General features: G+C 37.2%; 1 protein-coding gene across 3 annotated transcripts; it reads right to left on the bottom strand.

The window, feature by feature from the left end:
• Positions 1–71,612: 71,612 nt before the first annotated feature.
• LOC126820883 (RNA-binding motif protein, X chromosome) lies at positions 71,613–140,443 on the bottom strand. 3 transcript variants are annotated; one of them, XM_050549160.2, is made up of 12 exons: positions 140,288–140,443; positions 136,262–136,398; positions 134,592–134,698; positions 132,787–132,968; positions 132,272–132,471; positions 131,808–131,919; positions 118,654–118,797; positions 113,805–114,002; positions 113,307–113,401; positions 109,233–109,262; positions 87,395–87,485; positions 71,613–72,257 (listed from the first exon to the last, which is right to left on the bottom strand). In XM_050549160.2, exons 2-11 carry the CDS (start codon positions 136,377–136,379, stop codon positions 87,481–87,483), a joined length of 1,191 nt encoding a protein of 396 aa, XP_050405117.1. In that variant the 5' UTR covers positions 136,380–136,398; positions 140,288–140,443; the 3' UTR covers positions 71,613–72,257; positions 87,395–87,480. The 3 variants fall into 3 exon arrangements, with proteins under 3 accessions (XP_050405117.1, XP_050405003.1, XP_050405108.1); XM_050549046.2 differs by lacking the exons at positions 71,613–72,257; positions 87,395–87,485 and adding an exon at positions 105,183–105,773; XM_050549151.2 differs by lacking the exons at positions 71,613–72,257; positions 87,395–87,485 and adding an exon at positions 105,183–105,773 and having other exon boundaries at positions 113,805–113,999.
• Positions 140,444–144,179: the final 3,736 nt, after the last annotated feature.

Raw genomic sequence — 144,179 nt, 5'->3', positions numbered from 1 at the left:
AGTCCCTCAGTGATAAATAACTTGATTCAAAATCGTATTATAGCCCCAACGACGATTTGATGAATGGAGACCGTAACGTTACGACAAAGTCTAACACTGTAAGTACCAAATAGTCATACGAGATATGTGCATCTCATCAAATTCAGCTTATACCATACCCACAATAATGTTACGGAGTCAGTGAGTTCAAGTTAGACAATACGCTGACCTTCCACTGACCATGCTTATAATATAAAATCTGTCAATGACAGCTGATTCATTGTTTAGTTTTTTATATGATATATTTAATATCAATAATATATGTATATGCATGCTTTATTTTACTTTACACGACCTCTAAAAATGCCCCAAATCGTAAAAATACGACTTTTTGGATTTCGATCTCCTTTTTTCGGCTACCCCGGACATTTTCAAAAAATGATACAATGATTTCACACAACAGGCCAGCTATTAGTCTCTCGATTGACAAGAGTTTCATCGCCCTCCATTCATTATAACCAATGTCATCGTGCCCTAAAGAATCAACAAATCAGCTTGCTTATCTCTGCTTACCCTAGGCAAAAAATGCTCATCTTTGAACTCAATCATGACATTGACCTAGTGAACGCCTACACCAAGTTTGAACATTCTAGCTTAATTAGAAGGAGAGTTCTTGTGTTCCAAAGTCCCGGCCCTTCAAATTGCTTCTATTTTTCATTTTCAATTCAAAATGGTGACCATCACGTGACCGAAATCAAAATTCTGATCCGATAGATTTTTAGGCATTTCTTCCAGGATTCCGAAAATATGACGCCCGAGTCTGTAAGTAAAATAGCAAAAAAGCCTTTTTGATTTTTCACGTTTAAAGATGGTGGCACTTCCGGTTCGATCGACAAACTCCATATTTTGTGTACGAATCAGTAATTACTTGTCTAGTATCGAATTTTTTTTTAGGTCATTCTGACCTATATTTCGACGATTTTTTTGAAAACTTTGATCCTTAATTTCACCAAGGGGAGATAATTTAGAAAATTTCCAAGGACATCATTGAAATCGCATTGGCAAGATCTACTAACATTTTAAATTTCACGAAAATCGCACAACTATTAAAGAAGTTGTCAAATTGGTAATAACTTCCGGTTCGAAATGACAGCGACGAATTTTCGAAATGCCAAAATCCGAAATTGCAGATTTGAAGTAAATGTTTCAAGATACTCAAAGAAAAAAGAATTAGTAAAATAGGTCAAATAGTCACAAAGTTACAGCATTGTAGGTCAAATGCATTCCTTCGTAAAATTCGGTGATTTCGGATTCGTAAAACGTTTTGAAAATATATTTAATCAACAGCCACCACCCATTTCAGAACGATCCTATGGTTAGATTCTGAGAAATCCGATTTGTGGACAAAACACAAAAAAAAAATAACAATAATAATCTTAACAGAAACAATAAGCTTTCATATGTAATATGAAAGCTTAACTAGAACTGCGATGCAGTAATGCCACGTTACCCTAAACATATGTCACTTCCGGTACCAATGAAACCATTAAACAGGTTTCCACATAAGCATTGCACATATCAAATAAAATGGACGACGAATCAACCAAATCCAGCAATATCAATTCATTTAATACATTTTTACCTGTAAGTGTACAGTACTTCCGGTGATAATGAAAATGTTCAATTAGTTTTATGAAATCAGAAATGGCATAAGGCATCACAGTGTGAAAATTTAATTGCCACTTTTATAGACCTAAAACCTTGAAAAGTGACTTGTAGAAAACCGCCTACTTCTCTGCAACCGTACAAGCTAGAAACCATTTTCTGGTATCTCTATGATCGTATGGGTTCAATCTATTGGTTGATTGGAATCAAATATCATAATTTTAAAAACATTACAAATCAGACTCATTTGAATAAAATATCTGTTTTGAAGCCTAAAAATACAGTTTTTGCCAAAATGACGTTACTTCTGGTGATAATGAAAACTAAATTACTTGTATGAAATCGTAGATGGCATTGGGTATCACACAGTGAAAACTTTATGAAAATCGAATAATAATTGACACTTTTATGGACCAAAAACCTTGAAAAATGACCTGTTGAAAATCGCCTATTTCTCCGCAACTGAACAACCATTTTGTTATATCTATATGATGCTATGGGTTCATTCTATTAGTTGATTGGAATCAAATATCCAAATTGTAAACAAATAACAAAAACGACTCATTTGAATAAATTATTTGTTTCGAAAGCTATAAATGTAGTTTTTGAGCAAATTACGTCATTTCCGGTGATATTGAAAATGTTAAATTGGTTTGACCTAGTCACAATTGACATTACGCATCAAATAGTATCACTTTTATGAAAATCCAATAATAATTGACTCTTTTTCAGGCAAAATCGGGTAAAAAGTTGCACTTGCAAAATTGACCATTTCTCGGCAACTGCTCATATTACAAACTAATTTTGAGATAGATTCGCTTCGTATGAATTAATGCTACAAGTTTATGAAAGTCACAAAGAAATATTTTAAAATATGAAACGCCTGAATGGGTTGTAAATAGCTTTTTTTTCCCTTTTTTTTTGCGCCTTTACATGGCGCATCTTCTTACTTTTTATTTATTTTAAAAAAATAATATTTGCTTTCGACAAGAAGTTCCTAACAACAGCCAAAATTGTAGTTTTGGTCAAAATTACGTCATTTCCGCTGCTGACAGAAAGCTTTATCTGTGATACAAAAAGTTGAGACTTTGCACCGTTGAGCATATGAACTTTGTTTTATACAAAATGTATCAAATGTTAAATCCGACAATTATTGTTAATATTACGGCAATATTTAAAAAAGGGACAACTTAGGTGATTTCGGACATTTCGCATTGTCACAGAAAGTTCAAAATAGCTTTAATCTCTAAGTCACACCATCTTTCCCAGTCAAACCGAAGACATCGAGTTGATCCGACAAATAGTTTCTGAGATATGCTCACGTGGAAAAAAATAATAATAACAAGAAGAATAATAATCTTAACAAAAACAATAGTGTTTCACACAAGCTACGCACTGAGAAACCCTAATAATAATATGTAAACGTCTACCTGCTACGACGGCGTGTAGTGGAGTGCATTTGAATCCCCGTGCATTTCGTGGCGGTAGTTCCAATATACAAGTACGATTGACGGACACACCCAAACATGCTGACAAAGAAATGTCTTGGGGCAACCACAACACACAAAAATAAAATACGCTAGCGCAATATTAATGCAAATATTATCCCTGCGACATACTCCCACATCAAATGGGACGTAAAAAGGTCAAATGATTGTAAATTGTGACGACGATAATGGGAATTCATTATATTATTGTTTACACTGAAATTTATTTGAGCTACCCCCTAACTCAGTATTGTCCATAATATTCAAAATTAAAAACACAAATTTAGAATTCAATATTGATACATCTCAATCAATATAGATGTTGTTATCGTGCCGTAAAATATCTAATGTGTAAGACACCGTGAACATTTTCAAATCAGTACACGAGTCGTGAACTCTATGTTTTCGGACACCATTTGTAATAATTAAAAAAACCCATACCCTACAATTACAATAATTTCTTTTACAAATTGAATATAAATCACTTTATATACATTCATATTACAATAATATGTGCTTTTAGACCCATTTTCGTCTATATATTAAGGTTGCAAAGAATAGAGCCATACAAACTTTAAATGACTGATTATTAATACTATTATTATGCTAGAAATGGTTATCGATTTATTATATAATATATATTGCATTATTGTCCCGTTAGGCAATTTCCCCCCCCCCCCCCGCAAACGAAACAGAATTAGATTAAACAGAATGTTTGCACGCTTACAATATGTGTCAACAATAACAATAACAACTACTCATTTGACCTTACCTACGGACATTTATATAAGTTAACGCAAACAAAGCTAGTTGTGTGGGGTTGCCTGCAGCCTCGACATGGTCACGAAGTCCGGTTAATGTATCTTCAAAATGTCAATCATTTACTGATCTTTAAATGACTAGCATAATACCAAAACAGTGTTTATTCGTATTAGCGGATATAGAGTTAATACCGAACGCTTTCATGTTCGATCCTTACTCTTGGCTTGAGTTTAAACATTCTACATCATAATTATGTTCCAAATTCTTGACCAATCAAATTACTTAATCGCTACTGGGCCTAAGCTGAAAATTCTCACCCTCGAACTTAGTCATGGTAGTGATATAATGAATCTATCGTGTCTTAACCAATCATATTCATATCTCTGCTTAGCCTTAGTGGAAAATGAGCATGATCGAACATGTCAGGCCATTCGCCTTATAGACAACTACACCAATTTTGAACAATCTACCTCAATTAGAAGGAGAGTTAATGGAATAAAAACTCCCAACCAATCATTGAACTTGGTCAAGGTATTGGTGTAATGGAACTATACACGAAGTTTCACCCCTCTCACTCAATAGAACAAAGTTATCGAGCTTCAAATTGCTTATCGCTCTGCTTACTATTTGCAGAAAATGATGTTATGAAACTACACAGCAAGTTTCATAGCTCCCCACTTTGTAAAACCTAACTATCGTATCCCAAAGCATCGGCCAATCAAATAGCCTTTTAACTCTATGACGGAATTCACCTCATAAACAAATACGCCTCAATTAGCGCGAGAGTTATTGCGTTGCAAAGTCCCGACCAATCAAATTGCTTAGCGTTCTGCTAACCCTTAGCAGAAAATGGTCAATATGGACCTTAGTGAAGGTCTTGGTGTCGTAAAACTATACACTAAGTTTCGTTCCGTCTTTAAAAAAATGAGGAGACCGTCATTGGCATAATCAAAATGGCCGACGAGAATTGAATGCCTTTTTGATAGTTGAATTTCATTAGAGCCCAATGTGGCTTCACACGAAATGTAACATATACAGGCATGCCTTATTTGACATTATATTATTCCAAATTATACAGTCACCATGGCAGAAACGTAATCGTAACTAACCAGTCGCATAATATAGCCATTAGCGAGGATTCTCGAAACAGATAACGGACACGGTCGGCATTTCCTTCATTAGGCTACCGCCTTCAAAATGTGAACGAGTCATATGTAAAGCTGATAAATTTGGAATTTCTATCAATGATTCGGTCAATCAGGTACCTAAAAATAACAACAGACCATCGTGTAGCCTAGGCTACACGGTAAAAGTAAATTTGCTGCAAATTTGGTAATTCTTGGAGGACATTTGATGTGTATAGTCAGTACGGTACACATTTTAAACATTTCATTCAATACGATATTTTAAAAGACCAAAGCCACGAATAGGCAATAGTTTTACATCTGACTGAAAAAAGGGGTTTGCTCTCATTTAATTTTGTAGTATAGTCTAATAGCTGTGATGTTTTAACTAGTTTGTCAGAGAAGATTTTGTAAGATAAACTTTATTAAAATAACCAATCCCTTATCAAATTGGATATCAATTACTTTACAAAAAATAAAGTAGAACATCAAACAAATGGACTAATGTAAAGCGAAGTAAGATTTTGTAAGTTACATAACATTGCAGGCTATATTGTTTTATAATAGCTGAGAAATAAAATTGTTACCTGTGTTTCAATTTTCCATCATACATTTTTGTCAAATAAAAATTCCAGTTGGCCATAAAATATATAAACAATTTTGCATGTGAAAATGATAGCTATTAAATTTGTATATCCTATGTTTACAATATTATGCTGCTGACATTGTATTGTTGTTGAAAAGGCGGTGGACAAACTAGTCGAATCAATTGGTGCTGATATTCGCCCACAGTGTCCACTGTCATTCCGCCGAATGATTCACTCAAATCACACGTTTGAGTATTCGGCCGAATTATATTTGCCTAGTGTGTCCGCTTCGCCGAAACAATCACAAGATTGTAGAATTCATTAGCCAATCACATCGAAAAGTCATGTGATTTTTTTTAAGACCAAGGTGATGCAATCGACTGGTGAATCGGGTGAAGGATTCAACAAGTGTTACCACACATTCGGTCGAATTAAATTGTCTGTGATTTGGCACAGATTGATTCGGCCAAATGATTCGGCTAGTGTGTTCAATAATTCGCTTGTGCTTAAGGGTCTTTAGCAGTGAAGGAAACCGGATGGCCCAGAGAAAACCCACGAGGTTGGACAGGCGACCCTACTCCTTGTCAGATTTAATTAAGCATGCGGAATCGAAACCATGTCACGTGAATCAACGACAGACCTTGTGATTTCATGTGCACACGTTAACCACTAGACAGACCATGCATCCAATCCCTGCATTGAAAAAAAGAGACACAAGCATAGAACCAAAAGTTAATCTGGAAGTGACCTGGTTTGTGTTGAGCGAACTATCTCGCACTATCTCATATACAAACACAGAAAGTACAGTGTGATATGAGGGAAATTTTACATTGACATCTACCGTATGACCTACTCTTATATCAAATTACAACTGCCATGAGTTCTTTTACATGCACATCGATGTGTACATGGCACCTCAATTTTTCCTTTGGTCCATACTACACCAAAGAGCTATAGACAATTTCTTGACAGGCCCTCCGTCCTACACCGCTGACAAAGAGAAACCATGTCACCTCAATTTTTCCTTTGGTCCATACTACTCCAAAGAGCTGTAGACAATTTCTTGACAGGCCCTCCGTCCTACACCGCTGACAAAGAGAAACCATGTCAGAAGATCCTAATGAACTGTCTCGGGCAACTGGGAGCTTGGTCATTGATCCCGCGAATGAAGACAAGAATACGCCATTCAGTTTCCTACGAGGGAAATGTTGCCAGGGGTTCCTTTATGTGCACTCAAATACATTGCTTCTTGTCAGGCCTGGTCTGTCCAGCCTCATGGGTTTTCTCCGGGTCCTCCGGTTTCCTCCCACTGCTAAAGACCCCTATGCGCAAGCGAATTATTGCAATAAAATTAAACCATATGTTAGTCCCGAAATGAGCTAGTCTCTCTCTCTCTCTCTTGTCAGGCCCTCCCACTGCAAAAGACCCTACAGGCAAATAATTTAAATAAAATTGAACCATGTGTTAGTCCTGCTATGGCGTAATTTGTGTCCTGCTATGGTCGCGTGATCGATCCCTGCATTGGCCGAGAAAGTTCATCGGAAATTTCCAACGTGGTTTCCCCTTGTCAGTGGTACAGGACGGAGGGCCTGACAAGGACAGCTGTCCAGTCGTTTGGATGGGAAGAAAAACCGAGTTCCCGTGTACAAATTGGCGTGTACCATACTGTAGTACTGTATTGCTGCCCGGGCAAAATTTCCCTCATAGCACACTGCATGGTGAATGCCCGTCTTCATTAGCCCAGTCAGAGCACAACAGGAGGACGTTAAAGCACATTTCATTTCATTTCAATATAAGAACCAGAATTGTTTCAATTTGAGACGGGGGTCACAGTGGCTAAGTGGGTAAGACTCTGGCTCGCTAGTCCGGAGGTCGGGTGTTCGATCCCTGCATTGGCCAACAAAGTTCATCCAGATTTTGCGGTTTGGTTCCCCCATGTCAGTGATGCAGGACGGAAGGCCTGACAAGGACAGCTGTCTAGTCGTTTGGATGTGACGGAAAACAGGGGCCCCGTGTACACATTAGCGTCACGTAAAAGATCCCTCGACTGTTGGAATTCGATATAAGTGCAGGCCGTAGTACCACTGTTCAGGCAAAATTTCCCTCATAGCACACTGTATCGCTTATGTCTGTCTTCATTAGCCCAGTTCGGAGCAGAACAGTAGGACGTTAAACTTAATTTTGATATATTGAAAAATTTTCTTTCAGTATTTGACTAAGTTTCTTTTTGATATGTCGACAAAGTTTGGTTTTGATACACTAAAATAACCTTCAAATACACTAATATGTACACTTTTGAAAATAACTCAACCATATATTAAGTAGACCTATTGTGACAGTATTGGTTCTTAAATCGGGTTCTTTGATGACAACACTGGTATAACTTCAAACAATGGTTTTATTTCTTCTTTTTCACATATACAACAGTTCTACTACATTACTTATATAGACCGGGTTTTTCGTCTGGTTGCCGTCTTGTTCCCAGCTCGGCTCTCTGGCCTCGACTCCCTCTAAAACGGTTTGTCTGATCTTTTAATTACTGGGCCGAATCTATGTCCAGCCTTGCAGTCTCGATACCACACCCATGCACCGTAACCTGATTGGTCAGTATCCGGTCGGGGTGGGTTAATAACCTGGACGGACATATAGTTATTGGCCAATCAACTAATTCCAGGTATTATATTTCAGATTATATTATGACCGGGATTGGCAGCTGGTCATTATATAATAACAGATTAAGCTTCCCGTGCAGATTGCTTTACTATTCAAGATCTTGCGTAACTCGGGACAGCTGTGATGATTAATGACTTCCTAACGACCTTTGTCTGTCTGTTAGACTTATCATGTTTACTGCCATCTTTTGACCACCTGTGATCTGTCTGCTAGCCCTGTGATAAGATTGCTAATTGATTTCGTGAGGGTATGCAATTATATATCCCCCCCAATTGTGTAACATTCCTCACATTGCCAAAGAAAAGTTATTTTGCATAACTTTTTAAAACTGTTTACAATATTAATTACAATATGAATAAAATGGAACTAAAAAATAGAAAAAGAAAAGAAGATAAACATTTGTAAAATGTATACAAAAATGTTTAAAAAGAAACAAAGGAAATGTAAATGAAACACACAAATTTAAAAGTTATATATGCATTTGTAAAATGTCATAATATCCAAAATTGTCTATAAACAAAAGGAAAATGTAAATGAACACACGAATTTAACAGTTATATATGCATTTGTAAAATGTCATAATATCCAAAAATGTCTATAAACAAAAGGAAAATGATAAACACACGAACGTAAAAGTTATATATACAACACCCGTCACACACGTGGGTCGATGCAAAAAACAAAAAATCAAACGAGATCCTGTTCACGGCACCAATTAATATGTGACAGTATTGGTTCTTAAATCGGGTTCTTTGATGACAACACTGGTATAACTTCAAACAATGGTTTTATTTCTTCTTTTTCACATATACAACAGTTCTACTACATTACTTATATAGACCGGGTTTTTCGTCTGGTTGCCGTCTTGTTCCCAGCTCGGCTCTCTGGCCTCGACTCCCTCTAAAACGGTTTAGATTAAGCTTCCCGTGCAGATTGCTTTACTATTCAAGATCTTGCGTAACTCGGGACAGCTGTGATGATTAATGACTTCCTAACGACCTTTGTCTGTCTGTTAGACTTATCATGTTTACTGCCATCTTTTGACCACCTGTGATCTGTCTGCTAGCCCTGTGATAAGATTGCTAATTGATTTCGTGAGGGTATGCAATTATATATCCCCCCAATTGTGTAACACTATAGCGTATATTAAAATTGGGAGAATACATTCCTTTAAGCAAAACAAACAGTAGGCCTATATCATATTTTCAATGACATCGAAATTTCAGAAGTTATAATTCATAAAAATTGCTATGAAATTGAAAAACAGTGTTTTGATACAATAATTTAATAATTAACAATTTACTTTGGCAGAAATGTAACACATGAAAAATTACTATGCTCCTAATCAACCGTCTAATCAGGATTTGGGGCAATCTGACCCACTCCTCTTGCAGTGCCACGGCCAATTCTTGCAGTGTTGTCGGTTGACGTTGACGTCGACGAACATGTCTCCCGATCAAATTAAACGTAACACACTAAAGCAAAGATACGCTAAACAGTAAATCTTATGCAAGAACCGATAGGAAAGCAAACATGGAAAGGATAAACCAGCACGCGGCAGTTTTCATCAACCCTTCCTAGAAGTGTCAAATTTGACGATGAACCCCTCCCACGTGTATGGAGCTGTTGCGTGTCGCATGTGCAGCTCGGTGGTTCTGTTGGGGCGATCAGTTCTTCATCTGTGAACATACTCTTAAGGCTTGTCAAGTGTCCATGACTATTTATCATATTACAACCTTCATAGGTATTTCCATCTGAATATCCCCTACAGTAACTTTTTTTTGAAGAGTATATATGAGAAAATGCACTCGTATGAAAGGTACATAAATGCGCTTCGTATCTTGCATATACCTCACTCAAAAGTGTTTCGTACTCGTCTCAAAGTTATATGTGCAAAAGTAGATTTCGACTTGATTATTTCGGCTCCAAGGGGCTTTCACTTATTCCAAATTCATCGATTCGTGTTCATTCTGGTCGGCATCCTTCACCGCGCCACTCTGTCTTGGAGTAAAATACAGGCGAAACATCTCGTACTCGTCTGAAAGTTCTATGTGCAAAAGTAGGTTTCGACTTGATTATTTCGGCTCCAAAGGGCTTTCACTTATTCCAAATTCATCGATTCGTGTTCATTCTGGTCGGCATCCTTCACCGCGCCACTCTGTCTCGAGAGCTCGGTCCGGTGACGAAACAATCGTCCAGAGGAATTCTACTCAAGCTGTATCTTCCCTCAGTCGAGGGAAAAGCTCGATAGCGTGGCCCGGTGGTTACAAATAATGAATTCCACGAGTCTTGTAGCGACCGTCGTCTCTTCCACGTATCTCTCTCAAATTTCGAGACTGGCACTTACCCGTCTTTTTGGTGGAGACGGTTACTCGGATGTACTACCATGGATGAGAGTTAGACGGTGAGGCGGAAAAGCGCGGTCAGACATCTCGGTCGACACCAGGTCTGGAGCCGACTACTCCTATGACCACCATGCTCGAACAGCCCTGGGCCGAGAGAAACGCTCACGAGCGAGTCGCGGTACATGGCGGTTGAGTGAGTACTAAGAAGTGCGTTTGAGGAGAGGGGTGATGCCCGAGACTGTTATAGAAAAAGTCGATAGATCGAGATAACTAAGTCGATCGATCGAAATAATTTATTCGATCGATCGAGATACTAATTCGATCGATAGAGATACTTATTCGTTTAATCGATATACTTAAGTCGATCGATCGATATACTTAAGTCGATCGATCGAGATTCAAAGTCGATCGACCGAGATAATTTGGGAAAAATAAAATCATAGGATGTCCTTTCCCAGCCACCGTAGAATCCTTTTTAATCATTGTATTTTGTGTAACAATTGACCCAGAATCGTTGACATTTTGTGTTTCTTTACAAGGGAGCTTATCTGTTAATGTTATTTCAATTTTTTTTTTCCATTTATTATTATAATGCGTTCTATTTTCCATTGTGCCAGAACTCAAGTACCAAAATCTTTTTATACGTTCACATGTATGTATGTATGTATGTACACGTATGTATGTATGTACATGTATGTATGTATGTATGTATGTATGTACGTTTGTGTCTCTCCTACAGGCCACAATTCTTAACTCGTCATCTTAAAACTTTACATACTTATTCCTTATACCCTAAGGATGATCCCTATTGTTTTTGGTGCCTGCTCGACCCCCAGGGACAGTGCCACGCCCATTTCTTGTATTTTTTGTTTGTCATCTACAGACTACATTTCTTAATGTATCACCTTAAAACTTGGCATACTCATTCCTTCTATCCTAAGGAACATCCCTATTGTTTGTGGTGAATGCCCAAACCCCAGGAGCAGAGCCACGCCCATTTTCTTTTTGTGTGTCTGTGTGTCACGTAAGCCCGCAATGCTTAATCGATCGTCTTAAAAAACTTTTTTTATACTAATTTCTTATACCCTACGACTGACCTCTATTATTTTTGGTGCATTCCCGACCCATGGAACAGAGCCACGCCCAATGTGTGTGTGTCTTTTGTTTCGCCTACAGGCCACAATTCTTAATAGATCATTTTGAAACTTTGCATATTTATTCCTTATACCCTAAGGATGACCCCTGTTATTTTTGGTGATTGCCACACCCCCAGGGGCAGAGACACACCTATTTTACCTTGTGTCTCTGTGTGTTACAGGGGAAGAGTGACGCCCAAGTTTTGTGTTTATCGTTACAGACCGCAATTCTGAATGGATCAACTTGGTACTTGGCACATGTATTCCTTATAGCCTAAGGGCGTCAACTATTGATTTTGGTGAATGCCCCAACCCCCAGGGGCAAAGCCACGCCCAATATTTGCCTTTAGCGCTCGAAGGCCACAATTCTGAATGGTTTATCTTGGAACTTGGTATACTTATTCCTTATACCCTAAGGACGGCAACTATTGATGTTGGTACACGCTCCCCTCCTCCACCCCACCCTCACCACCCCCTGCCCTTTCGGCGGTGCCATACCCACTTTTTGTTGATATTGCCTGTAAATGATATACAGGTTGCAATTATTAACAGATTTGGATCCAATTCGAAATGATCCAGCATAGGATTGTACCTATATGTATATATAGGTACAATCCTATATATATTGGTCCATGCCCAATCCCCAGGGGCAGAGCCATGCCCAATTTTTGTGTTTTTTGACTACAGGCTGGAATTTTTTAAATGGATCATCTTGGAACTTGGCATATTTATTCCTTATACTGTAAGGATAGCAGCTATATATTTTGGTGCATGTCCCGACCCAGGGCTGTGGTACCACACCCACTTTTTTGTTAGTTTTTATTGGTAAATACTCTACAGGCTGCAATAATTAACAGATTTTGTTCAAATTCAGCATATCAATCATTTCAATAACAGGGTGGTACCTATTTATATTGTTCCATATCCAACCCCCAGGGACAGAGCCACAACCGATTTTTGTATTTATCGTCTGCAGGCTGCAATTCTGAATGGATCATCTTTGAACTGCATATTTATTCCTTATACCGTAAAGACAGCAACTATTTATTTTGGTGCATGCCCCGACCCCCTGGGGCAGTGTCACACCCACTTTTTTGTTAATATTTTGTCTGGAAATTTGGCAAAACAAACCCAACTTCTAGCTTTCTTTGCCTCTACTCATATAACAGCCATTTCATATTTTATTCTCTTCATTTTAAAAAGTACCATATAGATCAAAGCAGGAATGTGGACGTATATTGCAGCGTTAGCGATACTCTCGGTATGTGATCTATTTCCCATTGTGTCAGGAATCAATTACCAAAGACTCACATTGTGATAACCCTCTTTTTTTTAATTTCGATTTATCACGGCCATTCGAGGGGAGTGTGCGAGAGACTAATCTAACCAGTACTATAATACAGTTCCTTTAAAAGCTCTCCTGTATTTAGAGGCGGATCAAGGCTCTGATGGGCCCTAGGCAGCTCGACCAGCTGGGTCCTTTGCGGAACTGGTTTGCCGTAGTAAAATTAAGACCGCTGTAAGAGAAACGAAATTTCCGAAGATATACCGATGGAATAATGTCAAGCACTAGAACTTAGTCCAACATTACCCTTTCAGTCGGCCAGTGACGATCAGTTGATGCTCAGAGGAGCAAAGCAACAAATAATTGCTGGATAAAATGAAAACTTAATTTCCAAGCTGTCATCATCACTTTCAGAAATCACTCCCTCCTGGTCGGTCGGCGACGCATTATTCTCGATGATATCATTCGTGTTTTTATCGACTGAGCAGTTACCCTGTCTCTGGCCGCAAAAAAACATCGTAATTTTTGGTGTAGTTTTGTCCGCTTTTTTCAGCATTTCAGCTTCCATGTGTTTTCCTTTCTCTCTTCTCCCATCAACACCCTTGCCTTTGGGCCATTTCAACGGCAAACCGGCCTACGTTGAAATGACGCGGCCTTCATGTAAGGAAGGAAAGACAAATTTCAAGAGAAAATCGCAAAAACTTTTTTTAAAATGAAACCCACAACGGATACCAGGCTAATGCAAGGCGAGCGAGTAACCAGTGTCCCAATTGGAATGATCGATCACACTAAAGCTCAGCTCGAGCGCTATGGTGTCAAAAGTCCCGTTTACACTTGGCCGCGATAAGCGTGCCGTTCTGGGCACGGTACCAGGTCGCGATAAATTTCAAGAAATTGACCCGTTTACATTACTCTAACCGTGCCAAGCACGCTAAATGTGGAACTCTTCACAGAAAAGTTAATTTCAGTCCCTATACAAATTACCCAGATGAAAACAATTATGATGGTTGATTTAGTTTGAGCAGCCATTTTGACAGAACTGATGACAGAGCTGTCAAAGTTTGCGGGGAAAAAGGTCAAAGTTCATTTGGCGCATGCGCAGTAATCCGTGCTCAGACCGGTTAGCGTTTACACTACGAACATTTAAAGCGAGTCGGTCCTGGTACCGTTCCGAGACCACCTCACTTCAGTGGGCCAGATTGGCACCGTACCAGGCGCGGCACGCTTACGTTTGACCCGTTGACACTACAAAAAAGCGAAGCGTGCCGTACCTGGTACCGTGCCTGGTACGCTTAAAATTTGTAATGTAAACGGGGTTTATGACCGCGTGGACCTTCTTCCCTCATAGTGAACGGCCGACACAACCGGGTGAGAGTGGCGTTCGTTGGAAGCGTAGTCCAGTGAATTAAATAATGTAAAACATCAAATTTAAAAAATCCGCCAAAAATTTTATGGGTAATCCGCCTCTAGGCCTACCTGTATTTGAAACCATAATTCGTTATGTGTTGTTAATTCAGCTATTGCCCCAGTTTCACTTTCATTTTGTTATATAAAGATCAGCGAATAATTCCATTAACGCCATTAAAATTAAGAACCACTGTTTTCTATGAAATAGTTAAAGGGGGTAAATTGTTAATATTTGGGACCTAGAAATTGACACAAATGGGTCGCACACATATAATAATGTAATATGAATGTATATAAACTGATTTACATTCAATCGTTTCCGTTTTTGCTTTAATTTCAAATCAGTTATGTTCGGCGAAATACGTGAAAAGTCTCAATCGAATAGCAATCTCTAGCGTCTGGTTATTCCAGTCTGCAATGGTAGTATTCATTGCGCATGCTCTCCAGATAAGAATATGTGGTCACCGTTTGACATGTGGAATGTCTAGCTTCGTTCTTTGAGTCCCTTGTTACAAATGGCACTGAAACGAATTCTGGTACACGATTCACGTACCAATGGTAAAATGTTAGTTTGTCTTAAATATTGAATATCAGAAGCCCATCCTTTTCCAGTAAGTTCACAACACCAATGTTGGTTTAAATTGACAAATAATTCGTTTTTTCAATGTCGAGGCCTGTGGATGATATTGAGTTAAAAATTAGCTACTTTAAGACGCCACTCAAGGCGCCAATGTTCCACAAAGCCGGTACACACTGAGAATAGTCAGAAAATGTGAAAACCCGATTGCGTACGGAAACATTACTAAGCTTTTGTCTAATCGGTAACTTTAGTGTTTGACATTTGGTATACTGTCTCGTGCCTAAATTGGGACTGACTACCGCTCGCTGTCCTCGGGGTTCAAACCTGGGCATATCTGTATTACATACGCATGGCAGTGAAGTGTAAAGTTACAGAAATGTGTCCAGATTCACGTCTATGTGGTCGGTGCTTAATAATTATCACATGAGACCGTCCACGTAACGACGTAACACCTACAGTTAGTAAATATCACACGGTTGTCATCTGGTTAGTGATAATTGTTAATGTTATTTCTACCAGCATGGGAAATTGTTGATTGATGTGGTTGAGAACCGATCCTGCTGTGTCGAAGAGCTTGACACATATGTTAGGCGACGAAACCATCCTGTAATGAGAAGACGTAGAAAGATGGCCACGAGGATGCAAGTTGAGAACGAGCTTTATCCACTTTCTACTCGTATTAGTAGAGGATTTCGTCTAGACAATACTCCCGCTGAGCCACAGCCAGAGGAAAAAATGAGCAACGGCAGGTTATGTCTGAAGGCAATGGGAGCAAGGCATACTGTATTTGCACGCAGTCTGACAAGGTGAGGGGAGTGGCGAAGACGCGGCGCGGTCTCTCCCCTAGCCCTCGAGAAAATTTGGAGAATGGTAAAATCGAACGTCCATCTGAGAATATTTCTGAAAGGTAATTCGATGCGTCTATTAATTAACTGTGATAGGGACAAGGTTGGAACAGTAATCAGTGGCAACAAAAACCTCACATTGGGATCGATACGGATCCGACTTCATCTCTCATGCGTGTCAATGTAATACTATGGAATAAATACATACAAAGGCGTCAGCTGCCTGCATTAAAATCGCATAAAAATTGTGTTAAAACAGAACCGAAAAGATCGAATTGCATAACCCGCCATGATGTTGAAATTGGTATCCGAACTTGTACTTTTGTTTTCATCTGACCCAGAAGTCGACAGATTTTACGCTTTTTTTCGCAAATGACCGGTAATACTGTCTAAAATCTTCTGACGTCGTTTTCATTGTGAGTTACTGGCTATTGACAAGACAAACTTCTCAACATGTGAAAATTCCATAAGACCCCCGTTAATATTCTAAAAACTTCTCAGGTATGGCCCATTACATCATTTTCCTTTCTAATTTTTTTCTTTGTGGCACAAATAATCAAGTAGCGCATGAGTATCTGCTCTCCCAAATTCACTGTCACCACGCCCCTGGTGAAGCGTAATGTCGGTTTCGATGATCAAGATATGTAGCAAAGGATAGTAAAATAGAATACGTTAATTTTAATGTAGCTTAAAATTAGACAGAGCAACAACCAATGAAATCAAGGAAATCCTTCTTAGATTCACTTCTAAGAAGCATCAGTAGAACGTTGTTAACAGTGGTTGTACATATCGTCCAAAGCCAAGCCAAGCGAAGCCAAGCGCAATTCCGTCGCATGGACAGACCCGCCGCAAAGGACCATCTGAGGCGAACTATGATAGCTTGTCGATAATCTGTCTGTTAATTTATCTTAATGTTGCTGATTTGACGTGTTTGTTGTGCTTTTGTATTTTATTGTATTTCATGTTTCCCGGTTAAAATATTCGATGCAACAATGTCCAGAGTAATCAAATTGTTTCTACAAGATAATAATTCCCCGCTTTACCATAACGTGCACATAAATTAAACAGTTGATTTTGATTAAACACACAAAGCCTGCAGTAGAAGATAACGCACTGTTGTGTTTTAATATGCCCACATTTTCATGTGGACGTATATTGTCGTCGCTCCTGTCCGTCCGTCCGTCCACAATTGTTTGTGAAAAGTCTACAGGTCACAATTTTTATTCGATTTCAATGAAACATGAAATATAGCTTTATCACCCTAAGATCTCGGTTCCTTTCGATATTGGCATGTATCTGAGCGTAACTTCATGGATTATGGCCCCTGATTGTACGAAAAATCACGTTTTCAACTCGTGAACACCCTAGAGGTCACAATTTTTATCCGATTTGGTTTAAACTTGAAATGTATGCTTATAACCCAAAGATCTCGGTTCCTTTCGATATTCGTGCATATCGGAACGTAACTTCCTGAATTATGGCCCCTGATTGTCCGAAAAATCGCGTTTTTAGCTTGTGGACCCTATAGAGGTCATAATTTTTATCCGATTTAAAAAACCGTAGTATTATATCAACTTTACACCCTAAGGACGACTGAGTTCGAATTTCGTGAAAATCGGCCCAAAACTGACAGACAAAATGGCCGCCCTTCGTTCTCTAATAGCGTAAAAAATATGGTATATCAAGGTTGTGGACCCTATAGAGGTCACAATTTTTATCCGATTTTGTTGAAACTTGCAATGTAAGTTTATACCCCAAAGATCTTGGTTCATTGCGATATTCGCACATATCGGACGGTAACTTCATGAATTATGGCAGATTATTGTACGAAAAAATCGCGTTTTTAGCTTGTGGACCCTATAGAGGTCATAATTTTTTCCGATTTAAAAAAACCTATTATTATATCACCGTTACACCCTAAGGACGGCTGAGTACGAATTTCGGGAAAATCGGCCCAAAACTGACAGACAAATTAATGGCCGCTGTTCGTTCTCAAATGGCGTAAAAATATGGTAAATCAAGGTTGTGGACCCTAATTTTTATCCGATTTTATTGAAACTTGAAATGTAAGTTAATAACCCAAAGATCTTGGTTTCTTTCGATATTCGCGCATATCGGGAAATAACTTCCTGAATTATGGCCCCTGATTGTACGAAAAATCGCTATTTTAGCTTGTGGGCCCTATAGAGGTCATAATTTTTATCCGATTTAAAAAACCGTATTATGATATCACCGTTACACCCTAAGGACGGCTGAGTTCGAATTTCGTGAAAATCAGCCCAAAACTGACAGACAAAATGGCCGCCCCTCGTTCTCAAATAGCGTAAAAAATATGTTATATCAAGGTTGTGGACCCTATAGAGGTCACAATTTTTATCCGATTTTGTTGAAACTTGAAATGTAAGTTTGTAACCCAAAGATCTCGGTTTTTTTCGATATTTGCGCATATCGAATTGTAATTTTCTGAATTATGGCCCTTGCTGACTCCATCAAAATCTGAATATAAGGAAAATTTAATTAATGTGACATAGTAACCGTCTTTATTAGTCCAGTTCGGAGCAGAAGAGTAGGACGTTAAATCCCATTTCATTTCATTGGTAACATGTTGTATTTCGACACTTATATTATGGCAATTTTTATTAAACAGTCCGGGGATATTACAAACAGTTTCATGGAAAATAAAATCATAATGAGTAAAAATACCGCGAGGGACGTACTGAATGATTGCGAATTGAATTTAGTTTTTTGGTGTATTGTACGGTTGATGGTATTAATGCTGGTACAATTTAAATCAAATTGGATTTAATATTATTTTGAGACAAATATATTATGGTAAATGCGCACTTCTATTCTTACATATACAATGCCAGGCACGAGAGTTTTCTCGGGCAACGGTACTATGTACAAGAGATGAACTTTGGGGTTGTTTTTATCAAATCCGAACGACCAGTGAAGTCCGGCCTTGAAAAACACGCCGGGAATGGAACCAGGACATTTTAGTGATCTGACGTGCGCAGGGCCAGAGAGGAAACTACGGAAAACCATGAGGATCAATCAAATGAAAAAATATTCTGGTTATCTTAAGATAACTATCTAGTAATTACAAGATGACCATTTTATGTAACTATCTTGTAATCACAAGATAGCCTATCCTGTAATTACCAAACCTATTTGAGATAGCCTATTCTGTAATTACAAGATAACGGAGAAGCCCAGTAGGGCCAATCGCATGAATAAAAAGTGTTCTAACTAGTTTATTTCAAGGTCGCCCTAAACTGATTTATCGGATAGCTAGGCCAACGAAGTACTTTGTTTCTGTTACAGGATTTAATATTATTTTGAGACAAATATATTATGGTAAATGCGCATTTCTATTCTTACGTATACAATGCCAGGCACGAGAGTTTTCTCGGGCAACGGTACTATGTACAAGAGATGAACTTTGGGGTTGTTTTTATCAAATCCGAACGACCAGTGAAGTCCGGCCTTGAAAAACACGCCGGGAATGGAATCAGGACATTTTAGTGATCTGACGTGCGCAGGGCTAGAGAGGAAACTACGGAAAACCATGAGGATCAATCAAATGAAAAAATATTCTGGTTATCTTGTAAGTACAAGATAACTATCTAGTAATTACAAGATGACCATTTTATGTAACTATCTTGTAATCACAAAATAGCCTATCCTGTAATTACAAAACCTATTTGAGATAGCCTATCCTGTAATTACAAGATAACGGAGAAGCCCAGTAGGGCCAATCGCATGAATAAAAAGTGTTCTAACTAGTTTATTTCAAGGTCGCCCTAAACTGATTTATCGGATAGCTAGGCATTAATATCGTTCGTTATTTCATGCCGTCATTAAAAACCATCCATTAAGTTCATACTCTCATTAACTTCATAGTCCCACCAACTCCATACTCTCATTGACATCATTTATTAATGATTGATTGATTTCATGCTCTCCTTAAAGCCACGGAATGCCAAAGCCTGAATATACACAAATTGATTATTAAAGAAATCAAAATCAAGATCGCAACGATAGATAATTTGCATGCTTGGATTCAGTCGAATTAAATAAAGGCGCATGAAAGAGGTTCAGCGAAACGTAAAGATGACAACGGCTTGTTTAAAAGGGATATAGACAATTTAATTTATGATCAGTTGTGTTCGATGAATTGCGCGAACAGTTCAAATTGAACGGTAGGCGTTTACGCCTGCATAGTGCATTCTACACGTTTTTTTAAATTTTTATTTTGTCGTTTGTGAATCAACCTTTACTAATTACTTCCACATTGTGTTGTAGGATATGTTTTTATTTGTTCATTACAAAATGACACCCGAAATCATAGGGTACACTACTCGTGTACTGGTTATAAAATGTTGTTTGTGTCTTAAATATTGACTATTAGGATACTATAGTTTCACGGAAAAATAACAACATCAATATTGATTGAAATTGGTCAATATTGAATTCTAATTCTTGTTTTTAATTTCGAATGTTATTGAAAATATTAAGTTAGAGACTTAGCTCCTTTAAACATACATTATGCAAGGGTCAAATCTGCCTATTGCAGGTCTTAGGCCTTAAATGTTACATAAACTATTAATTAGACATTTATTAACATGACAAAACAATAATCAACTCCGATTTTCAACAGATTTGAATTATATCTGCTGTTCAACGGCCTTTGATGATTAACCGTAAAAATGGATTTTTGTTTTTCATTTAATTGGCCGTAATGGTCTTCCGTAGGATACTGTTCACACTGATCAGCAGTGAATATTCGCCGCTACAATCACTGACAAGGAAAAAAATGAAATGGGATTTAACATCCTATAACTGTTTTGCTCCGAACTAGGCTAATGAAGACGGGCATACGCCATACAGTGTGCTATGAGGGAAATGTTGCCCGGACAGCGGCACTACGGCCTACTCTTATATCGAATTCCAACTGTCTAGGGATCTTTTACGTGCACGCCAATGTGTACACGGGACCTCGGTTTTGCGTCCCATCCGAACGACTAGACCGCTTTCCTTGTCAGGCCCTCCGTCCTGCATCACTGAACACTGACAAGGATGCCATCGCAATATTAACTCTTTTTCCTTGCGCAAATTAAATTGTAGAATATTTTGTTGAAGTATTAGAAAAATAAATAAAGTTGTTTAAAGTATATATCTAAATACAAAATATTTCCTATATAGTGCAAATGGGAAAATAAAATTAACTCTGTCCGGACCAGTTAACAATAACACGCGGCATAGAGTGAATGATCGACGCCTTATGATGTGACGTCACCTGTAGAAGGCATACTTGAACTTATAAAGGTCAGTCATCTAATACATACAGGGGTATAAGGCTTTCACAATACCTCTGTGAAACAGATTAGATACTTTTGTCTAGACAGCTATGGTAGCACGTACTCTTTACTTTTATCCAACTTGCATTGTTCTTTAACGTAGACCTTGGTTTTCATACTCTACCACGGTGTCTCAATGTGTAGGCCACTAACCCAGGATCCCGGTGATGAGGAAAGACAAATGAGGTCCCGTGTACACGACGGCCTGCACGTAAAGAACTCTTTGACAGTTGGAATTCAAAATAAGTGTAGGCCCTAGCGCATCGGTAGGGGCAACTTTCCCTCGCAGCACACTGCATGTATGCCCGTCTTCATTAGCGCGGTTGGTGACGAAAAGTAGAACGTTAAGCTCATTTTAATTCATTTCTTCTGTTCTTGTAACCCCCTGATGCTACCCCGTAGGAAACGGTCATTTAAGGACTAACATAAAGTATATTTTATATCAACAAATCACTTGCAAACTTGTGATCCTATATACACGATCTATACCTAGCTGGCGAAGATCAAACAATTATCCAACCTTCTCTGCAGATAAAAGCCTGGAATGTATATTCAGTGATAAAACACTTTACAATGAGAGAAAAAATACTGAATGCTGTCACAAACATGAATGTCGGTAAAGGAGGATAAACATACGCTTTATTTAAACGCTAGTTATGATTGACAATCCAAACACGCGACAGTTTATCAGGTTATCTATATAATAAACAGTGAAATTATTACACCCCCCCCCCCCCGCCGATGTTATTGTACAGAAATGGCTTTATTTAATTCTTATATAGCCTCCAAAATAATTTAAGCGTCTATTTGATAGCTTTAGTATTTACAAATCCATCTGAAAGCGATATGAATTTCTGAACACTGTTGGTTCGGAAATGTGTTTTTTGGGGATCCTTTTATTTCTGATTTGTAAAGGCAATATTAATTTCCATTTATAACAGTATATATCGCAATTTGGTTACATTGGAAGCTGAATAAGAACTGAATAAAGACTCTTTGGCAATAGCAGGGGCAGGAAGTGTTAGAAGTTGTGAGTATTGTGAAATGATCAGGCGAGTGATATACAAGTCCCTACGGTAGTATAGAAAACTATCCAAGATGATGTAAGAAGTTTTATTTTAATCCCTTCAAAGTGCGTGTGTCAGGAATGGTAGTCATGGGGATTACATTGAAATGACGCCATATTTTCAGTCGATCACTATTATTTATATATTGTTTTTGTCATCCAGCTTATGTAAGAGAGATTAGCCGTTCTATAAAGAAGCAAGAACTTCACACTAGGATCCAGCTATGTGGGTTTTACTGCGAGAGCTTCGACTAAGCACGGAGATTCTTTTTCTATCCAGATTGATGATACCAAACATCATTCAGTTAAACCAATCTGATTAAAATACACATCTATATTTCGTTTCGTTTTTTTATACTTTCGATGGCCTACACTACATGAAGATCTGAAAAGTTATAGCGAGAGTTCAAGTTAGTAGTCAAACGAGCGGCGTTTGACCCTATGACGTCAGACATTGATTAATCAATCAGCATTGACGTTTCTAGGGGGTTACCCACAGTTCCGTGCTTCAAACTGCCAAGAACTCGCCGTAACAGGCTGTTTCATTGGCTAATCACTCACATCACCCAAAACACGTCAATGATAACAATTTTTCCAGATCCTAGAGTAGTTAAGAAAAGAAAAGCGAAATTTTGAACTATAAAAACGAAACGAAATAGGATCTGTGTTTTAATCAGATTGAAATAAGACAGAAATATTAGACATTAATCTTTGCAGATGATCTGATACCCCTCCTTGATGACGATATTAATATCATTGTACTTTTGTCGTGGACATATTTCAGATAAAACAAATAAATCGTTATTTATTTGATGTTCTTCATAATCAAGCCAATCTCCACACACACCTAGACGGGTGTAATTTGGATATGTTTTAATATTTTTTTAATTTTTTTTGCGGAAATAGATTTGTGGGAAATACGATTTTATAGATTGTTACAGAAATAATGATTTAGCGTTTTGGTTTCTATTTTTCCCTTTTTACTTCCAGATTGCCAGTTAGAAATTACAAAACAACTCCCCACATAGCCTACATCTATAAAAAGAAAGTCCGAGCCTCTGGATGACGTCACAATGAGGTGTATGTCTTTTCCATAGTTTCCAAGGTGCGAGAGAAATGAAATGAAATGAAATGGGGTTTAACGTCCTACTGTTCTGCTCCTATGCTGGGCTAATGAAGACGGGCATACGCCATACATACAGTGGGCTATGAGGGAAATTTTGCCCGGGAAGCGGCACTATCGCCTACTCTTATATCGAATTCCAACTGCCAAGGGATCTTTTACGTGCATTCTAATGTATACACGGGACCTCGGTTTTTCGTCTCATCCGAAGGACTAGACAGCTGTCCTTGTCAGGCCCTCCGTCCTGCATCACTGACAAGGGGGAACCACGCCGGAAAATCTGGATGAACTTTCTCGGCCAATGCAGGGATCGAACACCCGACCTCCAGGCTAGCGAGCTAGCGTCTTACCCACTTAGCCACGTGATCCCCAAAGGTGCGAGAGATAGTATTGTTTGCTAATTTGAGTGTGGTCGGTTTTGTGATATACGAAGACTGCCACCTGTCACAAATGGATCTCAGCGTGGTCTTATCATCCTCAAATGAATATTTTATGTTGTATAGGCTTGTATTTCTGTTTGAATTTAGTCTTTATTTTTAACAAGAAAGGAAAAAAAAAAAAATAATTCGGAAACAATATTCAAAGTTACATTTATCCATGAAAAGAATGGTTAGCGCGTGCGCGTTGTATCATTAGGTCCGTTATTGAGTCAAATGTCGTGGTTGCGATTCCCCGGTTGTGCGTGACAAGGAGTAGGGTCGCCTGTCCAACCTCGTGGGTTTTCTCCGGGTCCTCCGGTTTCCTCCCACTGCTAAAGACCCCCACGTGCAAGCGAATAATTGAAATAAAGTGGAACTATATGATAGTCCCGAAATGACCTAGTTGGTGTCGAGTGGACGTTAAACCCCATCTCTCTCTCTCTCTCTCTGAAATTATACCTTGTTAATGGCTTAAAATGTGGTAAAAATAATCCCCTATAACCACCGTAGTATTAAGTCTAGGATGATAATTTTGGTGTCTAACCGTATATTTCTGGTGTCAAGGAATACACTGAAATCGTTCATTATGTTGTGGGGTGATTAGATAATAATAAAATTCAAAATGCCAGACAATATGGTCCTTTAACTCGTTGGCGGTGGTTGAGGGCCATTATTTTACCAAACCAAACTATATCTAGAGAAAAACTATATGAATAATATGATAAGACCACAGGCGTGCCTATCAGGGGTTCTAGGGCCACTAAAATAACCCCCACAAAACTAGGCAATATTCATTTTAATCCTTTAGTCGAGATTCTGGCTGCAACCTGGGACAGAACAAGCGCAAAATACTGCCCATTCTACGCCAATCCCTAGTGCAGCTACAAGCAAGCATACTACATAGGGTGTCGCTCTTGCATCCGTATCTGATGAGCCACATGAGAAGACTCCGGAGCAAGTTGGCTGGTTGTATTGTTCTCAATTAAGTATCCTTCAATCAGCAATACACAGATGGATCGAAAGATTCCACAAATGGGGCAACAGGATATGACATGCATACCCAAAGTAAAGCTGAACATCAGAAAAGGGCTACCAGAACAATCTGTGTACACCGCAGAATGGCTAGCTATGAAGACACACCAAAAAGTCGTAATCCTATCTTCGCGCGCCAATATTTTCGGCAACGAACAAGCCGACAAACTAGCGAAGGAAGGGTTTTCACTAAATCATTTGGACAATTTAGAATATAGCTGTCAGGAATGTGCAAGCATAGCAAAAGTGAAGATCAGAAATGCATGGAAATCCCGTCTTAAATAAGAAAACACCCATCGCTATCAAATAGATAGCAATCTTTCAGACAAGGTTTATGTCAATCATTCATCAATCCAAGTATGCAAGCTCATCACATGGCTCAAAACCATAGACGTAGTCAAAGACTATTCCTATACACCAATTAAATGCCCATGTGGACATATTGCAAGCCCATAGTCGATTGCAATCAGCTAGGGAACGAACGTCAATCAATGATTGACAAATTGCTAGGAAGGGACTAAACACTTTGTCTCAATACTCTCCTTTCCCCACCCCAGATGATAGTTATTGGAACGCTCAGCTATTATGACGTAACGTTATTGTAACAGCATGGTAACGCATTAAATGGCCTGACGATTCGTTTGATAACGATATAAGTACTAGCCAAAAATTTAATTTTTAGTGTTTTTTCTCTAATATTTGAATTTTCTATTTTCAGGTGCTAGATTATTCATTCAGAGAAACAATAACAAAATGAATGAACAGCAGAAACGAAGATGAAATCAACTACCAAACTACCAAATGGAAGGAAGAATGGACAATGCCCCACACTCACCAACCAAGAGTTATACCGTCCTGTCATTCAATTGGACAAATCGACCAGACCAACAAAAATGATTTTACATGTACAAATATATATGTACATTCTATGTTAGGCCAGTAGCTGACATCGAATATCTTGCCACCTTTGCTCCATCAAAAAGCAGTTTTAACATTTTAGTGAAAACATGTGTTATTTATAGTATTCTCATTAGAAAAATACCCCACAGTTTTGATAACATCCGCTTTTAAATTTCGCGCGCCACATCTCCGCCCAATCAAACAAAATACAGATGAACGTTATTGAGAACCACCGGGGTCGAACAAGGGACCTCAGGGTTTGTAAGCCACCGTGGCCCCCGGTAGCCAGTTATGAAATGGGGTTTAACATCCTACTTTTCTTCACCGTCTGGAATAATGAAGTCAGGTATACGCAAGATAATAGTATGCTATGAGGTACTTTTGCTGAACATCAGCGCTATGGCCTAATCGTATTTCAAATTCTGTCAAAGGGTTCTTTACGCGAAAGACAACGTGTACGCAAGTTTTCAGGCCTGTCCGAAAATATAAAACACGGTTACTTGCCAGGCCCTCCATCTTGCACCGGTGAAATCAGGAACCAACGCTGAAAAATCCTGGGGTACTTTCTTGGCCAACATTGGGTCGGATCGAATCCATGACCCTCTGGTTAGTGGGCCACCATGACTCCTGATTCCTGTACCAACCAGGCTGATGAAGACAGGCATACGTATGGAAGCCAATGGGTGCTCTTTAGCTCCTTCTGGACTTCACATGCTAAGCCAAGAAGCTGCGAAAAGTGGTCAGTTTCTTTTAATTGTGGGTTCACTTCCCTATGAGGTTCAGCACAAAGGCAAGAAATAATCAGCACGAAGTCAAGAAACTTCTTTATTTCGTCTTGTTCATTTCCTTCCTTTGCGCTGTTAACTCAAATCAAAGCAAGTCGCAAGAAATAAATAAAGCGAAGCAGAGAAGTGACTGATTAATTTTTGCCTTTGCGCTGAACCTCAGAACGAAGCTGCGAGATTAGGATCATTTGTCACGGCTTGCTGGCTTTACACTTTGTAAACTTGAAGGCAAGAAGGAGGGAAGAGATACTTAGCCATACATACCCTGTGTAATGTACTATGAGGAAATTTTGCCTGTACAGCGGTACTACGACCTACTTTTATTATTTTAAAAAATACCAACTGTTTAGGTTGCTCTTGGTTAGTAAGGAAGCACCTTACTGTCTGAGTGGCGGGATGCAGAATATTTTGTTGGGGGTGGGGTGGGGGATCCCCATGTTTCCCCAAGCAACAAAAAATACAAATTTACCTGTTTCGCAGAAACACAATAATTACATGTAGTCCTACGGTTTTTTGAGTAGGGGGTAGGGCTAGGGATAATAGGCTACTGCCCGAGTGGCGGGCACAGAATATTTTGTTAGGGTAGGGGCATCTCGATCACATCACCCCAAGTAGAAATAACATGTAGACCTACGATAGATCTCGCGAGTTTACAAAATTGGGTCACAATTTTTTTTATCAGCCAAACCACCAGCATACATATTTTATCTAGTTCTATACATTTATAAGAGATAAAAGGTGAATAGTTTCTTTCATATTTTACTCTTCAGACTGATTGAACTCACGTTGGGTGGTTCTATTTATCTTAAAATGTTTCCATATATAATAAAGGGTTATTGTGTCTGCATGTGTAGTAAATAATAAACCACCTGTTATTATTTGTTTACTCGTCAACGATTGGCTGATTAAAGACACGTGATCAGAACCTATGTCCAAATATGGTTTAAAGAGTAAGCTTCCACAGTAAAATAATCCGCCAACTGTGAGAAATATAGATATTTTTATTCAGAATACATATCTCTATTAGTCAAAGCAAAGATCTTTTACATTTCCTGATCCTGGAGCAAAATGTTTCTTTCAGATAACATTATTTGGTGTCAGCTACTAGCCTAGGAGGTTATATTCAACAGTCAGAAACAGCATTGATTTGAACACGTAGTTTTGTGTTTGTCTACTGATGCTTCAAATATTAAATGGGATTCGGAGTTTATCTTCAACAGTCAGAAATAGTATTGATTTGAAATTGATTAACCAATCGTGATAATTGAAAAGCATTAATCCTGAAAATTCCGTTACTCCGCGGGTAAAAAAAAAACCCCAAAAGCATCAAAAGTGTGTGAGAAAGTTGTCACGGTGAACGTGAGGTAAGCAATAGACGGTGTTATGCAAATGTGATTTAACCCCAAATTTGAAGTTTTGGGAAAACACCGATAATGGAAAACAGCAGTCATTTAAATAAAGAAAAAACTTCAAAGTTCCAGTAAACTTTTATTACATTAACATCATGAAATACAATATAGGACTAAAATGTACTAATAATAGTTTAAATATGAAATAGTAACCATGGTAACGCATGAAATGTGATTAGGTGATTTTTGCGTAACCAAAATAAACTTAATTCGCGTAATTTCGCATTAAAATGATACAACTGATTAAATTGATTATTCACCACTAAACTCCAATTCTAAGTCCATGATTCCATTAAAGCTATCAATGTCTTTTCTTATAATTTTGTCACCATCAAAGCCAGTATAAGACTGTGTGCCATCACCGGGAATAATGTGTATCAAATTTTGGAAATCCTACGCACAAAAATTAAATAGAGTGCGGTGAGTTTGTGGTGAAATGCAGAAAACCCTCTTAAATGTGGCGGCATTTTCACGTTCTCACTACGGGTACACAATGCCACAGCTACGCCGCTCTCAACCACGTTACTGTCACGATCTAGAAGGCCACGCTGACACGACGCTCCAACCCCATCATTGCTACGCTGAAAATGTAACTTACGTTACTGAACACTGACGTTCATACTGCATAATGTTCCAGTCCCCACTGTGACCATTCCTTCTATTCATTCCAAAAACCTGTTATTGAGTGCAGTTTTAACTTCTTCACAAATATAAAAAAGATATGTTTTCAGAATGATCGTGATTTTTTGGTATCATATGATTGTATATTCTAATTGGTAAATGAAACAATCGTCCTAATTTTCCAATTTATCTTCTTAATTTCAATTTTTTGGTCCGAAAGGGGGCATGCAGGTCAAAGAGGGTGGTTTAGCACCGGTGTCGGGGTGTATTTTTGCGCTACAATGTCTCTGCCGTACTCAACCACAACCATCACCGGGCCCCTGTAACCATGTGAAAGAGAATGTCATTCTAGTAATTACTAAATATTATGTTATGCAAGGTACAATTCGGTTATTGCTAGATATGAATTGATGTAATTAGGTTACTTTACTGTTCTATAGGTTTTAATAAGCTTGTGTGAAATGAGCATAATGCTAGGTCAATTACATAAGCACCTCGTATCATCAGATTTAAAGCTATTTTTTATCACCCAATAATGTATTCCACGGTTAATATTGAATGTCATGTACTAGACGGTAACTATAGCGACATGTCTGGAGGGAGGATCTCTTCGATTCAGGTAATCCTGAATTCCATTTGCTAGGTTCAGTGGTTTAAAGCTGATCTTGGGTGATAGTAAAATCGTATACTCGACAAGAAAATCTTCGATAGAGCCTGTGTTCAACCTTTTCTCGTACTGATTTGTCGACATTAGAAAATACTCATACAATACGATTTACCATGTAGCGACCAAAATTCGAATGCGAGTTAAATTCAAACCGCGAAATGAAACGGGTTTTAACGTCTTACTAGTCTGCACCGACTGGGATAATGAAGACGGGCAAATGCCGCACAGAGTGCTATGAGGAACATTTTATATCGAATTTCAACTGCAACTGGATCTTTTACCTGCACGCCTATGTGTACACCGGGTCTTGTTTTTTTTCCATTCAAACGACCAGACGTTGTCCTTGCCAGGCTCTGCACCACTGACAAGCGGGAACCACGCAAGAAAATCTCGATGAACTTTCTCGGTTAACACAGGGGGCGAACACGGGACCCCAGGTTAGCGAGTCAACGTCCCGCTCACCGAGCCACCGCGGCTCTCTGAATGCAACCATATATTAATCCCAATCAATTAATTTGTTGCTACGTCTAATCAGATCAAGGCGGAATAGAAGGAATCTTTTATGAAAGTGAATAATGAAGAAGGTACACCGAAGAAACTAACGTACGCAATATACTTCAACATTAAAGGACAATATTGGTGTCAGTCATTATTACATATGTGATAGAACTGGTTAAATACATTCCAAATATAATTTTAACACAGAGATCATTGTTACGGGACACTTGTAACAAGCACGTGAAGAAACGAGAAGTGACGCCAAACATGACAAACACGAGTTGTCCTTCTATATAACAGACTGAAGTAACGAGCGGTAACAGACAAACGATCGAATTTCATTTCACTGATAATTCCGTTGAAGTTGAAAAGTTATTATATGGGACGGTGAAAGGGTATCTCACAATTCAAAAATAAATGTATAAAAAATTTGGAATGGCAATAATTACTCCATCTTTTTTTAATAATGTCATTTTTCTTCTATATAGAATATCTTCTCATCTCCATCAGTTTTCCTCTCTATAGAATATTGTGCCATCAGTGCTGTTTTTTTATATATTAATATTTTTTAATACATCATTTATCTCCATTTTGTTTGTAAACCATTTTATCACTGTTTTATTCAAGAAGATAATGAGACAGGCGTGATATATGAAAACATTTATCACATGTAAACAACACAACTAATCTTTTCACAAACGCATTTATTGTCAGCACGATATCTGAGCAGCTTTAAAGAGGTCTTTAGTGCACTTAGGAAGCATGGGCGGATCCAGAGGGGCGGGGGGGGGGGGGGTCGAAACACCCCCTCCCCTGCTCAGCTAAATATTTTTTTTGTAAATCAACACTTTTTATGAGAAAAGTTTCTCGGCCGTATGCTTTATCCTTTATTATTATTATTATTATTATTATTATTTATAAGCGTTTATATAGCGCCATTTCCACAAAAGTGCTCAATGACGCTTTACAATAAAGATAATATGATTGACAAAACAAATATAAGATTAAAACATAAAAAGTGAATAATATACATAAAAGTTGAGTAAAAGGAAGTATTGCATAAAATATAAATATAGTTATCACAGAGATGATTAATTAAAAGCCCTATTAAACAAGTGCGTTTTTAGAGAAATCTTAAATGATGACAGAGAAGTGCATGACCGAATGGAATGAGGAAGTTTATTCCATAGTTTGGGGGCAGCTACCCCAAAAGCCTTCTCGCCGAAACTGACGAGATTAGCTTTTTTCTCAATAAGTAGCAGATTGTCACCGGAAGACCGTAATTGTCGACGAGGTTCATAAAAACCTAAAAGATTACTAAGATAAATAGGTGCCATGTTATTTATACATTTAAAAACTAATAATAAAATCTTATATTCAATTCTAAAAATAATAGGAAGCCAGTGTAGTTTATATAGAATAGGTGTAATATGATCCCTATATACTGCTCCAGAAATAAGGCGAGCAGCTGAGTTTTGTAATTTTTGCAATTTTTCAAAATGTTTGAGGGGTGCACCGTACAGGACAGAATTAAAAGAATCAATACGCGAAGTAACTAATGAATTTATTAGTGTTTTTGTGGCATCTACTGACAGATATTTACGTATTTTAGCTATGTTTCTTAAATTAAAATAACTTATTTTGCAAATATTGTTTATGTGATTTTCCAAAGAAAAATTTGAGTTAAAAATTACACCAATATTTCGGGCTGATTGAGAAGGGGCAATGCAGCTATCTCCTGCTTGTATTGACAGATCGAAGTTCAACTTTTTCCTGTTTAAAGACGACCCAATAACCAAATACTCAGTCTTATCTGCATTAAGTTTCAAAAAATTGTTGTTCATCCAGATTTTAATGTCCACAATATAAGTTTCAATACTTAGCTTGGAAATGTCGAAGTCACTTTTGATAGGTTTAAACGAAATGTACAACTGTGTATCATCCGCATATAGATGAAATAATAATCCATGATGTCTTACTATGAGGCCAAGTGGTTTAGTGTATAGACTAAACAAGATCGGTCCGAGGACGGAACCTTGTGGTACACCGGAAGCCAGAACAGAAGGGCTAGAAGATATTCCGTTTACTACAACACTTTGTGAGCGGTTAGTAACATAAGAGCGTAACAGACTCAGAGCGTTTTCAGTAACACCAAAATCAGATTGTAGCCTGTGAAGCAAAATATTGTGGTCTACAGTGTCAAAAGCCGCGGATAAATCTAAGAGAACTAGAAGCACGCATTCACGGCGATCTAAACTCATGTTGATATCATTGTGTACCCGAACAATAGCGGTCTCGGTGCTATGAAACTTCCTGTAAGCAATCTGAAACTCTTCCATTAGATTATTGTCACTGATATGGGATGTGAGTTGGCTTGCTATTACGCGTTCTAAGGTTTTAGATAGGAAACTCAGGTTAGATACTGGTCTGTAATTTTTCTCCAGATTCTGATCTAAGTTGAATTTCTTAATTAGTGGGAAGATGATTGCGGTTTTGAAATCGTCAGGAACAGTGTTTTCACAAATACAAGTGTTTTTAATGTCAGTCATAATAGGTACAATGGTTGGTAGGCATTCTTTTAACAATATTGTCGGGAGGGGGTCAAGTGAACATGATTTTGAGGAAGACTGATTTATAACTTTAGCCACTTCGGACACAGACACGAGTTTGAAATGAGAGAGAGTTGGAACTTCAGAAGACAAATTCTTATGATAGACATGTCCGCTGATCTCAGTAACCAATCCTTCACGAATCTTGACAATCTTCTGAGAAAAGTAAGCAGAGAATTTATCTGGGAGTTCCTGTACAGGCACAGTTTCTGGAAGCTTAGTGGCGCCATAGTTTGGATCAAGAAGTGTACTTGTTACTCTGAATAACTCTTTCTGTTTGTTTTGACCAGTCTCTATTTTATCCGAGTAGTAGGACTTTTTAGCCTTGCGTATTAAATGATTAACTGTATTCTTTTTACATTTAAATATCTGTTCATGTATTGTGAGATTTGTTTCGCGCCACTTACGTTCTGCTTTATTTCGGAGTTTCTTTGCTTCAAGGATATCATTGTTAAACCAGGCTGAATTTGGACGAAGTCTGATTGTCTTTGTTTGTAACGGGGCAAGGTTGTCAAGAGTTTGATGAAGTATTGTAAAATAGCTATGGGCTTTAGCAGTAATATCACTGAGAAGATGAATATTTAAAAATTCGGTGTTATCAAGTTCATTCCCAATCTGATCGGACGTTACATTCTTGAGCTTCCTGTAAGTTATTGATTTGGTTTCAAAGTCCGGTTTTTGGACTGATAATTTAAATTTCACTGGGAAATGATCAGAAATTAGTTCATCAAAAACGTCAAGTTCATCTAACACAAGTGAACTGTCCTCTCTTGTTATCACTGGGTCTAGTGTGTGCCCGCGATTATGAGTTGGTACTTGCACATGTTGTTTAAACGACTGGTTATTTAACAGTTCTTTAAACTGATTAGCAGGCGTGCTTAATGAGCTGTCCACATGGAAATTGAAATCTCCAAGAATTAATAATTCATTCGTACCACTAATCTTTTCCAAGAAATTAAAAAATTCATCAAAAAATATTTGTTCAGATTTTGATGGAGCACGATAAATAATAATGCACCGAATTAAATTATTTGATATAGATACATTGGAATCAAGGTATTCAAAGCTGTCAAATTTATCTCCAGTTAAATTACTTAAAGAAATAGATGATTTATGGATTAAAGCAACACCCCCGCCCCTTTTGTGTCGAGGAACATTAATTATTGAAAAGCCGGTTGGTACCAATTCACAAATGGATGAATCAGAACTATCCGAGAGCCACGTTTCAGTTAAAGCTAATAGGTCCAAATCGTTATCACAGATGAATGTGTTTATATCTTGTGTTTTATTCATAACCGATCGACAGTTTAATAAGCACATTTTTGTATTGGCTGAATCATTTCTATACTTATTAATAGTTTTGATTTTAATTAGGTTTTTAGGATTAATAACTGAAGTAACAACTGAATCATTACGATTCGTAATAAGGCACTTGATGTGACGATGTTTTGTTTTTCTCCGAGTTGGTTTGTTCATTAAAATGTACTTATCCGTGTCCTTTAAATCTTTATAAATCCTTTTGCTGACATTGAGTGGGACCCTGTCTTTAAGTTGCAGTAGTTGAGATTTTGTATACTGAATGAGATGAGAGAATCTCACACTGTTTGTCATTATCAAATCACACTTAAGAACACAAACAGTTCACTGATTGTTGATACAGTCAATGTCATGCTTCATTAGCCACTATTTAATATCAATAAAATCTTAGATTTACACTAATAAAGCTACAATATTCAATTTTTTTTTTTAAAAGTACTTATCACTATTTGATCACCATATATCTTGATGTATCCACAAGTAAAATCACATTAGATTTGGACACTGATTAAAATGAGAAACTAAAGAGAGAGAGATACAGAGGAGCAGCCTTCGCGCTCAACTCTCGTCAGATGTGGGACAGGATGGGCATTCAAAGCACAAGATCATGATATAAACATTATGTGACAATGCTTTGCATCCATGAAATTGAATCACAATGTCATTGTATTAATTCATAATAAAAATTGACGTCAAACGAGGTGTTGAATTTCTCTGTTTAAAAAGCTCAATGTGTATGTATATACGCCAAAATGACGATAGAGACCATGCGGGAGGGGGGATACGTTGTCTCAGGAAACTGGCAAACTTCCTGCAAAATTCCTGGATCCGCCCCTGGGAAGCCAAACGATTGAACTTATAAATTTAAAAATAACTTAATAAATCCATTCTGTTGCCATTCATTTTTGATTTAGTACAGTATTCATTGGTTATCAATGCTACGGACACTCTAAAACATATACTTTTCTAGACCGGCCCATTGCCTTATGGCCAAGTCAAAATCGAAGCTATAAAACACTCACGCGGGCAACCTCGGCTAACTGTGCCCGCAGAATATAGACCAGCTCTGTATTAAACTACAAGGGGTGGGGTGGGGGTGGTGATGGTGGCGGTGGCAATTAAACAAAACAAAGGCAATTATGCCCCAGCTCCATGTTTGTGAACATCCTCAAGAATGTTACTGTATGTTATAAACTGTAAAATAGTATCCCTGTTACTACATAGTATTACATTATTATAGAATATGTCTGATGTAGTATGTAATTTACTTCCATGTAAGTACAACAACCATGTAAGTACAACAAATCACTGTCAATTGTATTATGACCTATAATTAGGTTAGATCTTTTTGATCTAGTGCTAATCCCAACCCTAACCCTAATGCTTTCCCTAACCCTAACCTACAGTGTCGCCAACAATCACATGCCCTAACCCTATTTACATCTCAGCGACCTTGACGAAATTTGAGCTGGCCTTAACAAATAGATTTAGCCCTATAATTATTGATGCAAGAAAGATGACGTAAATGTGGATAATTACAGTGTCATTAGATAAAGAGCTGGTAGTTCTCGCTCTAATAGGTAAAACAGATAATGGAAAGAGAATATGCTGAAAATTTCAGTCAAATTACTTCACTCTGAGTCAAGCTATCGGCGATACAATGTTTGTCTAGCCTCGACCGTTTAATTCGATAAACAAAAATCTCAATTATCCATTTTTACGGTTATTTCATCAACCACAAAACGTATTCAAATCTACTAAATATCGGAACCATCCGATAGAACCGATTATGGTCTTGATAAGTTATGTCTAATTAATAAATTTTATAACATTTCAGGTCTAAAGAAAGAAATGAATGATCTATAAGTTATTGTTTATTGGATTTAAAAGAACTAATTAGATTCGGTGCTATACAAATAACTGGCTGTATCAGTTTGTTGTTGATAAAGGGGCCGTGGCGGTTCAGTGAGTTCTATCCCTGCGTTCGACGAGGAAGTTTTCTGGGAATTTCCAGCGTGGTTCCCCTTGTCAGTGGTGCAGGGTCTAGCAAGGGACAGTGTATAATCATTCAGATGAGACGAAAAACTGTAACAATATGTTGACATCGATTGGATCCTGGTTCCAAAATCATAAACATAAACAAGTTATTAGTTATTTAGCTTTTTTGTTGTCATAAACACATCATTAAGCTTTCATATTACATATGAAAGCTTATTGTTTCTGTTAAGATTATTATTGTTATTTTTTTTTTGTGTTTTGTCCACAAATCGGATTTCTCAGAATCTAACCATAGGATCGTTCTGAAACTTTTACCTATCCCCCCAAAAATGGGTGGTGGCTGTTGATTAAATATATTTTCAAAACGTTTTACGAATCCGAAATCACCGAATTTTACGAAGGAATGCATTTGACCTACAATGCTGTAACTCTGTGACTATTTGACCTATTTTACTAATTCTTTTTTCTTTGAGTATCTTGAAACATTTACTTCAAATCTGCAATTTCGGATTTTGGCATTTCGAAAATTCGTCGCTGTCATTTCGAACCGGAAGTTATTACCAATTTGACAACTTCTTTAATAGTTGTGCGATTTTCGTGAAATTTAGAATGTTAGTAGATCTTGCCAATGCGACTTCAATGATGTCCTTGGAAATTTTCTAAATTATCTCCCCTTGGTGAAATTAAGGATCAAAGTTTTCAAAAAAATCGACGAAATATAGGTCAGATTGCCTTGAAATTTTTTTTCTGTACTAGCTAAGACAGTACTGATGAGTACACAAAATATGGAGTTTGTTGAGCAAACCGGAAGTGCCACCATCTCAAAATGTGAAAAGTCCATACGGCTTTTGCAATATTTTACTTAAAGACATAAGAGTTACATTTTCTGAATGCTTGAAGGAAAGCCTAAAAATCTATAGGTTTAGAATTTTGATTTAGGTCAACTGATGGACGCCATTTTGAAATGAAAATGAAAATTAGTGAAAAATCCACATTTATGGGCTTGAAAACATACACAATTGGTCGTGGCTTAGAGAATCTGTCTCCTATTACCGAAATTAATACATTTGAGGATAGCCTGGATCATGGTCGAATGTTTGGTATTTGAATATTTCAAAAATTCGAATTTCTCCTTTGATGTTTTCCGTGCCGACAAGGTTGTTTTCGAGTTTAGCTGGTTTTGATTTCGCGCATGCGCTACACAGGAACCAACGGTACCATGAGTACTAAATTCCGGCGAGCAACTTTTCACGTTGGTACCTAGGCACCCTGAAAATTTCAAGGTGATACCTGCATTCGTTCAAGTCGTTTGTTCTTGTCACCTGCCTTTCGTCGTTTTTTTTTTCTAAGTCAATTTACGGCTTCCATGAGGGGAAAAAAGTGGAATTTCGCCGTGACACCGGCACCGATTGTCCGAAAACCATGAAATTTGGACACAATACGCCCATTACCACCCCGGACTCTGTGCTTTACCCCCATTTTGATCCCATTAAAAAAAAAGAGTTTTAGCAAAAAAACGATTTTCGGAATTTAATATTGGTTTTAACCCTGTAATACCCAGACATGATATATTATTATAATCCCTATGAAATATTTTAATTATTTACTGCTATAATATGAATTATCACTTATTCCCCGTTAAATAAATATCGGTCACCTGGTGCCGCTGTACAACTTAAAGGACACTGGCCTCAAGTCAATTTACGGAGAGAGAGAGAGAGAGAAATGGGGTTTAACGTCCACTCGACACAAACTAGGTCATTTCGGGACCAACATATGGTTTAATTTTATTTCAATAATTCGCTTGCGCGTAGGGGTCTTTAGCAGTGGGAGGAAACCGGAGTAGGTCGCCCGTCCAACCTGTGTATTTTTTCAGGATCACCCGGTTTCCCCCCACTGCTAGACCCCTACGCGCAAGCGAATTATTGAAATAAAATTGAACCATACGTTAGTCCCGAAATGACCTAGTTTGTGTCGAGTGGTCGATCAACCCCATTTCGCTCTCTCAATTTTAGCACTCCTAACTCTAAAACTAAATGCAAGGAACGGGCCTATTTACAGAGGTCACAATTTTAACCTACATGCACACCTACATGATATACATATTATTATAATCCCTATGGGATATTTTAATTATTTACTGTTATAATATGAATTATCACTTATTCCCCGTTAAATAAATATCGGTCACCGGGTGCAGCTGTACAACTTCAAGGACCTTGGCCTCAAGTGCATGGGACCAACTCTACATTTTCTGAAATGTCAATAAAAGCCCTGGAATGATTTCATTTAAAAAAAATAATCAGAAAGTAAATCTAGTTTTATTTATATGCTATTTGTTGCCAGAAAATATATTTTGTTACGAGTCTAATTCAAATTTAAAAATAAACAATGGGTCTGAGGCATATTTTATTGATATATAGAAATTAATGCAGTGTTCTCATTATGTGATAAAAGAGTGCCAGAAATGTCTCGAAATTCAGCCATTTGTGTATTTAGTATATCAAGTATATGCGTGTATTACAAAGCTCTGATTTGTGTGATTTGTGTACACCCCGCCCCCCCCCCCTCCTCGTGTCACTATCATGTACATATCAATTCTGCTGCCAACCCACCCACGCGAACATGACTAAATTATGAAACATTGTCTAGTCGTTTGTATGTTACGACAAAACGAGGCCAGCGTGGCTCATTTGCTGCAGAACGGAAGGCCTTGCAAGGATTAGTGTCTAGTCGTTTGGATGGTACGAAAACCCGAGGTCAAAGTGATTCCCCGTTGGCAGTGGTGAAGTATGGAAGGCCTAGCAAGGATCTGTGTCTAGTCGTTTCGATGGGACGAAAAACGCCCGTCCCCTCGTCCATGGTACAAGGATTAGTGCCTAGTCGCTTGGATGGTATGCAAAACAGAGGTCCCCGTTCTCTCCCTTTGTCTGTGGTTCTTGACCGAAGGCCCGACAACTAACTTTGCGTGCAGTTTTTTTAGGTAGGACGAAAAATCGAAATCCTGTGTGCATATTGGCGTGCACGAAAAATAACCCTTTGCATTTGGAATTTTATGCACCCACCCCACCCTCGAACAACGCTTAACATAACATTTTGTTTTCACTACCTACATTGTAAAATTTGTTTGATTTCAGATGACTTAGCCCCGTTTTTTCACAGTGAAAGATTTTGATGAAACTTGACATGCATGTTTATAACCCAAAAATATGGTTCCTTTCGATATTTGCGCATATCGAATCGTAACTTCATGAATTATGGTCCCTGATTGTAAGAAAAATCACTTTATATTTCGCGTGTTCTCTATCTATCTCTCGGAAATGGAATATGGAAATACACAAGCTAGCTAGTGTATTACAGGTTGGTGGTGGTGGGGATGAGGTCTTCTATTTGCAATGATTTTTTGACTACAAAATATACGCTCTAACTCATTACTCAAACTACAGCAAAAAAAAAGCGGAACGGAAACCCGATTTTATATATTCTTACAATAGCAACGCACTTCGGGATTAACTTAGAAATGGTTCCACTACTGATGTCTTCCGCCTTACTCCTGCCACAGTAGTGGCTTGTCCTACGGAGTTCCTTTCCGCAAGTTTTTTTTAGTCAAATGACTACAAAAAGGTTACTGGCCTATGTATAGCTCCCTTAATTTACACATAAACTGACCTAAAACTGCACTGCACATATAATAAACCAATTCCCATTGAAATAAAGGTGAAGCCGTACCGCATAATTATATGATTTGATGAAACCCAACTGCTACCTGAAGTTTCTCGCCTATCGAAGTTATAATATCCGCCGGTGTCATGGCGGCTCGCACATATAAGAATCATTGCTTTGAAAATGTAGAACGCATTAACACAAAGAAAAACTGATGGGTAACTAGTTTAGTGGTCCAGTCTTCACTATTATTTGTGATAGAATTACTTATTTAAAAAAAACTGAATGATGTAAAAATAAAAATGGTTGGAGTGCCCAAGTTTAGATTTGTCGTTGATTTCATAAAGATGTTAGGATATAGAACGTTAAATACTGTGTGATTCAACATGGCGGCCGAGGGGTTTAATATGATATAAGTACGAAATACATGTACATGTAGTACCAAATGGTTTATATGTATGAGAGTCAAGGTTTGGACTAAATGTCTTGGGGAAGTAGGGGGCGACTAGCATGTGCCTCTCTTTAGTGGACCGATGTGAGATTGCCCATTGTATTAACTGGACGGGTAGGCCTATTCACCTTCAGTTATGTGTCAATGTCAAATAAGCGGCTTCGTATCAACACGGTCGGCTCTGGGCCGGTTTAATTCTACGTATCTCTCGTAGCTGAGAGAAAAAAGATTTTTTAGCCCAGAGAATATCTTCCATCAGAGTGGTTGTTGATTCATAGATTCTAATAACCCCTTTTGAAGTTTATATGAAAGCTTTGATATCTGCTATGCAGATCTAGTATCTGTTTGTTTTCATTATTGATATAGTAATTGCACTTTATATGGAAATTTACCAGGTTCGCTTTTAAGGTCAATGCCCATATTTGGCTAATTCTTACGTCATTGGGCGTAATTGACCAACCACAGAATTAATGCGCGAAATCGGAGAATGTAAAAGGCCAAAATTAGGCTTAGAAAATCACAGATGCCATTGAGATCCTGAGAAGACTATGACGTAGTGTTTTGCAGAAGTCTAGCCACGCTGGCTAGACTTTGCAGGAGTGGGATTGAGAGAATGAAAGGTATGTTATTTTTAAGTATTATGTAGACTATTGATTATAACTACATGTATGTATCCTGCTTCGATATAAAAACGTATATATGAAACAGTTGTTGTTTCTGATATATATTGGCCATTGTCAAACTATACCAGGAAGACTATGTAGATTTATGATTTATGTCATGTTATGTATTATCTACTTTTAAACCTTTTGTTGTACGTTATCTAATATTATTTATAATCCATTGTCATGGAAATCTATTATTCTAAGAATGTATATATGTATCGTATTTGTAATATTTTGTATACATTATTAATATCTTAAGACGCCCATAGAAGGCAGACAGCTAGCTTATATGATTTATCTGAGTAAATAGCTGTATTTAAATAAATAACGCGAAGTCCAAGAGTAGATTTACAACACGCGACGGAAGGCACTTCGATGACACGATTGGGAATATTCGGATACCTTGTTCTTTAATTATTAATTACAAGACGGATACATAAGATGGAAAATATATTCTGTTAACATGATAGGCTCGTGTGTAACCTATCGTCCTGCAAAGTATTATGTAGCCACTCACATACACTCCAATACAAAACAATGCTGACTAACATGCGACCAAACCCACTGTAGACCCCCCACCACCACCACCACCACCACCACGCCGTTCAAACTCCAAACGGAATAAATATAGATATATATTCAAGGATCGGTACTTAAGGTTTAGCAGATTTGAATTAATCTGGCTCAAATTTATCATAACTCCTCGGGGATTAAACGTATTTCAATGATCTAAAAGTATATCTAATTAATTTTACATATTCCGATAACAGATTAAGATACCGGATTATTACAAAATGCATAATTTGAAAATATAATTAATTCACCTAGTCCTTGACCCGAACACAATCATTTTAATAAGAACAGCATTAAAATGATATATTTTTAATTCGTTTCTCGTGTTCTATTCAGTGGGCATAAACTTTTGTAACATCTGAAAAGTTTTATCAATAGGCCGTGTTCTTAATTGTGTAATAAAAACAGACAATGAAAACGAGACTCTTTCAAATGTACGTCTATAGATGAAACCAGCCATAATAAGATTTGTGTTCACCACGTTGAGCTAAAAATAAAACTAGAATTAGTAAAAGGTCATGGGATAGACCTTGTCCCATCACTAATCGCATGTAAATGAAGTGGGGTTTAACGCCCTACTGTTTTGCTCCGAACTGAGCTAATGAAGACGGGTGGCATACGCCATACAATGTGCTATGAGGGAAATTTTGCCCAGACAGCGGCACTACGGCCTACTCTTATATCGAATTCCAACTGTCAAGGGATCTTTTACGTGCACGCAAATATGTACACGGGACCTCGGTTTTTCGTCTCATCCGAATGACTAATCGCATGTAACACATCAGACCAACCTAATACTTTAGTTTACCTTGACATAAACCAGGGGCGTCAGTTTGTTGACACACGAATTGGGATGCGCCAAAACATATTCTTTTCTACATGTAGTTTGATTAATAATAGCATATTTTTACTGAAAATAGATTAACATGGATAAAGATAAAAAAAAAAACCCAAAAAAAACACCCTTTTAAATCATGTCGGGCATCGACTAATCAGTATTGCGATGTCATCAGTGGTGGCTAAATGGTTGTATTTTTTAATTACTCTCTGGGTCAACACTTTTTAAATCGGAGATTTCCATTTACTCCAATACTGAGCAATAAACAATTCTAAAACACCCACAATTACATATTTTATCGTGACGTCGAATTTGCGCAACCAGATATAACACAAAGTCCGCTGGTAAGGGGTTTAGAATTGTTTATTGTTCAGTTTTGGTGTAACTCGAAATCTAAAATTTATACAAAAGATAACATTAAAGTTCTTAACTACGGTGGCTGATAAGGGACATGAAAAATAATATAATTTGTTTTTTATAATTTTCACCTAAGTTAATTTTAATTTTCACCCAAGTCAATTTTAATATAATTTGTTTTTTAAACAATTTTAATATAATTTGTTTTTTTATAATTTTCACCCAAGTCAATTTTAATTTCCACCCAAGTCAATTTTAATTTCCACCCAAGTCATTTTTAATATAATTTGTTTTTTTATAATTTTCACCCAAGTCAATTTTAATATAATTTGTTTTTTATAATTTTCACCCAAGTCAATTTTAATATAATTTGATTTTTATACTTTTCACCCAAGAATTTCCACCCAGCGCGTGACGTCATCTCAATTAGCCTCGTTTCCATTGCAATGTATTATGTTTTATCTTATATGGTTCTCATACTGTAATTAGCAGACTGCAATGTATTATGTTTTATACGCCCACATTTTCATATGGACGTATATTGTCGTCACCCCTGTCCGTCCGGACGTCCATCCATAATTTGTTTGTGGACACTATACAGGTCACAATTCTTATCCGATTTTGACGAGACTTGAAATATAGGTTTATCCCCAAAAGATCTAGGTCCCTTTCGATATTGGCATGTATCGGATTGAAACTTCATGAATTATGGCCCCTGATTGTACGAAAAGTCACTTTTTTTTAGCGTGTGTACACTCTAAAGGTCACAATTATCATCTGGTTTCTTTCGATAATTCTTATAGGATCTAACTTTCTGAATTACGACCCTTGATTGTACGAAAAATCTCGTTTTTAGCTTGTGGTCCCTCTAGAGGTCACAATTTGTATCCGATTTTAAAAAAAAACCGTTTGAATATATGACCGTTACGCCCTAATGATGATTGAGTTCGAATTTTCTGAAAATCTGATCGAAACTGCCGGACAAAATGGTCGCCCGTCGTACGCAAACTTTGAGAGAGAGAGAGAGAGAGAGAGAGAGAGAGAGAGAGTTTAACGTCCACTCGACACAAACTAGGTCATTAGTGTTTTGGAAACGAGGCTAATTGAGATGACGTCACGCGCTGGGTGGAAATTCTTGGGTGAAAATTATAAAAATCAAATTATATTAAAATCGACTTGGGTGAAAATTATAAAAAAAACAAATTATATTAAAATTGACTTGGGTGAAAATTATAAAAAACAAATTATATTAAAATTGACTTGGGTGAAAATTAAAATTGACTTGGGTGAAAATTATAAAAAAACAAATTATATTAAAATTGACTTGGGTGAAAATTATAAAAAACAAATTATATTAAAATTGACTTGGGTGAAAATTACAAAAAACAAATTATATTAAAATTGACTTGGGTGAAAATTATAAAAAAACAAATTATATTAAAATTGACTTGGGTGAAAATTATAAAAAACAAATTATATTAAAATTGACTTGGGTGAAAATTACAAAAAACAAATTATATTAAAATTGACTTGGGTGAAAATTAAAAAAAAAATAATATTATTTTTCATGTCCCTTATCAGCCACCGTACTTAACAGCACGCAAATGTCAAACACGCAAGAGCGGACAAATGGAACGGTGAACAGTGTAGATTTGGAGAACGAAGAACTTTTTTTTTTGTTGATTTTGTTGTTGTTGTCATTTATATCCATGCACGGAAATATTAAAGGAGCATTATGGGAGATTAGATAAAGAGTTGACTCGCTGTAATAGTTAAAAACAGACAACGTAAATAGAATATGCTGAACTGTCAGTCAAATTGTGTAGCACTTCCGCTGTTTTGTTGACTCTGAACCGACTCTATCCCTCTTCTTAAGGACTTCACTATTGTGTTTTCTTACGATACCGAAATCAAAAATGTACAATAGGAACAACGATAGCTTTTTACTACAAGGTTTTATATCACAACAGTTAAACAATAGCCTACATTACAATATTTGGCCACAGATCACTAAAGATTTGCCCATTGACTTTAATGTTAATTCTCGTCTCTTAGACCGGCTCTAACTTTTTCCCAAATTTTCGTTGGGTAGAACGCTTTCTACCACAGATGGAGCAACATGTGGCAACCTCTTGCCCACAAGCACGTATGAGGTTCACCATGGAAAACTTGAGATACACAAGCTGGAAGTAGAGACAAGAAAACATGCAATTTTGGACCCAACATTTCAACCTAACCAACCTCTCAACTCTTGGTAGAAAATGTATTTTCAAACCCTTTTCTTCGATTCTACACCAAAAAGTCAACAAAAATCGCCATGCAAAAGGGGGAAAAAGGGAAAGGGAGAGAAATACTAAAAATAACTTTCGCCCTACATTCGTGGGTGACGGCGTAGAAATATTTGGAAATCTGTGTCCATTAAAAGTTAAGATCTCTTTCTCTCAACCCCAACTAATGTAAAAGTCTTAACCAGCGTGGCTAGACTCCGGAAAACACTACATCATGAGAATCAACCGGTTTTTTTACAGAATCCAATGATGTCTCGTCTTATAAAAATATATATGATGTCGCACCATTCTAGCCCTCACTCCCTGGTATATGGGTGTCTATTCTTTTGTTTGTGGTATTTACATAACAGCTAATTTCCAAATATGGAATAGACATGCACCATACCCTGGATATCGACAGGGCATGATATACGTTTTATAACAAAGAACAAGGCAACAGTGAGGCTGATGTCCCCCGCCGAAATCCCGAACTAAATAGATGACCCACATTAATTAATTGTACAATGATCTTTCTCAAAAGTATCGAGCAATCAAACTGATAATCAACTATACACTAAGTTTCATCACTCTGTATCAGCTAGAATCGAAGTCAAAGAATTTGCTTAGCTCTGCTTAGCTCTGCTTAGCTTTAGCGGGAAATGTTAATCATTGAACTCAGTCAACACATTCATCTAATGAACATCAAGTTTAAACATTGTTCCAAAGTCTTGACCAATCAAATTGCTTATCGCTCCTTAGCCTAGGCAGAAAATTCTCATCATCGAACTTGGTAAAGGTAATGATATAATGAACCAATACTCGGAGTTTCATCGCTCAAACTTAATTATAACCAAAGTTATCATGTCCAAAAGCGTCAACCAATCAAATTGCTTATCTCTGCTTCCCGTAAGCAGATAATATTCATCATCGAACTCCATCAAGGACTTCAGCTACTGAACGCCTACATCAAGTTTGAACATTCTACCTCAAATGGAAGGAGGGTTAATTTGTTTCAACGTCTCGACCAATCAAATTTCTGCTTACCCTCAGCAGAAAATGTTCATTGTCGCATTTACTCACGGTATTGATGTGATGAAACTATACACAAAGTTTCATCACTCTCGCCACTCTCGCTTAATTAGGACTAAAGTTATCGTGTCCCAAAGCATCAACCAATCCAATTGCTTATCTCTGCTTATCCACAGCAGAAAATTCTCATCTTCGAACTCCATCAAGGCATTCACATAATAAACATCTGGACCAAGTTTGAACATTGTGGCTCAATTAGAAGGAGAGTTATTGTATTCCAAAGTCTCGACCAATAAAATTGCTTATCGCTCTGCTTACCCTGGGCAGAAAATGCTCATTATCGAACATAGTCAAGGTATTGGTGTAATGAAACTATACACCACGTTTGATCATTCTCACTTAATTTGAACTAAAGCATCAACCAATCCAATTGCTTATCTCTGCTTACCCTAAGCAGAAAATGCTTTTCTTTGAGCCCCATCAGGGCATTAACCTAATAAACACCTACATCAAAGTTGAACATTCTAGCTCAATTAGAAGGAGAGTTATTGTGTCCCAAAATTGTGACGAACGGACAGACAGACGGGCGAACCCATTTTAATAGTTCCCTGCTTTTTTCCATAGGCGGGGGACAAAAATGTAAATGACCAACATGTGTATTAATCTATAGCTCAGTTAACGTATCAAAATAACCAGCATAATTTCTATATTTTGGTTATGAACTTAGAATCAATAATTTGTAAAGATAACAATATTGTTTCCGCCATCATATTTCTCCATTCCTTGACCCCATGTCCTGTTATTGTCACAATATTTCATAAACAATCTAATTTGCGTTTTAAATGTCATTCCACGAGAAAACCATGCAATATCATGCATATGTTCGAAGGTGGGGGTCGACCGTTTTCGTTCATATGCACAGGGTTTGTTCGACCCATCGAGTCTACTCCCGAGTCAAAATCGCCGATTTCAGAAATCAACCGGCGTACCATATTTTTACGCTATTTGAGAACGAGGGGCGGCCATTTTGTCTGTCAGTTTTGGTCCGAATTTCACGAAATTACAACTCAACCATCCTTAGGGTGGAACGGTGATATACTAAAACGGTTTTTGAAATCGGATAAAAATTATGACCTCTATAGGGTCGATAAGCTAAAAACGTGATTTTTCGTACAATCAGGGATAATAATTCAGGAAGTTACGGTCTGATATGCGCGAATATCGAAAGGAACCGAGATCTTTGGGTTATAAACGTATATTTCAAGTTTCAACAAAATCGGATAAAAATTGTGACCTCTATAGGGCCCACAAGCTAAAAAAAACGATTTTTCATACAATCAAGGGCCATAATCCATGAAGTTACGATCCGATACATGTCAATATCGAAAAGAACCGAGATCTTAGGGAGATAAACTTATATATTTCAAGTTTCTTTGAAATCGGATAAAAATTGTGACCTGTAGAGTGTCCACAGGGGCGACGACAATATACGTCCACATGAAAATGTGGGCGTATAAAAATAAATTTACGATAAATTAATGTGTCATCTATTTATTTTGGGATTTTGGCGGGTACACGACTCGTGTGCTGATTATAAAATGTTAATTGTGTCTTAAATTTTGGATATAGTTTCACGGCAAAATAACTTGTGTGCTGATTATAAAATGTTAATTGTGTCTTAAATTTTGGATAAAGTTTCACGGCAAAATAACGTGAATATTGATTGAAATCAGTGCCGGACTGGTGGGCCAACTTTTTTTTAATGAGCTTAGGCCCACCTGTCACGGACAGGTGGAAAGGTGGGCCCAGTCCGGCACTGATTGAAATTGATCAATACTAAATTCTAATTTTGAATATTATGGAAAATATTGAGTTAGACTTAGCTCCTTTAATAAGCATTTGATCGCTGTAGCTACATGGTTATTATGCGAATAATCATATTAATGGTAAATGAACAGTTTCGTTATCTCTAGTCGATAATTGAGAGCAACTAGATTTTCACGGTCCTTACATATCTTAATCTGAGGTCTTGCATGTTGTGGTGTAGGTGGGGTGTACTCGGTTGATTTCTACGTCTTTTATCTATGTAACACTCACTATTCGACAAAAGTGTGAACGGGTAATTCGACATAACCAAATATAAATATGTTTAAACTAGTTCGACATAACTAATATTAGTGTGAACGGGGTATATAACATAAAACTAGTAAACACATTAACTTGCTTAAAACCCAGAAATAAACAGAAAGGATGACACGGGTGGCTGTGGCAACTTTAACCCTAGTTTCGAGAAAATGATATTTTCCATCTATGGATTGGTTTACGGTTTAATTAATTTGCACTCCGATAACTGTTAATATGTGTAGCATCAAACGTGGTTGCTATGACAATAGCTTTAATTTCATGCTCTCAAAAATTATCAAGGGAACCTTAATTCAATTTTAAAAGGAAACGGGTTTCGAACGGAAAAGTGGTAATTAATAACATCCAAAATGGAGAATCTTATTATGATTTTTATTACCGTCATCAAGCCTGACTTCCTTGTCAAATTACCAACTATTCCGTTGGAATTCCGGTTGTTAAGGAAGCATGACAGTCTCCAGAGATATTTCTCATTGGCTGTCCACATTAATTCATCTTGAAGTGAGTTATTATTGTTCATCTGATTGAGCGCTCGTCTGATGATCCACAGATAGGAAATTGATTATCGCTAACGTTACATAAATGATCACAGTCCATCTAAAGACGAATAGCCAGTGCCCTAATTTTTTTTAATTCACCTAGTCTTGTTTTAAAGGACAACTTCTGAAAAAAAAAACTATGTAAATAGAATATCCCAGTTAAAAGCCTGTCTGAAAGTATAAGTTCAAAAGATTTGAAATGATCACGTAACTCTTAGAACGATCGCATTAAATGTTCAATTGAACTATTTGGTCGAAATGTCTATTAGATAAAGTTTGTTTCATATACCAAATTATTATTCAACGTGCACAAATAACCAACAGCATTTTCAAAGAAATAGAAATAGTAAACATAGCCTAAGATGGTCCATTCCAGTTCAACAACCATAACTAAATAGTTCTAACCAATCCACCCACTTTTGTCATCTAACAAACCGGATGTCTAGTCAGTTTTTTATGACTTCAACTATTGCATTCTATCAATTCTGTAACTATCAATTCTGTAAGGCCGGTCATTGAGTCAACTGGCGTGGTTTCGAATCCCCGGCTGTACGTGACAAGGAGTAGGGTCGCCTGTCCAACCTCTTGGGTTCTCTCCGGGTCCTCCGGTTTCCTCCCACTGCTAAAGACACCTACGCGCAAGTGAATTTTTGAAATAAAATTAAACCATATGTTAGCCCCGAAATGACCTAGTTTGTGTCGAGTGGACGTTAAACCCTCTCTCTCTCTCTCTCTCTGTAACTTGTTTGAACTTGTAATGTGATTTAAATCTGTTGAATTTTTCTCATATGCATGTCACTTGGAAGGAAATTTGTTAAATTTTCAGAGATGTATATTTCCAGTTAAATACAATAATATTCAAGTTGTTTTTTGTCCCCTGCCTTTCCAAGAAAGCGGGGGACTATTAAAATGGGTTCGTCTGTCTGTCTGTCACACGTTTTGGGACACAGTAACTCTCCTTCTAATTAGTAACTCTGGGGAACGAATCATTACTAGTGTCGGCCATATTATCCCCCGCCTTTGGAAGAAAGCAGGGGACTACTAAAATGGGTTCGTCCGTCTGTCTGTCTGTCCATCCGTCTGTCTGCCCGTCACACTTTTTGCGACACAATAACTATTAATTGAGCTAGAATGTTCAAACTCTTGTAGGTGTTTATTAGGACGATGCCTTGATGGAGTTCGGCGATGAGCATTTTCTGCTCAGGGTAAGCAGAGATAAGCAATTTGATTGGTTGATGCTTTGGGACACAATCACAATAACTTTAGTTCTGATTAAGTGAGAGTGATCAAACTTAGTCTATAGTTTCATTGCATCAATACCTTGGCTAAGTTCTATAATTCACATGTTCATTTTTTTTTTTTTTTTTTTTTTTTTAAATATAATTTTTTTTCTCAAAAAATACAATTTACGTTTATTTCAACACATTAGAAATAAGCAAATATATATATTATTTGTAGTATCAGCATGATTTCTAATAATTTCTAATTGTTATATACAAGAATGTCGGTTTATATTATATATTTGAAAAAGTAAGTAAGTCAATATGCGACAGGGATATTATTTAAATATACTTGTATTCCTTTTCTTCAGACGTAAAATAAGAAATGCTTTTTAAAACCTTTTAAAATCCCTGCTTTACTATAGTCCTTTTATAAATTTGGTCTTTAACTTTTCGCCCCCGTCTAGTTATGTTATCTCCCTTGCTTGGGATGAGGGAGTTTACATATTTAGGAGGGTACTTAAAAAAGACACAACAAAAAGTCGAAAGAGAGAGGAGATAAATAGCTACCTTCTTAAGAATTAAAATGCATGGTACATCTAAGGTTTTATAAGGTTCTTATATGTTCACATAATTGTATAATTCTAATTGAATGATAAGGGTATGCGACCAGTCTAGTTCTACAATAATGTGTTGCTTTCTACATATTTCCATTTATTTATTTTTCACATTTTGCTTCACAATACTCGATAGAAATGCGATGTAAGTTACTTATTAGCACTATTCCTCGGTGTATCGGTGAATATCAGGACAGTTTTGGTCGGGAGCCGCCTCGGCTGGGCCCCTCGATCAAAACTGTCCTAATATTCACCGATACACCTCGGAAAGTGTGCTAATAACTACTACATACTAAATACTTTTTCGAGAAATAGCGATTTTTTCTATTTTTCCCAATTTCACAAGGCTTTTTCATTTCACAAATTTATCGAAGTTTCCCATTTAGAGCCCCCCAATTATCTCATCGCAAACGCTTATTTCTACTCAGGTAAATGATGTCAGTACACCGCACGTGCATTTCACGTTTTGAATCAGGTCAGGGAAAATGTTCATAGCAGGGATATTGATTGGTTGAGAAAAGCAAACGTCATCCAATGATTTTGTACAATAGCCATTTCTTGTTGTTTTGCCAACATCCTGGCTGCGTCGATTGTAGTGGCAGAAACGAATGCGGGAATTCGTCGAAGAATCCTACTTTATAATGTCACAGATATATATTTCTAAGACCGAGAATATCAGTTCTGCAAGAGAGGTCAATGATCGCGAAGATTTAGAAGCCCGATCCTTCACAGAACAAGAAATTAAAGCCATGCAGATGAGTTGAATTCTGCCAAACACGAGGAAAAATACCAATTGCATAGGAATATGGTGACACTTCGAGATCAGTACAACAGATTGGATTTTAACTTTTTTGATAAGCAAGGTACATTTGCTAATTTCCGCACAGATCAATTCATTAACTTCGCGAGGTATTGACATCCACTGACAGACAAAAACAAGAACGGCCATTAAATGAAGACGAGTTGGAAATGTAGACTTCAGAAGTTTTTAGTGTAGAAAATGCCAATGGATTAATTTATACTAGTAACTAGCAGGATACCCGGCTTCGCTCGGGGGTCATAACTCCGAAACCGGAAGTGGTAGACTAACGCCACCTGGCCTATGTTACTCCGAGCTACCCCTATACCCTAAATTTCAGACTCGGGGCAGACCTAGTTTAGCCGCCAACCCTGAACGACAGACAGACAGACAAACGACAGTCACAAATATATATAGATAGATATATATATTTGGATTACGTGCTGCGGATGAGCATAAACCGGGACAAAATGTGAAAGTTTTTAGTGTTGAAAATGCCAAGAGATTAAATTTATAATAGTAAAATATTTGGATTATGTGCTGCGGATGAGCGTAAGCCGCGACAAAATGTGAAAGTTCGACAAAATGTGAAAGTGCGACTAGATATCAAAATGTAAAGAAATGTGAGACAAAATGTAAGAATATGACTTGAGAGTGACGCACATTCGAAAAGTGCTGAGACAGTTGAAAATGATGCCTCATTTACCATAACATGTTCAAAACGGGTTGTAGATGTTCAAATAAATATGTAAATCATGATTTTGTTATTTTTGTCCCTTTTCAACTGATACACGGCGACTTTTCAACTGATACACGGCCACTTTTCAAAAGTGGCCGTGAAAAGTGGCCGTGTATCGGTGTATACCCTCCCATTTTCATCAAAGAGTCGAGAAAAAGTATGGGTATAACTTTAATTTACATAGTAATGCATTTGTATATATTATTTTATAGATATATTTGTATTGGAAGTTTTGAAGTTTGCTGTCTATACTTATATTATGTGCAAGATTAAAGATCTTTCATTCGTTGTTCTTTTATTTTGATTTCTAATTCCTGTTCCAATTTGCCTATAGCCAATGGCTTTTCACAGAGTAAGCTGATCCGCGCGGAATATATACCAAGATATTAGGTTAGTGTTTATTTCTTCTAAATAAGTAATACTTTTACAATTCTGTGTTTCGTTGTGTGGGGTAGTTTTCAGAAATCTTTTGACAGCTAACGATGTACTTTTTATATAATTTCTACAATATTCGTCAGTTACCCGTTCATTTAAATTATTTTCAATAAAATCATACATATACAATGTATTTTTATTTTTAAATTTATTTCTAAAAATATTATATTCTAGTTTCATACATCTATTATTCCAGAAAATTTGATTTTTCGGGTGTATCAAAATATCAACATGTTTAGTATATATAGCGTACCAATTTTGAAATAATTCTTGATAAAAGGGAGATAGGTTTTTAAGTTTAGGGTCATAGTTGCAAGCTGGTAGTAAATCGCCCCCATACGTGTCGAGAATAAAATTATATGTTGTTTTCCAAGTCTGTGTTGCATTACTATAAATTTTCTTTATCCAAAAGATACTGCAAGCTATCATCATTTCATTCAAATTTATCATATTTAATCCCTCCATATTCTTCATTTGACTAATTACATGTTTAAGTTTATCTGGCCCATTCCATAAAAACGCAAATATCTTAATATTAAATCTTTTTATAACATACTCTGGCATTGTTAAAGCTGACGCTGGATACAATATTTTTGATATACAGAAAGTTTTAATTATTTGAATCTTGCCGATTAGTGTAAGTTTTCTCTTTCTCCAAGTATTTAATATATTTTCTATCTCAATCAATCTATTTTCATAGTTTAATTTCTCAGCAGTTTTTGTGTCTTTGGAGAATACTATACCTAAGATTTTTATATTCAAATTTTTATATACAAAGCCATACTGATGTATTTCAGATCAATGGCTTCAGTTTTTATAACATTAATTTCTAATCCTAAGACTTGACTGAATTTTTTAAGTACTTCATATAGATATCTAGCTGATTTATAATCTTTTAAAAAACATGTCACGTCATCAGCAAAAGCAATTAGTTTTAATGTTTCCTGACCAATGTCAATCCCTCTAATATTAAAATCATTTCTTATAAAATTACATAGGGTTTCAATTACAAGATTGAATTAGTTGGTGCTGCTCGGATCGCCCTGACGAACCCCCCTTTCTATGGGAAAATATGGCGTAGTAAAACCGTTATTTAACACACAACATTTGATATCATTATATAGGGTACGAATATATCTAATAAAGTTACGTTTACATCCAAAGGAGGATAGAACTTTAAACAAAAACTTGTGGCTAATACTGTCAAAGGCTTTTTTAACATCGATAGCTAAGAGAAAGCCTTTTATTTTCTTCAATTTTGCCAGATAAAAACAATCATCTATTATTCATATATTTTCCTGTATTTGGCGCCCTGCTATAAAAGCTGTTTGATTATGATGTATTAATAATTTTAAAAAGTGTTTTAATCTATTTGAAAGAGCTTTACTTATGATTTTAACATCTACATTAATCAATGTTATAGGTCGCCAGTTAGGTAGCAGAGATTTATCTTTTCCAGGTTTTGGTATCAGTCTAATTATTGATTGTCTTTGCGACGGTGAAAGTATTCCGGTTTCAAAACTATAATTATATGAGTTTAAAACGTAGTTTTTAATTATGTCCCAATATGCTCGATAAAATTCCACTGTTAAGCGGCGGTTTATTATTTTTATACGCCCACATTTTCATGTGGTCGTATTATGCCGTCGCCCCTGTCCGTCCGTCCACAATTTGTTTGTGGACACTCTACAGGTCACAATTCTTATCCGATTTTGACGAAACTTGAAATATAGGTTTATCTCCAACAGATCTCGGCTGCTTTCGATATTGGCATGTATCGGATCGAAACTTCATGGACTGTTTGTACGAAAAATCACGTTTTTAGCTTGTGGACCCTATAGAGGTCACAATTTTTATCCGATTTTGTTGAAACTTGAAATGTAGGTTTATAACCTACAGATCTCGGTTCCTTTCGATATTCACGCATATCGGACAGTAACTTCCTGAATGATGGCCCCTGATTGTACGAAAAATCGCGTTTTTAGCTTGTGGACCCTATAGAGGTCATAATTTTTATCCGATTTAAAAAAAACCGTATTATTGTATCACCGTTACACCCTAAGGACGACTGAGTTCGAATTTCATGAAAATCGGCCCAAAATTTACAGACAAAATGGCCGCCGTTCTTTCTCAAATAGCGTAAAAATATGGTATATCAAGGTTGTGGACCCTATAGAGGTCACAATTTTTATCCGATTTTGTTAAAACTTGAAATGTAAGTTTATAACCCAAAGATCTCGGTTCCTTTCGATATTCGCGCATATCGGACCGTTACTTCCTGAATTATGGCCCCTGATTGTACGAAAAATCGCATTTTTAGCTTGTGGACCCTATAGAGGTCATAATTTTTATCCGATTTAAAAAATCGTATTATTATATCACCGTTACACCCTAAGGACGACTGAGTTCGAATTTCATGAAAATCGGCCAAAAATTTACAGACAAAATGGCCGACGTTCGTTCTCAAATAGCGTAAAAATATGGTATATCAAGGTTGTGGACTCTATAGAGGTCACAATTTTTATCCGATTTTGTTGAAACTTGAAATGTAAGTTTATAACCCAAAGATCTCGGTTCCTTTCGATATACGCGCATATCGGAACGTAACTTCCTGAATTATTGCCCCTGATTGTACGAAAAATCGCGTTTTTAGCTTGTGGACCCTATAGAGGTCATAATTTTTATCTGATTTAAAAAATCGTATTATTATGTCACCGTTACACCCTAGGGACGGCTGAGTTCGAATTTCGTGAAAATGGGCCCAAAACTGCCAGACAAAATGGCCGCCGTTCGTTCTCAAATAGCGTAAAAATATGGTATATCAAGGTTGTGGACCCTATAGAGGTCACAATTTTAATCCGATTTTGTTGAAACTAGAAATGTAAGTTTATAACCTAAAGATCTCGGTTCCTATCGATATTCATGCATATCGGACCGTAACTTCCTGAATTATGGCTCCTGATTGTACAAAAAAATCACGTTTTTAGCTTGTGGACCCTATAGAGGTCATAATTGTTATCCGATTTAAAAAAAAAAACCTTTTAGTATATCACCGTTACACCCTAAGGACAGCTGTATTCGAGTTTCGTGAAAATCAGCCCAAAATTGACAGACAAAATGGCCGCCGTTCGTTTTCAAATAGCAAAAAAATATGGTATATCAAGGATGTGGACCCTATAGACGTCACAATTTTTATCCAATTTTCTTGAAACTTGAAATGTAAGTTTATAACCCAAGATCCCGGTTCCTTTCGATATTTGCGCATATCGAATTGTAATTTTCTGAATCATGGCCCTTGATTGTAGAAAAAATCGCAATTTTAGCTTGTGGACCCTATAGAGGTCATAATTTTTATCCGATTTAGAACAAACGTTTTAGTATATCGACGTTACACCATAAGGACAGCTGCATTCGAATTTCGTGAAAATCGTCCCAAAACTGACATACAAAATGGCCGCCCCTCGTTCTCAAATAGCAAAAAAATATGGTATATCTAGGTTGTGGACCCTATAGAGGTCACAATTTTTATCCGATTTTCCTGAAACTTGAAATGTAAGTTTATAACCCAAAGATCTCGGTTCCTTTCGATGTTTGCGCATATCGAATTGTAATTTCCTCAATTATGGCCCTTGATCTTAGGAAAAATCACTTTCTTTTTAGCTTGTTCTCTATCCATCTCTCGAAAATGTGGGCGTATCCTGCCTGGCAGCCGCTGGTTGAAAGATTTTATAGCCTCCTTGCACTTTCGTCTAGTCTGTATTCTAACATTTGACTTTGATATTCGTTTAGTTTTGGTAAGTTCTGGTCAATGTTTGTAAATTGATCATTTTTAATATTACGATTAAATTTAAAGCTATTGTCACACGAAGAATACAATGTTTTAGAGTAATCATGAATTTCACTTAATATATCATTACATTGGCTAACGTCCTCGCCATTAGACCGGGTTATTCTATTCAAAGTTGTTTTTTGTTTCTTGGACTTTCACCCTGTTCGTACCATTGAATTTTAGATCTCAATATGGCCCCCTTTGCTTCATCTTCGTAAATTTGATCTAGTCTGTTTAACAAAATTTGATATTCTTTTTCAACAGTTTCTATTTCATTATTACCGGTAGCAATCAATTTTAATTTTTTATCCTCTAGCCTTTCTAACTTATCTAATAGGTACTTTTTTTAACCCAATTTTAACGTGTTTCTTTTTTTTGTTGCAATACTTAATAGTACCATGTTTAATTTTAAATTTTAAATAACCCCAAAGACCCCCCCCCCCCCCCCTGTCCAGTGGATTATGGTGCTCATGAGCCCAAGTTTCTATAGATTGTTCAATATATTTATAAAAATTCTTATCTAAAACCAGACTATTATTGAAGATCCATAAGCCCGAGACTCGTTTAGTTTAAAAAAAAGTTTAGACCTATGTAAATAGCCGAATGGTCGCTTATTGTATTAACTAATATTTTACAGTCTTTAACATAATCCTGTACAGTTTCTGTTATAAGCCAGAAGTCAATCCTGCTTTGAATTAAGGGTTTTCGTTGCTTCCAGGTATATTTCTTTACATTATTAGGTTTAATTATTTATTGCCTGTCTGCCGTTTTTCTTAACTTTATAATTACCCCCTGTACGATCCATATTTACATCCATTACGTTATTAAAATCTCCCCCACGACAAATGGGGTAGAATCATATTCTTCTTTAAGATTTTGCATCAATTCACAGAGACTGGTAAAATATTTATATTGGTCGATGTCGGAGATAGGGCTATACGTATTTAGAAGTATATAATTTTCATTTTGTATATTAATTACAACAGCAGTATAATATCTATTATTTTTGATAATTGGTTCTCATCACACGAGTTTCGAAAGAGTATAGCCGTGCCAGCTGAATTACTTCTACAGTGAGAATAGATTATAGATCCCCCCACCCCATTCCTGCTGCCATCTAATTTCGTCGGTTTTAATACTGTGTGTTGCGAACGATGTATGAGTAATCCCGAAATGGATTCTCAGGCTGGGCCCATAAATAGCAGACCCGTGGCTTCGAGTTACGATGGGTGAAAAAAAGAACAAAAACGATGTTGATGGTACGAACTCTCTAGTGCATCTCCCATGCTTTATTTTGGACTACATTTATATTATATTGCATGCTTGTATTACTACGCCAATAGGCGTAATTAACCAGTCACTCTTCACAACTGAAGGGAGTTTATTTCTAACACACCCCCCTCCAGGATGTAACATTCTATGGCACATCCTAAAACACAAATTCCGAAGCACATAACAGATTCACAAAATACGATGGAATTGAACATTCCAGAACGACGATAGAACTATATAACTAACACTACTTTAAATAGCGAACTATATAATATACACATCACTATTTCGATGTACATTTGCGATGAATTCAACGATGAAACACTTTCGATGAACTTTACGATGACTCCAACGATGAAACACTTTGAAACATCTGCATTTCCACATGGATAATAAGCACACCATATAACGATAGACACGAACAACGGATTTCGAACGATGACGATGTATAACTAAGCACATTATCGATAGCCACTTCTTCACACTACACTTAGGTATATAAGCTTCCAACGGACACAGACGATGTATCGGCCTTTTAAGTATATTATCGCCGACTTTGACGTCAACTACTCTAACACGATTGTCAATTCCAGGATACGACTTTACTATACGACCCAAGGGCCATTTTCCCCTTGGGGAAAGTGGGTCTACAACTAGTACTAAGTCACCCTCCAATAAGTCCTTATAGGGGGTTTGCCATTTCGAACGATTATTTAATGTGGGTAAGAACTCTCGTAGCCAGCGTTTCCAAAAAGAGCTAACCAAATTTTGAACCATGCGCCAACGATTACGTGGATTAAAACGAACGCCATCGATTAATTTGGACGACACTAATTGGTCACCTGTTCGGCCAAAAAGAAAATGATTTGGCGTGAGAACCGATTCGTCCTTCGGGTCATCACCTTGATAACAGAGGGGTCGAGAATTTAGTAATCCCTCTGCATGAATAAAAACGGTCATCAATTCTTCATCATTTGCATCCGCATCGCCTAATACGGCCTTAATAGCTCTTTTAGCCGACTTTATAAGAGCCTCGAACACGCCTCCAAAATGGAGAGCCGCCGGGGGATTAAATCTCCACTCGATGCCTTTAGTAGCGAGGTCACTTCCAATCCTTGAATTGTCCAACTTAAACAAATTCCTAAGTTCTCGATTTGCTCCCACAAAGTTAGTCCCATTGTCGCTCAAAACGAAATTCGGTTTTCCTCTCCTGCTAACGAAACGATCGAGAGCCAGCAAAAATGAATGACTATCGAGTCCCCAGGCCATTTCCAAATGAACTGCCCTAGACGACAAGCATGTAAACAAACATAGGTACCGTTTCGTCCTAACTTTACCCCCGTCCCTGTTTTGTTACAAAAGGGCCTGCGAAATCAACACCAACTTCAGAAAATGCATGTGAGGGGGTACCTATTCGACACAAAGGAAGCGGTACCATTAATTGCTTAGCCGGCTTACATTTTCTCCTTCGACACTCAGGACAATGATGCTCTACGGATTTGATCACTTGTGTAACGCGCAAAATCCAATACTTTACTCGAATTATACTGATACAATGAGAAGTTCCTAAATCGTGGTTTCCTTCAACATGAATGTGCGTTGCAATAAATCGCGTCACATCGTGGTTTCGTGGTAGTATTACAGGAAATCTCGATTCATACGAAATGTGATCGGCTTGTCTCAAACGACCGTCCAAACGAAATACACCATCTTCATCGAGACAAGGATTTAACGACGCTAAAGGAGAACGACTGTCAACCTGTTTATTTGAACGAATAGAGTGTAGTTCACTTGGGAAACAATCATTTTGCGCGACTTTATGCCAATAAGTCTTTGAGGCTGATAACTCGTTTGTTGTCAAATATTCTTGAAAACATCCATCTTGATGCGAAACACGAATGTTCTTAATGAAGCGAAAAATCCAACTAGTTATTCGCAACAATTTAATCCAGCTTGAATATCTAATCTACCAAGATCGTGCGGTGGAGCCGCGACAAGGAACGACTTCTGAACTGAACGAAGCGCCAATAAAGCATCTTCAGACGGATTAGAGCTTGTATCATTAGCGAGGGGCCAATTCTCCGACGACTGACTAAGAAATAAAGGTCCATGCCACCACAAGTCACACTTCGATAAAGCGGAAGCCGATAATCCCCGTGTGGCTGGGTCGCTAGCATTCGATTTAGTGTCAACATAATGCCACTGAGAGGGTTCAGACATAGAATGAATTTCGCCAACACGGTTTGACACAAACGGCTTGTATTTCCTCGATTCTCCTTTTATCCAAAACAGAACATTTTGGCTATCAGTCCAGTAAATAACTGCCGAACTGGAAACATTAAGCACCCGGCAGATAGTTTGTGCGAGTCTTAAACCTAATACTGCTCCCGATAGTTCTAGTTTGGGAATAGTGATTGATTTTAGGGGGGCGACGCGAGTTTTAGAAGCCACCAAGTTCGAAGAACAGGACTGATCGGCGTATTCACAATGAAGACAAACAGCTGCGGCATAAGCAGAGGAGGACGCGTCAACGAACGTGTGGATGGTCTTGCGGATAATCTCTTTATTACTGACTAGACATCTAGCAATACTGATTCCTTCGAGAAGCGCTAGTTCACTCAACCAGTTATTCCATTGGCTTGCTAGATCTAACGACAGGGGTTCATCCCAGCTAAGTCCTTTTACCCACGTTTCTTGAATTCCTATTTTAGCGCGAACCGTAAAAGGTGCTAGCAAATTAAGAGGGTCGAACAGTTTTGCAGTTTTACTAACGACAATCCGTTTAGTCAAAACGTCAATGAGAATTGGATCTATTTTGAAGATAAAACAGTCTGACACTGCGTCCCATAAAACACCCAGGGTCTTAAGAGTAGGAAGACCAGAAGGATCAGCGATTTCCAAACTACCGATTCGATCATTGCTTGGAATTTCGGACAATACATCAACCGAATTCGATATCCATTTGCGAATGTAAAATGTAGCCATTGCGCATGTAACTAACTATAAACTTCCGAGGCGAGAGTCGCCGTTAAGCAAGGCGCCGAAAAAGGCGCTGATTTTTTCGGCGACTTTTTCGGCGCGTGGCTTAACGGCGACTCTTCGTGTTGTGAAAGTCGCGGGTCGCCGATAAGGTAGTACGACGAAAAAGTCGCCGATCGGCGCCTTTTTCGTCGTGCTGGCTTAACGGCGACTCTCGCGTTGTATCTAGAAACCCGCCGATCTAAATGGCCGCTTTCAGCCACCATAAATATCTCATGATGTCTACTATTTTAAATATGTACAGTATTCACACTATAACGTTTAATGATAATACGGAGTGGATATTCGTCATTCGAATGGCGAATAGCCTAGAGCCATAAGGATGGTTATTCGCCATTCGTTTTATATAAGAAACCTAACATTCTTGCAGATTGTTTGTGCTTTTAATCAAAATACAGACCCAGAATCCCTTTTTCATTGTCATTTGTTATTCATATAGTGCATATGAACACCTTCGTTCACAGCGAAACCGACATCGTGTGTAGATGGAAGTAGCACACATGTGAAAAGTTCCGTATTCTGTGAAATTTTGTATCTTTACTAATACATTGAAAACGCATTTCTTTGCACTTTTGTTTATCACAAAGTAGATAAAATACAAACTTAATCTAATTTCATTCCTGCGAAAGCAGCAGAGGCTTATTGAAATTGTTCTACCTGATCTAACTGCCCGCCCGCCTACCACCCGGAGTAGGCTACCCATATTATTTCATTGCCAACCGCATGTTCTATCTATAAACTATTCGTACAAATACTTTTTTTTATTTATTTTCTAAAATTATTGGGGGGGGGGGGCAAACAGAGGGCAGACCAGATTAATGGGGGGGGGCAAATGCCCCCCTTGCCCCCCAACCCCTGGCGCCGCCACTGCCTGTAGAGTGTTCACAAACAATTGTGGGCGGAGAACGGACGGACAGGGGCGACGACAATATACGTCCACATGAAAATGTAGTCGTATAAAAATTAATTCAACGAGTGCAATCGAAATTTTTGCTCACGTTCGCTATTAAATAAAAACGAAATTCGAAGCGCGTAATGAGTGTATTTTTACCTGGCTTTATATACCAATACAATACATGTTTGTATTATACCACGTGGAATGCTATTTATGACGTATATTTGCTGCGATCTCTAAATTCAAGTGCGCGAGACTACATTTTGCTCATTTCAGAAAATCTCACGGACGGTGCAGTCAGGCAGATAACGGTGTATGTTTATATAAGGACAATTAAGTGACCATTGAACCACTCTATATGTGGGGAAACTCCCCGCTAATTTAGCAACCTAATACGGCCTTAATAGCTCTTTTAGCCGACTTTATAAGAGCCTCGAACACGCCTCCAAAATGGGGAGCCGCCGGGGGATTAAATCTCCACTCGATGCCTTTAGTAGCGAGGTCACTTCCAATCCTTGAATTGTCCAACTTAAACAAATTCCTAAGTTCTCGATTTGCTCCCACAAAGTTAGTCCCATTGTCGCTCAAAACGAAATTCGGTTTTCCTCTCCTGCTAACGAAACGATCGAGAGCCAGCAAAAATTAATGACTATCGAGTCCCCAGGCCATTTCCAAATGAACTGCCCTAGACGACAAGCATGTAAACAAACATAGGTACCGTTTCGTCCTAACTTTACCCCCCGTCCCTGTTTTGTTACAAAAGGGCCTGCGAAATCAACACCAACTTCAGAAAATGCATGTGAGGGGGTACCTATTCGACACAAAGGAAGCGGTACCATTAATTGCTTAGCCGGCTTACATTTTCTCCTTCGACACTCAGGACAATGATGCTCTACGGATTTGATCACTTGTGTAACGCGCAAAATCCAATACTCTACTCGAATTTTACTGATACAATGAGAAGTTCCTAAATCGTGGTTTCCTTCAACATGAATGTGCGTTGCAATAAATCGCGTCACATCGTGGTTTCGTGGTAGTATTACAGGAAATCTCGATTCATACGAAATGTGATCGGCTTGTCTCAAACGACCGTCCAAACGAAATACACCATCTTCATCGAGACAAGGATTTAACGACGCTAAAGGAGAACGACTGTCAACCTGTTTATTTGAACGAATAGAGTGTAGTTCACTTGGGAAACAATCATTTTGCGCGACTTTATGCCAATAAGTCTTTGAGGCTGATAACTCGTTTGTTGTCAAATATTCTTGAAAACATCTATCTTGATGCGAAACACGAATGTTCTTAATGAAGCGAAAAATCCAACTAGTTATTCGCAACAATTTAATCCAGCTTGAATATCTAATCTACCAAGATCGTGCGGTGGAGCCGCGACAAGGAACGACTTCTGAACTGAACGAAGCGCCAATAAAGCATCTTCAGACGGATTAGAGCTTGTATCATTAGCGAGGGGCCAATTCTCCGACGACTGACTAAGAAATAAAGGTCCATGCCACCACAAGTCACACTTCGATAAAGCGGAAGCCGATAATCCCCGTGTGGCTGGGTCGCTAGCATTCGATTTAGTGTCAACATAATGCCACTGAGAGGGTTCAGACATAGAATGAATTTCGCCAACACGGTTTGACACAAACGGCTTGTATTTCCTCGATTCTCCTTTTATCCAAAACAGAACATTTTGGCTATCAGTCCAGTAAATAACTGCCGAACTGGAAACATTAAGCACCCGGCAGATAGTTTGTGCGAGTCTTAAACCTAATACTGCTCCCGATAGTTCTAGTTTGGGAATAGTGATTGATTTTAGGGGGGCGACGCGAGTTTTAGAAGCCACCAAGTTCGAAGAACAGGACTGATCGGCGTATTCACAATGAAGACAAACAGCTGCGGCATAAGCAGAGGAGGACGCGTCAACGAACGTGTGGATGGTCTTGCGGATAATCTCTTTATTACTGACTAGACATCTAGCAATACTGATTCCTTCGAGAAGCGCTAGTTCACTCAACCAGTTATTCCATTGGCTTGATAGATCTAACGACAGGGGTTCATCCCAGCTAAGTCCTTTTACCCACGTTTCTTGAATTCCTATTTTAGCGCGAACCGTAAAAGGTGCTAGCAAATTAAGAGGGTCGAACAGTTTTGCAGTTTTACTAACGACAATCCGTTTAGTCAAAACGTCAATGAGAATTGGATCTATTTTGAAGATAAAACAGTCTGACACTGCGTCCCATAAAACACCCAGGGTCTTAAGAGTAGGAAGACCAGAAGGATCAGCGATTTCCAAACTACCGATTCGATCATTGCTTGGAATTTCGGACAATACATCAACCGAATTCGATATCCATTTGCGAATGTAAAATGTAGCCATTGCGCATGTAACTAACTATAAACTTCCGAGGCGAGAGTCGCCGTTAAGCAAGGCGCCGAAAAAGGCGCTGATTTTTTCGGCGACTTTTTCGGCGCGTGGCTTAACGGCGACTCTTCGTGTTGTGAAAGTCGCGGGTCGCCGATAAGGTAGTACGACGAAAAAGTCGCCGATCGGCTTTATAAGAGCCTCGAACACGCCTCCAAAATGGGGAGCCGCCGGGGGATTAAATCTCCACTCGATGCCTTTAGTAGCGAGGTCACTTCCAATCCTTGAATTGTCCAACTTAAACAAATTCCTAAGTTCTCGATTTGCTCCCACAAAGTTAGTCCCATTGTCGCTCAAAACGAAATTCGGTTTTCCTCTCCTGCTAACGAAACGATCGAGAGCCAGCAAAAATTAATGACTATCGAGTCCCCAGGCCATTTCCAAATGAACTGCCCTAGACGACAAGCATGTAAACAAACATAGGTACCGTTTCGTCCTAACTTTACCCCCCGTCCCTGTTTTGTTACAAAAGGGCCTGCGAAATCAACACCAACTTCAGAAAATGCATGTGAGGGGGTACCTATTCGACACAAAGGAAGCGGTACCATTAATTGCTTAGCCGGCTTACATTTTCTCCTTCGACACTCAGGACAATGATGCTCTACGGATTTGATCACTTGTGTAACGCGCAAAATCCAATACTCTACTCGAATTTTACTGATACAATGAGAAGTTCCTAAATCGTGGTTTCCTTCAACATGAATGTGCGTTGCAATAAATCGCGTCACATCGTGGTTTCGTGGTAGTATTACAGGAAATCTCGATTCATACGAAATGTGATCGGCTTGTCTCAAACGACCGTCCAAACGAAATACACCATCTTCATCGAGACAAGGATTTAACGACGCTAAAGGAGAACGACTGTCAACCTGTTTATTTGAACGAATAGAGTGTAGTTCACTTGGGAAACAATCATTTTGCGCGACTTTATGCCAATAAGTCTTTGAGGCTGATAACTCGTTTGTTGTCAAATATTCTTGAAAACATCTATCTTGATGCGAAACACGAATGTTCTTAATGAAGCGAAAAATCCAACTAGTTATTCGCAACAATTTAATCCAGCTTGAATATCTAATCTACCAAGATCGTGCGGTGGAGCCGCGACAAGGAACGACTTCTGAACTGAACGAAGCGCCAATAAAGCATCTTCAGACGGATTAGAGCTTGTATCATTAGCGAGGGGCCAATTCTCCGACGACTGACTAAGAAATAAAGGTCCATGCCACCACAAGTCACACTTCGATAAAGCGGAAGCCGATAATCCCCGTGTGGCTGGGTCGCTAGCATTCGATTTAGTGTCAACATAATGCCACTGAGAGGGTTCAGACATAGAATGAATTTCGCCAACACGGTTTGACACAAACGGCTTGTATTTCCTCGATTCTCCTTTTATCCAAAACAGAACATTTTGGCTATCAGTCCAGTAAATAACTGCCGAACTGGAAACATTAAGCACCCGGCAGATAGTTTGTGCGAGTCTTAAACCTAATACTGCTCCCGATAGTTCTAGTTTGGGAATAGTGATTGATTTTAGGGGGGCGACGCGAGTTTTAGAAGCCACCAAGTTCGAAGAACAGGACTGATCGGCGTATTCACAATGAAGACAAACAGCTGCGGCATAAGCAGAGGAGGACGCGTCAACGAACGTGTGGATGGTCTTGCGGATAATCTCTTTATTACTGACTAGACATCTAGCAATACTGATTCCTTTGAGAAGCGCTAGTTCACTCAACCAGTTATTCCATTGGCTTGATAGATCTAACGACAGGGGTTCATCCCAGCCGATCTAAATGGCCGCTTTCAGCCACCATAAATATCTCATGATGTCTACTATTTTAAATATGTACAGTATTCACACTATAACGTTTAATGATAATACGGAGTGGATATTCGTCATTCGAATGGCGAATAGCCTAGAGCCATAAGGATGGTTATTCGCCATTCGTTTTATATAAGAAACCTAACATTCTTGCAGATTGTTTGTGCTTTTAATCAAAATACAGACCCAGAATCCCTTTTTCATTGTCATTTGTTATTCATATAGTGCATATGAACACCTTCGTTCACAGCGAAACCGACATCGTGTGTAGATGGAAGTAGCACACATGTGAAAAGTTCCGTATTCTGTGAAATTTTGTATCTTTACTAATACATTGAAAACGCATTTCTTTGCACTTTTGTTTATCACAAAGTAGATAAAATACAAACTTAATCTAATTTCATTCCTGCGAAAGCAGCAGAGGCTTATTGAAATTGTTCTACCTGATCTAACTGCCCGCCCGCCTACCACCCGGAGTAGGCTACCCATATTATTTCATTGCCAACCGCATGTTCTATCTATAAACTATTCGTACAAATACTTTTTTTTATTTATTTTCTAAAATTATTGGGGGGGGGGGGGCAAACAGAGGGCAGACCAGATTAATGGGGGGGGGGAAATGCCCCCCTTGCCCCCCAACCCCTGGCGCCGCCACTGCCTGTAGAGTGTTCACAAACAATTGTGGGCGGAGAACGGACGGACAGGGGCGACGACAATATACGTCCACATGAAAATGTAGTCGTATAAAAATTAATTCAACGAGTGCAATCGAAATTTTTGCTCACGTTCGCTATTAAATAAAAACGAAATTCGAAGCGCGTAATGAGTGTATTTTTACCTGGCTTTATATACCAATACAATACATGTTTGTATTATACCACGTGGAATGCTATTTATGACGTATATTTGCTGCGATCTCTAAATTCAAGTGCGCGAGACTACATTTTGCTCATTTCAGAAAATCTCACGGACGGTGCAGTCAGGCAGATAACGGTGTATGTTTATATAAGGACAATTAAGTGACCATTGAACCACTCTATATGTGGGGAAACTCCCCGCTAATTCAGCAACCTCAATAACTTTGCACAAATGGTAATTATGAACATAACCAACACAGTAATATACTCTTCAGCAGAATGACTCCATGATGTCATTACTATCTTTTATTTTATGATCAGTAGTGGAATACCGCGTTTTATCAGTGAAATAAAAGTGTTATTCCACTGGCTAGTTGTTTTTACCTAAAATGATTGTAAAATCATAAAATAAATAGAACATTTGTCGTTTTGTCGTGAATAACATATTTTATTTCATCCCTAAGCAAGAAAACGTTTATATTTTCAGTCTTGCTACGCATTCGTGAAAATATAAGTTTTCTTGCTTCTCGATGAAATAAAATATGTTATTCACGACAAAACGACAAATATCCTCTATTTATATATAGCAAAATAATAGAATTTTGATATTTATTCAAGATGATTGTTACATCAATTGATTGTGAACAGGTTTCTGTTGCAATGTGAACATTGTTACGAACAAGGAAATTAATTCAACAAAATCTAAACAACATGAAAACAAAATATTTTAATTGTTTGAATTATACATTTCCATTGAATCGGATAGAAAATTGAACAATGGGACTGTCACTCAAATGGGGTGAACTAGAGCTGTGCATACCGTTTTGATGGTACTGTTGATGTGTTATTGGTGTTCCAGTATATGCCGTTAAAGTTGAGGAAGAGGGTGAATGAGTGGGAGGGGCATGGACTTGCGGAAAAAAAATCCGTCCTGCTTCGTTGACCAGACAATTAATTGTGTTTTATCATAGTAAATGTTCGTACATCAAATTTCTTGAGTGTTTTAGCCAGACAATTGCAAAAGGCTGCCACCTCTCCTTCTTCCTCACCAGGTTTCTGCTGAGATTGCTCATCTGATTTCAGATATCTCTGTAAGCCTTCTAAGACAGTTAATTCTGCATTATCCCTTTTTATACGCCCACATTCATAATGTGGACGTATATTGCCGTCGCCCCTGTCTGTGTGTGAGTGTGTGTGTGTGCGGGTGTGTGTGTGTATGTATGTATGTTTATGTATGTCTGTGTGTCGCCTACAGGCCACAATTCTAAGTGATCATCTTGAAACTTTACATACTTATTCCTTATACCCTAAGGATGATCCCTATTGTTTTTGGTGCATGCCCGACCCCCAGGGACAGAGACACGCCCATTTTTAGCATTTCTTTGTCATCTACAATCCGCATTTCTTAACGTATCATGATGAAACTTTTCATACTTATTCTTTGTACCCTAAGGAACATCCCTATCGTTTGGGGTGCATACTTAACCCCCAGGGGCAGAGCCAAGCCCATTTTCTTTTTGCGTGTCTGTGTGTCGCCTACAGGCCACAATTCTTAATCGATCGTCTTGAAAAAAATTCGTATGAATTCCTTATACCCTAAGGATGATCCCTATTGTTTTTGGTGCATGCCCGACCCCTGGGGTAGAGCCACGCCTATTTCTTGTATTTGTTTGTCATCTTCAGGCCGCAATTCTTAACAGATCATTTTGAAACTTTGCATACCTATTCCTTATACCCTAAGGATGCCCCCTATTATTTTTTTGGTGATTGCCCAAACCCCAGGGGCAGAGCTACACCTATCTGTTCTTTGTGTCTCAGAGAGTTGCCTACAGTACAGGCCACGATTCCTAATGGGTTGTCTTTGAACTTGGGATATGTATTCCTTATAGCCTAAGGACGACAACTGCATGTCCCGACCCCCAGGGGCAGAGCCGCGCCCAATTTTTGTGTTTATCGTTAACAGGCCGGAGTTCTGAATGGATCAACTTTGTACTTGGCATATGTATTCCTTAATAGCCTAAGGGAGTCAACTATTGGTTTTGGTGAATGCCCCGACCCCAGGGGCAGAGCCACGCCCAATGTTTGCCTTTAGCGCCCGAAGGCCACAATTCTGAATGGTTTATCTTGGAACTTGGAATACTTATTCCGTATTTACACTAAGGACGGCAACTATTGATGTTGTCATTTCAATATTTATATTGTTCCATATCCAACCCCCAGGGCAGAGCCACACCCATTTTTTTGTATTTAACGTCTACAGGCTGCAATTCTGAATGGATCATCTTGGAACTTTGCAACTATTCATTTTGGTGCTTGCCCCGACTTCCTGGGACAGTGTCACACCCACTTTTTTGTTTTGTTAGTATTTTATCTGTAAATTTGGCAAAACAAACCCAACGCCTAGCCTTCTTTGCCTCTTATCATATAACAGCCATTTCATATTTCATTCTCTTCATTTCAAAAAGTACCATATCAATCAATGCTGGAATCTGGGCGTATATTGCAGCGTTAGCGATGCTCTCGTTTTTCTTGCAGTTTTAGATGCTACCGGTATTTTTTGTTTTGAAATTGGCCTATTGACTGTCTTTCATGTGGTTGGTGGAGTTTAAGGCGTTCATGGGCAATCATTGGTTAAAACATACTAAACATCATCATATTCATTATTTTCATTGACTATATGTTCATTTTTTGTACTATCATTGTCCTCATAAATATCCTCTTCTAGAATCTTAAAATATAACCAAGATATCTATTTTGATTTGTTCTTATCTCAACAATTTATTCACATTATAGTAATAGTTGCTGTCTTTTACTTCCAGATGCCAGATACAAATCAATGGAGAGAGAGAGAGAGAGAGAGAGAGAGAGAGAGAGAAATGGGGTTTAACGTCCACAAACTAGGTCATTTCGAGATTAACACATGGTTCAATTTTATTTCAATAATTCGCTTGCGCGTAGGGGTCTTTAGCAGTGGGAGGAAAACGGGGGACCCGGTGAAAACTCACGAGGTTGGACAAGCGACCCTACTCCTTGTCACGTACAACCGGGGATTCGAAACCACGCCAGTTGACTCAATGATAGACTTTATGATACAGCACGCACGTGCTAACCATTCGGCCATCCAACCCCCCTCAATGGAAAGAAATTGCCACAAACTTCGAAACTAAGTGAAACAAGATGACTAGTCATCAACATCCCGCGCCCTTGCACTTGTTTGGAAGAAATAAGGAAAAATAACTTGTTTATGCTATTGGTAATCAATATAAAAATGTATCAGATTTCGCAAACAGTGTCACTGGTCCTAATATTGTAGCCCTGTTCAGTAGATATTGCTCTCTATTTCTGAAAACAAACGACCGATTGCTATTTACTAGAAGATTTGAGATAATTTATGACATTAAGCTCTGGTTTTAAAAATTAGACATGACTACATAGAAAATAGAGATATTTTGGAGGGAACTGGAGCTTCAGATAAATTTCATATTCCGACACATGGAATATCAATTCACAGAATTTCATACTCTGATCACAGTAGTTCGGCAAGGCAGGGTCGCTACTCCCTGAAAGCTTTGCACAACAACCTTTGCCTACCTCAATTAGCTGCTGCAAGTTAAACAATAAACTTATACATCAGAAAATAAAATACTATAATAGGTTAATGTTTGTACAAAGTTTCAAAAAGATTTCTTGAACAGATATGAAATATGCTCCAGGAACAAAATCAGGACGGAAGGCTGGATTTCAGAAAATAAAATAATGGGTAAAATTATTTTAAAGGTATCTTGAACAGTCAAATGTGTTTCCATGGAAACACATAAAATTATCAAATCTGACAAATTTAAAATAAGTGCCATGAAGATATCTTGAACGATTTATGAGATATGCTCCGGAAACAAAATTGTACACCAAAAACTAAGTCAATTTGTTTCCATGGAAACACACAAAATATCAATCCCAGAAATTCCTATATAGCACAATTACTGTAATGGGTAGATGTCTGTACAAAGTTTCAAAAAGATATCTTGAACGGTTTATGAGATATTCTCCGGAAACAAAATTGTACACCAAAAACTAAGTCAAATTTGTTTCCTTTGAAACACACAAAATATCAATCCCAGAAATTCCTAAATAACAAAAGGCACAACTACTGTAATGGGTTGATGTGTGTGCAAAGTTTCAGAAAGATATCTTGAACGGTTTATGAGATATGCTCCAGAAACAAAATTGTACACCAAAAACTAAGTCAAATTTGTTTCCATGGAAACACAAAACCTATAAATCCCAGAAATTCCTAAATAGCAAAAGGCACAGCTACTGTAATAGGTTGATGTGTGTGCAAAGTTTCAGAAAGATATCTTGAATGGTTTAAAAGATATGCTCCGGAAACAAAATTGTACACCAAAAACTAAGTCATTTTTGTTTTTCAATGTAAACACAAAACATATAAATCTCAGAAATTCCTAAATAGCAAAAGGCACAACTACTGTAATAGGTTGATGCGTGTGCAAAGTTTCAGAAAGATATCTTGAACGGTTTATGTGATATGCTCCGGAAACAAAATTATACACCAAAAACTAAGTCAAATTGTTTCCATGGCAACACAAAAAATATAAATCCCAGAAATTCCTAAATAGCAAAAGGCACAACTACTGTAATAGGTTGATATGTGTGCAAAGTTTCAGAAAGAAATCTTGAGCGGTTTATGAGATATGCTCTGGAAACGAATTCGGGCGGACGGACGGACGGTCGGACGGACGAACCCCATTTCAATATCCCTCCCTAACTTCGTTTGGCGCGGGATAATTACCCATACTGCATGGGGGCCCTGGACGGAAAACATGTGAGGATAAAAAAAACAACCCAGAAAACGCCGACTGGATCTATTATAATTATAAGAACGCAGAAACCGCCGACTGGATCTATTATAATTATAAGAACGTCTACAGTATTTTACTTCCAGCATTAGTGGATGCCAACTATAAATTGCAGGTGCACCTGGAAGAAATGGTGATGCAGGTGTTTGTGGGGATTCAACATTGAAAGTTGGACTGGATAAGAACTTGTTTAAAATACCAGTTGCTGGCAAATTGAAAGGCTCAAATGCCTTGTGGCACTATCATATAGTCGGGGATGATGAAGCCATTTCCTCATAGAAACTTGGCAAGGGATGTTGTACTGTTCAATTACCGCTTGAGCCATGCACGGCGAGTAGTCGAAAATGCCTTTGGCATATTGGAAGCCAGATTTAGGGTTTTTCAAACTCCAATCGAGCTGGAGCCAGCAAAAGTAATAAATTTATTGATGACATCATGTTGCCTGCATAACTATCTAGTTGAAAAACAAGCACCCCAATACATTTCAAATTTAGTTGAAAATGATTTATTTACATTTATTATTTATTTACATTTATGTATATTTAGTATTTATTTACATTTATTTACATAAATATTATTTATCAACTTTATCAAGTTCGGAAATAAGTGACCAATGTATAGTGCTCATCTAATATAAATTAATAATAGTGGATAATATATATTTTTGTTCTCATCGAGTGTTGTTATTTAACATTCGCTGCTAACTTAATCATATTGCAGATGGGCATAATTTCCATTGATGGCTATTGCTGCCAAGGTAATGTGCTCTACCAATCGAACACGACTCGTCCTTTTTTTTATCTGTCAGATGGACTAGATCACTCTTCAATGCCAGTCCTCATCGGACAACGGGATCCCAGTCAGAAAAACCCACAAGATTCACCCCAACCTCCACCGGGATTCGAACACTTGACCTCCACCTTGACGCGTCCATATCGACCGCTCCAACCAACCCCCAACCCATTCTGCACACAGAGATCCATCTACTTCATACTTTGAGAAGTATAAGACAGACATTTTGAAAAAATACAATAAAAATTATTTACTTGAAATGATGACGTTGTTGCTTGTGAATTTACCAAGTGGGGCTTAAAGAATTGTAGATTATCTACAACCCATTTTTCTTTAATGGTCAATGATTTACAGGCACTGTCACTTGGTGTTTTCTTCGAACAGATTTTGGACAAGACCGTTCTCAACGACTTCATACGTTTATCAACATCGACTACTGTAAAACATTAAAAAAATGCATAAGAATTAAAACTTTTGATCAGTAGATTAATCATGTGAATCAATATTTCATTTTGTAACAAAACTAAAATTGTTGACTGGCTGATCCAAAATGGACACTTGACCTATATTAATAGTCAAAGACCTATGCACGGTGGACTCTTTGGGAGCATCAGACAGCACAGAAGCAATAACAAGCCAACAGTGAGGCTGATGTCCCCCGCCGAAATCCAAAAATAATAGATGACACACATTAATTAATCGCACAATTTTTTTTCAAAAGTATCAAGCAATCAAACTATGCACAAAGTTTCATCACTCTCTATCAGATAGAATCAAGATTATCTTGTCCCAAAGCATTGACCAATGAAATTGATTAGCTCTGCTTAGCTACAGCTCGAAATGTTAATCATTGAACTCAGTCAAGACATTCACCCAATGAACATCTACATCAAGTCTAAACACTCTACCTCAATTAAAAGCAGAGTTATTATGTTCCGAAGTCTTGACCAATCAAATTGCTTATCGCTCATTAGCCTAGGCAGAAAATTCTCACCATCGAAATTAGTCAAGTTAATGATATAATGAATCTATATTCGGAGTTCCATCGCTCCCACTTCATTATAACCAAAGTTATCGTGCCTCAAAGCATCAACCAATCAGATTGCTTATTTCTGCTCACCGTAAGCAGACAATGTTCATCATAGAACTCCATCAAGGCATTCATCTAATGAACGCCTACACCAAGTTTAAACATTCTACCACAATTAGAGGGAGAGTTATTGTGTTCCAAAGTCTCGACCAATCAAATTGCTTATCGCTCTGCTTACCCTCAGCAGAAAATATTCATAATCGAACTTAGTCAAGGTATTGATGTAATAAAGCTATACACCAAGTGTCCTCACTCTCACTTAATTAGAACTAAAGTTACTGTGTCTCATGTATATCAACCAATCAAATGTCTTATCTCTGCTTACCTTAAGCCGAAAATTTTCATCTTCGAACTCCATCAAGGCATTCACCTGATAGACACCTATGCCAAGTGTGAACATTCTAACTCAATTAGAATGAGAGATATTGTGTTCGAAAGTCTCGACCAATCAAATTGCTTATCGCTCTGCTTACCCTGAGCAGAAAATGCTCATTATCAAACTTAGTCAAGGTATTGGTGTAATGAAACTATACACCAAGTTTCGTCACTCTCTCTTAATTAGAACAAAAGTTATCGTGCCTCAAAGCATCAACCAATCAGATTGCTTATTTCTGCTTACCGTAAGCAGAAAATGCTCATCTTCGAACTCCATCAAGGCATTGACCTAATAAACACCTACACCAAGTTTGAAGATTCTAGCTCAATTATAAGGAGAGTTACTGTGTTCCAATGTCTCGACCAATCAAATTGCATATCGCTCTTCTTACCCTGAGCAGAAAATGCTCATTATCGAACTTAGTCGAGGTATTGATGTAATGAAACTATACACCAAGTTTCATCACTCTCACTTAATTAGAACTAAAGTTATCGTGTCCCAAAGCATCAGCCTATCAAATTGCTTATCTCTGCTTACCCTAACCTGAAAATGCTCATCTCCGAACTCCATCAAGGCATTGAGAGTTATTGTGTCCCAAAATGTGTGACGGACGGGCGGACCGACAGACAGACGGACGAACCCATGGTCTTCGAAAGGCGGGGGTCAAAAAAGACAAGTGGGATTTATTTTAAATTACAACCTTTTTTAATAGAATAAGCCTACTTGTAGTGCCTAGTGGAGTGGGCCTGTTATGGAATTTTTCGTTTGTATCCAGATTGTTTACACACATAGGTGGCCAACAAATTGAATAATACAACGTTAAAAAAATAAATATCCAACTAAACAAACTTGTATCGTATGTCGCTATCATCGCCCCTATGGTACATACGAAACCAAAATTATCCTGATGCCTCATCCTGATGGAAATTCAAATAGCCTTAATATAGGTCAGTGGCCTGCTGACTTTACGGGCGAAGGTAGGCTTAAAATTAGAAATGGAAATAAATGCTCAACACAAATTGGCGGTACAGAGACATTTCGTTATTCAACACATCTTTGAAATTTTATGGTGAATGAAATGGAATTTAACATCCTACTGTTCTGCTCCTATGCTGGGCTAATGAAGACGGGCATACGCCATACAGTATGCTATGAGTAGGGTGGCCCGAGCCGAAAAAATCTCGAAAACTATTTACAGTTATGGCACTATATTTATATAAATAACAACCCTAGATGATCCTTTATTATAAACTGCCAAGAAACTGTACCTGCGTTCTATATTTCACAAGATATATCCATTCGACTGCATTGTAAAATACACTGCTTTTGTGCACCATCCGCGGACATATTTATTTTGGGTTTTCAATGTTGACGGAGTTATGTTCTCTTGGTTATTTCAAATTATTGATTTATTTTCCGATAAGAATGAACCATCACTACCATTCGGGACTATTCGTTTAATTCGTAATTTGCTATCTGATGAAATTGGCCCCATGCTTCGATTGAATTTAAGATTTTCGAGCATGCGCAACGCAGTTCAGTTTTGGATCGGCCATTCCCGTGTGCTTAATTTTGATGTGTGCAGTCCAATTTAAATTTAAGTTTTTGTAGATATATTAGACCAATCTATTTATATTTTCTGTATACCCATAGAAACATAGGTCTGTTTATATTGGTATTTATATGTGAATGTGCCTTTGTAAATTAATATTTGATATCCCATTTAAGAAATAATGTTCGGAAAGTATGTATATTGACGAAAAGTTTCATGGAGTAATTAGAGTATTAAATAAATAATGACAGACTATTTTAATCAATCTAAATGAAAAATATGCAATAGCTGATCAAGTTATGTACAGATTTGAGATGTACATTGACATTTTGTAGTTGGGTTTGAATAAGTGAATACAAACTAGAAGATACATAATTAAGAACAAATTCAAATTCGGGAGGACGTTCCTTCTTGTATGATAGCTTTTACACAAGAATAAATATGCTGATTATTTTAATATGTATTTCCTATAACTTTATAGGGACTGAAAGCGATCGATAACATTAACAAAAACACATCTCATCGTGACCAACGCCCTCTGAATCAACATGCCTGTATGTTAGATCAGGTGTTCTCACTTTATCAAACAAAGCGTAACTCAAATCTTATCCAAAAACACGATCTGTTACGACATTTCACAAATCAATTTATAATAAATAATACATAGTCATTATTTACCAAACACAGATATGTAATTTAGAACTAATCTGTAATAAACATATATTCCAAATTGTTCCCCTTGGGACAAAATAAAAAGTTATGTTTTACTTAGAGTATCTCAAGGGCAACTTTTCAAGCACGATATCAAAGCAGATGTACAGTAGTAGGCGTATTTTGTAACATAAATTGCTATCTGAAAATCAACCGATTGGTTTAAAGAAAACAGTTATTAAATAATGAATTGTTAAAATACTGTGAGAAGTGTCGGAATGTCGGTCTGCTGGGACGTCTGGATTGACAAATAAAATGGTTTTAGAAACGAAGAATGAAGAAATTGTATTTTTTTATAACCGCTAAAAAGGGGCATTGAAAGTTTCTTCCGGTTAGGTAGGATCAGCCAGGTCAATTAATTTTTGTAAATTTTCTTTTAAAACTGAAATCGAGTGTTCCTTACCGGGAACAGAAAAATAAAATATAGACTTATTGGAAACTTGCTGATTTAAAACATACCTACGAAACCGGAGCTGTGCCTTCAGTGCCTCTTTTATTTGCCTATCTGTAAGTTGTAAAAGCCCATTTTCCATACCCTCTTTACTTTTCCAAAGACCCACCCCGATAATTTCTGTTGTTAGGCGCTCTTTTTTCCTAATCTCACGTTTCCCCTTTTGTACTAATTCATTCTTTTTTGCCAAAAGAACCGCTAGCTTTTCTTTTCGATTTCTTCCCGTCTTTGCCTAAATTTAAAAAGTTGATTTTTAGTTATCGTTTGAGCATCCATTAAGACCAAATTACGTTTATCAGGTGAAAGATTTTTTAGCCATTCATCAGATTTATTCATTTTACATAAAATGGACGCTTCGTTGCCAAAAATATTAGACGAGGGCGCGATTAATCTATCGAGATGACTGAACACGGTTTCCGGTAATTTGTTGTGAGGCATGGCAGAACTCGAACACGAAGGATTAAAGTCATCTCGATACTCAAGTAAAATTTTTGCAATGTACTTTCTAAACTCAGCAAAGAGGACTTCCAAAATATGGATCAGGGTTGAATTAAAAGTTAAATCAGAATCAAATTTCGTCAGGTTAGCAAGGACCGAATCATTTTCAATTTTAATTAGAGATTCAAATGGGTGTGATTTACCTTCAACAAAGTTTTCAATATTAGGATTATCCAAAAAATCATGTAATTCCTGATAAATAGTTTTCATGCCAAGTGCATTAATGCCGCTTTCTAGTATGCGCCACAGTGAAGCTGTAATTAATTTATCTATCAAGCCCAAAGCCTGGCACTCAATATGAAATAACGGAATTTTAATATCCAAAAATATGCTTTGGGTCAATCTATTTTCTGTTCCAAAATCACCAAGAAAATTTGTTATATGCTTGGCCATATAATTTACAATTGCGACAATGTGGAAAATAATATTAAACCGGTTATCATGAAATGGCGTTAGCGGTATTTTGAAATCCCAAGGGACTTAAGATACAACTTAAAAGGCAAATAACAACCCGACTTTTCGTCCCCACCCTTTGTAAAGGCTTTACAGATGGTCCGAACCAATCGAACACACCCAGGTTCGTTTGGCAAAAATGAAGAAGCGGTTTTAAACGTTTGGGCCGAATACATTTTAAAATACATTTCCTCAAATTTCTTCAATTCAGACGCACTTTTATCGGCCAAACCAGTTAATAGATGAAGACCGCAAAAGAAATGATTTATATTTAGGTGAATATTTCGCTCTGAATCTGATAAATCAGACCAGTTTTCTACTAATTTAGAACAAATATTGCCTCTGTACTGTGTAAATAAATTGTTAAAAAGCTTTTCGGTGCTGGCTCTGTCTGACATCGTATTTCTAATTTCGAAAATTACGGATTTACTAATGGGCCCAGCTATATCATCAAGATCTGCCAAAATTTCATTTAAAGTTGCAAGAGTAGTTTGCGCAGATTTATCAGCCATATTCCGAAGACCAATAATAATTGGCGTATGAGTCGAGTCAGCGGTTAGTGCATATGTACCGAATTAGGAGCCAAATTTTGTAGTGTCGTCCCTATATAAAGTGGTGTTTTTTGCTGACTTTAAGGTTTCCGAAACATGCTTTAAAGATACACCACGCGCTCACATGATATTCTTTAAACTCTAGTTCTTTTTGGGGCATGATTAGATTTCAGTCCCGCGACAGCCAAACATGCGGTTATAACCGCGTTGACGTTCTTTTCGGAAACGTTGAGGTTTTTTAGTTGCATGACCAAATTATGGCATTCTGGAGTGTATCTTTGATTTTTGACATACAAATTTACTTCTTCGCCACGAGGTTGGGACTTACAACCAGTTTTTTTATATGCCAAAACTTTATTATTATTAGCCTTCGCGCGAATCAATTCTTTTGAGGTCTTCCTTAGTCGATTTTTTAAACGGAATTTTTTTTTTGTACGTATTGACCCTTCTTAATAAATTCTTATTTTTCCTATTTAATTTGGTCAAAGTCGCAGCATCGACAGATGTCTGTGTCTCTCTATTTATTAAATGTACCGTGCTGGTATCAGCCGATGGTGTCTTGTCCACTAACCCGGGGAAAAAAGGACTGTCGAGATAATCGTCATATAATTTTAAAGCGTTATTAGAATTATTTTTATTTTTACCCAGCTTTCTAGTCTTTGTCTTCAGTCTAGCCAGCCTACTTTGAATACCTTTGTTATCAAACGTCACGCAGTCGTCATGTAAAGCAGTAATTATAGACCGGTGCTCCGTATTGGTCGGAAATTTATTAATAATGCCTAGTACTAGCGTATTTGTAATTCTTGCGAAGTGAAGATTAGTTATTGTACTGAGATCTTAGTCATCGCCCAAACCAATTCTGGATAGTAATTCATCGTTGGACGTCATGCTTGCTAATTGAATGGGTTGACAACAAATTAAAACAAGTCAGTCGGTCAATTCCTAAACAAATTAAAAAGATTTGTTTCCCTTTAACCCTAAAAGCCAATAGTCTCGAACAGTAAATATAGTCAACCGAGACTATTGTGCGTTTCGATTAATTCCCGGTAGCAAATTTAAGATACGAAACAATTTGTTTATTTTCTAACTTGACACCAGTCGTCTTAGCGATTCCACGAAGATATTAGGAACGTTTAAAAAATTAAAAGATAACTACGGCTTTTTTTCTTATCCCGTCTAAAACAAGTTCTACGGAGATGTGAAATCGCCGAAACTAAATGACAACACTCTGTAGATAAATAGCGAATTGAAAAATAAAAACGACAATAATTTTTAGAATTTTGAACGTAGTTTGCGATCAAATAATTTCTCAAGACAAACGCGTGATGAAATAAATTTTAACTTGTCTTTATCTACCATCTGATGTTGTGACAATACCACGTGCATGGCCATATATAGTGGATATTTGCTGCGATGAATTACTCGCACGTGCTCCCAGCGGACCCGGCGGTGTTTTGTCATCATTCAGAAATTCGTCGTTGGACAGTCAACAACTCTCCAGGTAAGACCGAATTTCTTAGCGGATAATTATTGTTGCATGGGTCACCCTACTATGAGGGAAATTTTTCCCGGCCAGCGGCACTACCGCCTACTCTTATATCGAATTCCAACTGCCAAGGGATCTTTTACGTGCATTTCAATGTATACATGGGACCTCGGTTTTTCGTCTCATCCGAAGGACTAGACGGCTGTCCTTGTCAGGCCCTCCCCGTCCTGCATCACTGACAAGGGGGAACCACGCCGGAAAATCTGGATCGAACACCCGACCTCCAGGCTAGCGAGCCAGCGTCTTATCCACTTAGCCACGTGATACCCCTTATGGTGAATGAAAATAGGTCGGCTTAAATCAACAATGCGTATTACTACTAGTTGACTAGGCTAAAAAAGCGAGATAGGCGAACGCCATCCATAGCGTCGCTCGCCCGACTGGGTTATGGTGCGACTTGCCGGTTACTCCTAATTGTTCAGCTATTGATCTTTTAGCCGCCTCCTTCCTTGTGCGATCTCTATACTCCGGCAGGGAGGTATCGTATAGACAAACCCTCTCCTCCCATAAGGTAATAACTACAGATTCTTTCTTGGAATTCCAAGTCTCGATGATAGTCGCCATTTTGTCTCCAATCACGAGACCCTCGACATCAGTGGTGATTGGCTAACGAATTCTACAATCGGGCTAATGCTTCGGCGAAGTGGACACACCAGGCGAATATGATTCGGCCGAATATATCAAACATGTTTGATTCGGGCGAATCATTCGGCCGAATGACAGTGGACACACTAGGCGAATTTCGACGCCGATTGATTCGGCCGAATCATTCGGCTAATGTGTCCACCGCTTTAGATAACGTCATATGGATATCATGGCTATTCACTGTGTCAGGGTCACTTCTCTGTAGGTAGGGTGGGTCTGTCGTTCAGATTGGGGGCCTTGGGCTTGGTACATGTTTTTCTAAATATTAGACGTTTTCAACTATCAAATACTGATTTCCAATATAAACGGTTTATTTGTATATAGTCTTGGCTTCAAAAGTTATATAAACTCTTAATTAGACAAACCTATAATCCTAGAACTAGAAACAAACGAGTCGCAACGCATATTGATAATATAATATGAATGTATATAAACTGATTTACATTCAATCGCAGTAATTTTTAGTCGGTTATGTTCTGCGAAATACGCCAACTGTCCAAATTGAATGGCAGTCTTTGGGGTCTGGTTATTCCCCAAAGCACCAATGTGGCCCAAGAAATCACATGGATCTTCCCGACAGTCCTCTAGAAGCTTTTGACAAACTATGAATCTCTGACGTTTTTCTTCTTCAGTCAACATTCTGGGCACCCAAAGGACAGTCACCCTTGTTGATATACAATTGTTCATGGATGATTATTCTTTCCACTGATGTTTTGCTAATGTCGGGTGCAGTAGCTAACAGCTACTCACATGGCCTGCATTATTGTGTCGAGAACATCATTAATGTTATCTCGGATGGTCACTTCACAAGAGCGACCATGTAAATGCAGCACACCATTGTTTAACTGTAGTATACGAAAGAGCATTATCACAAAGTGTTTGTTTCATGTCATCATGAATTTGTGTAAATAAGATGCTTAGTCATGACTCTGCATTTGGTTTTCTCCAGTTTCAGAGAAATAAAATAAAACCAAGTACGAACAATCCTAACCATTAGACAAAATTCGAAGTCCTAAAAAAAAGGGGGGGGGGGTATAGGCAAAATAGTGTAATCAGCATATGGACTGTTCACCGTGTACAAAATACACGACAAACAGTGGTAACAGGTGTCCGGAAGAGTAAGCTTACCCTGACTGGCGCCACATCCGCCATATATAGCTGCATCCAAACTATTAGACGAAATCTCGGTAAAATAGCGTGATTGGCCAATTGGACTATCGGTATGCAAAATGCACGTGATGAACAGTGTTAACGATGTAGTAGACAGACATTATCAGGGAGACAGTATAGCGTCAATTAAATATATCTAGAATAATAGCCGAGAGAGATATGTTATATTTAACAATTAAGTCAGTATGATGACCATAAAACTTTTTAAAGGTTTTAATAAGTTTAGTTCGCAAGTAACCCTGTAGTTGAAGCTTGGATGACAAATGTCTCGATCTACTTAAAAAATCGGAATAAAAGGAACAAGCTCTCGCGTAACGAATTAGCCGAGACACAAACACTCCATAAGCTGGTGATATTGGAATGTTACTACTAATAAATGGAAAGTTAACAATCGGAAAGTCAAAGTCATCACGTTTATCGTAGAATTTAACACTAAGTTTATGGCAATTGTCAAAATCGAGACGCAGATCCAAGTAGGAAGCGTAATTGTCACTGTCAGTATAGTGTTTTTAATTTCGAGCTCATCAGGATATATGAATTCTACATAATCACTAAATTTGGGATTATTCAGTGATAGAACATCATCGATATGTGAAATTAAAATGTCTGACTAATCATTTATTTGATTTTACGAGTGCCTGTATGTAATCCGCTTCGTAGGAATAGAGAAACAAATCAGCGGGTCATGAAGTTTTGACAACTATATATATAGGAAATGAAATGGGGATGAACGCCCCACTGTTCTGCTCCGATTGGGCTAATGGAAACGGGCAAACGCCATACAGTGTGCTATGAGGGAAAGTTTGTCCAGACAGCGGCGCTATGGCCTATTCTTTATCGAATTCTAACTGCCAAGGGCTTTGTTACGTGTACGACAATTTGTACACGGGACCTCGTTGTTTCGGATCATCCGAACGACTATACGTTGTCTCTTGGCAGGTCCTCTTGTCTTGCTCCCAACACGAGAAGATTGGTTACGGGTTCATGGCACGGCCGGAAACTTTTGAGACGCCGCACCCCCCCCCCCCTCTCTCCTATTTCACATTCAATATTACAAGTACATTACTTTTTAACTTTTATGCAACTTTGGATAAAAAAAAAGTTGTACGGAACGATTTAAGCGCGAAACGTTTGAGATGCCAATAAATAATCTTTTCCACAGGTAATAGAGTAAGATATGTCAGGTATAGTATCTCAGAAAATTCCAGCCCGCCTTCAAAACCCGTAAACGCATCTTTTGCCCCACCCTTCGACCACAAACCAAAACAATCGCCACCAAAGGAATCGAAAATTAACACTGAATTCAGAATAATTTCAGCGTCATATGGCATCGGGCATGCGTGACCAAGCAGAACTGCTACTGCAAACCACCACCACCAGGTGTCATGGATCAATGACAAACTTTCCAATACCATGTTCAGAACAAATGTCTTATGTACACCCCACGCCCATATACATCATTATAATATATCAAGTGAAAAGAAATCGGTATTATACCAGCCAAGATAAATAACTAGTCTTGGCAACAATGTATAATAAGCAAAATAAAATATGTGACAATCTAGCGTAGTACTGATGTGGGACAAGATGACCATCTTCGTTGTGAAATGGAAATACGTGTCAGTTTAACGCAAAGGGTGGACGACAGGCGTTTACGAACGAAACCAGCCAACAGTGAGGCTGATGTCCCCCGCCGAAATCCCAAAATAAATAGATGACACATATTAATTAATCGCACATTTATTTGTTTTCAAAAGTATCAAGCAATCAAACTGATTATCAACTATACACTAAGATAGAATCAAAGTTATCTTGTTCCAAAGCATCAATCAATGAAATTGCTTACCTCTGTTTAGCTTTAGCTCGAAATGTTAATCATTGAACTCGGTCAAGACATTTACCCAATGAACATCTACATCATCAAGTCTAACCATTCTACCTCAATTAAAAGCAGAGTTGTTATGTTCCAAAGTCTTGACCAATCAAATTGCTTATTGCTCCTTAGCCTAAGCAGAAAATTTTCATCATCGAACTTAGTCAAGGTAATGATATAATGAATCTATACTTGTGATATAATAAATTTATACTTGGAGTTTCGTCTCTCTCACTCAATTATAACCAAAGTTATCGTGCCCCAAAGCATCAACCAAATTATCTCTGCTTATCCTAAGCAGAAAATGCTCACCGTCTAACTCCATCAAGGCATTGACCTAACAAAGACCTACACCAAGTTTGAACGTTCTAGCTCAATTAGAATGAGAGTTATTGTGTTCCAAAGACTCGACCAATCAAATTGCTTATCGCTCTGCTTACCCTGAGCAGAACATGCTCATTATCAAACTTAGTCAAGGTATTAATGTAATGAAATTATACACTAAGTTTCATCACTCTCGCTTAATTAGAACTAAAGTTATCGTGTGCCAAAGCTTCAACCAATCAAATTACTTATCTCTGCTTATCCTGAGCAGAAAATGCTCACCTTCGAACTCCAAGGCATTGACCTAACAAACACTTACACCAAGTTTGAACGTTCTAGCTTAATTAGAATGATAGTTATTGTGTTCTAAAGTCTCGACCAATCAAATTGCTTATCGCTCTGCTTACCCTGAGCAGAACATGCTCATTATCGAACTTAGTCAAGGTAGATGTAATGAAACGGTATACCAAGTTTCATCACTCACTTAATTAGAACTATAGTTATCGTGTCCCAAAGCATCAACCAATCAAATTGCTTATCTCTGCTTACCCAAAGAAGAAAATGCTCATTTTCGAATTCCATCAAGGTATTGACCTAATAAACACTTACACCAAGTTTGAACATTCTAGCTCAATTAGAAAAAAGAGTTATTGTGTCCCAAAAAGTGTGACGGACAGATAGACGGACGGACGGACTGACGGACGAACCCATTTTAATAGCCCCCTGCTTTTTTCGAAAGGCGGGGAACAACAATGTGATTCTAAAACTAAGAATAGGTGTTGTGAAACTAGAAATGTTCTAGTTTGATTACATATATACTGAGCGCCATGGAAAACGCATCACTTAGTTTTTCGTATAACAAAATGATCCTGTAACCATATCTTATTTATTGTGCTTCTTATTGTGAACAATATTCAAATGGGAACACATCAATAACAACACATTTGTACACTTATGGATGTTTAATCTGTAATCAAGGGTACAAAGTCAGAGGGGTCAAAACCAAAAGTACGACACAGATGTCAGTAGCGCGTGTGTCCTCCACGGGCCATCATCATGGTAGGCTACAGCATTAACGCGACCCCTGCAAATGTGTAGGGCGGTCCGGTGATGAAATGTGAAGCCTCCCCACACCATTACACTTCCCCCACCCCATCGATTCGTTTCGAAGACGCAGCAGCCTGCAAGACGTTCCCCAAGACGTCTCCACACACGTTGACGGTCATCAGCGTTATAAAGATGAAAGCGACTCTCGTCACTCAAGAGCACACTTTGCCAGTCTACTCTTCTCCATGTCTGGTGTCCTTGAGCACATATCAAACGCCGCTGACGGTGTTGGCACTTACTGGTCCTTGTCTTCCGACGACTGCTGCACCTGTTCGAGTCGCTGGGTGGAATCTGTCACGCAGATGAGTGACCCGGATGTAGCGGTCTTGAGCCTGGGTTGTATCGCGTTGTGAACCAGGACGTGAAGGCCACGTGTTGATCAAGTAACTCGAACACGTTCCACCAACCTTACAATAGTGGACTGATGACAATTGAAGTGTCTGGCAATAGCACGGGTAGACATGCCAGCCCTGGACATTCCCATGGCTTCATTCCGTTGATTTTCAGTTAGTCTCGGCATCTTTAGCTCGATTTCTTCACACGTCCAACAACAAATTACGACAGATTGACGTTTCACAGTTCATGTACTGCACATTAAGTTGAAAACATGCTTTTATTTTTAAAGGGCTCACACACAATGCTGCACGTGAATATTGGGGTTTTCATGTGCATCTCGTGCAATTTTTTTTTTTTTTTTTGCACACGGGCCGATATTTTTTGCGTTTAAGAGCATTGTGTGAAACAATAGTTCATAGTATTGCATAATATTATACATACAAAACCACCTAGTAAGAAAATATTTGGGAAAAAAAAGTGATTCGTTTTCCATGGCGCTCAGTATAATTATCCCAATAGTAGAAACTAGATTTGGCGTCTTACCTTCAAACAACAAATCGATCGACGGCAATCATGCTGAAGAAGACACATCTTTCAATATCTTCTTCAGACAGCAGTACTATCAAGCAATGCCAAAAAATTATAATATATTATGTACAATTTGAAATGATTGATGCCTTTATAATTACACATTACACAATAGTTGTAATAAATCTGATTAAACCACTAAAGCTGTTTTTATTTAAATTCGTATTGAAAAAAAATATATCTACCTAACTCAGATGCCTTTATAATTACACATTACACAATAGTTGTAATAAATCTGATTAAACCACTAAAGCTGTTTTTATTTAAATTCGTATTGAAAAAAATATATCTACCTAACTTAGAAGACGAGGTGGTCTATTGGTTTAAGCAATTGGTGCACAATCCGTAAGAAAAGTCATATCTGCTTGTAAAATGGGGTTTCTTGTGATGTCTGTCACACAATAAAAGGGCTATTGTTAGTGTCACGAAGAAATACTGCCCTGTATTACCTTCAGCCTGTCTAGTCAATCAAACAAACACGATTCATAACAATGATTGAACTGTCGTGTTCTACTGTAGACATTTTAAATTTAGTGTAAATTTAGGAGAAAAAAAATTAAATAAACTATCTGGCACAATATTTAGACAAGATTGAGAGATACGTCGTTATTACCTACGATAGCATCTGTTTTTTGGGGTTTTTGGGGGTTGTTTTTTTTTTTTTGGGGGGGGGGGGGGTAACAATAATGCCCGATTTTGAAATGACGGACGTCGTCTTGTCATTATACTGCTAAATGGTTACCGTTTTGATTTTACCTTTATGTTTATTTCCACAAATGAGACCTATCTCTCTCTCTCTCTCTCTGCTCGCTACTACACAGATTGCTCCTAGTGCGAATGTGACTAGCCGTCGTATTAAAAACGTAGAAAAGCTAGGTTCTATTGTATAAGTGTATTTCTTGTATTCTTGTATAGTGGTTGAATAAATGAAAACAGGAATCTTGTTGATGGTTAATATTTCTATATTAAGGTGAAAATGGGTATATTTTGTACGTTATCAGTGTGCATTGAATTTCGAGACTGAATATTTGGAAAAGTATACATCCCATCTACTCAGAATCTTTTGTAAATTGATAAAAGACTACTGATATTAACTATGCCAATTTTGGAGGTTGCATATACAATATTGACTTTGCCAGAGGCTGTGGAAAGCTTGAAATAAGTGAATAGTTCATTTGTTCCACCTGGTGGCACGAACTGTGTGAACTGCACATTGCGTGTGATGCTAAATTCGTAATCTACACTAAAAGTTGTTTTCGATTACAAAGTGGGAGAGTTCCACTCATATTAGAAATGTGAGTTTAAAGCAACCGAAAACCTGAAAAAAATTACTGAACTGTTTCAGTACCCTAATTCCAAATGGCCATATCTGAGCGAGTTTTCGACCTAGAGAGATATAATTTTGGATTTGTTAGCTTAAGGCCCTATACTATAACATATTTTTCTAGAGAGGGTCATGTTCCCAACTTTCCGAAATTTGGTCCACTTGACATGGAATGACCCCGGTACTCTATCATGAAGTAATATCTGCATTTTAAACATTGTTCAATTTCGTTCAACAAAGATATTAATAGAAAAGTTTTATACGCCACATTTCCAAGTAAACTTGAGTATTACGCTCGTAAGTGGTCGCCCCTGCCCATCGGTCCATCAATAATTGGCTTCAGAACGCGATAACGGCTGAAGTTTTTAGCGGATTTTATTCTTCTTTAATCTGGTGTGGAACAAACATGTCACTGGAAGGCGAATCTTATCGATTTTCAGCGACATGCCGCCTCTTCCGAAATCATTATGAATGTGATGATGGGTTTATTTTTCAAATTTGGCGTGAAACCATAGGACTACCAGAGGATCCTTTCGGATCATTCTAGGACCTTTCCGGAAAAGAATATAAACACACAGTCTAATCTAATTTGGTCAAGATTCAAGTTTTCTTTTCGGATAAGTTGCTGTCTATGGCTATTCTTTTCTCCAAGATATATTTGTGTCGTGAGTACGTATTTCCACGCTTTGTGGGGCTATCCGTTTTTATATTGAAAATATGTGAACGTGTATATTTTTTAAATAATTTTATGTCCTATATTTCTTCAATTTTCTTGTCTTCAGGATCTTAAAATCTTCTGCAATCGCTCTCATTTTCAGCTGGTAGATATCAATAAAATACTCCCCAAATATCTGATTATCACATTGCTTTACTGTCAAGCAAGGAATACCACAGTGATAAACCCATCTTGATAACCTAAAAGTTGTCATCTTTGTCTTATACATACCCTAAGTCTTGTCTTACCATATCCACACTTACCCGTAGACAAACTTGTTTGGTTTGTTGTTGCAGTGGAATTTAGTTGGTTTGGTTTCTATTGAATTAAGTATTGCACCACTTGCCTTTCATACTGAATAAAAATCATGTAAGATTTATATTTATTCATATTGATCAAAATATACAGATGGGTATTTTTCTATTCATTCTGATGCTAATCCAAAACAACAAATGTCATTGATTGTTGTTTTGGATTAAACGAACTGCTGTTTAGTTTAAATACTGGAACAAGATAACGATGTTTAAGAGTGGCAGTGAGTGACCTCTGTGTGCAGTTTCATTAAATTAATACCTTGACGATCCTCGATAATCAGCATTTTCAGCTCGATTATAGTAGAGAGACAATGTGATTTGGCGCCCGATTCTTTGTAAGACAGAAGGGGGTGGGGGGGGCATTATTTGACGATACCGATACTATTACAGAAGTAACATGAGAGAGAGAGAGAGAGAGAGAGAGAGAGAGAGAAATGGGGTTTAACATCCACTCGACACAAACTAGGTCATTTCGGGACTAACATGGTTTAATTTTATTTCAATAATTCGCTTGCGCATAGTGGTCTTTAGCAGTGGGAGGAAACCGGAGGACCCGGAGAAAACCAACGAGGTTGGACAGGCGACCCTCCTCCTTGTCACATACAACCGGAATTTGAAACCACACCAGTCGACTCAATGATACAGCGCGCGCACGCTAATCATTCAGCCATCCAACCCCCCGAAGTAACATGAAAATATGTGGGGTTGTTCAAATAAACATAGTTTACGAATACTTTTTGGGAGGATTCACGCACCAGTACACGATGTTGCTATTCATAAATTATAGATTTTAATATTCAATATTTATGGAATTGGCATAAATCCATTCCAGATTCTCCTTTTAAACCAAGAAATGTTTCGAGCATCTTCTGAAAATTACAAATGCACCTTCCTTGCTTAAATAATCAGTGATAAAACGGGTCGAGGTCAGTTTTTCAGTTCCATCTCTTTATACACTAAACAAAGCAAGGTTAGACGACTTACCTTGCTTACGCAGGAGAATGGTCTTACTGTCAGTGTCTCTCAGTAGCGTCACTTTCAAGTCGCGCAGAGGGCACATGCCCTACTTGAATTCCGTAGATACGCCACTGGTTGATGCCAATAATCAAATTGTACCCTCGCTGGAAAGCTGTGTTTAAGTCAAGGTTTTGAAGTACTTGGTAGTGAAACTATACACTAAGTTTCATCACCCTCAGTTATAATCAGGTATCTTGACCAATAAAATTGCTTAGCTTTAGACATTCACCGAATTAACATCTAAACCAAGTTTAAACATTCTACAGCGAAAGTGGTACTACCTTGGCTCTTTAACGTCTACTTCCACACAAGTGAAATGAAATGAAATGGGGTTTAACACCCTACTGTTCTGCTCCTAACTGGGAAATTTTGCCCGGACAGCTGCACTACGGCCATATCGAATTCCAACTGTCAAGGGACCTTTTATGTGCACGCCAATGTGTACACGGGACCTCCGTCCTGCATCACTGACAAGGGGGGGGGGGGCACGCCGGAAAATCTGGATGAACTTTCTCGGCCAATGCAGGGATCGAACATCCGACCTTCAGGCTAGCGAGCCAGTGTCTTGCCCACTTGGCCACCGTGACCCCCTTCCACATAAGTGACATCACAGACAGGACCTAGGACAGCCGAAGCTTAATCCTGTATTTTTAGAATAGGATTTTGCAATCTTCCATTTGTGGCCTTTGGCCATGGATTGGTTTACTGGGAAGTTCTGCCCTTTATTCAATAAAAAAACATGTCGTTTGGTGGTGGATCAATAGAGGTCTACACCAATTAAAAGGAGGATAGCTATGTTCCGAAGTCTTGACCAATCAAATTGCTTATCGCTACTTAGCCTAAGTAGAACATTCTCATCATCGAACAACCTCGTTTACATTACAAATTTTAAGCGTGCCAGGCACGGCACGGTTACTTTTTTGTAAACCGGTCAAACATAAACGTGCAGTTAAATTTTTCGTAGTGTCAACGCTATCCGATCTGAGAACGGTTCTCAGTACGGATTACTATGTATGCGCCAAATGAACCTTCACCATTTTCACCCGAACTTTGACAGTTCTGTCATCAGTTCTGACAAAATGGCTGCCCAAACTAAATCAACCGCCATAATTGTTTTCATCTGGGTAATTTGCATGGGGGCTGAAATTAGCTTTTCTGTGAAGAGTTCCACGTTTGGCGTGCCTGGCACGGTTCCGGGACTGGTTATCTTAGAGTAATGTAAACGGGTCAATTTTTTGAAATTTATCGCGGCCTACTAGTGCCGAGAACGGCACGCTTATCGCAGCCAGGTGTAAACGGGGCTTTAGTCAAAGTATTGATATAATGAATCTGTACGCGAAGTTTCGCCACTCTCACTCAATTAGAATCTGTGTTTATTAAGTTCCAAAGTCTCAGCCAATCAAATTGCCTATCTCTGCTTAACCTTCCCGGAAAATGCACATGATCAAACGCTGTCAAGGCATTCACCCATTGAACACCTACACTAAGTTAAAACATTCTAACTCAATTAGAAGGTAAGCTGTTGTGTTCCAAAGTCTCGACCAATCAGATTGAAATACCTACTTAACATAAGCAGAAAATACTCATCACCGATGCAATTAGAATTAGTCCGGTCGCCAAACCCGATTTTTAGAGTGAACCTGGAAATTATATACAAAGTTTTTTTTATGATTGATTTTAGTAGCCTAGGGTGTCCTCTTTCAGAATATGCCGGGTGAACCTCGGGCACCCTTAAGCGTTTTGAGAAATTCGAGATGGCGTCCAAGACGGCCGCCACATCAAATACTCCCCTATAGCTCCCATAGTATTTATTCTAGGATGATAATTTTGGTGTCTAACCATATGTTTTTGGGGTCAAGGAATACACTGAAATCATTTATTATGTTGTGGGGTGATTAGATGATAGTAAAATCAAACGTGCCAGACAATATGACGCTTTAACTCGTTAGCGGCGGTTGGGGGCGATTATTTCACCAAACCAAACTAAATCTAGAGACAAACTATATATTTCTGGACATAGGAGTGTATGAGTGATAGGATAACACCACATACATCCCTATCAGGGGCTCTGGGGCCACATGGGCCAGTCCTGAAAATGGAGACACAAGCTGATTGTTGAACATTTATAAAAACAAATTCTACCCGCAAAACAGGAACATAACTTCCACAAAACTAGGTAATATCCAGTTTAATACTTTAGTCGTGTTTCTGGCTGCAACCTGAGACAGCACAAGCACAAAATATTGTATATTCTAAGCCCTCCCTAGTGCAGCTACAAGCACACGTACTACATGAGCTGTCACTATTGCATCCACATCTGATGAGCCACATGACAGACTCCGGACCAAGTTTACCGGTTGTGATGTTTTCAATTTAGTGTTCTTCTCCCAGCAATACAGTTGCGGATCAAGTTCCGGCGGATTCCGATCTTCCAGTGAACGCCACTCAATAGCTTAGCGATGTCATATCTTTATGTTCACTGCAAATGCATCATTCGTTGGAGCTAGACTACATGGTTTATCTGGGGATGATGTCGATACATTTCCAGTTTTGGATGCCTGATACCTTCCAGCGTGTTAAGTCATCGATTTGCAAGAGCTCGGTCCAAAACGTACAGTGGAATCGCCAATCCAGGAAAGAACAACCGTTGACATTGGTCAAACTACGGAGAAACACATGTCAATTATGATTGAAATCCTGCCAGTTCATTCCCTTACTGGATGTGACACGGTTACATGCGGTTACGTCGTGTGGAAATCAACAGTTTTGAAAGTGGCTAGAGCTTCATTGTATTCTCTCTCACTCCACTTGTCGGAGTAATAGACACTCCAATAGAATCATTGATCACACAGTTACACAGGCCACTGTATTTATGTCAGTTTGTTATTGACAGAGTTCTAAAAATCTATGTCTGAAACACGCTGGAGGGTGTGGACATCTAAAACAGGAAATGTGTTGTCATTATTCTCCACCCAAACCATGTAATCTTGCTCAACGAATGATACATTTGCAGAGAACGTAAAAAGAGCTCATCACCAAGCTATTGTGTGGCGTTCCCTGGAAGATCGGAATCCACCGGAACTTGATCTGGAACAGTATTGCTGGGTGAAAGATACCAAATTGAAAACATTACAACCAGTAAACTTGGTCCGGAGTTTGCCATGTGGCTCATCAGGTGTGGATGCAATAGTGACAGCTCATGTAGTACGTGTGCTTGTAGCTGCACTAGGGATGGCTTAGAATATACAATATTTTGCGCTTATACTGTCACAGGTTACTGTCACAGGTTGCAGCCAGAAACACGACTAAAGTATTAAACTGGATATTACCTAGTTTTGTGGAAGTTATGTTCCTGTTTTGCGGGTAGAATTTGTTTTTATAAATGTTCAACAATCAGCTTGTGTCTCCATTTTCAGGACCGGTCCATGTGGCCCCAGAGCCCCTGGTAGGGATGTATGTGGTGTTATCCTATCACTCATACGCTCCTATGTCCAGAAATATATAGTTTGTCTCTAGATTTAGTTTGGTTCGGTGAAATAATCGCCCCCAACCGCCGCTAACGAGTTAAAGGGTCATATTGTCTGGCACGTTTGATTTTACTATCATCTAATCACCCCACAACATAATAAATGATTTCAGTGTATTCCTTGACCCCAGAAACATGCGGATAGACACCAAAATTATCATCCTAGAATAAATACTACGGGAGCTATAGGGGATTATTTGATGTGGCGGACGTCTTGGACGCCATCTTGAATTTCTCAAAACGCTCAAGGGTGACCGAGGTTCACCCGGCAGATTCTGAACGAGGACACACTAGGCTACTAAAATCAATCATAAAAAAAACTTTGTATACAATTTCCAGGCTCAGCCATAGGTCTGCAGGACTAAATTAAATTTATCGAGCTCCAAAGTAACGGCCAATCAAGTTCTTGTCGCTCTGCTAACCTGAGGTGAAAATGCCCATTACCGAACTTAGTCAAGGTATTGATATACACCAAGTTTCATCACTCTCGCATAATTAGAACCAAAGTCATCGTGTCCAATCAAATCGTTTATCTCTGCTAAGCCTAAGAAGAAAATGCTTATCTTCGGGCTTCATCAAGGTATTCACCTGATAAACATCTACACCAAGTTTGACCATTCTAGCTCAATTAGAGGGGAGTTATCCCGATCTGATTAAAACACAGATCTTATTTCGTTTCGGCTTTGCTACGTTGAACTATATAGGACCATCTCTTATCTCGAAACACTAGTACTCCTCGACACTAATATCACCCCATTGTAAAAACCAGCGGCTGCCAGGCAGGATAGGCCCACATTTTGCAAGAGATGGATAGAGAACAAGCTAAACAAAAAGCGATTTTTCGAACAATCAGGGGCCATAATTCAGGAAGTTACGATCCGATATGCGCAAATATCGACAGGTACCAAGATCTTTGGGTTATAAACTTACATTTCAAGTTTCATCAAAATCAGAAGAAAGTTGTCACCTCTAGAGGGTCCACAACCCTTGATATACCATATTTTTACGATATTTGAGTACGAGGGGCGGCCATTTTGTCTGTCAGTTTTCGAATTCAACCAACCTTATGGTGTAAAACTGGTATATTCATTTTTTTTTTTTTAATCGGATAATAATTGTGACCTCTAGAGGGACCTCAAGCTAAAAACGCGATTTTTCGTACAATCAGGGGCCATAATTCAGGAAGTTACAATCCGATATGCGCGAATATCGAAAGGAACCAAGATCATTGGGTTATAAACTTATATTTCAAGATTCATCAAAATCAGAAGAAAATTGTGATCTCTAGAGGGGTCCACAACATTCATATACCTTATTTTTACGCTATTTGAGTACGAGGGGCGGCCATTTTGTCTGTCAATTTTGGTCCGATTTTTACGAAATTGGAACTCAACCATCCTTAGGGTGTAACGGTGATATAATCCAACAGTTTTTTTAAATCGGATAATAATTGTGACCTTCAGAGGTCAATCAGGGGCCATAATTCAGGAAGTTATGTTCCGAAGGGCGCAAATATCGAAAGGAACCAAGATCTTTGGGTTATAAACATGCATGTCAAGTTTCATCAAAATTGTGTCCTCTATAGGGTCCACAAGCTAAAAACGTGATTTTTCGTACAAACAGTCCATGAAGTTTCGATCCGATACATGCCAATATCGAAAGCAGCCGAGATCTTTTGGGGATAAACCTATATTTCAAGTTTCGTCAAAATCGGATAAGAATTGTGATCTGTAGAGAGTCCACAAACAGGGGCGACGGCAACTAGCCGAGGGAAAGCGAATCTATTTAAGCCTATCAAATTCTTAATCAAAACGCGTAATAAAATAAAACAATTAAGTACAAAATAATTGGAAATTAGCTAGACAACGAAGTATAGTTTATTACAAGAGTGATTTAATTTTAGATTCTATTTTAAAATGCGCTATTAATCAGTCACTGCAGCCATATGATAGTGCCCTAGTGATTAGAATAAATTCGAATAAGCCAATAATACAGGTTTATTTTCATTGAAAATAACAACACGTTTGTTATTCAAATGGCGTCAATATGAACATCAATGAAGCCATTATAGATAATTTATATGTCGGTTTTTACGAAACTAAATATAAATTTAGATTATCGACATGTATTGGTATTTCGAACACGAGATAAACTGTGGTAGTAACATTTTGATTTATCAGTTAGTTGTAGTTCTTTCGGGCAGTATATCAGATGCAGGTATGTCAAGAGAAAATATTGACGTACATGTTTGAGTCGTATTTATCACTTTGTAGGCAATGAACCTTGCGAGGCGGTTAGTAATGGTGGTAACGGTTGAATATTGACAGCTGGATTGTAGGAATGTGTTCTCCGAATATCTGAAAAAAGTTATACGGCTGACCAAAACACCCGTTCGCAAAATGTTCAGTTAGTTTGGTTACTTACAAACGTAATTCAATCTTGTGTGTTTTTCTTTCTTGAGACTTCCACAAACCTCGATAATACATTTTCAAATTCAAACAGGTAATATTTAAAACAAACCAAGAAGAGTAGTCCGTTACGTTGCATGCAATAGTAATCCCTGGTGTTTCTGTTTTATTTACAATTTACATGCATATTAAATGTTGAAGATTAATTTGTAGATCATCAAAGAGATCCTCACGTACAATTTTCGATGCTGACGTAGTGTGAAGTAATCAATTCATTCTTCACTAAGGCATCGAAGCGGCAAGACGGGTCCTTGTTTCCTTTAACGATAATAGGTTTTATTTTCCCTTGAAGATAACTTGGTGGTAATACTGATTTTGCTTCGGTGGCCAATAGCCTTGGTGGCTTCCGGTTGTACCTTGGTGGTATTCAACTGTTAATGTCCTGGTGGAAATAGGAAAGCCTTGGCGGCGTGAAATCATTTTTATGGAGCAGATTTAGTAATTTTCGGTGGATAAGTTTATCGACGGATGTTATTTGTAGCAATATTATCTTAGATTTTATTTCCCTTGAAGATACCTTGGTGGTAATACTGATTTTGCTTCGGTGGCCAATAGCCTTGGTGGCTTCCGGTTGTACCTTGGTGGTATTCAACTGTTAATGTCCTGGTGGAAATAGGAAAGCCTTTTTATGGGGCAGATTTAGTAATTTTCGGTGGATAAGTTTATCGATGGATGTTATTTGTAGCAATATTATCTTAGATCGACGCAATTGATTAATTGAGGGACATTTAATGCACAGCTGACTAAGCGGCTCATTTGTGTGTAATTTATCTAAATGCTTTGTTGTGGATAAGTAGGTAAGCGCAAGTGGTTGTATTGAATTGTAGCGAGTGTCATCAGCCATGATCGGGGTTTAAACAAATGGGTTGATAGACAGCCATAAGTCTGTCGAGTCCAGAATTGGGTTGTAACAATGTGGAGTGATCGCTTAGTCCCATTTTTCATATTTCTATTTTGTTGTTTACATGATGGGCGGGACGATTTGTATGTTTCTAGATGGGATCTTTCTTACCACTGACCCGAGGTACGCCGATTCCTTAAGTGGATTCTTTTATTCACGTGGGTCAGGGGTGAGGGAGTCCTGTCTCCTTGTGTGATTTGATCTGGTTTAGTACTAATATTTTCAAATGTTCTATAGAATGACATTTATTATCACCTCAGGGAAAGTATTTACGGTATCCGTGTTTATTTGTACCAGAATTGGAGAGAAGTTGTATTTTCGATCCTACTTTGATTTCAGTCCGAACTAAGCTAGAGTGGGTTACACTTGGGGCAGTGCTCCCCGATCAGCTGACTTACTTAAAGATTATTTCAGTTATAATGTTCATAATTAGTTAAATATTTCCGATTTACTTGCGATGGAATAAAGAGATTTTTGTGATGTTTTGATATTATTTTTTGTATGGAATATTGGGAATAAAGGGTAAGGGATATGCTGGTGTTTATGCGTTTGAAGGGGGGAGGGGGGCGGTGGTAGAGTATTTAATCGCATTATTGCTCCGAAATACTTAACACTTTTGGAAACTCGAGGAACAGATGCTAAGGATTGGTGCAGATTCCCACGTATTTAATTCATTCTTCACTAAGACAGCGAGAGCGATAGTCAGTTGTACGGGTAGACATGAGATATGTAAACGCATGTCCCTCTTTTTAGTCGATTTTTCCTACCCACGGCCTTCAGTTGTGTTGATCCTCTTGCATTCGGGTCTATCGCATTACTTAACACTTTTGGAAGCTGAGGGAATCGGCATGCTGAGAACTGGTGCACAACCACAGCTGTAAGTGTGCTGTTATCACATGATCGAATTGAAATACGGTGGCTCTGAGTTATAATTGAAGATGGACTGGCTCACGAAGCAAAACGGATACCGATTATGAATATGAACCCAGTGGATTAAATTCTCACGCATTATTTGATAGTCTACATTAATTCTATATTGTTAACTGACTATGTTAATTTAACCGTGATGTGAATAAACGGGGAGCTGGGTTTAATATAGGCTCTGCATGTTTCCCAATCCCTATTCGGTTACAAAACTGAATTACAATATTGTTTATAAAAAATAACAATAATAAAAAGATTAGTAAGATCTCGATGTGTAACGGATAATTTCATCAGATTTGTGTGGAATTTGTGTTCGTTTAACGTGCTCTTTAAGACACCTTATGAAATGTTTACAATCCCCGTTGCCATCTTGAAATACCTAATTTAAATCATAGGACTACGTTATGATTTGTTGCACTTGTTGATATAAACATCAACGTGGGCCGTTTTTTCTGCGACAGCGGATGTCAGGTACCTTTTCTTTGCATGAACTTCGACAACCCTCAATCACATGTATGGTATGTGCCATTTTCACACTTAACGACGAATATTATTTTCTAATCACACGTTCATAATTTATAACAATTCAAGAAGAGAAAGGGTCAATTGTAACATCATTCTATCTTATTTGTAGCGCAGGTAATGCTCATTCATCTGGTATTCATCAAAATGTGAATTCTATCGTGCTGTCTATTAACATACGCCAGCTGGCCTCGTTCAGGTATGTAGTGTAAACAATAAATACTGAAATCGTCACGTGTAGTGCGCAACTGGGATAAAACGGCAATGTAAAATCTGAAAAGCGTTAAACGGTTTTAATTCGAATAATTTTTTGGAGATTGACGGCGAATTGGTGTAAAATGCATATAATATCACTCTGGCTTCAATGATATAACTTCCATATTTCATTATATGTGCTCTCTAACAGTTCTTCACAGTAAGGTTTATCCTCCTTTATTCCCTCCTTGTCAATATGAATAATAGATGGATCTCGCATTATATATAGGTTGTTATAATAACCATACTCAAATCGAGGTTCTCACCATCTGCAGGATCTTCCTCTGCGATACATTAGCCACGATTTTTTGATAGACAGATCAGATGAATTTTCAGACATAGTATTTGTGTTTATCTAAATTTATATTATCCGGATACTTTATGCCTGACATTCTGTATTTTCTGAGTTTATTTTTTTATTTTTAATAATAAATCATGGCGTGTTCATCTTTCTTTTGTGTTTGTAAATCAAAATATATATGTCGGTGAACTTTTCTTGAATAACATCCTTTATGGTTTAGGTTGCAATAACAAAGGTTATTCGCGTTGCACATCCTGAACATTTGGTGCTGGTCAGGACGATCTGCAGGTGGACGGGTTAACCCAAAAAGCAGAGAGTTTATTTCCCTTGAAGATTTAGGAATGGGTAATCCTCGCGTGATGAGGCAGGCCCACTCCAGGTCAAACCACTGAACCCTACGAATAGTTCAATGAAATGTTGTTTGCATCATTCACTAGTTTATGGTTTGTTTGAATAAAAGTTCAATACCGACCATCTACAGAAGGAAACACGTTATATATATATATATAAGCCAATTCATTCTATAGTTCGGTAATCGATTTACTTACACTTGCAGAATTACACTTGCAGATAGAGATATTATCAGCCTTATGATTCTATTCAAATATTGTTATTGTGATAGGCTAGTGCTTCAAACAGTAATTTCGCCCACTACGTAAAAAACCGATTCAATGCCAAGCTGTGTTCCATTACTGAATAAAATGTAGCCGGTCTACAATATGTTGTCTTGTATTAAAGGAGCTAAATCGCTAACATTTGGGACCTAGAAATTGACACAAGTGGGTCGCAAATCATATAATACTGTAATATGAATGTATATAAACTGATTTACATTCAATCGTTTCCGTTTTTACTCTAATTTCAAATCAGTTATGTTCCGTGAAATAAGCCAGCAGTCTCAATCGAATGCAAATTCCTAGCGTCTGGTTATTCCAGTCTACATACGCCGTTTGGTTTGGTGCAATATGTCTAGCCTCGTTCCTCGAGTCTCTTGCTAGAACTGGGGCTGAAACGCATTATGGTTTATTTTGTCTTAAATATTGGATATCAGAAGCCCATCTTTTTCCGGTAAGATCACAGCATCAGTGTTTTAAATTGACAAATAATTTGTATTTTCAATGTTGAAGATTTGGGATGATATTGAGTTAGAGACTTAGCTACTTTAACATTTATTTTTGTACTATAGCTCTTGGCACGCAGACAATATTATCAAGAAACACTGCTTTATGGACAGATTTGAATGTCTTGTCAGCTCGGTGTGCAACTTATATAGAACGTCAAAATCAGTAGAACGTCAAAATCAGCACAAATCAAAAAACTCTTGGGGAGTAAAATAAAATCAAATAAATTCAAAAGATTTATACTGTAGTTTGTAGGCATATACCTTAAGCAACCATATTCCTGTAATCAACTGAATCAATAACAGTTTACTCACTTAACGTCCACTTGACACAAACTAGGTCATTTCGGGACTAACATATGGTTTAATTTTATTTCAATAATTCGCTTGCGCGTAGGGGTCTTTAGCAGTGGGAGGAAACCGGAGGACCTGGAGAAAACCCATGAGGTTGGACAGGCGACCCTAATCCTTGTCACGTACAACCGGGGATTCGAGCCAAATAAATAAGATATGTTGTAAAGATGACTGGCCAAATAAAAGCCAGTTGCTTTCGTGCGTGAAGTGGACGTAAAACTCCAGGAACGACCGAACAATACGACATAATTTTTCGTAAAATATTTTTTCTCATAACTTCGTTCTGTTCTACACCATATAGATCAATTATATATCCAGAGCGACCGCCGTTCAAATGATATGCACCAGGAAGCAGTGAGTTTATAACTAAATCTGTGGATAATGTCTTAGGAATGATAGGAAGGCTTGAATGGCTGTTCGCGTCGTGGTGTGTAAGTAGTAATAACAAGACACAACATAAAACTTGTGTGTGATAAAACGGATTAAGTGATAAATTTACTTTGGAACTATGTGCTTGACCACAGCTTGCGGTACTGTGAATTTTTGTGTTGTTTACAATCACTATGCTGTCCCTAAACTGATATGGTTTAGTTAATCCTAAAGACAGCCTAGAGCTAGCGTTGCAGTTGTGTGTAAACTACAGTATTTACGAGTTGCTTTGCGTAAAGTGTACTTGAGCTATTTAGTCTAACCTATCAATTTTCTGTTGCCAGTGGAACTTTGAACTTCCTACACAATGGTTCGGTCTATTTTTTTAATATTAATATATATATATGTTTTAAAGATGGATGCTGAAAATAAAAGAATTGCATCCGGTTGTTGGTGATTTTGTTTGTTTTGTTGTTTTGTTGTTTTTTTGTAATAGAACGTTATGGCATTCGGTCCTTTAACACATGAATGACAACCTAAATAAATCCACTGTATTGCATACGGTTGTTGTTGGGTGAGCGTTTAAGTTCATTTCTCCGCGTTCTAAAGTCGGCAGTTTCGGTAAAAGAATCATAGATGTGCCTTTTCAGTAATCGAAATGCCACACTAGTTGTTATTTGCCTTTATACAATACTTGTTCCTAAAGGAAAGAGCAATGTTACATATTACAGACAAACACCTTATATCGTTTACATAATTTTTATCCTTTTATTATTGTAATTGGTAAAGTCCATAGCTTGAACATATCTGAAAAAACTTTATATTAATGGAAAAATTAAAAACAAAATTTTAATGTTATGGTAAAATGTGATCATTTCGTATTTAAATCCCCCACTTTCTAAAATTAATGTCAAGCAAATTGAGACAAATAAAAAAAAATAAGAATTTTAAAAGTAATAGGTATAATTCAACAAGAAAATTGTATGCCTTATTGAAATTCACCCTTGCTTGACTCGGCTAAAACCTGTTCTACTTGAAATGAACGGAAATGGGGTTTAACGTCCTACTGTTCTGTTCTGACTGGGCTAAGACGGTAAAATGAAAGATGGGCTGTTCACTGTCGCACGTTGAAAAGCGCGAAAGGTTGTGTATGTCTAATTCCGAAATAATCTTTAGAAGGCAAAATCTAATTTTAACACCCATAATGTAACAGTATATTCCAATTACGGCAGATCCACATTCAAAATAAAGATACCATTCTTTGCCTTAACATGCAAGATATGCCCATATTTTGCAAGAGATGCACACAGAGCAAGCTAAAAAATTGATTTTGTAAAATAAGGGGCGATAATCTAGGAGGTCAACGTCCAACATGCGTCAATGTCAAAAGGAACCAAGATATTAGGGATATAAACATATATTTAAAGTTTCATCAAAATCAGATAACCAGCGGTTGCCAGGCAAGATACGCCAACATTTGGGAAGAGATGGATAGAGAACAAGCTATAATCCATGAACTTACTGTCTGAAATGCTCGAATATCGAAATGGACTGCGATATTTGGGATAAAAGGATATATTTTAATTTTCTTCAAAATCGGATAAAAATTGTGACTTACATACCTTGGAATTACATACTTTTAGCGTACAAGGAGCGGCCATTTTGTCCGTCAATTTGGGTCAATTTTAACGAAATTCGAATTTCATCTTCATTGAAATGTAACAGTGATATATTTAGACGTTTTTTTTTAAAATTGAATACAAATTGTGACTTCTAGCGTGTTCACAAGCTAAAAATGCGATTTTTCGAACAATCAGGGCCCATAATCCAGGAAGTTAAGTTCGGGTATCCGAGATTATCAAAAGGAACCAAGATCTTAGTGTGTAATGGTGATATATTCCCACGTTTTTTTTTAAATCAGATAAAAATTGTGACCTCTACAGCCTACAGGGACCAGAAGCTAAAAATGTGATTTTCTGTTCAATCAAGGGCCATAACTCAGGAAGTTACGATCCGATATGCGCGAATATCAAAAGGATCCAATATCTTTGGGTCATAAACATGTATTTCAAGTTTCATCGAAATCGGTTCAAAATTGTGACCTCTAGAGGGTCCACAACCTTGATTTACCAGATGTTTACACCATTTGTGTACGAGGGGCGGCCATTTTGTTCGGCAGTTTTGGCCCGATTTACACGAAATTCGAACTCAACAAACATTACGGTGCAGCAAATATATATTTGAATGTTTTTTTTTTAAACGAATAATAATTCAAATTGTGACCTCTGGATGGACCACAAGCTAAAAACACGATTTTTCGTACAATCAGAGGCCATAATTTAGGAAGTTACAATCCGATTGAAAGGACCCAAGATCTTTGGGTTATAAACTTGCATTTCAAGTTTCATCAAAATCGTGGCCTCTACAGGGTCCACAACTTTGATATACCAGATGTTTACACTATTTGCGTACGAGGGGCGGCCATTTTGTCCGGGAGTTTTGGCCCGGTTTTCATAAAATTCAAACTATGACAAAATTACGGTGTAGCGGTGATATATTCAAACTTTTTTTTTTTTTAAATCGGATAATAATTGTGACCTCTAGAGGGACAAGCTAAAAACGCGATTTTTCGTACAATCAGGGGCCATAATTCACGAAGTTAAGATTCGATATGTACGAAAATCGAAAGGAACCAAGATATGTGGGTTATAAACATGCATTTCAAGTTTCCTCAAAATCGGATGAAAATTGTGACCTCTAGAGGGTCCACAACCCTGATACACATTATTTTGACATTATTTGCGAAGAGGGGCGGCCATTTTGTCCGTCCGTTTCGGTCCGATTTTTACGAAATTCGAACTCAACCATCCTTAGTGTGTAACGAGGTTAAAAATTGTGACCTCTATAGTGTCCACAAGCTAAAAACGCGATTTTTCGTACAATCAGGGGCCATAATTCCGGAAGTTATGGTCCGATATGCGCGAATATCGAAAGGAACCGAGATCTGTGGGTTATAAACATACATTTCAAGTTTAAACCAAACTGGATAAAAATTGTGACCTCTACAGTGTTCACAAGCTAAAAACGGGATACATGCCCATATCTAAAGGAACCAAGATCTTAGGGTGATAATGTGGGCTTATATAAACTGATCTATAGAGTGTCCACAAACAAAATATGAACGGACGGGGCAATCAGGGGCCATCATTCAGGAAGTAACGATCCGATATGCACGAATATCGAAAGCAACCAAGATCTTTGGGTTATAAACATGCATTTATAGTTTCGTCAAAATCAGATTAAAATTGTGACCTCAACAGGGTCCACAACTTTGATATACCATATTTTTTATGCTATTTGACTACGAGGCGTGGCCATTTTGTCTGTCAGTTTTGGTTCGATTTTTACAAAACTTGAACTCAACCATCCTTAGTGATATATTCAAACGTTTTTTAAATCAGATAATAATTATGACCGCTATAGGGTCCACGGTGTAGCGGTGATATATTCAAACATTTTTTTTTTTTAAATCGGATAATAATTGTGACCTCTATAGGGTCCGCAAGTTAAAAACGCGATTTTTCTTACAATCAGGGACCATAATTCAGGAAGTTATTCCGATATGCGCGAATATTGAAAGGAACTGAGATCTTTGGGTTATACACTTACATTTCAAGTTTCAACAAAATCGGATAAAAATTGTGACCTCTATAGGGTCCACAACCTTGATATACCATTTTTTTTACGCTATTTGAGAACGATGGGCGGCCATTTTGTCAGTCAGTTTTGGTCCGATTTTTAATGAAATTCGAACTCAACCAACCTTAGGGTGTAACGGTGATATATTAAAACGTTTTTTTTTTAAATCGGATAAAAACTGTGACCTCTATAGGGTCCACAAGCTAAAAACGCGATTTTTTCGTACATTCAGGGGCCATAATTCAGGAAGTTATGGTCCGATATAAGCGAATATCGAAAGGAACTGAGATCTTTGGGTTATAAACATACATTTCAAGTTTAAACCAAATCGGATAAAAACTGTGACTTCTACAGTGTTCACAAGCTAAAAACGTGATTTTTCGTACAATCAAGGGCCACAATCCATGAAGTTACAGTCCGATACATGCCAATATCGGAAGGGACCGAGATCTTAGGGTGATAAACCTATATTTTAAGTTTCATTGAAATCGGATAAAAAATGTGACCTCTAGAGTGTTCACAAACAATTGAGGACGGACGGACTGGGGCGACGACAATATAAGTCCACATGAAAATGTGGGCGTATAAAAAACCTGTCTGCATTGTATATAGGTTACCGCGCCGTTTAACAACAACAACAAAAAACAAAAAAACGGCAATCCCATAATATATTGTTTGACAAACCATGCTCATTAAACATAACTCATAGCTGTGGGCATATAAAAAACCTGTCTGCATTGTATATAGGTTACCGCACCGTGCAGCAGCAACGGCAATCCCATAATATATTGTTCGACGAACTATGCTCATTAAACATAAATCATAGCTGTGCTTTAGGGTATTTGAATTCCAATGCTAACAAAAATTTTAATTCATTGGGATTCAAATCATTCCCTTAGTGATCTTGTAAAAGTATATACAGTTTCCGCACAATATGGTTTCATTTTATAAATCATAATGTGATTATAGCTCAACCAACGGGTATTGTTCTATATGGGTTCTGTGTTTCGCGGTCACAATTTGACGACTCATTTTTTGCTGAACTGATGTACATGTAATACACTGGCTGTCGTTTGTATTTCACTGGTTTTTGAGAAAATCAGTTGGTTCTTGTTCCAGAATATATACATTGACTTAGCGTTTTGTCCCCTACTTTAATCAATTACATCTTGAATCGAATTTTACACAAAATCAATAATTATACCACACATCCTGTTCCTGGCTTGAAATATCACAATTTACCTAGGGAATATTTCTGCGTAAATTCATTTATTCCATCCTTCCTACACATGCTAAAAATGCTGTTAAATATCATACACGTTCAAAGCACCCGACATTTTCAGTTTTCATATCAAAATCTTCAGCGTATTAAGAAATAAATAGACCGCGATATGGACTCCAAAATTGAGCGTACAAGTAAAAACCATTTCAAATTTTCGTTCCACAGCTTGTCGGTAATTTGTTTGTTTTTTTGTTTTGTTTGGTTTTTTTTCTTTCTCCAGGTTAAGTGCATTACACTATTCATTAAATTCGGACTGTACAAAATATCCTTGTCTGTTTATCCTATACATCAAACCATTTTGATTGGTCAAAAACTGTTGGGGGTTTCGGCCTATTCAATGTGAAAAACTTCAGTTGAGTGAAATAGCCCCTGGAAACTTATTATTTCTTATTTGATGATAATCGAGGATACAATCCAGCGCGATATAGGGGGTAGCCATTTTGAATAATCACGTGTTATACAAAGTTTGGTCATAAAATAGCTATGTAGGATTTCCTTGAATACCTGCAGAAAAGTTGCTGTGTCCCAGTTCAAGTGTGTATTCACAGCCCACCCATTCAGTATGTATTCCCTGTTTTGGTTCTTCAACTAAAAGTATTCTATTTAAGTTAATGACTTGGTAGCAAATAACGAAATCACGATCAAATCAATATATATATTTCAATACAAAACATAAGCATACATTGTCATGTACGTTGGTATTGCCTAATATACCTATTATTCATATTGCTACATTTATGGTATTAATGATGAATGTTACGAATTCTATCAATGAATTATTATAACATTTACTCAACCGTACTCACAATCCTGTCATTAACCTCATGTCTATTTGGATTATTATTAATGCAGTGTCTGGTTTTATTTGATTAACATGCGGACACTGCATCAAAACAAACGTGCATAACGATCTTTGTTTTCATATTTCAATAGGTTGTACTCGACCTGTCCATTTTACTCACAGGGGATGTAACTATTCAGACATCAAACTGACAATACCACACTATAAATAGTTTATTTCAACATATCTATTAATGATTAGAAGGATAAAATCATTAAATCTTCAGATTTTCTCAGATCAAATCATTAAATCTTCAGATTTTCTCATATAAAAAGATAAACATAATTAACTACGAACAAATTGCAGAATGTTTGATCTACAGAATAGTGGGTGACACAACTAAGTAAAACCCGATGCACCAATCACGATTGCTGTAAGTACGTTACTTATTGTAAAAAAAAAAAAATAACAATCATCCGTCTAATTCACCGAAAAAAAAATAGTTTGTGATTTCAACAACGTCAAATATTTAAAAGGAATTGTTTTCCTAGATTTTTACAAGCTTTATGAAGATGAATGAAGACATAGACTTTCTTGTTAAAATTATCGTCTCATCGGTGGGCGACCTCTTGAAGGTGGCCGGTCGTCCATTCTAGAACGTTTTGGTGATGGTCCTCGACGACTTGAAGCACTAAACCCATTGCGATCATCTCCGCGTCTATCGTTTGGCGGTGGTCCTCGACTACTGAATGCAGGTCCTCTGTCGCTTGGAGGTGGTGCGCGGCTGCTGGAAAGGGGACCTTTCGAACCTAGATTGAAATCAGAGAAAAATGAATCTTAAGTAACAAATTGAAGTTTTATGTTGTAAAATTTCAGTTCATCGAATTTCCAAGCGTAATGTAAGTTGCCACATTAAAATTCCATTCATAAGATTACAGATTTGCTATGGTTATCTTTGTCTGGTTACAAATCATTTTAGCATTCTGTTCTATAGATTTCTATTGATCAGATAAGAACAGTTTGACGATAATTGATTCAACTTGATTAAAAATAGAAAGAACGTTATATTAATATATACGAAGGGAGGTTTTACTGTAAATAAACTTTTAAGATCATTATCAGCTTTGTCTTTCAAGGTATATCTTTGATGAACGCATGGAAGATCCACGGAGCTGCTAATCACATCCTATTTAGCGATGAGGTGCGCGGACTCGGCATTCAAGCCAATAAGATGATTATTTTTGCACGAATAAATGTATGATATACTAAAATCTTTCTGACATTCCTCTAAATACATGTTATCCATATGGATGGTTTAGTTTCGTCTTTTCAATTTAACAATCGCAGATTTTCCTGGTGCATAGAGTAAGCATTCATCTTATTCCATAAAATAAGACTCGATGGTAGAATTCACCGTCAATAAAATTTGCCATGTTGTGGTAAGAAAAATAGATGCTTAGGACTGGTGTCATACTGCCAGGTTCAGTAGCTAAGTACTGCATATTGTTAATACTTCCTTCCAGTTAATTTCTCCCGACTGTGTGTGCAATCAAAAGGAGTTTGTTGATATATCGTTGATTGTGTATGATTAATTAGTAATTGCAAGCTGCTCCTAACGAAAATATACATGTACATCAGCTTTTTAGTAACATCGACTTGAAAGGGTAACTGAAGCTCGAAAATGATCGATTGTCATGCATTGCTGAAAAGTAGGGCGATGAACAGCGTTGAATCCTCTTCACTCAATGAGTGTCTTTAAAGTTAATAGTTAGGTTATAAACTGGAGAACTGGGTGGTTTTAATGACTTTTGTCTGATGGTTGAGTGTCTTGGCTAGGCTATTACTGGACCAATTATTTTTGTTTGTCCTCTAGTTGTTTCCTTTCTCCTCGTAGCATAACAATAACATATCTTTGCCAAACAAAATGTGGAGATGTGTGGTGCAGAATAGTGAGCACCTACAACAAGCAACAGTATCCAGAAATATTCTTGTTACATGTATATACAACCTACACCCATACAGAATCTGTGTTTTCTTTATCCTGGTGGATTATCCCATATTTCCTTATCTTCTATGCTGTATTGCATTCCGGAATTCACATCCTGTTTATTCTGCTACGTCTTACTATCAAAGTGTTGCATATTGTATTGGTCCATTTTCATATAGTTGGTGATGTTTATTGGGATATTTGTAGTGTAAGTTAAGGCCTTTGAAGTGTTTTGAAAATTTGCAAGCCAGTCCAATGGTAATGATTTGATGAAAATATTGCATTATTGGAGGATTTTCTGATTTTCACAGCCTGTTGTGAAATATAGATGTACTGATTTGAATTTGGGCCAACTGATTAATTGAAATAAATAAAATTAATGTCCTAAAACCATGTAAAATATCCATTTTCTTGAGTGTAAAAATAATACTATCCATTTATTCTGTTCTTTGTTATTAATGCAACTCAAAAGAAAGGGTCCTTATTATTAAATTTTTTCAAGGGATTATGTTTAGTACATGTACAATTTGTTAATTTAGTAGTTTGGTTTCCTCTGAAATTGCAATAACGTATATCCATGGAGATCGTTGGTTACTGATGCACGTATATAATGAAGTATCCAAAGAACTAACCTGCCTGCTTACCAATACAGACTACTGAAACCGCAATGCCCGAATACAGCTGGGTTAAGACAACGTATTAAATACAATATTGAAGCAACACCCTAAAGAATGAGTTGAATCCGATGTGACATCCAGTTTGAGACCAGTTTTTGGCAGTGGTGCTGAAATTATATTCCATGTATATGAAATCTGTGTGGTTTTCTTTAATAACTACCACAGCTTTTTTTCCTATAGCAGCAATCATGAATTATATTTTAAATTAGAGAACTATTCAGTAATCTCTACCTTTCGTGGTATTTTCCAAGGAAGTGGGATGCTGAAAAAGTGTTACACAAATGTATCCTTTATGGACTGATCTGATTAAGTCTGGCAGGGCTAATTATCAGTGTAGCAGCATGAAATGAGTACTTATTGCTATTGGGTTTCATCAAAAGTAAGTGATTTATAATCACGGCACAGCATACATTTAAAGATGCAATTAATCATTATAGATTCACAAAAATACCTGGTTTTCGGTTTAGTATTCTGGATCTAGTTCTTGGAGAAGATTGGTTATTTCTTATTTCACATTTGATGAAGAACTACAAGTAAGTGGAATTTTTCATGGCATCGATATAAAAATAGAACAATTATGTCCCCAAAAGAATCTTGATTCACGGATTGACAGTTAAAAAAATAAAATAGTAAACAAAATGTTTTTCTGGTTCAGTATCTGTAAATAAATCCAGGGTAGTTTCTGATTTCTGATGAGCTATTCTGAAGAACTGATTTGACTCATTATCCATTTTATGGTAAAGTTGCCTCCGCGAGAAATTGTACATTTGATCTATCCGAAATGAATTATCCATATCTTTTTACTTTAGAATTTTGTATAAATGATGTAATACTGGGACAGTATCAAGGCATAAGTCAACCTTGTTTTTGTTGTAGAGTCCTGCGAGAAGTCTGATATTTCTTCTGAAATTGGGCCTTGTTGTCCTTGAAGATATTGAAGATACATGGTATGGTCTCTACATGTCAGTCCAGAAATGAGAGTTATATTGATAAAGCAATTAAAAAAGATATTTTAATTGTATTCATATCTGTTGTCAGGTCTCAGTGTGGAATAAAAGAGGCTGATATTTAATAGTGTGGGGTGTAGGGTGTTCTTGATCAATGTGAACACATTTTGTATTGTATAATAATAAAGAAAAATGTCACTGGTAGTAATGTTTTCATCCTAATGGACAAGTTGACAGGTGTTGGTTTCAGTCAAACGAGTCCTCCAATAAATTAACCCTTAAATTTTCAAATTGTGTTTTTATCCAATTGTTGATTTCCTTTTGCCATTAATTTGAAATTTGCTCCAATGTTTTTCATTTACGGTCCATATTTGCTTTATTCCAGTACTTGAAGAAGTTGCTATGGTGTTTGTAAAGGTTTCACGGAAGATTTCACGGTTTTATAGATGATGTGCAGTTTACTGATGCAGATAGTTACAGATTCTACAATGCTTATACACATAGAGTGAGTGAGGTGTTTTCGAAAGGAGTCTGGTATAAAGAATACTGCCATAAATGGATGTGAACTTTTTCACAATCCACAATATATGCATGTAGGCTTTTTTTTTTTTTTTAACTGAAATAGTAACCAGGGAAAAATTTACATCAAATACTCACTCATTCCATAACTTCTTGATGGCCCAGAATCTACAACAGAAAAGTATGATTTTTTAAACTGATATTATAAATTTCATGAGAATATTCATTTGTCTTGCATCTATGTATGTAATGTTATATCCAGTAACATATCTGGTATATTGTCTAGATAAAGACACAGATATGCCAATATTGTAGCAAGCATTGTATCTAGTCATGTCTGAATTCCATTCTTATAATGCCTTAAACCAGCGGCTGTCAGGCAGGATACGCCCACATTTTGCAAGAGATGGATAGAGATCAAGCTAAAAACAAAAACGATTTTTTGAACAATCAGGGGCCATAATCCAGAAAATTATGGCCTGAAATGCGCAAATATCAAAAGGGACTGAGATTTTATGAATATAAAGATATGTTTTAAGTTTTATCAAAATCGGATAAAATTGAGACCTCTAGAGGGTCCATAACCTTTGTATTACATATTAATACACAATTTGCGTACAAAGAACGGCCATTTTGTCGGTCAGTTTCATTTCGATTCCCGAAATTCCAATTCAACGTATACCAGCGGACGACCACATTTTGCAAGAGATGGATAGAGAACAAACTAAAAACAAAAATGATTTTTACTACAATCAGGGGCCATAATCCAGTAAGTTATGGTCTGAAATGCGCAAATATTCAAATTCAACCTTCACTATGGTGGTGGCATGGTGATATAACTAAACGGTTTTTAAAATCGGAAAACAAATTGTGACTTCTAGAGAATCCACAAGCGAAATGAAATGAAATGGGGTTTAACGTCCTACTGTTCTGATCGTATACTAGGCTAATGAAGACGGGCATACGCCATACAGTGTGCTACGAGGGAAAGCGGCACTATCGCCTACTCTTATATCAAATTCCAACTGCCTGAGGATCTTTTAAGTGCATTCTAATATATACACGGGATCTTGGTTTTTCGTCTCATCCGAAGGACTAGACAGCTGTCCTTGTCTAGCTCTCTGTTCTGCACCACTGACAAGGGGAAACCACGTCAGAAAATCTGGATGAACTTTCTCGGCCAATGCAGGATCGAACACCCGACCTCCAGGCTAGCAAGCCAGTGTCTTAACCACCAAGCCACCATGGCTCCGAATCCACAAGCTAAAAATGTGATTTTTCGACCAATCAGGGGCCATAATCCAGGAAGTTACGTTTGGATATGTGTGATTATCAAAAGGAACCAAGATCTTTATGATAAAAACATATATTTAAAGTGTCATCCAAATAGGATATAAACCTTGATATACCATATTTTTACACTATTTATTTGTGTACAAAAGGTGAACATTATGTCCGTCAGTTTTTTCTGATTTTCATGGATGGTAACTTTTGAAGTTAGAGCATTCACAAGGTTCAATAAGTGAAATAAGGGCCATAATTCTAGACGTAATAAACAGATATTGTTGAAATTCAATAGGCTTCTTCGTTTCACTAACTTAAATATTACATATAAATTTCACAAAGATCGGATGTTAACTTTTGGCATTAGAGCGTTCACAAGGTTCAACAAAGTGAAACAAGGGCCATGACTCTAGACGTAATCAACGGAAATTATTGAAATTAAATAGGCTTCTTCATCTCACTAATGTAAACAACATATATCAATTTTAAAACAATTGGATTATAACTTTTGGCGTTAGAGCGTTCACAAGAAATTGTGAACCGACGGACGGACGGGGGGCGACGGCAATATACGTCCACATTTAAATGTGGGCGTATAAATACCATAAATTTGCCCCCACCACATACTTCAAAATGCTCACTGAGCGGGATCATCCTGTATTTTGGTTGAAGTACGAGGGGTGATTGATAAGTAGTGAGCCTCGATTAGAAAATCGTGCAACACAATGATACCACGTTTTGCACATGCACTATTATATTCCTCGGTCTCTGTCACAAACTTTCATCACATTCAGTTCAACTGTTTGACAATCAAGCAGGGCCTGTTGTTATCAGAAAATGGACCATATCGAGGCGAGAGCTGTGATTAAGTATCTGCATAAAAAGGGTCTAACACCGAAAGCCATACATGATGATATTGTTGAGACATTAGGATATGATGCTCCTTCATATGCCACAATTAAAAGGTGGTCAGCTGAATTCAAGCGTAACCGAGACAGCATTGAAGACGAACCCTGCCTGGTCGACCAAAAACTGTGTCAATACCTGAAATGGTACAAAAAATCCATGATCTGATAATGAATGACTGGCGAGTTACTGAACGATTTATAGCTGGGGTAGTTGGTATTAGCCAGGAGAGTGTTCATTCTATTATCACTGAAACTTTGGAAATGACAAAAGTTTCAGCACGATGGGTGCCAAAGCTTTTGACACCTGATCAAAAGCGTTCAAGACACATGTCAGAAGGGAATCTAGCCTTATTTGAAACCGATCCTGACCGCTTTCTAAAACAAATTGTTACTATGGTCTGGATGAAACTTGGGTCCACCACTTTCAGCCAGAAACAAAAGAGCAGTCAAAACAGTGGAAAGGTGATGGCCTTGAGCATTATTCTGGGGGTGTTCTCATGGTGGATTACCTCCAAAAGGGTCAAACAATTAACGGTAGATACTATGCAGCACTTATAAGACAGAGAGAGAAATGGGGTTTAACGTCCACTCGACACAAACTAGGTCATTTCGGGACTAACATATGGTTTAATTTTATTTACATGATTCGCTTGCGCGTTGGGGTCTTTAGCAGTGGGATGAAACAGGAGGACCCGGAGAAAACCCACGAGGTTGGACAGGTGACCCTACTCCTTGCCACGTACAACCGGGGATTTTGAAAACATGCCAGTCGACTCAATGACAGACTTAATGATACAGCGCGCGCACGCTAACCATTCGGCCATCCAACCCCCCAGCACTTATAAGGCAGTTGAGGCAAGAAATTAAGACCAAAAGACGAGGAAAGTTGACCAAAGGTGTGATTTTCCACCAGGACAATGCGCCAGTGCACAAATCAGCTGTTGCCATGTCAGCAATCCATGACTGTGGTTTTCAACTTCTTCAGCATCCACCCTACTCTCCTGATTTAGCTCCTTCAGTCTTCTGTTTCCTGCTCTGAAGAAATTTCTTTCCGGTAGGCATTTCCCGTCTGACGATGACGGCATTGCCGCTGTGGATGATTTTCTACACACCCAAGACAAAGACTTCTACAGAACTGGAATAAAGGCTCTGCAACACCGATGGCATAAGTGTATTACATTGAAGGGGAACTATGTTGAAAAATGAATGCATTTGATTTGAATTTGTTTCTTTCTGTGTTAAGACTCACTACTTATCAATCACCCCTCGTATGTGCTGTCGATGGAGGTTCATTCTCAACCTAAGCATCATTTGGGTCTTTAATATATACCTTCCGTTAAGGATATGGATGTAATTTTCAATGATAGATTTCCCATTTTCCTGGGACGGATTGAATGTAGTAACAAAGGCAACGTTCCTTTTATCCGAGTTTACAGGAACTTTAGGTTGTCTTAATACGCTTTGATCCAGACTCAATGCTCTTTGGTTAGCATCGTCTATTAATTTGCCTGGATATCTTAGTTCCTGTAGTCTCTGAACTTTGACATCTTGATTGGACACAATTGTACAAATTTCGCTTAGCTAGGTTATATGGGATGTTTCATTTCGTATGAGATGGGTGACAAGAGTTAAAATTTAGATATTGATATGTATCGTTTTTTTTTGTAATACATATTAGTTTCAATAGAGAAAGTCACGTGTAGCTTAACTGTCACATGATGCGGGGTTTCCTCTGTAATTGGGCAAAAATGTGTAGATTATTATTAAATAAAAAGAGATAATAAATTCTTTTCAGCTAATTTGCGAAACCTTTTAAAGCTCTTGCCAAAAATGAAGTCCTGTTCCATCATACAATATAACCTCTTTTATACTTATTTACTAGATGTATTATTAGCTTTAAGATTTTCATCAGCCATTCAAAAAGTTTTAAATGAGTTCCTTTCCTGAAATTTGTTATCTAAATTCATTTAATCATTATGGCATTCATTTTAACTTTATGGATTCAGCGATGAAGACATACCCCTGTAGCTTGTTTCTCTGGGTGGAGGACCTCTGCCAACATGTATATCATCTCTAGATGAAAATCCACCTCCACTGCGACCACTGCTATATTCCCTAAAACATACGCATACAGAAATTAAATTGGGTTTAACATCCTACTGGGCTAATGAGGACGGGCATATGAGGGAAATTTTGCCCAGACAGCGGCACTACAGCCTACTCTTATATCGAATTCCAACTGTCAAGGGATCTTTTACATGCACGCCAATGTGTACATGGGACCTCGGTTTCCCATCCCATCCGAATGACTAAACAGGCATACAACTTGCAAGTTTTAAACCAATAGAGTTTAAAGAGTTGAACAAAGAATTCCTGATTACTGAACATTAAAAATTCAGAGAAATAATTTTAAGTTAAATATATAACTACAATGGATATGCCAAATTAAGCAAGCACTTTACACCCTCAAACCATTTTACATTTTAACAATACATTACATATGAAATGTAGAACAAACCTTGAGTCACCATAGTCACGTCTTGGCGGTAGTGGATCTCTGGAAGGGTATGACTCCCTGGAAGAATAGGTATCTCTGGGTGGAGGGTCCCGACCCATATCACGACTTACGTAGTCACCTCTTGAGCTGTAATCTCTACCTGATGAGCGCTCAAAACTGTCCTTTCTCTCAGGTCTGTATGGCCCATAGTCATTTCTACTACAATTAAATTAACAAAAAAAAGGTATCGAATTGGGATGATCTGAAATGTTATTTCAATTAAACATACATTATGCAAGAGCTAAATCTGTCTATTGCAGGTCTTTATTTAGGCCTGAAATGTTATATAAACTATTATTAATTAGACATTTATTAACAAACCAAGACCATAATCAACTCTCAATGGCATCACATAGTCAAGATTTTATCGAGATTAGAACGGTTCGCCATTTAAAAATTTAATTAAAAATGGGAAAGCAAGGCCAAGTCTCGAATATACCAGTGCCCCGGTTACCACAATGCACACATCTTTTCAAAACTACAGGCAGTGATAACTTGGCTCAGAATTGAAGTAATTTAAATGAAATTTTCAATATTTTCATTTTACATCATTTTTGAGCTATTAGTATTATAGCATGAATCATCAGCTCTTTATCTAAATCGTATAATGTATCTTTAATGAGACAAAATCCCAAATATTAAGCCAAAGTCAATTTGTTTGAACACAGCATTAATATCTAAACTGTTCAATACATATAGTCTTATGTATACGTGTCCTTTAAAATGTACTAGACATGCAGCTTTTCATGACTGGCTGGAAATATAACCGCATGTATATCATGCAGAATAAGTGAACACCTGTGTTCTCACAAAACAACGTGGCCTAACGCATCCGTATTATTAACGAAAATATTCAACATTCATAACATCGTGGCAGTATATCGTTTTGACATCGATTGTTTATGACAAATAAACACCATTAATTTTGCATGTAAAATTACACTGAGGCCTATTGTGTCACCCGACTATCGAGGCACACGTTAGCAAAAGCTAAGTCGAGTTATTTATCGTGGCGTAATCGTGGCAATTTTCAACAAAAAACGACATGATAATCATGTTTCGTCAAACCATTGCGACGTTTTTAATGTATTTGTCCGGTAGTTTTGATCTGATTTTCACAAAATTCGAACTCAACCATCATTATGGTGTAATGGTGATATACTATTAAAGGTTTTTTTAAATCGCAAAAATATTGTGACCTCTGGATGGACCACAAGCTAAAAACGTGATTTTTCATACAATCAGGGGCCATAATTCAGGAAGTTAACATGTGATATGCACAAATATCGAAAGGAAACAAGATCTTTCGGTTATAAGCATGCATTTCAAGTTTCATCAAAATTGGATCAAAATTTTGTCGGGCAGTTTCATTTCAATTTTCCAGAAATTCCAATTCAACCTTCATTATGGTGGAATGGTAATAAATCTAAATGGTTTTTAAAATCGGAAAAAAAATTGTGACCTCTAGAGAATCCACAAGCTAAAAATGAGATTTTTTTACCAATCGGGGGTCATAATCCAGGAAGTTACGTTCGGATATGTGTGATTATCAAAAGGAACCAAGATCTTTATGATAAAAACATACATTTAAAGTTTTATCCAAATTGGATAAAAACTGTGGCCTCTAGAGGCTCCACAACCTTTGATATACCATATTTTTACACTATTTGCGTACATGAGGAGGCCATTATGTCTGTCAGTTTTTGTCCGATTTTCACGAAATTCGAACTCAACCATCATTAGTGTATGACTGATATATTCACACGTTTTTTATTACATTGGATAAAAATTATGACCTCTGTAGGGACCACAAGCTTAAAACGTGATTTTCCGTACAATCAAGGGCCATAATTCAGAAAAGTTACAATCCGATATGTGCGAATATCGAAAAGAACCAAGATCTTTGGGTTATAAACATGCATTTCAAGTTTCATCAAAATCGGATCAAAATTGTGACCTCTAGGAGGTCCAAAACCTTGATATTCCAGATGTTCACACTATTTGCGTACAAGGGGTAGCCATTTTGTCTGACAGTTTCGGTCCAATTTTCACGAAATTCGAACTCGACCATCAATAATAGGTTTTAACTATGATATACAGTACGGAGATCGTGAAAGTTTGACCAAACACGATATTACCATGTTTTCTATCGTGGAATTCCATGATTTACCGAGTGAATATCGAGTGACACGATAGCACTGCCACGGTGTTGAAAACACGGTGTGACTCGGTGTTTTAATCAAAACATGCCTCTCGTCGTTTATTTTAGGTGAAATACATGTAGCACTTTAATTATTATAGATCAGTTACTACGTTGGCATTTTTCCATTAATCTGAATATTTGACGGGTAGTTCGAAATCAGAACAGGAATAAACACATTTTTCGGGAAAAAATCCCAAGGAACTATTCATTCTTCTTCTAAACAGAATATGCCTAAAGATACCAATACGTTATTACTTCATTAATATGTTCCATATTTTTAATACTTGCATCACTCAACTATTACAAATTCATTCATATTACGGAAAAATGATAAAATGTGCACAAATCGATTCTGGTCTTACCGGGGTGTAGTTTTATCCATCCAAATAGTAATTCACACACTGACAAATAAGTCACAAGGTGCATACATTATTGGTAAATCACACCTCAACTAATATATCTTTTCTGGTTTAAATCACAAATGAATTAAGTCTTCGTCACCTGATATGAAGCACACTTTGATGAATACATGTACATGGACACATATCAGTCCGATAAAGGCGATAATATAATGCTGACTTTTCATCTCCGCACCAAAGAGTCTGGGGAATCCATACTGTCAATCAAGGTTTCATAATGTGAATTGGCACGTGACATCAAAAGAAACCAACTGACAGATCATAGACGCACATTTTACAACAAAATGATACCCTGTTGTAGTCGTCTCGACAGAACGACTTGTATTGTAAATTGTCAGTACTAAAAATTACCAAAAAAGGTTTGACATCTTTATTAAAAAAAACAATCACAATTGTTAATATGATTCTGATATGCAAATGGTTGGCATTCAAGAAGGGTCACAATGGTTTGTTCTTTGCAGGTCAATCAATTTAGGCATTTCAGTTAAAATTAAACGTAAGGGAAATTTTCAAAAGAGATGTCTTGTAAAATAACCCGTATTTATTATTCAAATATTTTCTCAATAATGTCAAAATAAAGAAAACAACGTAAATCTTACAATATGACTAACTACGAAATTATTCGTCTACGTTTCACGGGGTTGTTTGTATTTGGCTTGACACCCCTGCCCCATCCCTTCATGTAATACCAATATGTAACGAGAAATTGTGATTACTGTTTTACGGTAAAAATCGAGAGATTAACGTCCACTCGACACAAACTAGGTCATTTCGTGACTAACATGGTTTAATTTTATTTCAATAATTCGCTTGCTCGTAGGGGTCTTTAGCACTGGGAGGAAACCGGAGGACCCGGAGAAAACCCACGAGGTTGGACAGGCGACCAACTTTTGGGGTTAGAGCGTTCACAAGGTTAAACAAAGTGAAACAAGGGCCATAACTCTAGAAGTAATAAACGGACATTATTGAAATTAAATAGGTTTCTTCGTTTCACTAATTTAATGCATATAAATTTCAGAAAGATAGGATGATAACTTTTGGGGTAAGAGCGTTCACAAGGTTAATCAAAGTGAAACAAGGGCCATAACTCTAGAAGTAATAAACGGAAATAGCTGAAATTCAATAGGCATCTTCGTTTCCCTAATTTAAATATTGCATATAAATTTCACAAAGATCGGATGATAACTTTTGGCATTAGAGCGTTCACAAGGTTCAACAAAGTGAAACAAGGGCCATAACTCCAGACATTATTGTAACAGAAATTATTGAAATTAAATAGGCTTCTTCGTTTCACTAATTTAAATAATGCATATAAATTTCAGAAAGATAGGATGATAACTTTTGGGGTTAGAGCGTTCACAAGGTTAAACAAGGGCCATAACTCTAGAAGTAATAAACGGAAATTGCTGAAATTCAATAGGCGTCTTCGTTTCCCTAATTTAAATATTGCATATAAATTTCACAAAGATCGGATGTTAAATTTGGCAGAGCATTCACAAGGTTCAACAAAGTGAAACAAGGGCCATAACTCTAGACATTATAAACGGAAATTATTGAAATTAAATAGGCTTCTTCGTTTCACTAATTTAAATAATGCATATAAATTTCAGAAAGATAGCACGATAACTTTTGGGGTTAGAGCGTTCACAAGGTTAAACAAAGTGAAACAAGGGCCATAACTCTAGAAGTAATAAACGGAAATTGCTGAAATTCATTAGGCTTCTTCATTTCCCTAATTTAAATATTGCATATAAATTTCACATAGATCGGATGATAACTTTTGCATTAGAGCGTTCACAAGGTTCAACAAAGTGAAACAGGGGCAATAACTCTAGACGTTATAAACGGAAATTATTGAAATTAAATTGGCTTCTTCATCTCACTAATGTAAACAACATATATCAATTTTAAAACAATTGGATGATAACTTTTGGCGTTAAGAGCGTTCACAAGAAATTGTGGACGACCGGCTGAGGGACCGACGGGAAGGACGGGGGCGACGGCAATATACGTCCACAATTCTATGTGGGCGTATAAAAACTACTTTCTTCCAGCACGGGCAATGGAGCCGTGACACCTAATATTACACTATACAAATTCACCACTATTTACATTTAATTACAGTACAGTTCTTGACCAAATGCCAGTGGAACATATGTGGGTTATCTTCCGATCATTTAAAACTAACCTTTCTTGGTAACCTCTGACAGGAGCTCTTGTCATACTACGCTCTGGACTATAATCTCTAACAGAATAATCTCTACTAGAAGGTGGATTTGCACGAGAATTCACTGGAGGATCCCTACCATAACTTCTACTTGGAGGTAGGCGACTGAAAAAAAAAATTCATCATAAATAAATACTTTTTAATTCTGTTTCAAAAAAATATGAAACTTAAATTTTCTTCCATACTGTTACCAACACAATTATTCCACAACATAACAAAATTACAATTACTCTGAAATTTTGTTTATCATAACTTTGAATTTGTCAATATTTGAATTTATGTACATGTTTATTTCATCGAATGACATTCTATCTCCCATGAAAGATTTATGTGTATAGATACAGTCAATTCCGAGATATTACCAATTCTGTTTTCCATAGTAAACCAAAATCTATTGAACTTCTCAAAACCAAAATTTACTGCTAGAGAGTTTATGCCCCAACTAATAGAAATAACATACAGTACAAACGTCACAAAGGTTTGATGGAACACGATTATCGTGTCGTTTTTTGTTGAAAATTGCCATGATAACGCGACAATATTGCCATGATAAATAACTTGGTGTAGCAGTCATTATCGTGTGCCACAATAGCTGTGTGACACAATAGGCCTCAGTGTAATTTTACATGCAAAATTAACAGTATTTATTTGTCATAAACAATCGATGTCAAAACGATGTACTGCCACGATGTTATGAATGTTGAATATTTTTGTTAATAATACGGATGCGTTAGGCCACGTTGTATAGTGATAACACGCATGTTAACATATTCTGCACGATATACATGCGGTTATATTTCCAACCAGTCATGTAAAGCTGCATGTCTAGTACATTTTAAAGGTATCCAGACCACTCGGACCAAAAAAAAGACCCCTCGGACTAACAGAAAAGACTACTCAAACCAAAAGACCACTCAGACCAATTAATTTATATTGTAAGACCACTCTGACCAGTATTTACCTTTGCTACTCACATAAGATTATATATGTATTACACAGTTTAGATATTTATGCTGTGTTCAAATTGTTTAGCATATTTACTGCATTAAGAGTGTATAGTTAAGTATTACTCTAGAATCACGGAAAAGATAGACTTTTAAATTGCAAACTATAAAGGTATTTTGGTTATCGGTCTTACAAATAGAAATAAGACATAAATAGAACTTGCAATGGGATTCGAAAGTGCTTTTAAGTCAGATGTAAGCTTGTACTTACCATAAAAAAGAACTGAACGCAACACAAGTCTCCAATGTAAGAGAATATTAGTTAATTATAACCGCTATCAAAAATCCAAGGCACTCGTTTTATTTTAGAAAAAATAACTGTATTTTGATCGAAAAGCCTTTTCCACATATACCCCAAATCAATGATGAACTGTTAACTTGTAATGTGTGCAGATTGGTTTGAATAACAGAAATGTCCCGTGTATAAAAGATAAAATTACACGTAGCCATGTGTTGTCTCCAGTCGTTAAGACTACATGGCGCCTCAATTAACTGAGTTATACTTATTGTTAAATAAACTGTTAAACACTTACTTATTGTTAAATAAACAATAATGTATGGAATAAATAAGTTTTACTCTTCGATTTTTGTTGATTACCGAGATTAGTTCACTGCTGTATATTCGTATTGTTTGTTAATTGCCGTTATGATTTAAGGTCAGTTCACCAATTTTTTTTGTAGTTAAGTATATTCGTATTGTTAGTTAATTGCCATTATGATTTTAGATTAGTTCACCGATGTTTTTGTAATAAAGTATACTCGTATTGTTTGTTAGTTTAAGAATTCCGAATAAGAATCAATTTAGAATACCAAAATGCAAATCTTAACACATTGTGGTCTAAACTGTGTGATAAATTATAAAATGAATCGTGAGAGAGAGAGAGAAATGGGGTTTAATGTCTACTCGACACAAATCAGGTCATTTCGGGACAAACATGGTTCAATTTTATTTCCTTAATTTGCTTGCGTGTAGGGGTCTTTATCAGTGGGAGGAAACCGGAGGACCCGGGGAAAACCCATGAGGCTGGACAGGCAACCCTACTCCTCATCACGTACAACCAGGGATTCGAAACCACGCCAGTTGACTCAATGACAGGCCTCATGATACAGCGCGCGCGTGCTAACCATTTGGCCATCCAACCCCCCAAAATAAAAAGTAAATCAATGGAACCTGTTGTAAGGTGGACACGATTATTCTAATCAATTAAATTATATACGAGTCAAGTATTACCTTACATGTATCTATGTACGAGTTTGCTTGTGGACGGGTTAACTGACACCCATTCAACTTGTAAATTCCAAATACAAACTGCTAATGGTACCGTATTCATACCATAGACGTTAAATATCCTAATTAATAAAACCGTTCTGTTTCCAATAATTATCACAGACACAAATATTAATTTTGATTGTTTTATCCATCAACACACAGAGTAAAGATCTAACAACCAGATCTTATGAATTTGAGCCTCTTCAATAGTTATAAAGCACATCAAAGAGTGTAGAATAAATTGTCTAACAGAAAAATCATGCCTTGTTTTAGTTGTTAAAGTAAAGGGGTGTGGGGCTATTTATGGAATGACGTTTGTGCACAATATAAAGAAATGATTACTACCGGTGTAAGGAATATAATTTTGTTCATAAGACGCTCTGCATGCGTGAACCTTCAAGTCTGTACCGATTAAAAACCAGCAGCTGCCAGGCAGGATAAGCCCACATTTTCGAGAGATGGATAGAGAACAAGCTAAAAAGAAAGTGATTTTTCCTACAATCAAGGGCCATAATTCAGAAAATTACACTTCGATATGCGTAAATATCGAAAGGAACCATGATCTTTGGGTTATAAACTTACATTTCAAGTTTCAACATAATCGGATAAATATTGTGACCTCTATAGGGTCCACAACCTTGATATACCATATTTTTACGCTATTTGAGAACGAAGGGCGGCCATTTTTTCTGTCAGTTTTGGGTCGATTTTCACAACATTCGAACTCAGTCGTCCTTAGGGTGTAACGGTGATATAATAATACAGGTTTTTAAATCGGATAAAAATTATGACCTCTATAGGGTCCACAAGCTAAAAACTTGATTTTTCATACAATCAGGGGCCATAATTCAGGAAGTTACGTTCCGATATGCGCAAATATCGAAAGGAACCAAGATCGTTGGGTTATAATCATACATTTTAAGTTTAAACTAAATCGGATAAAAATTGTGACCTCTACAGTGTTCACAGCAAAAAACTTGATTTTTTGTACAATCAGGGGCCTTAATCCATGAATTTACAGTCTGATACATGCCAATATCGAAAGGAACCGAGATCTTAGGGTGATAAACCTATATTTCAAGTTTCATTGAAATCGGATAAAAATTGTGACCTGTAGACTGTTCACAAACAATTGTGGACGGACGGACAGGGGTGACGACAATATACGTCCACATGAAAATGTGGGCGTATAAAAATTATATCAAACAAAAGAACAGGATATCTGCTTCCAAAATATTTAAAAATTATTACAAAAGATTAAGTAGCCACTGTTTGACATTAAGTTCAAAAAGGGTTACAAATCTGGAAACCAGCGGCTGCCAGGCAGGATACGCCCACATTTTCGAGAGATGGATAGAAAACAAGCTAAAACCAAAGTGATTTTTCCTACAATCAAGGGCCATAATTCAGGAAATTACAATTCGATATGCGCAAATATCGACAGGAACCAAGATCTTTGAGTTATAAACTTACATTTCAAGTTTCAACAAAATCGGATAAAAATTGTGACCTCTATAGGGTCCACAACCTTGATATACCATATTTTTACGCAATTTGAGATTGAGGGGCGGCCATTTTGTCTGTCAGTTTTGGGCCGATTTTCTCGAAATTCGAACTCAGTCGTCCTTAGGGTGTAACGGTGATATAATAATATGATTTTTTAAATCGGATAAAAATTATGACCTCTATAGGGTCCACAAGCTAAAAACGTGATTTTTCGTACAATCAGGGGCCATAATTCATGAAGTTACGGTCTGATATGCGCGAATATTGAAAGGAACCAAGATCTTTGTGTTATAAACTTACATTTCAAGTTTCAACAAAATCGGATAAAAATTGTGATCTCTATAGGGTCCACAACCTTGATATACCATATTTTTACGCTATTTGAGAATGAACGGCGGCTATTTTGTCTGTCAGTTGTGGGCCGATTTTCACGAAATTGGAACTCAACCGTCCTTAGGGTTTAACGGTGATATAATAATACGTTTTTTTAAATCGGATAAAAATTATGACCTCTATAGGGTCCACAAGCCAAAAAACGCATTTTTGCGTACAATCAGGGGCCATAATTCAGGAAGTTACGGTCCAATATGCGCGAATATCAAAAGGAACCGAGATCTTTGGGTTATAAACTTACATTTCAAGTTTCAACAAAATCGGATAAAAATTGTGACCTCTACAGTGTTCACAAGCCAAAAACGTGATTTTTCGTACAATCAGGGGCCATAATCCATGAAGTTATGGTTCGATAGATGCCAATATCGAAAGGAACCGAGATCTTAGGATGATAAACCTATATTTCAAGTTTTATTGAAATCGGATAAAAATTGTGACCTGTAGACTGTTCACAAACAATTGTGGACGGACGTCCGGACGACAATATACGTCCAAATGAAAATGTGGGCGTATAAAAACGACTTTCTTCCAACGCGGGCAATGGAGCTGTGCAGTGTTTAAAATTCGGCAAGAAAACTTGTAAGCCAACAGGAACTGCTGGTAGACGCCATTCATGAAAGTTGTAGGTCCTAACATTAACTTGTGGGCCCAATAAATATTGACAAAACACACGTACACTTCCCCACCCCAAATTCCTTGAACTTCTAAGTTCAGTAGGTGTCTTCTACAGCCATTTGGGACAGGTTTAAAAGTTAAAATATGTATTCAATATTGATTGACTATTCATATTACAATTTTAACTTTTGAAAGATTTAATATTTATACTTTGTGTATAATAAATAAATATTCACTTGTAATAATCTTGGTGATTATATGTAGGTCTACTTTATAGTACCGACAACGTATCTCGAAATTCCATTCACATAGAAATCTGAAGATTAGAATGTCCCTTCACATTCTCCGAAAATTAACAGAAAATATTGTGCATGTAAATGAAATGAAATGTAACTGGCTTTTAAGGTCTTACAAAACACAGATTAATATGTCTTACATTTCAATGAACTTATTAAATTTGCTGTCCAATACCAATAATCATTTGATTTGTTTCATTCATCATGACGTGTGGAACTGTGAAATGAAAGACCGTGACAACTTTCAACATGAAAGTAAACTATCAGTGCTGTTTGGCAGACGACACATCATTTTTTATCATTATTAAAACTGACCTGATGTCACACGTTGGGATAGCCTATATTTATGGAACAATAAACTCTTTGTTATTCATCCTGTATGACATATTGCACGTGCCTGATTTCGAAGACTTGGGTCTGCAGTACGGTAGTGAAATTTGCTGTCCAATACCAATAATCATTTGATTTGTTTCATTCATCATGACGTGTGGAACTGTGAAATGAAAGACCGTGACCTCTTTCAACATGAAAGTAAACTATCAGTGCTGTTTGGCAGACACGTCATTTTTTATCATTATTAAAACTGACCTGATGTCACTCGTTGGGATAGCCTATATTTATGGAACAATAAACTCTTTGTTATTCATCCTGTATGACATATTGCACGTGCCTGATTTCGAAGACTTGGGTCTGCAGTACGGTAGTGAAATCTTCATTAAAGAAATAGACTTGATAATCAAGTCTGCTATTGAATCACGAGAGTTGGAAATAATGGCGGGAAAGGTCGCTTGTTTTACCACGCTGGAATTATATTGTTACCCGTAGTTAGGCTTTCAGGGAATTTTCAGCTCTGGTTTTTCAATTTTATTTTTAGAAGACAAAGGTTTTATATCACATGAATATTTATTCTTGGATTCATGACAGTGCAGTAGATGGACTGGCCTAGTATAGTAGCATACGTGTTTGGATCTCTCCATTGAAGGAATATAATATGCCGAATTATGCATGTGTATTCAATATCGGATAAAGACAAATAAGACAGTAAGTAAGGCATACCATTGGAACACGCACTCATCTAAATATTTCCACACTTGATCAAAATGGTAAAATAATATCCTCCCGAACTCTGGGAGCGTGCTGATATTTGCAAGAATGACCTCACTCCTACAACAATAATTTCTTTAGGTGGACAAATTCATTTTCATGAAATACTGTTAAATATTTCGGATATAAATAGGGGCAATATAAATATTTTCAAAGGAGAATTTGATAGAACCATGAACAAAATATCCATGACAAAAAGAGTCGGCTCACAGGGCCAACCCGCCATCTTTAAAATAAAAAGATGTCGGCCCGTCCAGTTATTTATCAGTGCCGGGCCGACGGACCGACATAAATTTTAAACACTGGAGCTGTGAAACCTAGTTAAAGGAGCGTCTATGTTCTGTCAATCGATTTCTTTTGACATCGGGTGTCAATTCTCATTATGGAACCTTGGTTGACAGTATGCATCCACCAGACTCTTTGGTGTCGAAATGAAAAAGTCAGCAAGGTATTATCGGACTGATACATGTCCATGTACATGTATTCAACAAAGTTCTATAAACTTGTTGATGGTGAATTCGATTACATATCAGGAGACAAAGGCTTTTAATTCATTTGTGATTTAAACCAGAAAAGATATATTAATTGAGGTGTGATTTACCGATATTAAATGCCATGTGTGACTTATTTGTCAGTATGTGAATTACAATTTAGATGGATAACACTACGCCCCCGGTAATACTAGCATATATTGGTGTGCATTTTATAATTTTTCCGTAATTTGAATTTGTAATAGTCCATCGATGCAGGTCTTACAAATGTCTAACATATTAATGAAGTAATAATGTGTTGGTATGGGCATAACACTACGCCTCCGGTAATACTAGCATATATTGGTGTGCATTTTATAATTTTTCCGTAATTTGAATTTGTAATAGTCCATCGATGCAGGTCTTACAAATGTATTAATGAAGTAATAATGTGTCGGTATGGGCATATTTCTGTTTAACTCATTCGGTCCAACTTACGCCAAGTGTCGACCTAATTAGCTACTGAATTTCACCGACTTACGCCACCTGTCGACTACCTAATGTCTAGTCACTTTTCCTAACGACGACTATTGTCGGCCTCTTTGATGTAAAGTTTTATTGATCAAGAAAGTTATCAAATAAGGCCAATTGGCTTCCAAAAAGTAGTTATCCAATAAATATAGTTTGAACTACACTACAGTGCTGGAGTTTGGGACTATAATCGCCGAACACCGCGGAAAAACACTCTATTTCACGGTGGAATCTTGGAGAATCGCTAGCGAAACGGCAGCTAGCCAAATCACCGCGAAATAGGGTGTTTCGCGGTGAATTATGGTGTTTCGCGGTGAATCGCTTGAGTGCCGATATCATCCCGATGTAAGCATGTTGACGAAAAATGTAATTTATTTTAAGTTGAATACAAGATATGTTAACCGTTGGCGAGGCAGCTACGGTCATATGTTTTATTTCTAACACACTGTACAGGTATAACGTGGTGCCACAATGTACGTGTATGCAAACAATGAATAACTTACAATTTTTTAAACGTATCATTTCATCTTATTGGCTGCTATCAAATCCAAACTTTAAATTATATTCGATAAGATTTTACACATAACTTCATTACTCGCAGCTTCAGTTAATCCAAATCAACCAATTCATAAATCACAGTGCCATACATGTAAATCACTCCGCAATGCGGTTAATCGTACGTCCCGTGGTCAGAAACGCGCGAAAACATGAGATGTTGGGTTCGACACGGGGACTATATATTCTTACGCTGTGTTACTTGGCGAAAAGTATTTAGCAAATCTTGACTGTCACCGGTATATGATAATAATGTATTATGACGTATTAAAATAATATGGGTGGGAGGGGGTACACTGCGAAAGTCACAAAAGTGACAGCGCCATGTATTTGTTATTTTACAAATTCCGTATCCATAGAATACTGTACATTTACATGCATTCAACCAAGGGATATTCTTACGACAAATATCCACTTTGACAATATACATCTACTGTGTGCCGCTCATTTCATTTCGGTGGAAGCGGATATTAAATAAAGCCATTTCACACACACAAACGTGTACATTACATGTGCATGTCATATATTTATACAATGGCCACATGTGTGTTAATTCTCGCCTTCACCCCGTTATAATTTACTTATTTTGAGTACACTTTTGAATGATTCCATTTCTTTGTACGTTCAACTTCCCGATTTTCTACTGCATATACATGTGTACATGTACTCTGTGTAACTGCAATCTACATGTAACTTAAAATTTTTTAAACGTATTTCATCTTATTGGCTGCTATCAAATCCAAACTTTAAATTATATATGATGAGATTTTACACATTACTTCATTACTCGCAGCTTCAGTTAATCTAAATCAACCATGCATAACTCACAGTGCCATACATGTTAAGCACGTGGTCAGAAACACGCGAAAACATGAGATGTTGGGATCGACACGGGGACTATATATTCTTACGCTGTGTTACTTGGCGAAAAGTATTTAGCAAACCTTGACAGTCACCGGTATATGATAATAATGTATTATGACGTATTAAAATAATATGGGTGGGAGGGGGTACACTGCCAAAGTCACAAAAGTGATAGCGCCATGTATTTGTTATTTTACAAATTCCGTATCCATAGTACTAGTAGTAGTAGTATCCTGGTGTTTAACGTCTGCTTCCACATATGTGATATCGCAGACAAGAAATAAGAGAGCCGAAGCTGCTTCCTGTTTTTAGAATATGATTTTGCAATCTTTCCATTTTCGGCCTTAGGCCATGGCCCATGGATTGGGTTTTGTGGGAAGTTCTTCCCTTTATTTAATAAAAAAAACTATTTATTTAATAGAATACTGTACATTTAAATGCATTCAACCAAGGGATATTCTTACGACAAATATCCACTGTGACAATATACATCTACTGTGTGCCGCTCATTTCATTTCGGTGGAAGTGGATATTAAATAAAGCCATTTCACACATACACAGACGTGTACAATACATGCGCATGTCATATATTTACACAATGGCCACACGTGTGTTAATTCTCGCCTTCACCCCGTTATAATTTACTTATTTTGAGAACAAACGCCAATACTTCTCAACCACCAAGCTAACAGACAAAGGCTTTCGACAAATCTACAGGAAGCCATTTCATTCTTTAAATTTGACCCATTCAGGTGGTTAATACAATGTAATCATCAGATACAATACTAATGTTAAGCAGGCTCTTTACAAAAACAAAGTCTGGCTCCCTAAGAAAACATCCCTTTTCAATTCTTAATCGCGGCTACAATTGATACACTATTTGTTTTAATTGTTGTTTTAATAATTGATAATTGTGTTTGTTTTAATATGCATCTGCTTTCTTTGAAATAATAAAGCATTATGTACCTACCCGTGGTATTGTTTCATCATGAAGTCCATCAAAGAAAAACAATTAAATTGTTGATGTAATAAAGATAAATATTTGCTAATATGTACTTACAGGCAGCGGCCATTCTTAAGCTATGAATATACTCATCTATAAATTATTCGCCTCTTTGTATTGTGATTTAATCATAAATAACATATTGTCTGTATTATATTTTTAAAATGAATAAATCAAGCCTTATAATGTAATTTAATTGGTCCGAGTGGTTCTTTGGGTTTGTCCGAGTAGCAAAGATAAATATGGGTCCGATATTATGCAATATCGATGCAGGTTCAACCACGAAACTTGCGTATTCACCGCCTAGTATAACTTTCGAGCTTCTGATATATCTAGATTTTAAACGCAAACATACATGTATGTATAAGCTTATACATGTAGATTGCAGCTACACAGGGTACATGTATATGCAGTAGGAATTCAAGTTGGACGTACAAAAGAATGGAATCATTCAGAAAGTGTACTCAAAATAAGTAAATTATAACGGGGTGAAGACGAGAATTAACACACTCGTTTAGGACTTCGAATTGTGTCTAATGGTTTGGATTGTTCGTACTTCGTTCGTTCTTGGTGTTTAACGTCTGCTTCCACATAAGTTTTATTTTATTTATAAATATATGAGGTGCATGTAATGTACACGTATGTGTGTGTGAAATGGCTTTATTCAATATCTGCTCCCACCGAAATGAATTGGGTGACATAAAGTAGATGTATATTGTCACAGCGGATATCATTCGCCGAGTAAAACAGCGTAAGAATATACATGTAGTCCCAATCTTTGGCCGCGTTTCTGACCACGTAACATACCGTTTAGCGACCCGCGGAGTGATTTACTGTACGTGCTGTATGAATGACTGATTTAGATTAATCGAAGCTGCGAGTAATGTACACGTATGTGTGTGTGAAATGGCTTTATTCAATATCTGCTCCCACCGAAATGAATTGGGTGACATAAAGTAGATGTATATTGTCACAGCGGATATTATTCGCCGAGTAAAACAGCGTAAGAATATACATGTAGTCCGAATCTTTTGGCGCGTTTCTGACCACGTAACATACCGTTAAGCGACCCGCGGAGTGATTTACTGTACGTGCTGTATGAATGATTGATTTAGATTAACCGAAGCTGCGAGTGATGAAGTAATGTGTAAAAGCTCATCGTATATAATTTAAAGTTTGGATTTGATAGCAGCCCCAAATTGACGGATTACATCTAAGTTATAGACGAAGATGAATTGATATGTTTAAAAAATTGTACGTTGTTCATAGTTTGCATACATTTTGGCCAGCGTTATGTATATATTAAGAGCGTTGGGGAAAAAATCCTAACCGATACAGAATGCCGGTAAATGTCTTCCCGAGATTACCTAACTCATTTGTTATTCAAACCGGCCTGTACATTATACATGTACACGTTTTCCCGGGAGCCTTACTATATTACAACTCCTTTAATTTATTATAGACAATATTAGTTCGACCCTAGCTTAAGGTAGGCTCGCGAATTCCTTGCGGGAAGCACGGCAAAACACGATGTATTCTTATCAAAACACGGTGAATTCCTAGAGAAACATGGTGAATTCCTAGAGAATCTTAAAGAAAAATCGCCGCGGAATCAAGCGAAATTTCACCGTGAAATCTAAGAGAATTCCGGCGATTTCGGTCCCAAAAATTTGGGAGGAACTGTAATTACTGGAATCATAAAATTTGTAGGTCACATCAAAGGTTTAGGGTCATAAAGGTCGTAAACTTGCGAGACAATTTTCCCATCAACGGCTGCTGCCGGCCTTTATTGATCAATAAAGTTATAAAAAAAAGACGATTGGCTTTCCAAAAGTAGTTATCCAATAAGCGTATAGTTTGAACTAATGATTGAAATCATAAAACATATACGTCACATCAATGGTTTCGGGGTTATAAGGTTGTGAACTCTCGAGAAAATTTGTGTCATAGGGCGCCATCTTGTACGCAAGTTTAATATTTTCACGCTCGTTCATCTACTAATTTCTTTGCTATGGAAAGTGATCCCGATTCAGAATTTGAAGGAATTTTATCAAAGGATATTATTTACATGTGAATATTAATCTCAGTAATGACAAATGTTCCGGGGAAAGTGATTTTTCCGAGATATGAAACAGAGAAGAAGATATACGTGATATACGACGTACCAAAAATGGCAGCCACTCTTTGTTGAATTGTAATATCCCAGCGCTCACTCTTTTAATAATTTCCTCGCTATGGAAAGTGATTCCTAATCAGAATTTGTAGGATTTTTATCAAAGGGTATTTTAGGTGTGAATATTAATCTCAATAGTGTTTGGGAAATTGTTTTTTCCGGGATTATAAACGGAGAAGAAAACCCAGATACGACTTACTACGGAAAAAAATCAAAATGTCGGCCCGTGGTCGGCGAATACAATACCGACTTTGTTCAGCAAACTAAGTAAAATTCAGTGATTTTTTCAACATTTTTAGGGCATTTAAATGAGGATAAAAATTGTTGATTTTTTAATTTGTTCATTGTAGTAAATCTAGCACATTTTGATCGTCAATTAGACGAATGCCTACGGAAGCATGCTATGGCCTGTTGTACAATGTGCTTGTGCTAAACATTGTTGAATTTAAATAAAGAATAACTTTGTTGTTACTTTGTATTAGTGCTTAAAAGTTAGACCATTTTGATGCCCAATTATATATCTTCATTTGAATATATGAACATTTTTTGACTGGAATAATAGTTTGTGTGTTATTTTGTGTTCTCTGCAATATATTGGATTAATGGATAATCCTTTAATTAGCTCCAGGGAGATAAGCCATTGTCTAGTTAATTGGCTTAGGGAGAGACAGTAATAGATAATGAATTAAGTCTAGGGGTCAATGAATTAAAAGAAGACAAAATGACAATAACAGAATGATTCCATGATATAATGGTATATACGGTCCATGATATAACAGATCAAAGAAACGCATATGCCAATCTTCACACGTAGGCACACGTACTTTACCAAAATAAACGATCAGAGGAATGGTTTAATTAAAACACCGAGTCACACCGTGTTTTCAACACTGAGGTAGTGCTATCGTGTCACTCGATATTCGCTTGGTAAATCACGGAATTCCACGATAAAAACACAGTAATATCGTGTTTCGACAAACCTTCGCGACATTCGAACTGTATCAAACCAACTTACATAAACACTTTTAGTTTGATCTAAATCAAAGAGGTTATCTCCTGTAATCAAATCAATTGCGGTATAACAATCTCCACATAACGATCGCTCTACACAAACTAGATAATTTTGGGACTGACATGGTTCAATTTTATTACAATAATTTATTTGCACGTAGGAATTTTTAGTAGGGGAAGGAAACCAGGAAGATGTACAGACAATCCTACTAATTGTCGCATATAAGTTGGAAATCAAAACCATGTCACTTGACACAATTACAGACCTTTAAACCACTGTCACCCAATCATCCATTTCCAAGCAAAGCAAATGTACTTACTCATCTAATAGACCAGCTCTTGGTTCTGATCTATAGTCATCTCTTTTAGGCGGAAGGTATCCACCCCTATCTGGATAAGAACTTTGACTAGAATAACGATCATCTCTCCTTTCTGAATAAGAAAAAGTATGTATTGCTTCAAATTGTGCAAACAGTGCATGTAATTCTTAGTATAATTTAGGACTAAAACTGAACTATCTAAAACATTACTGCAAAATTCATAACATTTAAATTAAAAGTCAATTTTTTTCAACAACAATTTTGAATACAATTACAAGCAGCTGAATTTCTCAGGACATCGCAAAGCTAACAGACATTTGTTGTATTTCAAACGTTAAAAGCTCTTTTGCTTTTAAATTTCTCTGTTTAAAAAAGCTAAGAGTACACAAGAATAACAATTAAAATTTATTAGTGTATTTGGTAACTATTTTAGTAATTAAATGAATTCTAAAAATATATTTCACCATAAGCTGGAGCTGCGCGCGAGTTGAAGTCCGACTGCCGTCTTGGTGGAGGTCCATCGTCTCTGCTCCCACTATAACCTCCAAAGTCTCTTGAAGGGGGTGGACCTCTTGATAAAAGTGGACTTCTTCTCAATGGCGATCTTTCTCTTGGACTTCTGTCATATGTATCTCTTCTGTCAAAGCTTTCATCTCTTCCTCGACTGAAATGAAATGAACTGGAGTTTAACGTCCTACTCTTCCTCGACTGAAGAAAATAAGTTTAGTTTGTCACTGAGAAGGACAATCATTCAGAACAATTATAGCTGTGAAATATTGACACAAAAACTTAATTTTTAAAGTTCTATGGTCAGAAATTAACAATTATTTCTGACTATTTTTCTCATTTGATGCATAGTATTTAGGTTGTTAATTGTTTTATCGGCTAGTGCATCAAGGCATCTGTTGATAACAGTCTGAATACAAACAGTAAGCCATTTTAGAAATGCTAGCTTCAAATTTTGATTATCTAGTCTTACCTGACAGGAGCACCTCGTCCTCTACTACTTGTGTACCCTCCTGAACTTCCTCCTCTTCTAGCACCCATAGGGGGTCCCCCTCGTCCTCGGCTAGAGAAACCACCTCGTCGTGGAGATCCAGACATTTCTGAATTTACTTTTTTGACTGCTTCTGTAACGTGAATGGTACTTCCGTTGATTTCCTGAAAGATGAGACATATACTGTGCAATATTGGACACCCACCAAAATATGTTCATAACTCAATCAACAGAAATTGGTTTAGCTGTTAGAAAATATTGGAGGATTGGACAGATCCAGAAGTAACTCTTGTAATAATAGAATGAAAAGAGAAATGTGGTTTAAAGTTCATATTAACAATAACATACATATCATATACTGTATATTTTTATTTCAACAATTCGCTAGTGCACAAGAATGCCAGAGTCATAGAAGACAAACAATTAGATTTTCATTAATGGCACATATTATAACGTAAAGGACAAGAAGTCAGGGACCATGATAATGTTCTATACAATTATTATAATTATATATACTAGTGTTGTCACGATTACAAAATTCTTGAATCGGTTAATCGGCTAGCCAAAAATCGTATCTGTGCCGATTAATCGAATGCCGTATAAATTCTATAATAATGTAAAATAAATTTTTCTTTCGTTGGCTAATAATGTCATTGTCTGTACTGCATTACAGGGGTTTTCCCTTGTGATTGTTGATATGCATGAGCACTGAATAGCTGACCGTATATTATTTTAATACATTTCTTTGGGTTTGAGCTAAAGAGATGTTGGAATACATTTTTTTAAATTGGCAATAAACAACATGTACCAAGTCATTAGTTTTGATATTTAGTTACACATTGGACTGAGTAAGAGTAGACATCCCTGCGTTCTGATTTACCCCCACAGCTTTAACTGCTAATTAAAAATCCAATACTGGCAATAGATTACAATTCACTAGTACAACAATTCCCGTACATAATATTTTAACATATATAGCGATAATCATATTGACGGAAAACAACAAGAGAACCCGCACAAGACGTACAAATAAAAAAAACATGTGTCTTTAAAAAAGGCGGCAACATATGCCGAGGGAGGAGAAAAGAAGAGCCTCCTGACTGGTAATGTCCGATTTGGGAACTGTTTATTCCCGTCTCGGACACAGTAACGTCACATTCTGATTGTGAATTAAATAACAAAATACAACTGGATTTAAAATTATTTTATACATGAGGAATTTGTGAGGGAAACTTTCGATTATATTGTTGGAGAATTGTCTTCTTTCAAAACTATTACTTTATCAAAATTACATTGGTAGTTTATCACTCGTAAAAAGGCATCCCCAACTTCCCCATCTCGTGCAGCATGCATTCAGTCCATGTATTATAAAGTTCTGTGATATTATCATGTCTGTTATTGGCGGACATGGCCGTTGACAGCTATTTCGCGCCAAAATCAACCATTTTACGCATTTCGTAGTAAGCCATTCCTAATATGGAAGGCGAAGAATACCATGCGACATCGAGTTCGTGTCACTGTAAATGGGAATTTCTGTATTGAGCCTTAAAAGACGTAGTTTCAATACGGTTTTAATATGCAGCAATTCAGTAGTGTGTTAAGCAGACAGTAAAAGTCAAACGTTATATGTAATTGTATCAATATAAATTAGATGAAACGACTACCGATTTTTCAAAATGTGAATCGGTTTGAGCTAGAAACCAAATCGACTACAACTAAACCGTTTAATCGTGACAACCCTAATATATACTACATTTTTGTATTTTCTATATTGTAAAAATACCTACAGTATCATTCAATCCTTTACAAGCATCAATAGCGTCCTGTGGGTTCTCGTAAGTAACAAACCCAAATCCTCTGGACTGTTGATGTATTTTATCTTTAATAACAAGAACTAGAAAGAAATTAAGGTAAAATTCAAATATGTCACTAAACATGCATTATGCAAGAGCTAAATCTGCCTATTGCAGGTCTTTCTTTAGACCTGAAATGTTATGTAAACTATAGTGCTATTAGAGTTAGACATTTATTAACGTGACAAGATCATAATCAATTCTCAGCCATAGGATATCTCCGATATTAAACATACATTATGCAAGAGCTAAATCTGCCTATTGCAGGTCTTTCTTTAGGTCTGAAATGTTATCTAAACTATTAATTAGACATTAATTAACTTATCCAGGCCATAATCAATTCTTAATGGCATCAGATTTCTCCGATATTATAGATTAGAACAGTTCAGCCATGTTTTGATTTAAGCTAAAAAAAAATGGAGGAGCAAGACATAGCTTCGAACAACCAGTACCGTGGTTGAAATTATTGCACATCTTGTCAAAAATTCAAAGTCTAATATCTTTGCTCCCAATAATTTGAATGAAATTTTCAAATTAATCATTTTACATTACCTATTTTCGAATATTATAGCAAGAATGGCTAGCTCTGTATCTAAATCTTACATAATGTATCTTTAAATAAATTAGAACGATTCAGCCATATTTTGATTTAATCTAAATATGGAGGAGCAAGACTTAGCTTTGAACAACAAGGCCGGTGGTTACAATTAATGGACACATCTTGTCAAACCTTCAAATACTTATATCTTCCCTCGCAATAGAGTAATTTGAATGAATTTTTCAAATTATTCATTTTACTTTATTTTCGAACTATTAGTATAGCAAGAATGACTAGTTCTTTATCTAAATCTTACATAATGTATCTTTAACTTACAGACTAAAAGAGGGAGGCACTGTCATGTATTTGAACAATGTACATGGGCCCAGGCTCCACATATATTATATTATATACTCTGTAACCATTTTTCAGACAAGAATTGTGTGCAAACTAGACAAATTTATCAATATGATTTTCTTCAGTACAGTACATGTACTTTGGGGTATTTTTCTGTGGAAACCTTTGTTTGGAATTGATCCTCTGCCATTTTGAGACAATTATCCGCAGAGGATATGCCAATTTTTTGCCTAAGTCTAATATTGCCTAAGTGAGTAAGTCTAATATTGCTTTACTGTACTACTATCAGATTGTATTAATCTTTGGGATAATGTGGAGATGAGACCCATTTGCTTGTCATGAACTAACATACACTCAGAAACTCAAACACAAATGACATTTGAAAAATGTAAAGCGCTTTTACATATTTTTTTAGATGTTAATTAAATGGTCCATGTATCAATAGACAGTGCACGGAAAAGATCCCTTCACAGTTGCATTCAAGTTTCAAGAGACTTGAACATCTTACCAGTCCCATTGAACATGTTCCATAACCATACATGTATCTCAATCGGACATTAAAGTTTACCCAAAACAAAGTTTATATACTTTTAAAAGTGATAAGTTGTTGAGATTTATCTAATAGGCTTATCCTGTACCTATATTTTAAGAACTATATGGATTATAAAGAAAAAACTTGCTTTAAAAAAAATCAAAATATAAATGTAACCTTCTATAATTCTTCCGTATTTTCCGAACACTTTTTCGAGGCGGTCTTCAGTTATATCAATAGATAGCCCACCAATAAATAGTTTTCCAGGGCGATCTTTTTCTAGCATATCTGGCATTCCTTCACCACTATCATACCTGAAATGAAATTATAATGCAAAGGTACAAACCATGGTTCCTTTCAACAAAGTCCACGACAATACCAGCAGGCAGCAGCTACATGTACATTGTCAGATGCGGAATAATTGTCATCCTAATTTCCAAAATGCTCACAAAAACCGATCTGAGGTAATTAAACATTTGCCCACAGTATAGAATCTAATAAAGCATGTGAAGCATTGTCGTGATCCGTAGTATTGATTACAGTGCTCAAAATGTTTGTCCATTTACTTGCCGCCAATAGGCGAATTTTACAACTGACAGGTAGCAAATAAAACTCGACAGGTAGACCTAATTTTCATTTAACGTTCAATAAACTGATTTCAATTCACACTACTCACTTATCAAATCAGGTATAGTTATTTATTCATTTCCAAAACTGTTATGATGTAAGAGATAACTACGAATCAATAGTTCAAAAACTTGCTATTTGCATTCAGAGCCAATTCTGTAATAACCTATTTTTAACATCCCCTTCTTCATTGGCTTGGTGGGTGCAGAAAAGTAAACAGTTAAACCCATTTTATTTCATTTCCTTCACAAATGTACGCTTATTTTCTTTTGTTTGACACTAGTTTACAGCAGTATGATATGACACCTCAAGTCACATTTAGGTGACCTCATTCTACAAACAATGTAACGCCACCACGGTACCGACCGTAATATCGTGGCTCGAATGGAAATCTTATCATTGCAAAAATTTAGAGCAATGTCCAAAACAAAGGTTTATGTACAATTTGACAAAAGAAAACAATTTGGTCAAAAGAGAATTTTATAAATATTATTTTTAGTGTAAATTATAGCCCGTTCAGACGCTTAAGTTGAACTGGTTTAAAAACCCCGGGGCTCGTTAAACCAGTTTAACTTTTGCGTCTGAACGCAAATGTGGGGCAAATAAACCAGTTTAAAAAACCCTGCTCGCGACCTGTCTTCGAGAAGGCTTTTTATTTTAAACTGGTTCATCTTAGCCGTCTGAACGGGTTGGTTTAAAACCCCCAGCTCCAGCTTGCTTCGAGCATGCGCAGTAAGCAGTTAGTTACATTCCTGTGAAAATATTGGGGTCAGACAGTGCCAATGTTATCGAAAGCGTGCGAGAACCGAATAAAGAATATGAAGCTACCCATGCGTAGTTAACTCTAACCTTCGACCAAAGAGGCCAGAATAGTTAAACTGGTTTGGCTTATAGTACGTGTGAACGCAACACTATGCTGTCTTAAAAACCCCAGCAATTATGAACTGGTTTAAAAATAAGCGTCTGAACGGGCTATACGTCGGGATGTGAGAAAAGAATTCCTGGGGTGGCACGATCAGCTGTACTCTACATTTCAAGGCCTGGCATCACATTTCGCTTTGGAAAACTGGACCAACACAGTGAACTGTAAAAACAGATTTATATCAAAATTGATTTACAATAGAACGCATTCATAAAATGTTAACAAATTAAAGTTTTATTGTATCCATGATAAATTACATACACTTTAGCTACTGGGCGATTCTCGCAAGAATTACACATCAAGACAAACAAAAAAAATCTTTGATAGCCACTACTTTTTCATATGTAAAAAAATGACCATATTTGATGAATATCATTAAAATTTTGTGATATTTACTTCATTTCATACTTTATGGCAATCTGTATATCGATGTACATTGACAAAATTTTCACTGATAATAACTCATTATTTCATTTGTTTATCGAGGAAAAATAAATATTGCTTAAAGGGACTATGCCGATTTGAACATTGTCTCAAAAATAAAAGTCTGGGTACATATGAAATTTAAGCACCTAAATATAGAGAAATGTTGTATTTACCTTGTCTCAAAATTTCAGCTCCAAATATTGAGTCGTTTGGATGTGAAAGTCAAAAATGCTTATCCGGACACGTAACCCATTTAAGATTTCGGGTCAATTTTTCCGTTGGGCGACCTGATAATCGATTCCCATTTATTTAGAGGTCTATACAGTGAATGACCTGTGTGCTGTACTTCATAACGAAGGGTAAATTTCACCTACACATTATTTTTATAAAATAAAAGTCTGGTTTTATCCAGACACCATATAATACAGTTTGGACACAGGTTTCCATTTCCAGATGAAGACTGGCGGGTTTAAGTTGTTTGAAAACGTATGCAAAATATGGAGTTAGTTGCTCGTCTCTTAGGTAGAGGATTTTAAGGGATTTCAACACAAAATGAAACATTTTTATTCTTCAAAATATTATCGGGATTGGTCCTTTAAAGTAAAAACCAAGGGTGAAATTGAAGTTGAGAAGTTATTCAATGTGTATAAATCAAGAAAATGTGTTAAATATCAAGCCTTTTCTCTACACCTCGTGTTGAATAAGCTTATTGTCATGTGTAACGTACGTAACAAAATGGATATACTAGTTTAATTAAATTGTTTAAAATCACTAATTATTTCAAATCTTCTAAATTCAGAAAATAACATTGTCATCAATCAAATGTTACTTATGTAAAAATGAAAACCCAATTAAAATTGTAACGCACCAATTGGTACTTAACCCTTTCATTGCGTCTACCCGGTAGTACCGGGTATTATAAAATTTCAGTAAAATATGCGTACCCGGTATTACCGTGTACTCAATAAAGCCGTCGCTAAAATTAGTACCGTAACTGCAAGTGCCATCTATTGTATTTTCTATATACTAGAACATATTTCCACGTGTTTCAAAGCGGCAAACCGTAAAATGGCGGAGTGCATAGTGACAACATAGACGATGCACTCTCGACGAAGTTGTGAATGACGTCTTGCTGACCAACACTTGGACAATTTCGAGGCAGGTGATACACATAATTCGTTTCCAGTTACTTGATAATGATAGTAGTGAGGACAGTGATTGGTATTATGAAGTGTGTGATTTGTTGTGCGACGTTCCGCCCATGGTTAGCTATGTCTCCAGTGCATGATGAACAAGCCCAATGTGAACACGATAGCCCTATGTCTGCAGTAGATTCTGACAATAATTCTGATGTTGATAATAATGCTGGCCTGCTGGATCGTAAAAGATGTAGGGAATTCCTGAGTCCTGAACATGTAGATCTATTGACTGACTATATTGATAATGATATGGGACTTGGAGATAAAAGTGAAAGTAAAAGTATTCAGATCACAAATCTCGATCCGATTTTCAACACTAATGTTTATAATAACTAATGTTAAGTAGTTCTTTCATAAGCGAAGAAATCCATTTAAAATTGAAGACGGTTCAGACAGTAGTAGTAGTAGTTTAAATAGACTAGATGAAAACTGAATTATTAGTCTATATTATAATAAATAATCATTGTATAGGCCCAAGACTAGAGTAGAACTACTAATAGTACTAAACATAAAATTATAAAATACAATTCGGAAAATTGACTAACTTTTAATTAAAAATAAAACATATGGGCCTAGTACAGTAGTACGTTGACCCGGCTACTAGTACTAACCCTAACCAGCCGGATCAACCTACTGCGCCAACATAAATATGTAATGTTCTTCTAACTACTAAACTAGGCCTATGTAGTAGGCTACGACTACTAGTACTATGAATGCAATTCACGACACAATTCAAATGGGGTTTAACGTCCTACTGTACTGCTCCGATTGAGCTACATGTAATGGAGAAGGGGAAATCACAACACAGCATCTACTGAACTGCGACTGTTGAGGTTAGGCTACAAAAACCGGTGGGGCCGGGGCTCTAATTCTCTAAGTCAGTGTAAAAGTACCGTACGTCATTGTGGTAACACTTGAAAAATAACTTCAGGTTTCAAGAAATACTGTAGTCTAAACCAAAGCTAGGGTTATGGTTTTTTATAAAGATGAATATATAATTATTGGCATTTGATTCTAGCACATGTATACCTTAGTAATTAACCCGTGCTTCTTTCTTTGCGACTTGAAGTTGAATAACACGCAACCACCGGTCTTACAAAATCAACATGGCGTTTTGTTTCTTCAGCGCCCTCTTGGCACGGTAAGCGTTAGATCCTTCCCATTCGGCAAACCTCGGCAGATTCTACGAATGCTAGCTGCAGGGTACCGGAATCTGCCGAGGTTTGCCGACTGAGATCCTTCCTCGCGAGGCCGATTTTGACGGTTAATCTGCTGAGCGAGGCAGATGTAAGTTCCGCCTCTTTCTTGTTTAAGTCCCTCCCATTTTATTTGAAGGTCGCGTTTAGAAAGGACTATTTATTGTTAATAATAAAAGAAATCTCAAGATCTAGAGCTACTACTCTTACGTACACCTAGTGGTTTACGTGGTCCTAGTGTGTGATCATCAATAGTCACTCTTAACACTTCCTGAAAATTTCAAGTATCTACGACCACGGGAGGTACGAAAATGTACTCTCCCTGGCCTGTTCTACCGGGTACTCGGAGTATAAGTAGTCGATGAATTTCCCTTTTTCTGGAATATACTGTCTAATATTCTAAAAAATATGTTAATCACTTACTGAAGTATCATTTAATTTACAAAATATTATTTTTCAATGAAAATTAATTCATAGAAATTATTCTGCCTAGTTATTTTGGGCCCGACTAATCACCGGAATTCATTTACAATCACCGGAATTCACATATTACAACGCACACAGATATTTTTACTGACTTTATTGATATGAATATTTAATCTGGTATCAATATAACGCCGTAAAAAGCCGTGGTGACTCCTACACTACAATAACAATATGAAAATTGTGAAAGTTTTTCAGCTTGGACGCCGGGGAGACATTCCTCACGGAGTTAATCACTTTGAATTGCACCTGACGTCAGAATTTTTGGACCAAACCCGAATTTTTGGACAAAACCCTACCCTAACCCTCACCCTAACCCTAGCACGCGGTGCGTGTCAGTGCTGCTAAAAATAAACCATCATCTCGTTTATCAACGCGAGATTTCGTCAATTCACCATGACCGATATTGTGAGGAATGTCTCACTTGTGCAAAATTTAAGTTTTTCAATCAAACAACATTAAGAAGGGAGGTAATTCTAAGCATAGAGTTATTCGGTAACGTCACTTGAAACATAATGAATACATCGTCTATTAGCTTAAAGCGTTACAGCACACTCCCCGTCTAATATCTACTTGATATCACTTAAAAATAGAAAATAATATAAAAACACAATAAAGATGTCACAAGGAATGTTAATTCACAACTGTTTGTTAAAGGGTCAATCCCGATAATATTTTGGAGAATTAAACTGCTTAATTTTGTGTTAAAATCCCTTAAAATTCTCTACCTTAGGGCCGAGCAACTAACTCAACATATGTGATACGTTTTCAAACAACTTAAACCCCTCAGTCTTTATCTAGAAATGGAGACCGGTGTCCCAAGCTGTATTATGCGGTGTCTGGATAAAACCAGAATTTTATTTTATAAAAATAATGTGTAGGTGAAATTTACCTTTCGTTATCAAGTACAGCACATGGGTCATTCATTGTAGAGACCTCTAAAGGAACGGGAGTCGATTATCAGGTCACCCAACAAAAAAATTGACCCAAAATTTTAAAAGGGTTACGTGTCCGGATAAGGAATTCTGACGTTCACGTCCAAACAACTCAATATTTTGAGCTGAAATTTTGAGACAGGGTAAATACACCATTCCTCTATATTTTGGCGCTTAAATTTCATACGTACTCAGACTTTTATTTTTGAGACTCTGTTCAAATCGGGATAGTCCCTTTAATCTACCAAGAGAACTAATTCTGTAATTGGGCGAGTATATGTGACAGTTTTACCATCTTTCACTACGCGTAGCACAACCTTGCGGACTTTGTTGTCTTCACTTTCAAGAGTTCTTGTAACTATTCCCAGCGGCCATTCATTTCTATGAAGATCTTTGTCTTTAAGCAAGATCACGTCACCAACTTTGATATTTGGTTTATCTTCAATCCATTTTCTTCTTGACTGCAACGACTGGAGATATTGATCTTTTCAGTTCTTCCAAAACATATCAGATAGAAATTGTACGTTTTACCACTGACTATGGTAGGTTTCTTTGATAGAAAGTTTTTCACTACTTGCTGGTTTAACACCTGGCTTGTGCGTTAACAACAAAGATGGAGATAAGATCATAGGTGCTTCAGGATCTGTTGAAATCGTTGTAATGGGTCTGGAGTTAATAATAGCACTGGTTTTAGCCATAAAAGTTACTAAAACGTCATGAGTGATGTTTTTGGCATCGATCCCAGTAGTAAAGAATCTAAGATTGTTCTGGTTGCACCAATCATGCGCTCCCAACTTCCTCCTATATTTGAGGAGTGTGGAGCATTAAAAATCCAAACACTTTTATTATACAAAAAGTTCTTGACAGTCTTGTCTTCTACATTAATAGTGTTTATTTTCAATAAATCAGCTGCACCTACGAAATTAGTACCTCTATCTGACCTAAACTCTTCGACATCACCCCGAATGGCGATGAATCGTCTTGAGGCGTTAATGAATGCTGAACTTGACATATCTTCCACAACCTCAATATGGACAGCTCTGCTACTAAGACAGGTAAACAGAACAGCCCAACGTTTATTATTTGCTGATCCACCCCTGGTCCTTCTGGTAATCACGGTCCATGGGCCGAACACATCTACACCGACTGATTGAAATGGCGTTCCATCTGACACCCGATCTACAGGTAAATCGGACATACACGATTCACTAATGGACCACAAAGTCTTCTGCATTTAAAACAGTTCTTGATAACTGAAGACACCAATCTTTTAGCACCAACTATCCATAGACCGTTGTTTCTCAAGGAACCTTCTGTAATATGTCTTCGTATTTCTTCAAAATAAGAATACAGTTGGACTTGTTTAATTACATATAATTCAGCTTCTTTAAAGGACTCTGGACGTTTTTAGCGAAGTATCTTCTACAATAGGACGAATATCTTTGTCCAACTGCGGGTTGGTTAAAGGAAAGTCACCTTCAGAAGAGTGACTGCCTTCTCTATCTTCACGTCATTCGTTGTTTCCGCAGGACCTAACGACCACCTACTGTCACTTATAATTGCAGCTAATAGATGTCTTGAACCTTGATCAGCAGGATTGTTACAGCTGCTTACATAACTCCACTGTTCTGATTTGGTAAAGCGTAGTATCCTTTCTACTCTATTGCTGACGTAAACTCGTCGGATACGATTGTTAACATATCCCAGTACAACTCGACTGTCAGTAAAGAATTTGATTTTACTTAAGTCGACTTCAAGATGCTGTACTGCGACTTCAGCTATTTCAACGGCTATCACAGCAGCACACGATTCCGGACGTGGAATAGTGTGTCCCTGTTTTGGAGCAGGTTTGGATTTTCCTAATACAAAACCATAATGTGTAGATCCACTTCCTGTAACTGACTTCAGATATGCTACTGCTGAAATTGCTTGCTCGGAAGCATCTGAGTAAACATGCAGTTCTACATTACTTGTAGCCGTGAGTAATGTCGGTAGATACATCCTTGGTATGCGAAGGTGATTTAACAAGACTAACGAGTCTCTCCATTCTAGAGTAGTATCCTTTCTACTCTATTGCTGACATATGTGTAAATCGACGGATACGATTGTTAACATATCCTAGTACAACTCGACTGTCAGTAAAGAATTTGATTTCACTTAAGTCGACTTCAAGATGCTGTACTGCGACTTCAGCTATTTCAACGGCCATCACAGCAGCACACAATACCGGACGTGGAATAGTGTGTCCCTGTTTTGGACCTAGTTTGGATTTTCCTAATTCAAAACCATAATGTGTAGATCCACTTC

This window comes from Patella vulgata, chromosome 1 (genome assembly GCF_932274485.2).
Source record: "Patella vulgata chromosome 1, xgPatVulg1.2, whole genome shotgun sequence".
Taxonomy (NCBI): domain Eukaryota; kingdom Metazoa; phylum Mollusca; class Gastropoda; family Patellidae; genus Patella; species Patella vulgata.
Note: the sequence above shows the minus strand (reverse complement) of the source record. Positions and strands in the feature narration are given on the sequence as shown.

Bases quoted from the DNA above. Each gene is read 5' to 3' on its own strand.
- LOC126820883 (XM_050549046.2), bottom strand. From the start codon at position 136,379: ATGCCAGATATGCTAGAAAAAGATCGCCCTGGAAAACTATTTATTGGT. The intron at 132,472-132,786 runs GTAAGACTAGAT...ATTTCATTTCAG, and splicing joins GGACGAGGTGCTCCTGTCAG to TCGAGGAAGAGATGAAAGCT. The intron at 114,003-118,653 runs GTTAGTTTTAAA...ATTTAATTGTAG, and splicing joins GTCAGAGGTTACCAAGAAAG to TAGAAATGACTATGGGCCAT.